General features: G+C 60.3%; 3 protein-coding genes across 3 annotated transcripts; all 3 read right to left on the reverse strand.

Annotated features, from left to right (window-relative positions):
- Positions 1–11,970: 11,970 nt before the first annotated feature.
- ASS1 (argininosuccinate synthase 1) lies at positions 11,971–38,723 on the reverse strand. The gene is made up of 15 exons (XM_068414013.1): positions 38,669–38,723; positions 36,421–36,532; positions 35,902–35,970; positions 35,431–35,619; positions 33,061–33,117; positions 32,530–32,604; positions 29,021–29,091; positions 28,592–28,622; positions 24,949–25,039; positions 23,038–23,122; positions 21,821–21,885; positions 17,886–18,017; positions 14,311–14,467; positions 12,683–12,748; positions 11,971–12,168 (listed from the first exon to the last, which is right to left on the reverse strand). Exons 1-15 carry the CDS (start codon positions 38,719–38,721, stop codon positions 12,060–12,062), a joined length of 1,362 nt encoding a protein of 453 aa, XP_068270114.1. The 5' UTR covers positions 38,722–38,723; the 3' UTR covers positions 11,971–12,059.
- A 1,065-nt stretch (positions 38,724–39,788) lies between these two features.
- On the reverse strand, positions 39,789–76,011 carry HMCN2 (hemicentin 2). Its single transcript, XM_068413685.1, has 83 exons — positions 75,606–76,011; positions 74,654–74,724; positions 73,547–73,705; positions 73,190–73,312; positions 72,577–72,748; positions 72,115–72,221; positions 71,782–71,902; positions 71,423–71,686; positions 71,112–71,256; positions 70,704–70,825; positions 70,337–70,609; positions 70,102–70,243; positions 69,367–69,494; positions 69,006–69,119; positions 68,714–68,851; positions 67,831–68,025; positions 67,391–67,486; positions 66,909–67,033; positions 66,489–66,633; positions 66,253–66,365; positions 65,870–66,026; positions 65,497–65,659; positions 63,962–64,089; positions 63,710–63,818; positions 63,175–63,344; positions 62,488–62,583; positions 62,193–62,369; positions 61,714–61,868; positions 61,245–61,368; positions 60,893–61,068; positions 60,547–60,634; positions 59,307–59,426; positions 58,973–59,134; positions 58,332–58,613; positions 58,033–58,200; positions 57,752–57,865; positions 57,471–57,557; positions 56,765–56,956; positions 56,141–56,314; positions 55,673–55,786; positions 55,255–55,397; positions 54,929–55,079; positions 54,481–54,699; positions 54,123–54,236; positions 53,870–54,057; positions 53,610–53,706; positions 53,183–53,344; positions 52,686–52,799; positions 52,472–52,603; positions 51,836–51,979; positions 51,593–51,752; positions 51,088–51,212; positions 50,821–51,004; positions 50,538–50,635; positions 49,949–50,221; positions 49,662–49,852; positions 49,505–49,586; positions 49,094–49,230; positions 48,834–48,975; positions 48,476–48,623; positions 48,090–48,217; positions 47,817–47,973; positions 47,577–47,698; positions 47,189–47,353; positions 46,990–47,097; positions 46,767–46,901; positions 46,346–46,480; positions 46,034–46,224; positions 45,449–45,662; positions 45,143–45,277; positions 44,879–45,069; positions 44,709–44,790; positions 44,304–44,567; positions 43,405–43,554; positions 43,072–43,209; positions 42,763–42,884; positions 42,428–42,665; positions 42,214–42,276; positions 41,992–42,120; positions 41,545–41,865; positions 41,182–41,301; positions 40,753–40,879; positions 39,789–40,630 (listed from the first exon to the last, which is right to left on the reverse strand). The coding sequence occupies exons 1-83, from the start codon at positions 75,832–75,834 to the stop codon at positions 40,288–40,290; spliced, it is 12,720 nt and encodes a 4,239-aa protein (XP_068269786.1). The 5' UTR covers positions 75,835–76,011; the 3' UTR covers positions 39,789–40,287.
- Positions 76,012–81,645: 5,634 nt separating this feature from the next.
- Positions 81,646–99,857, reverse strand: NCS1 (neuronal calcium sensor 1). Its single transcript, XM_068413914.1, has 8 exons — positions 99,755–99,857; positions 86,165–86,189; positions 84,624–84,762; positions 84,234–84,312; positions 84,000–84,088; positions 83,648–83,725; positions 83,136–83,252; positions 81,646–82,628 (listed from the first exon to the last, which is right to left on the reverse strand). The coding sequence occupies exons 1-7, from the start codon at positions 99,816–99,818 to the stop codon at positions 83,154–83,156; spliced, it is 573 nt and encodes a 190-aa protein (XP_068270015.1). The 5' UTR covers positions 99,819–99,857; the 3' UTR covers positions 81,646–82,628; positions 83,136–83,153.
- Positions 99,858–108,943: the final 9,086 nt, after the last annotated feature.

Below are 108,943 nucleotides of genomic sequence, written 5' to 3' on the forward strand. Positions count from 1 at the left end.
CACCCTCAGTCCCAACCCTCCCACCGCAGCCGAGCAGCAGGAGGCTTCGGGATGATGCAAGGACCAGTTAGTCAAGGAGTAATGCAAAGAACATGCAAAGCTTATGCCTCGAGCAGGGCGCTGCTGCACGGCCCCTGCCCAGCCCCTACAGCCCCGGACGTCTGGGCGATGGCTGTGCTTTTTGGGGTGCCCCAGGAGGGCTGTCACCCAACCCGCTGCCTGGGCACAGACCCTCTGAGGTGGGGATGCACACCCACTGTGGGGTTGAGCATTCATGTATCCACCAGGATACGAGAGCAACACGGTGGCACAGCTTATGGCACGGCGTGGACAAGGGACAGCGCATGTCAGCTCTGCTGGCTGGGTCCCCAGAGCAAGAAGGAGGGTGTCAGTGGTGGGATCCCAGGTCTGGTGATCATCCCTCCCAGCCTGGCAGCATGGGGGGGCCTTGACCTAAACCCCCCACACACCCAGGTGCAGCTGCATGAACGGGTGAGTGATGTTTTCTCCCAACTCGCAGCCCACCCTGGCGTGGCCAGGTTTCCACACCGAGCCTGGAATAGTCCGAGTTTCACCCATCCCAGACCTCGTTTCCCAAAACCACCAAGTATTAAATTCAACATTCAAACGATGACCCAAGTTGTGTTGTGCTCCTCCTCAGCTGTTTCTTGCTCTTTCCAGTTTTATGCATCTCATTTGCTCCTACGTGAGCAGGCAGGAATTGCTGAGTCCGATGAAATTATCTGGTGGCTTTCCAAGAGCAGGGAACGTGCTTCTTCGCTGGGACGCGCAGTCGGCTGCTGGTCAGCTGCGTTACACCAGTGGGCTTGCTGGTCACCAGCTTCTCCTCCCTTCAGGGATCATTTTCTTAAGCAAAACGCCCATTTATTTTAGGAGAAGGGAACACAGCCCATGGAGGAGGGATTTTAGGATGATCTGTATCACTGCAGCCACCCCATCATCTTCTGACCATGGCCAAGGCAATTTCTCCAGCCATGCCCAGGGCTTTGCTTCTACCTCTCTTGCAAACAGCCCAGAGGCTTCGCTGGATTCAGGGACTTCTCCCTCTCCTAGCCCTGGCTGGGAAGACCCAACAGGCTCAGCACCAGCTGCCCCTTTCCCCGGGCATGTCTCGGGTGGGGGGATCCTCCTGACAGCCCCACTCAGCTCTCAGGGAATGCCCTGCCCTGAGCAGGATTCACCCTGAGACCCTCCAGCTAAAGCCAACCTCAAAGAGGCTGCAAAAAAAAGGTGACCAAACCTGAAGCCTAAAGCCCCCATTGGCAGAGAGCAGCCATAGCCTCCGCTGGCAGACCCAGCGCGGTGCTTGGGGTGGTGAGAGCCTAGTTTCAGCTGTCCCAAGCCTTGGCAAGTGATGGAGGAGCCTCCTCGGTGCTGGGCAAGACCACGGCCAAGGGACTGGGCTGCCAGGAGGGTGATGGCGAGCCCCGGCGCTGGGCAGGCAGGGATGGCCGGGAGGGAGCCTGACGAGAAGACATCAGGCAGCAATTGAAAAGAAGGAAATTACAGGCCTTAAACACTTCCAGAAACAAATTTTTTATGTAAATCTTCCTTTTGAGGGGAAAAAAAAAAAGGAAAAAAAAAAGGAAAGAGTGATTCTACTCCTCCATTGCCCACCTCCCCCCGCCCGAGACACACACACCTTCGCACACACGCGCTGAAATTAGTTGTGACAGCTGAAATTCTCCTCTCGTCGGACGCCGTTTGACAGGGTACTTAAAAAAGGAGGAGGGGGGGAAAAAAAAGGAGAAGAAGAAGAAAAGGGAAAGTGGTTTGGTGTCGAGTGGAGGAGGCGGAGGAGGGTGATGGGGTGGGGGGTTTCAAGTGATACAAGGCACATAATTCAGGCTTCTTGGATTGCAAAAGCTCCTCTTACCTAAAGGGCCTGCTGCCTTTATTTTTATCCAAATGGCTCAATTACTGCAAAGCCCCACAGAGAAAATTATGGATGTTTGCCTCTATTTTTCTCCCCTTGTCTCGACAACTGTAGATATTTTGTTTTCCTTCTTTCCATCTATTTTTTTTGTGGTTTTTTTTCCATTTTAGTGGTGGTGGGTGCAGGGGGGGGTGGAAGGTGGCTGGGAACCAGGATGGAGGATGGATGGGGAGACATAGGGGATCCGGAGTGAGGGACGGGGAGCTGGCACAAGGTGGCCCTGCCACCATCACACAACTTGGTCCTCTCTCCGTCTCCCCCACGTCACCTCGCACACTTGCCTCCTTGTGTCCCCCTCGTCCCCACATCCCTAGCCCGTCTCCCTCCCTCCATCCCTCTCTCCCTCTCTTCTCCCCCATCTCCCCCCTCTCCTTCCCCCTGCTCTCCTCCCCATCACCCCCTCCCAGTGCCTCTCAAAGCCACCATAATAGCAGCTTGTTTGGCACTTCACTTGGTCTCAATGAGAAAATTCCCCCCTCTCCCTCTTCTTGCCTTCGTTATTTCCAAACCCTGCAATAGCTCCTTTGCTCAGGGCTGCGGGAAGTGCCCATTTTTCAACATTTTACTTTGGCTTATGTTTGTCATCCTCTGAATTACCGCCCCAGGGAGTCCAGTCAGCCCGACACCGGGCCCCGCTATTCACGCCTCTCCTGCTCCTTGAGATCATATAGGGAGAAATTAGTTATTTATTTCGAGCACCACCGCAATGCACTTCCCCACAGAAGGGTTTGTTTTGATCCCTCGCTGGAAAAGGAGGCTCCGTGGGGAGCGTCGACGCGCCAGCAGCGCCGGGTCCGGCAGGAGATGGGGTGAGGGCAGAGCAGGGTGCAGGCAGCCCTGGAAACCCCCAGTGAACATGTGGCTCTGTGGGGATGGCAAGGGGTCCCCACCATGCTGAGATGCTTCTCCAAGGCTCCTCCTGGAGCGGATGCTCTCTGCGGGTCCTGAGGGTTTCCAGGGGATGTTGTCCCAGTGACACTGGTACCCAGTGACAGGACAAGGGGCAACGGGCACAAACTGAAACATGGGAAGTTCCATCTGAAAATGAAGAAAAACTTCTTTACTGTGAGGGTGCCAGAGCCCTGGCACAGGCTGCCCAGGGAGGGGGGGGGAGTCTCCTGCTCTGGAGTTGTTCAAAACCCACCTGGACACGACCCTCTGCAATGTGCTGTGGGTGACCCTGCTTTGGCAGGGGTTGGACAGGATGATCTCCAGAGGTGCCTTCCAACCCCAGCCAGGCTGGGATTCTGTGAAACCTGGTTGTCTGTGGGTTTATCCCAAGGTCAGACTTGCCATGGTGAGATGGATCCTGAGACCACGTGGCACTGGGGGAGCATCCTACCCCAAGGCGGCCATGACCGCGCCAGGGACTGCAATGCAGGAGGCTCTGCCAAGCGCTGAAAGATTGGGCAGATTTGGTGGCTGGAGGAAGAAACTCTGCTCCTGCCCAGCCCACAGACACGGTCCCCAGCCCTTCTCGCTGTCCTGCCCACCCTGGCCCCCATCACAGAGCGGTGGGCAGTCGGGCTTTTGGGCGAGGGCAGTGTGGAGCGGCAAAGGTTCCCCAACTTGGAGAAAGTGGCAGGTGGCAGGAGATGGGAAGGACACTGCCTGTCCAGGGAAAACCTGTCCTTGGGGGTTGTAACCCACCTGCCCTTGTCTCTGTGCCAAGGTCAGGAGTCAGCGAGTCCCATCTCTGAGCCCACGGTTGCCGGTGCAGACCGGGCCGGCATCGCCATGGCTCCGTAGCCACCTCGGCAGCAGAGATGCTGCCAATGCCTGTGAGCCCTTCTCCTCGCGGAGATGCCGCGGGCAGGTGCAGGCGGCACCGGCCCCAGCCGCGGCAGGCTGCCGGGAAGGGGCCTGGGGAGCTGCGGCTTTAAAGAAAGAAGAGGAGCAGCGGGAGGAAGAAAATGCAAAATTGGCCCAGTGGGTAGACCTGCTATTTAAGTGCAGTTGAGAAGCGAGCGGGAGGAATTACAGGAGAAATGATAGTGCCCTGACAGCTGCCATTTCCCACCGCCAGTCTCCCCTAATGGAGTCCTAATGTAGTGGTGGGCTCTTCGCTGACAGCCCAGCCCGAGACAGGGCTCCTCTTTGTGCTGGTGACAGATGGGACAGTCCGGCAACAAACCTGTAATCCTCTGATTTCTGCCGGCTCTGGCTGAGTTTAACCCCTTCTTCCCCCAGCATCCGCTCGCTGCCCAGGTGCGTGGCTGGTGCGGGGTCCGACGTGCCCCAGGGCCCCCCACCAGCCTGCTGTGGTGTGCCAGGTCTGGCAGCACAGCATGGCGCTGGGAAGGGGTGGCAGCTGCCTGCGGGTCCCTCCGCATCGCGTGGCTGGAGCTGGCCAGGGCAGCGTGGCAGAGGCTCAGCCCTGTCACTGAACCGAGCGGGAGCGGGCGGCAGCACAGCTCCGTGCAGGGAGAGCAAAAAGCTGGACCCACTCTGGCCGGTTCCCTGTGCCGCCCTGCCCGTGTGACGTTCTGAGCACAGGCAGGTGTGCTGTGTGGCACGGCGCCCGCCGGCAGGGCTCTGGGCTGCCTGCCCAGCCCAGTGCCCGCCAGGAACCTCCTGCTACCGCTGGCTGCCGGCTCTGGCACTGAACCTCCTTCTCTGCCTCAAATTAGCTCCAAATCAGTGTAGGATTAGACAGTTTGAAGCTCAAAGGTGTGACAGTTCCCCCACCAAGACCAGGCTGCCTTGACTACCCGCAGCCCTGGTCCTGTTCCCCGGGATGCCAGGGGTGGCAGCAGGAAAAGCTGCCAGAGTTTTCCCACAGAAAAATAAACGCAGCTACTCCACATGCTTGTCTGTCTGCTGGGGGGCAAGGCCAGGCGTGCTGGGGGACCCTCTGCGGCAGAGGGATGCTCTCACCCCTGGGATGCAAAGGGAGAGATTAAGCACCTGCTGATCTCTTCTCCCCCATCCCACAACCAAGAGGGTCCCAGAGGATCCCTGGGGCAGGATTTTTGGATGCTTCTCTGTTCAAGCCCCTCTGCCTCCTTCCCACCATGCCGCATCTCCCACTTTGATCCTTCCTGCCCTCCAACGCACGCCTGGGTCTCCATCCACCATCGAATCCCACGGGCATCCTTCTGAGCTGCAAGGACGCTCTCTCCTGTCGGCACGAGGCAGCCAAGTCTTCTCCGCCTTCAGCAACCCCAGCCATCACCCTGGGATCACAGACACCAAGCAAAAAGTCACCAGCCCGATGGGGTCCCAGCCCCCTCCTTGTCTCCCCCCCTGAGCTCCCATGCCCCCAGCAGCGTGCCTGCCTGCTCCCCTGCCTGCTCCGCTGCCCGGAGCTGGCAGGTAGGACAAAGCTCCAGGCAGCTCTGCAGGGTCCATCTCCTCATCCATCCTGCTGCAAAGCGGGGGCCTGAGCTGAGCTCCGCTCCCAGCTCTGCGACCATCCTCTCTGACCGAACCAAACCTATCCAAGACCACAGGGAACAGAAACATCCCCATCCCGCATCCCTGCCCCGCCAACCCCTGGGGAGCAGCTGAGACCCCGGGGCCGATCCTGGTGGATGCTGAGGGTCCCCATCACCCTCTGCTCCATGGGGAGCCCCGGCCCCCAGCAGCGTTGGACCCTCCCTGGCAGGAAAGCGCAATGCGGCGCGCAGGTCCTCGGCACAATTAGCCAACAAGTGGCTGTTTTGTGAGGGATTGTTGCTGATGTGTTTTAAGTGGCTTTCAGAGTGGAAAATGTGAGGCACTGGAGAGGCTGGCGGACAAAGAGGGGGATGCATTAGGTTTTATTGGTCTGCTTCGCACACATCTGACATCACTGCGCGGAGCAAGTTCTGCCCGGCTTTGGGGAAAATGAAAAATAAAGCAAGAAAAAGGGGCCGAGGGTACAGGAGTGGGGGGAGCGCGAGCGATTCAAGCAGGCAAGTGGGGGCTTAATAGCAGGAGACACTGGAGCAAACTGTGTCAACCAGATGGGACCCGGGTGCCGCGGGAGGAGAGGGGAATTAGCCAACCCGTGCTTTGTTCCAGCAGAAAGCGCGGCCCTCTCCTCCCAGGAGCTGCCTACGTGTGATATAATACAACCCCTTTCAGCTGCTAAGCTGGCCAAGGACAAAAGTCACCGGTAAATAGCAGGAAGGCGAGGCTGAAAGCAAAAGGCAGAGTTGCCAAGAGCCCTCGCTTTCTCCTGGGGCTGCCCGCGCTGCCGCGTGTCTGCCCAGGCCACCGGCGTGGGACCCGTGGGCACGGTGGTGGTGGGGCTGGGGGCGATGCCGTGGGACAGGGTTGGGGATGATGCCATGGGACGGGGACTGGGGGTGATGCTGTGGGATGGGGCTGGGGGCGATGCCATGGGACGGGGCAGGAGGAGTTTTGGAGGCACGGTACCTTCAGCAGGGGTGGTTGCAGCCTGAGCGGTGTGCCACGGTTATCGGTGTTTTCTCTGCCTTGACCACCTCAGCGAAGCCCTAAGAGCCAGAGCCCCCGTGCCTTGGGCATCCCCCGGTGCACACCGGCAAGGGCTGGAGGCTGCTGTCCTGGCCGTGTCTCCTGGCAGCCCATCACTTGGGCTTATTAAACCAACGTGCACCTTCTACCAGACACCTGTAAAAACACCCCCCAGCACCAAATAAAATAGTTCAAAAATCCCTCACCCAGCCCCAAATGCCGAGGAGACGGAAGCAGACGCCACTGAGTGCCCTCCCTGCAGCCGCCTGCTCACGGCCGTCAGCGTCCCTCGCTTCCTCTGCCATTCACCCAGAGCCCCGTGAGCACCCTGTGCCCCCACCCACTGCCACCCCCTGCCCACAGCACCCCCCACGCCTGCTGGGTGGGGGGCTCGAGGGCTGAAGCCACCCCCAGCTCCTCGGGTTTTGGACCCAAAGGCATCCTGGCCATCACGCCCAGCGCAAAGCTCGAGCCCTGCAAACATTTGCTGGAAGGAGACCCCCAAACACCCCCGGTCTGAGCTGGCACCCCCAGTTTGGGGTGTCCCTCCCCTCCCAGCCCCCAGCAGGGACCCAGCCCAGCTGAACACTAAACCAGCCGTGGGGCTGTGCAAACAAGTGGGACTCCTGTCCTCTCCCCCTCCCTGGGGGGGTCTTCCTTGCTCTTGCAGAAATATTGATCCAGATAAACCAGGGGGACACATTAGGTGCCCCGGGGGGCTCAGGGGACCAGCGGCTCAGCTGGCCGCCTGCTGCCTGTGCCCACGGGGTCCGGGATGGGCAAGGGGAGCGCTGGGAGCTTTGGGAAGGCCCTTACACCACCGAGGGGGCCAGGGCCAAAGTGCTTTTGCCAAGGGGAGGTAACAAATCGATGAGGGGCCGCCGTGACACGCTGACCCTGGCGCTGAGCCGTGGCTTTAACGCGTGACAGTAAATCTGGGCAGGGGGCTCGGAGGCAGATGGCTGGAAGGGGGAGGCGAGACGGGGCACTGGATGGTGGGACGAGGGAAGGGCAAGAGCTCCCACACGGAGCAGAGGCCGGCAGAGCCCCAGGGAAGGGAGAGGAGGTGGGAGAGGGCAACTCGGACGCTGCCATGGGGATGGGGTGGTGCCTCGGCTGTGACCAGGATGCCCCTTGTAGCCAAGAATCACTCCTGAGTGGTCCCTCCTGCCTCGGCACAAGCCCTGGTCCAGCTGGGAGGGCTGCGGGATGCTGGAGCAGGGACACCCCGAGGCTTCCTCCAACCCCATTTCCATCCAGCCGAGGGGAAGCATCTTCTCTGAACAGAGGTCTCGGCTTCCAGCCCTGGGCTTCTCGCTCCCACCTCCCATCTCTCATCCCCCGCCGAAGCCAGGGAAAAGGGCAGGAAGGCACCAACGGCCGCAGATCCGGTTACCTGCGGCCAACAAAACCTACCTGTCCCTTCCCAACCGCTCCCTTGCCCCCTCTCCGGGGGGATGGACCAGAGGGACCCCCCGGCGTCCCCGAGCATCGCCGGGTCGCTGCCCGCCACGATCGAGTGACCAGATGGACGGCGGGCTCGCACCACAGCCTCCTCTGTGGGTCCCTTGTCCCCCTCTCAGAGCTTTGACGCTGTGTCCCCCTGGGGCAGCCTTTTGTCAGGGGCGTGCAGAAGGGCCCCTGTGTCGCTCTGATCCCCCCCGGCCCCACGGCAGTGCGTCCCCGGCCCGAGCATAAAGCTGGCTTTCAGGGATCTGGCATTGGGAAACTCCCGGGGCAGAAGTAAGGGAGCTTCTTGTTAAAGGGGGAGACAAAGCCACCTTGTTAAGGGGTTTACAAAGGCGGTCATCTCCCCCTTGCCTGGGAAGCGGGCAGCCGGTGACTCCCAACCTCACCGGGGGGATGGCTTTCCCTTGGAAAGATGGAAACCTTCACAGCCGTTCTGTGCTCCCATGAACCCGCTCAGAGCCACGTCTCCGAAGGAAAAGGGGGACCAAAGGCTCGTCACGGGGGCTCCCGTGATTTTCCTGTGCATGTACTGCTGGTAGCAGTGTCCCTGCTGGGGGGAACCCCCTCCTTGGCACTGCCAGGCCATTACCAGCACCCTGGAACCACTGTCTGCCCGAATTACATGATATTGGGTAGCACAGGAGGATTTTTTCCCCCCTCCTTTGGGAAAGGTGGGCTGGAGTCCCCTCCCACACACCCCAAAGATGGGGAGATGGAGCCCCAGGAGGGGATGTGATGGGGATGGAGTCCCACAGGGCACAACCAAACAAGACCTCCTTGCTTCCTCCCTGCAAATCATCGCCCCTTTTGCTCACAGGGACCCGGTGGTCCCTTTCTCCACCCAATAAAATAATGTTTAAGCAAAAACCCAGCAGCCCCACAGCCGCTCTGTCCCCCTGGGAATTTTCTCTTAACACCCATCTATTCTCACTGTCTTTTGCAGGAAAAAATCCCTACCCCGAACAGTGGGATTTTGACACAACCTTCGTGACACCTGATTGTCGCTCGGCTCACCCCACGGCCACATCCAAACTCCCAGGAGGTGCTGCCCAAACCTGCTCATTGTTCTGAGCTGTTCTTGGCAACGCTTGCGCTAAAATCCACAGGCATATTAAACCTTGAACCCGGTAATTACCTCTGTCTTCAGAGAAACGGGAGGATTGACTTTGCCGTTGTGATGCAGCAGGGAGCAGGAACCAGCGTTGGCTGGTCAGCTTTTAGAAACCGGGAACCCCCAGGCACGTACGAAGCCCACCTGGGCTGGGAAGGGGAAGGGGAGTCCTGCTCATCCAGCAATCCCAAGGGACGGGCAGAACGGGCCAGCCCCGTGCCGTGAGCCCCGCCAGGCAGTGAGTGAGTTGCCAAAAAAGCCAAATTAACAGCAAGGAGCTTTTCCCCCTGCTTTTCCCTGCGACACACACTTGCCTCCCACCTACACTTGCAGGTGGCACTCGGAGGGGTCCGCATGCCTCCTGGCATCGTCCCCACATCCTCCTCCTCCTCTCCCTGGGGAAATGCCATCCCCGGGCAAGCGAGGCCAGAGGACACGTCACCTTCTCTGCTTTGAGCCAGCAAACGCGAGCTGCTGCGGCCACCCGTGCTGCAAGGTGCCACCCTGGATGCTGGTCCTTCGCTGGGAAGCCACGGCCATGGCTCTGTGCCCCGTGGGGCCGGGCTGGAGGCAGCTCTCCCTCAGCGGGACCAGCAATAAATTGGACTGCTGCAGCTTTAAAGAAGTGTGTCTGCTCCTTGGCTGGCTGCAGGGCTGGTGGCAGCGGGGAGAGCCAGAGGACACCTGCGGAGATCCTGTACAGCTGGGGAAGATTAGCCTTTTCCACTAGACAAGACCCATTACCATGTTCCAATATACCATCACTTCCGCTAGCAGAGCCTGCAGATGAGATATCGATTGCCGTGACCCCGGACAAGCCTTTCCCTGGAGCCTGGGAGGGTGGCAGAGCAGCCCCATGGCATCGCCTGCAGTGCAGAGAGGGAGTGCAGCTCCCCAAGGGCATCCCCAGGGACCCCCAGCCAAGGGGCGGTGAGGGGCTGCTTTGGAGCAGGCTGGAGCTCGAGTGAAGGGTGATGCTGGGGGGCGAATGCGGAGAAGAGCTTTGAAGCCCGGCATTGGCCCAGGTCCCTTCCTGAGGTCCCTTCCTGAGGTCCCTCCAGGCTCTCCCCAGGAATGAGCAGCCCCCAGCCCACATTTGCTGCCCTTACAGCCCGGTGGGTCTTGCAGAAACAAGCCTGCCACCTTGAAAGCCCAAAATGTCACCCCCAAAATGCTTCTGCCGAGGAGTGACCAAGTGGTTCAGGAACTGCTCACACCACCCCGCTCACCCACTGCTTTCCCCTCCTGCCGCGATGCGAGGCTGGGAGCAGCAGGAGCTGAGTGGGGCAGCCCCCAAAATACCACCCTGAGACAGGCCGGGGGTGGAAGGATGCGGGGATACTGCAAGGGGAGCAATGAGAAACCAGCAAATCATGGGAACTGCAAGGGCTGATGGTAACTAAAGCAGTGAAGTAATTAAACATGTGGTGTTTGACTCACAGCATCCTGCTGCTGCAGCCCCTGGGACCTGTGTTTGCTGGGTCTCCTCTACCCTGCAACCCCCCAATTTCCAGGAGGTTTTTTCTCCTGCCAGACTCGCGCTGGATGTGACTTGGCTTTTCGAATACACCGAGCTCTGCCTCAGCAGCACAAGGCGCTTTCAGCCCAGTCGGAAGCAGCAGCTGGAAGCTAACACGTGTTGCTCCTCCAAGGCTGACCACGGCCACGTCCCCCACCTGGGAGGGGGCTGCTGCGAGGGGACAGGGCTGGCTCAACACCAGGTCCCCATGCCAGGGTGGGCTCCGCACCTCACCCCTGCAGACCCCATCGCCAGGCTCACGTGGGACTGTCACGTGTAGCTGCACTTTCTGCGCGGACTTGCTGCTGAAAGCAATGGGATGGAGGGAACAGGGCGGCCCCACGCAGCATCCCCCCTCCCCACACCCCACGGGGGTCAGACAGCCTCTGCCAGCCCAGAAAAACCATTTCTCTCCCCTTGCCTGACAACCCTGCGCTGCTTTCTCCTCCCAAGATGGTCGCTGCCAGTAATAGCAGGGAAAGTCACATCCAAGCTGGGAAAATAACATGTTATTTTCCCAGCTGTGATGTCAGAGCTTGTCACGCTCGCCGGCTCGGCAGCGGGGTGGGCAGGGCACGCCTGGACATCGCCGAACGGCCACAGGGCCTGGCTGCCACCCCGGGGGCTGCAAAAACCTTCCCCTTTCTGGTGGCAGCTCTGCTTTTGCTCCCCAAATGGGTGGGAAAGCAGCACATCCCTGCCACCAGGATGGGGGTGCCTGGTACCCCGCAGCCGTGCCGGGCACCACGGGATGCAGCGTGGGGGGTGCATCGGTCCCAGCCCCCTGAGAGCATCTCTGCTCCCAGCCTGGGGACACCCACCATGGGGACATCCCAAACCAGGTCCTTCCCCATCCTCAGTGTGGAGCAGCAGTGCACCTCGGGCATTTGCATGGGTTACAAAGCGTTTTCTTTTTTACCTCCTGCTTCCACTGTACGTTTCGGAGCAGGTGTCCCTCGCCGAGCCATCCCTGCATCCCGGCCGAGCGCTGCAGCCTGAGCCCCGGGGATGGAGAGATCCACAACCTGCCTGGGTGCGATGGGGGAGAGAAACCCCCTGCCCAGCCCGCAGCAAGCCCTCCTCTCCTCCTTGCCTCCTGCAACACCATTGGGGGACATTTCCCTTGTTTTTTCCCTTTTCAACAAGCCCCAAATCTGCTTTTAAACCTCATTAAGACAAAAGAGGAAAGCTCAAACCCTCTTAACCCATCCCTGCCACCCCACTCGTTCCGGCACCGTGCGGGGCGATGTCCCCCGCTCCCCACCTTCCCAACAAGGTACCGACAAACCCCCGCCACGTCCTTCAGAGGCACTTAATCCATTACAGATGCCACAAAGCCCAGCTCGGGGAAGCGCTGGGCCAGAAGAGCAAACAAACAAGGCAGGAATAAAGCCCGTCTCTCAATGAGCGGACCCAGCGCGTGCTGGGGTTTTATTTCTTTCCCCACTTCTCCCTCTGGCCGACCACTTTTTTTTTTTTTTAATGATTGCATTTCACTTGCCGCCCGGTAACAAAGCCATCACCTCCGTCCTGACTCCGGGGAGACGAGTTACAATTACAAATTACCACCACAATTAGTGCTAGTTCTTAGAGAAATTAGAAAGGGGAGCGGGAGGCCGGCGCGCGATTGATTGCTCTTCATCCTGCTTTACGGTGACCTTGCTCTGGAGACGATGATATTCCTTCAGCCTGGAAAAGGGATTTAAAAAAAAAAAAGAAATTAATTGTAAATTAACAGTAATAACACACATTTCCTTTCAATTAATTTAAGCAGAATGAGAGGGCGTGAAGAGCAGGCGTTTGTTAAGGCCTGTACAGTTTAATTATATTTTTTTTTCTTCTACGAGATAATGTAATTAATTTATCTTAGAGGGGTGGGGGGGACATGGCAGATCGGGGAGAACAAAGCAGTTAACAGGCAATGGAAAAATTAAGAGCCCATTATGTAAATGCAGCGTGTTTTACAGCCCCGGAGTTGGGGGGAGCACGGCAGGGTCTGAGAAATAAGTAAAATAACGAGGCTGGCTGTGCTGGGGAAGGCTGTAATTAGGCAGGGCTGGTGCTGGGGGGGGGGGCTGGCTGCATCCCAGTGGTCGAGGGGGGGGTTTGGGGGGAGGCCTTGGTGCACCCTGAGAGCCCAAGCTGGGAAGGGGACGAGCCCCGGGGGTGCTGGGGTCTTTCCCCCCGCCTCGACCCTGCAGACCTCAGCGAGTTGATGTTGATGAAGCCGGTGGCATCGGCGGGCTCGTAGTCCCCTTGGACGTTCATGCTGTGGAGAGAAAGGCACCGTCATTGGGAGAGGGGTCCTGGGGGGTCCTGGGGCTGCCTTTTGGGAAGGATGTGGGTGACCCTGGAGCCGGTGGCTCCCCCGGGCTGGTGCCCACTGCTGCCTATCCTCAGCTGCCAGCGGCTGTGGGGGGCTCAGGGCAGGGTCCCCACCAGCCCTCGGGAGCAGCAGAGCCACAGGGCCACCTCGATGGCCGTCCTGGGGCTCCTCAGGCCCTTGTAGAGACACAGCCCCAAATTTCCCTCTGTGGTCCCTCGTGTGCACCATCACCTTCCCTCCTGGCGCTCTTGCACCAAGCAGGGATGCTCGCCCTGTCCTGCATCCGTCCCCCGGGTACGGCTGTCCCGTGCCAGGCAGGGACATTGCCCTGGGCAGGGAATGGCGCCCTGGGCAGGGGACATTGCCCAGTGCAGGGCAGCGGTGCTGGAGGACACCCCTGGCACCGATGGGGTTTATGGTCGCGGCGGCCGGTGCCTCGACGCAACCCCGAGCGCATCCCCCTCCCCGAAGGCAGCAGCCACCCACCGAATCCAGCCCTGACGGTTTCCTACATCCCCAAAACACACGGCTCATTTCCCAGAAACTGCAAACCTTAGAGGAGGAAGGGGGGGAAATAAAGAAGAAAAAAAAAAAGAAAGAGTTTACAATGATTTTACCTCCCCTGACGGGCTACAGAAAAACCTCTGTGCTTTTATTTTTGCTCATTCGAGTGGTTCTGACCTGCTCTATAATTACGTTACTTTCTACCTACTGTGCAGAGGCATTTCCACACAGCTCTGCCTCTCACAGCTTTCTCTCGAGTTCCTGTGACGCCGTCACTCAAAGGCTTTCAAACCAGCGATGTAGAAATCAAGAAGAAAAGGAAAATGGTTGGAGACGCAGGGAGAATAAGTGCCCCTGCTTTTCTCTCCCTCTCTCTTTTTCCTCCGTCCCACCCCCCCATCCTCCTTTTTTTTTCCTTCCCTCTTTTTTTAATTTTTTTTTTTAATACTTTATTCATTTAATCTCTCCAAGTGAGAGCGTGAAGCATAATGAAGGGTTGGGATGGATTATTAGGAGCTGTTGATTTTGAGGGGGAGGGAAGGGGGGAAAAAAAGCCAGAGAAGAGAAAGAGAGAAGATAATTTGACATTTACTCCGGCTGATCTAAACTCATTCGGGTGTATTTGCGGCTTATAAAGTGTTTAGAGAGATTGAAAGGGGTTGAGGGAGGGCTGGGGGGGAGCGAGCAAGAGAGACAGCAACGTGAAGAAAAGGGAAAAGCCGGAGGAAAAAATAATATTAACTTGAAAACACAGCTCGTGCTTTGGCCGGTCGCTTGGCTGGGAGGATGGTGTCACCAGTGTCACCGGGAATGGGACAGGATGGGATGGGATGGGGTGAGATGGGACGGGACAGAGCAGGATGCAACAAGATCAGATGGGATGTGACAGGATGAGATGGGATGGGATAAAATGGGACGTGATGGGACGCGATGGGATGAGATGGGACGAGATGCTCGCTGCCACCGCCCCTGCCCACCCTGGCCCCCCAAACCCCACTCACCTCACCAGCTCCTCGTTGTATAGCGACCGCGGGGACTCCCTGCCCAGGATGTAGACGTGGCCCTTGAAGACGGAGAGGCGCACGGTGCCCACCACGGCCTCCTGCGAGTGCCCGATGCACTGCCGGAGGAACTCGCACTCGGGGCTGTGCCAGAAGCCTGCGGGCAGGAGGCAGCGTTAGCGGGGCACAGGGGAGGCTGGGGTGCCCCGGGGTGCCCATGCAGTGTGGTCCCCCCCAGGCTAAGTCCTGCAAGGCAGACCCTGGGTAGTTTTCAAGGGAAAAGATGCAGTTGCAAGACCAGGAGAGGGAAATAAGGTGCTGGGACACCCAGGTTCAGCTCTGAGTGTTGGAGGACCCCATGTGTGTGTCCCTTCCCCTTGGTGGCCCTTGGGTTCCCACCTGGGAGAGGAGGCTGGAAGCAGCTGATGAAGGAGAGGCAGTGGGGCCATTCTCCTTCCAGCTCCTCTGTGTGGGGGGCCCTGGCAGAAATTAAAAGCTTTGTTAAGTTGTTATGAAACTGCCACTCAAAAACCAGCATCTCAGTAGGGTCAGGTAGAGACAGACAGACGGACACAGAATCTGGGGGGGACCTGATCCCAGCCCCCGGGATGGGGACGAGCTGCTCTCCCCTGGGACAGGCAGGGCAGGGATCAGCCCCGAAGGTTCAACCCCAATCGTGGGCTCTGCTCAGGGAGACACAGCCCCACAGCAACGCTTCACCCGCAACTGGTGCTGGCACCCACAGAAAGCTCCATCTAACCACAACCACGGCAAGTGCCTCCCCTCCTGCCCCGGCTCCAGCTGGCACGGCAGCCCCCCGGCACCCCAAGCCCCAGGAGCCCGGACAGCAAGAGCTGGGCTGAAGCCCAGGCTGGGTGTTGGGGTGACGTGTGGTCACACCGTGGCCCCCCAAAACGCATCCTGCAGGAGCAGTGGTTGGCATTGCCGTCCACTGAGGGCATGCAGAGGGGCCATGGCCCTGCCTGCCGCCCCTGAGCCCCCTCCAGTCCCTAAGCGGGGTAATTAGCCGGGGAGCCCTCAGAGACCCGGAATAAAGCCTGGGAGATGGAGAGGGAGATAGGGGTGGGGAGAGAAAGAGCCCATTCACCACCCTCGGTCATCCCCAGGTTTTATCTCTCCATCACCCTCCCGCTCTGCTCGGACACCAGTGCCCTCTCACCTTTCCCTTCCCAGCTGGGCTCCGGGGGCTGAAGCCATTAAAGAAACAAACAATTTCTTTTGTCGTTTGGCCTCGCCAGCCCCCGAGCGGGGCCGTACCCTGCAGCCTTGTCCCTGGGATCTGCGTGGCCCTGCTCCGAGGCACAGCATCAAAGCCCTGCATCCCTGTACCACCAAAACCATCTCCCTGACCCAGACTCCCCCTCTCCACTGCCCCACCGTGGCACAGCCAGGGGGTTTGAGGACCCCCTTCCCTGCAATTGGCACCGCCGTGTGGGCAGGGACCCCAGCTCCGGGCAAATACACCCCTCTTTTTGGTAACCACCCTCCAGATACAATGCTTCAAACATCAGGACTGATGTAGGGCTGTTGCATCCCCGTAAAAATAAACCTGAGATGCATTAAAATAATAACCAGCTCCTTAAATCCCAACTCTGACAGCTCCAGGTGCAACGAAGCAACCCCCCTCCTTGCAGACACATCCCCCCTGGGAAGAGATCCCCCTTAATGACCTTCCTGCCTTGTAACCCCGATCCTGCCCTAATCACGTCGTGGGCAGGGGGACAATGGCACTTCCACACCTGGCCGTACCGGCTGGGACAGGAGCTGGCTTCAAAGCCACCCCTCCACAATGGGATCAATGGGGACGGGGGGAAAGATAAACACTAATTCTCCTAATATCAGGGACTAGTTGCAATAATGAGGTGTTAAAGGAAGGTGAGCTTGAAAGCCTGGCCTCCAGCATGGGGACCCCCAGGTGCTGTTTGCACCCCGTTGGGGTTGTTCCTTGGATTCGGGCTCGGCTGCCAGGAAGGTCCAGGACCACGCTGAAAACACCCCGGGGGATTCAGCATCTGGAGCCAGGGAAACCACAGCCTTCGCCTGGCAGAGGTGGGGAGGGAGAAGTGAAATCACGATTCCCCAAGCAGCTCTTTAATCTGGCGGCTTCACAACAAGCGAGTGGTTAGAAAAAACCAAACAGGTTTATGCTTAAACTATAAAAAAAAAGTAGTCAAAATAAAGGCAGCCCAGGACAAAGTCTAATAAAAATAGCCAGAGGCAAGAGCGGCATCAGAAAGTGAATTAAGGCAGGAGCTGTGATTCAAGGGGAAGGTAATGGAGATTTCTGCAGCCCCAGGAGCCCTCGCCGTGCCAGGGCCCTAAAATATGGTTTAAGCAGCAAAGGGGCTCAGGTATTAAATGGCTGTTGCCAAGGAAGATGCAGGAGGAAACATCCTTGGAGGGGAAGGTGCGAAGGAGGAGCACAGGCATCAGAGACTACGGGGGAGAAGATAGACTGACCCAGTCCCACTGGATCTGCTGCTGCCCAAAGCCCGAGCTCCTGGAGTCAGGGGATTGTCCCATGGAAGATCCCATAGGAATCATCCCAGCCCTTGTGGTTAGAGAGCAATGCCTGAAACATGATGGGAGGAGGAACTGTAAGGCTGAGGAATCGGGACATGTGAAAGATAAAAGTGGTGTTTGGCTGAGGGGCAAGAAAACTCCCTGGGATGGGGTCTCCAAGGATGTCAGCTCTGAACCAGGCAGGGGACGGAGGGAGAGCCGGGCCATGGGGACACACCGCTGTGCTTGGAGCCATGCAGCAGGCACCCAGGTGTGGGCAGTGGGGTTTTGAGCCCACCTGCAACATTTTGGGCTAATCCTGCTTCCTTCAGCTTAGCACCAGCGACCAAGTCGGGGCTGATCCACGGAGCAGACCCAAGGGTAGTGCTGATGTCCCCTCCTCGGGTGCCATTCCCGACTGCCCCCAGGCATAGCAGCGTCCCACAGCCACCCGTACCCCGGCGGCCAGGGCCACACCACTTCCAGAGCCCCCTGTGCCACGCACCCCTGCGCTTCCCCCTGCCAGGGCACGGGGAGAGGCGTCCAGCTTCACATCCCACAGCGGGGACGGCCACACCGGGAGCTTGGGTGCTCTTGTGCCCCATACCCTGGTGTGCTCTGATCCCTGTGGGGTGAGGGCAGGCAGAGAGATGGAGGGGGTCAGAGGGGAGAGCTGAGCAAAGGTGGTGTAGGAGACAAAGGGATGGTGAGTTACAGCCTGTGAGACGCCCAAATGTGTTGGATGGGACAAAGCCATGGCACCGGGCTGGGAGAGACACCGGGAGCATCCTGCACCAACAAGCCCTCGTGGAAGGTGGCGTCACCTCCCGAAGGCAGCCGTGGGACCCCCTTGGCATGAAAACAGGGCGTGGGGTCAAGCTCAGCCCTTGGCATGAGCAAACCCATCTTTTCCCCTGTGAGCAGCCTCAAAATCCACACCTGGATTTTCCAGCCCTGAGTGCACGTACCAGCGGGACCTGCAGCCTGCGGTACTGATGAGGGAGGATGAGGAGGGCTGGTGGGATGCTGCCAGGCTGAAGGACTGTACGTACCGTTGTACACCAGCTCGGAGAATTTCAAGGCGAGCCCCTGCTTGATTTTCCGTACTTCCCGGTCCATGGTGAAGGCCTCGATATCTAAATGCGCGTGGTATAGGATCGTTCCCGCTGGGGTCTCATAGATACCTAGCCATTTTTCCAGGCAGGGGGAAAAGCAGAAAAAGAGAGAGAAACGAATGAGACCAAAACTGTCAGCAAATGACAAAAAATAATGACTTGGCTGACAGAAGGAGCTGTGGTCGAGTGCATTCAGTCCCAGCTTGCTGTAAAATGCATCTGTCATTATATTCATGCTGGGGCTGAGACAGTCCACTCCGCACCTTGCGGAGAAAATTTCTAGATTCCCCTCTTTGAAGAGGCACTCTGACGAGGCTAAATGACAGGGTTTGGGAACCGATCCCCCCACCGATCCGTGCCCAACGGTCTGCGGCTGAAAACCTGTAATTAAAGGAACGACGCGGGGCACAGGCACGGGGAGCGCAGGGCCTGAAATACCCTCCTCTCCCCTCGGCGGGCGAGAAAGAGCCTCGCACGTCCACTGTGGAGCAATGAGGCTACCTGGGGGCTGGGAGGGCAACCTCATTTGGGGCTGGCAGGGCCCCCCCCAATCCCTTCCCACCTGCCCCCACCATTGCATGAGGCCTGGGGATGTAGGGATGTTAATTATTTCGGTGATGGGGACTAATGCCACAGGCGAGCTGCTCCCTTTGTTCCAGCTGCTCGGGGCTTATTTGTCACATAACGTGTTTACTTGGTGTTTAAATGTGAGGGTGGCCACGCAGGGCTCTGCTCCCGGTCGGATGCGGGTGGAAAGGTGGTGGGGGAAATGCTGAACTGGTCTGGCAGTGAACACAGGGCAGGCATGGCTGTAACTTGCCCGTGGCTGCTCCACCAGCACATCCCTGTCCCCTGCCCACCCACGGGGACAGTCCCCTCCCAACACTGGGCATCTGTGCTGTGGCACAGCCATGGGAATGGCAAAGGGTACCCGCACATTGGGTTTTGCTGGCACACAAAGGAACCCCATAGGGAACCGGCCGCACGGAAGGGGATGTGTCCTCAGCCAGCCCCAGCCCAGAGAGGGGGTAAGGAGAGACCACGGGGCTGTCAGGGGGCTCAAACCCACACGGGGTTCTGCCCACTCAGTGCCCTGGAGAGTGGCACCGGCTTAAGCAGGGTCCTGTCCCAGGGTGGCCACAAGTCCCATAGACACAACAGGAGCCCTATCTACCACAGCACTTCCACCAAACCTCCTCCCTACCAGGGTTCGCGATCTCAGCATCCTACAGGCACGGGACAGGTCTCTGGCCCAAAGGTCTCCTCTCAGGCCACCCCAGCGATGTTGCAGCCCGGTCCCTGGGGGCAGGTCACAGATGCTCACCAAGCACCCATCCCCATGGGGCTGTGGGAGGAAACAGCCGAGCTAAAACCAAAATACAGCCGTCCCCACAGGCACGGCCGTGGCACAGAGGGCTGCTGTATGCCCCCTCCGGACCCTGACCGTGAAGCCGGGCCTGCCACTAACACAATTAATATTCCCTCTCCTTCCCTTAGGAGGTGTTAAAGCCAATTTGGGCTGACCAAAGGTTTGGGTTTACGTCTTGACCCCCACATCCTGCCCGCACCCCCTGCCCGTCCCGTTCGACCTGATGCTAGAGGATTGGGGACCGGAGCGTGACAGCCAGGGCAGAGGGGAGGGGAGCTGACAGCCATGCCCCCAGCCTCGCCACCGAGGAGACAAGAGACACCTTCAAAGTGACACTCGCAGCGTCTCCAAGTGTCTATTTTCATCTCCCCGTGTTTACAGGAAAAAGACAGAGGTGTCAGCGCTGGAGCCTGGTGAAGCTTCAATCACCCCATAATTACCACTGGGGAAGGGGGGGGACTGGAGTGGGGAGGGGACATGGTGGGGGGCAGCCAAGGAGACAGCTGCCACTGCTTAAAATTTTCTAATTTGTAACCTCGGCTGTCAGTTCACCTCCATCCGAGCAATTTTTCTATGCTGAGTGCGGGCTGTCACTCCCGACGGCAGCCGCGGGCCAGCACGGGATGCGGTGGCTTCCCGAGGGGAAGGGGAGGGCGATGCTGCCCCTGGGAAGATGCTGCCCAAATTTCTACCACTCGTCCAGGGCTGAGGCCAAGCATGGCCCGGTACGGGATCAGCGCAGGGAAGGGGTTGGCCACTTTCCTCCTCCATCTGCTCAGTTCATGGAGGGGAGGAAAAGGGAAGAGGAAGGAGAGAGCCGAGGGGAGGAAAAGCCCCAGCCAAAGGCACCGCTCGGCTCTTTTGGCAGTGGCCGTCCCCTCCTTCCCACTTCCTCCCCACTGATTTCATTTACTTCACTTAATTACCCCCCCTTCGGAGTTAAAAAGATAATTTGACAACGAGGATCTGAACAGGCAGAAGAGGCAGGACCAGGCTCCTGCCGCAGCCGAGAGCCCCCGGCCGAGCCGTGGCCCCCCTGGACAGCAGCAGTGCCGCTCCCCAGCACCCCATAATTACCTACCCTCCTCCCACTAAAACAAATAAGCCCTATTAACTCGATTTTGCTGTAAGAGGCTGTCGCAGGCAGGCTCAGCTCACCCCTCACCCATTAGGCCTTAACGAAGTTCAATTAGGAGCTTAGTAAAAATCAATGCAAATGAATTTTTCTCCTCTCCGACTCTGTGGTGCAGGAGCCGAGGGAGAGGAGGCACCTGGCCAGAGCTTTCGCTGCCACCACCATGGAGGGCCCTTGCTGTGCTGCAGATCGCCCGTGCCTCAGTTTCCCCAGTGGAGCGGGGGTCCCAGGGGAGAAGGGGTCCCTGTGCAGAACCCTGAGCCGGTGGGGCCACCCCACACCGCTGGGATTTAAGGGATCATCTCCCACCTACGAGCCCAGGTCCCATCTCCTGCCTCGTTGACCCTTACCCCATTTGGGGCCCAAAATGCTCCTGCAGAGCAGCGGTGGGGCCACCCCGAGCTGCCCTGCACCCCAAAATTCCCCCTGGGGGGGCAGGTACCGGCAGCACCCTCCTGCTCCGTCCCCCTCCCGTCCCAGCGCTCGGCTGCAGAGCATCTCTCGGAGCAGGTTTCCGAGAGATTTCTGCTAATCCCAAGGAGGAAAACGGGGGGGCAGGATCCTGCCCAAAGCAAGGGGGGAAACCCGCCGCCAAGGTCTCGTCCCCGCCGTCCCCAGAGAGCTGGGTCCTCCCGCGTCTGCCGGCGCACAGCCACGGCAGCGATCGCTCGGCAATGTCATGCAGGAGACAGACGTGACAGTTAAATGGGGTTTAGAGAAATTATTAAATGCTGGAAGGGTCACTAGAGCGTGTCAGTGGCTCTTAAAAAAATAAAAGAGATTTTGACAAATTACTCAGCATCCTACAAGCAAATGTGCAGGCTGGTGTGTGCTGGTTGGGCTTGGGTTTGTTTTTTTTTTTTTCCTCTTTCAGTTTTAATTTGATTATTCAAACTCGGATCAAGTGATTTGGGGTTTTGTTTCTCGCCTTTCGTGGCTGATGCTCGTGCAAAGGGGCCGATGCCCTGCGGTGGGGAGGGCAACTGCGGTTGAGGCTTATCAAAATATTTGCTGACACCCTGCACAGAGGGCAAGTTTAAAGAAAGGGAGCATCTAATTAGGTATTAATGAGATTTAAAACAAAAGAGTGGGGGCAAGGAGATGGGAAATGACGCCGAGCCACCTCGTTACTCGGTTCTGCATGGTGCAGCTCCCTGCCTCTGGAGATTTCCAGTGAAGCTGATCCTAATGGATGATCAATACTGAGAGTCATAGCCTCAAAAATGTATAGATAAACCAAAGAATTGGCTTTCAAAAAACCTCAGTGACTTACATGGGCCTCCTGCGCTTTGTACCTGTGTTACAGAGCCTTGCACCCTCCAGGACCTCCCACGAGCATCCTCCCACACAAGCCCACAATCCGCTCACCTCTGGACTTCATCCCCACGAAGCGGTTCTCCACGATGTCGATGCGCCCGACGCCGTGCTTGCCCCTGCGGAGGAGAAGGGAGGTTGCAGCAGCCCCAGCTCTGCAGCAGGACACGGGCAGCCACGAGAGGTGGTCTGGAGCGGGGGGACAACGGGGGACAAACCCCAAATGACAGTGTGGCCAGCCCCTAAGCAGCACTGGTAGCCATCGGTAGTGACCCCCAGAGAGAACAAGTGACAAGGAGATAGAGTTCCTCTCCTTTTCCCCTCCTCTTTGCTGTGCCACCAGCCTCTCCATCCTCGCTCGCTGCTGCAGGCAGCCGTGGCACTTGGGCCACTGGAAAATAAACCAGGCAAGGAGACAGGACATGCTGCAGCTGTATTCCTGACAGCCAAAGTAATTTTAAAACCGCTTAATTAACATTTTAAAAGTGAACTACATGGAAAAGTTCATTCCCATTCAGTACTGGGGCGGGGGGGGGAAAGGCAGAGGCACAAAGGAGGGTGGCCAGGGACTGGGTGGCACTTGGTGTGGGGTGGGAGGAGCGGGTGCCCTCATGGGTGCTGCTGTATCCTTGGGCAAGCCCCTGGGGATGGCTCTGCCCTGGTGGCAGCAGGGACCGGGCATGGGGCGGCACAGGGCAGAAAACCCCAGAGAAACTGCTGCTACGGAGGCAGGGGGAGGACAGGGTGATGGGCCTGGCCAGCACTTCTCCGTGCCCCAAAAAAGCCAGCTCTCCACCCAAAAGGGACGCTGAGCCCCCTCGGGCAGGCAGGGTGAGGCAATGCCCCCCGGTACGTGGAAGCTGGGGGTCTGGGGCTGAGCTGGGAGCAGGGGCAAAGGGTGCTAGTGGGCAGGGGGTGCCTAGGGGCTCAGCCCTCACCCACCCGTGCGGCTGGGGCACATGGTAAACACGGAGGGTGTTAATAGGACTTTTTAACCCTCCTTGTGCGCAGGGAGCATAAACCCTAAATACTCCTGTGTGCTCCTGGACTCTGTGCCCATCTCTGCTTGCTGGCATGAATGGCACAACTGGGACCCAACTGAGATGGTCGCATCCTCACCATGCTGACCCCATCCCTGGGCTCATTGGGATGAGCCTGCTGCGAGCATCCCTCTTCCACCCCACCCTGGGGACCCCGGGGACGCTGCCCTCATCCCCGCTGCCAGCTGGCGGGGAGGTGGCAGCAGTGGCAGGGGACATCGTGGCACTCACGCGATGTCGTTCAGGTACACGAAGAGCTCCAGGGCCGAGGAACGAGTGGCTCCATCCCCGGCGTTGGTGACCTTCACGGGGACACCTGCGGAGGTGGGGAGGGAGGACAGGCAGGATCAGCTGGTGTCAGGATCCCCCCGGAACATCACCCCACGGGCGTTAAATAGACGTGACAGATATGAACTCTAAATAACTTCTTAAAAAGGCATACCCAGGCTGGTGCGGGGGGGAGGCGAGGGGAGGGGGACCCACCTCGGGAGAGAAGCGAAATAAATAAATAAAAAAGGCCATAAAAACGTCCCCCCTCCTTTTCCCCTCTCCTCTCCCTCTCTCTTTTTTAGGGCCTGTGAAATTGCAACCAGGCCCTTAACTAATTGAATTTCACGCTCGGCAATTGTCTTATGGCACAGCACCTTCTGTCCCACCAGTCCCTGCTGAGGAGGAGGGGGCTGACAAATGTGTGTCCCCCTCCTCTCCCCTGCCAGCACGGGGGGTGTCTGTGGGGGACCCCCACACCGGGGCACGGCTGCTCGCACACGCACGCACACGCACCCCGCGGCGGGGTGCTCCCTGCCATGAATTAATTATTGCACTTTTCTTTTTTTTTCTCTTTTTCCCTTAAATTTCTTTTTTTAAGGGCGCTGGGCAGGAGCAAGGGCGGGGTGGGGGGATGCTGAATAGAAAGAGGCATTTTTTTTTTTCTTTAGCGGTGTGAAATGAGCAATAAATGTATTAGGAAGCTGACAAGGGGGCTGCGGGGCCCACAAAGAAAAGCGGTGCGGAGTTGGAGGCTAATCCCCCCTCCATCTGCCCTCCTCATTTCCATCGAACACGCTATCAGTTGCCAATCAGCCTCAATGCCTCCCTTTCTAGTCTTTATTACGGAGGCGCCTGCGAGAGCCCTGGCTAGTGATGGGGGCTGTCAACCCCCCCCTCTGCACCCCCCCTTAAACCCCTTATTTTCCAGGGGTTTATAAACTCAGTTGTAAATTGCTATTAAATGTAACTCGCGGCAATAATGAACCTTAAGCTGCTTCTCGGTGCGGATGCCCCCCCGCCCCGTCTCCGCGCCCTCCCCTCGCCCCGGCTCTTTCTATTCGCATCCTCCACCGGGGTATTGGCCGGGGTGCGCTCGGCGGAGAGCCGACGGTGTCAGGGCCGTTGTTGGCGAAAGCTGCTTAGCCTTTAAAATAGTTAATAATTAGATTAAAACTTCAAATAAATTAACTAGGGGCTGAATGGGCTGCTGGGAGGGGGGCTGCTCCTTGCAGGGGGATCGTTATAATGGAGCAGGGATGCTGGTGGCAGGGGGGTGATGGGGAGGGGGTGTCCCCCTCTGAGCGGGGTCTCATCCCGCTTGCTACTGCTGCCAGGATGGATGGTGGCACAGGGATGCCTGTGGCTGGTGGAGGTGGGAGATGCTGCCCTATGTCCCCTCTCCAGGTGACAGCTCCTGGGCTGGGCCCCGCCACACGTCCCTGGGGATGGAATGGGGTGTCCCCGTCTCCTTCGTGCAACACTGATAGCACCACTGGCCAAATCCTGCTGGAGAATCTCCCCAGGGTGACACTGGCCAGGGTCACCTGCATGTCCCCAGGGCCACCTGTGTGCCACGCTGTGGGAGAGGGCCTCCGTACCTGCTGCACCTCGACGGCTGGGGTGGGGGTCAGACCCCTCTGCACTCTCAGGGGGGTCCCAGCGAGCCCCCTGAGATGTACCCAGACCCTTTGCACACCTTGAAGAGCCCCAGATTGCTGCAAGCACCATCCTGAGCCCTGACGCCACGGGTTGGGGGTCACCCCGCCTGCTCCCACCCTGGGGAGCTGCTGGTGTCCCTCAGTCCTGCCCAGGGAGTGGGGTTCGGCTTCGCGGGGCAGAGGCACGAGGGGCCGGCTGCAAGGAGGCGCTTACCCCGCTCAAACTGGATCTCCAGCACGTCCGGGGTGTTGGGAGAGGTGGCCGGATCGCAGGTCTTCGTGTAGAGCCCGGCGGGGGCCTGATTCTGCCAAGGGTGGGAAGAGAAGAGGGAAAGTCAATGGCATTGGCACCGCCAACCCCACCAGCAGCCCCATCCCCATCCCGCATCCCCATCCCCAGTGTGCATCCCCATCCCAAAGCAGGGGCCAGCACAGCACAGCGCCGGTGCTTAACGGGGCCCCGGGAACAAAGGGGTTGGAAGAATCAGCCAATTTTCCCCCTCAACTTGATCTCATCTTTCCCTCCGCTGCCCCCCCAGCTGGAGGTGGGATGGCTGTGGAGAAGCAAGCAAGGCAGGGAAAAGCGGGCCGACGGCAGCGAGCGGCAGGTCGCTGCGTCCGCGCGCCACGGCCGGGCTTATTCGGCGCTCACCGAAAAAACTAATGAGGAGGCCTGACCCTGGCAGGTGCTCCAGGCACACCGGCTCTTTCATGGTGTCCCCGGGGTTAATACACACCGAGGAAAATAGAGGAACAAAGCAAAAACCCATTTCAGAGCATATCAACCTTTATGTATATATTTTTTCCTAGATTTATAGGAAAGAGGCATCTTATCTCCATCAGAGCCGGGCCACCGGAGGCTCGGGTGCCGACGATGAATTGCCGCAATTGAAGCGCGTGCCAGAAGAGGGGGGACAAAATATATAATACAAAAATCTTTCCGTCCCGGAGAGCAAATGCTTTGCAATTTCACATGCCCCCTCAGCACTCACGCACGACATGGCTGCGTGCGCTGGCCCCAAAACACTTTCGAGACGGTGTTTGCAAACTCCTGTCTCTAAAAGGACCCCTCCCCACCCAGTCGCGGCTCCAGGAGGCGGAGGGGAGGGAAACTGAGGCACGGAGTTTCTCCAAACTGAGCCGCTCCTGCTGTGGTAAACTGGGATTTCCACCCAAAACCCGGCTGGTGGGAGCTGGAGCTCTGGGCGTCCCTGGGCAGTGGGGCTCTGCCTGCACCCAGGACCCTGCCTGCGTCCCCCACCCGCAGCCTGGCCCGTGCTCCCCCTGCTTCTCTCCTTTTTAAAGCACAACTTTTCTCTTGCTCGCTTTTCCCCCCTCCTTTCCAGTGAGGAAAAAAGGACAAGGTAGAAGCAAGTTAAAGAAAAAAAAAAAAGGCAAAAGTGATTGCTTTAAAAAAAATTTTAAGCTTTTTTTCAAGGAAAATTAATTTCCTGCAGAAGTTTAATCTAAAATTTTTGAAGATGAGAAATAAGCCTTTTAGTGAAAACTTGCTCTGTTTTTTTGGTGCAATAAATAGCAAAACCCAATCACTGCCAGCACCCGCTGCGAACATCCCTGCCGCCCCCTCCACATCAGGGGGACCCCCCTCGCCTCACCCCAAACCTCGGGGTGCACGTCCCAGCAGCAACCACGGCCAAGTCCCGGGAATACAGACACAACTACCCCAGCACATGCTCCAGCAAAACCACCCTCACGTTCCCATTTTCTCTCATTTTTGCCCCTTTCCCTTGTTTTAAGCAAGAGGCGCACGCACATGCACAGATTACACGGGCTGCGGATTTCAATTTTACATCGTCTGGCCTTTCCTAGCCCCGATCACACTTATTAACTAGACGAACCCACGAGAGATGATGAAAAACTTTGAGTTCAAAAGGAAAGATTGTGGGGGGGTGTTGGGTGGGAGGGGAAAAAATACCGGAAAGTATTAAAAACTCTTTACTAAACATTGGAAGTCAAAGTCAGGTAGTTTCCAATTTTCCAAGCCAACTATGAAAACCTCTATTAAATAAAATAACTAAATAGAAATAAAAGTGACATTTGGCTTGCATTCCATCATTACGGTGCGAGCCTGTCCTCTTTTTATTCTCTCTCCTAAAAGCACAGTTCAAATGACAAATAGTTTGTTGCAGCGTATCAATGCCTCCTATTTATCCCTCCCCGCAGGGGGGCTAGTCCTGCGATGTCATCTTTAAAGGGGAGAGAGGGGGGAAAAAAAGGAAAAGAAAAAAAAGGAAAAAAAAAAAAGAAAAAAGGGGGAAAAAAGGGAGGAAAAAAAAGGAAGAGTGTGTGGAAAGGGAGAGAGGGAGGGGGGAAGAAAGAAGCAAGAAAAACGGGGCAAGAAGAGAAGAAATTGGAAGCAAATGGTCCATGAAGTAAACCATGATGCAGAGCTATCGATGCCGCAAATGGTTTATTCATCCGGCTGATATTGTTGTGCCCGGGCCTGAATGAACTCTTTCAGAGTGCCATATGAAGTTAAAGCAAGTAAATTTCTATCTTTCTCCGCATTAGCTGCCTCATTGCCCTTCAATCGGGCCTCACAGAGGCAGAAAATAGCTCAACCATCTGCTTTCAAATCCCTGCGTTTGGCAGGTCCCGGGGGTTTGGGGAGGGGACCCTGCCGTGCCTGGCACCCTGGATCCTGCCGCGGCCACCCTGGCACCCACCCTGGCCGGGGAAGGGGACAGTGGTGACACTGTGCTCCGGGAAGCCATGTCCCGGCGCTGGCGAGGGAGAGGTGCCCGAGTGGAGGATGCTCGGGGACGGGGTCACTGCTCTGTTCTCTGCTGAACTGGTCCCATTTTCCAAGCTGGCGCTGGGAAGGATGAGGGCTTGGCAGAGCCTCGAGACCGGGGGTCTTCCCCAAGGGGAGAGGTGCTGGGTGCGGAGGGGTGGGTCAGGATGGGTGCACAGGGAAGGGCGCAGGTCTGTCCCTTGCTGGCTCCAGATAGAGGCATGAAAACCCATCCCTGTGCCAACCGCTCTCCTGGAGGAGGAGACCCCCCTCCCAGGGCCTGGCTTTGTAAAGCCCAGCCCGCAGACACCCCTCCAGAAGGCACCGAAGGGGAACCGGGACCCTCTCTCCACCTTCCTCTTCCTCGGGGACCCCACCGGAGGCACGTGCCAGCCCAGCCGCAGCGAGCCGGTCGCGGTCCCAGCCAGCTCCTCTCCCTCTCCGCCTGCCTCCCCCTCCTCTCCCGGGCTGTCTAATTAGCGCTGATGGATCGTGTAAGGAGCCGCCGAGCGTCGCGACCCGCTGGAGCATGAACGGCGCAGGCAGGGCCAGCGGGCCGCCGGACCACGAGCCCCGCTCAGAGGCAGCCGGGGCCGGCCCCACGCCTCCGGAGCGACGTGCCACAGCACCCACCGCCACCAGGTCCTTGGCCCCATCGGCAGCCAAAGCTGGTCCTGTGGGTGCCCTTGGGGTCTCCAAACACCACCCCATGAAAGGGAAGGTTTTCCCCCCAGACAGTGGGGATGGGGAGGTGAGGAGGGCCGGGCGAGCTGCAGGCATGGGCAGGGGACCTGAGCTGCAGGGGCCAACCCAGACCTCCATCACACCCCAGTCTCCAGTCCCCAGTCTCCCACCAGCGCCTCATCTGTCTAATTGCTCCTTTATTGCTGCCCCGTGACATTGTCCCCTCCGGTGTCACCCTGAAACAGTCCCTTCCCCTATTCACACCGGCAGCAATTAACGTGCCGGGAGAGGCAGAGGGGCCGGGGCGGGCGGCAGGGCCTCCCCACCGTGCACGGCCCGCCGTGAAATTTCCAATTAGGCTGCAAACACACGCGACGCCCTCAGCCCTGTGCCTGCCATGGCGGCCGTGATCGATTACCTTGGGGTTCTCCAGGATCCCGGCTTCGTAGCTGCAGCACACAGGGAAAGAGAGAGAAGTCACTGCAGCACCTGCAACCCCAAAACCCACCGGGACGACCCCCCCCCATTCCCACCACCCCACGAGGATGGGCATAAAGACATGTTATGGATCTCCAGGAGCAACCCTGCAAGGAGCGCCAGGCTTGGGAGAGCCCAGAAGGTGGATGCTGCCATGTGGGATGTGGACAACTGGGCAGGAAGGGAGGCTGGAGAGTTTGGGGTTACCCTTGGCCAGCACATGGTGCAGCAGCCTGGGACTCTGGAGGTGGGAAGGGCTGTCCTGGCCATGCAGGGTTGGGGGGGATCGGGGTCCCAGGCTCTGGGGGATCGGGGTCCCAGGCTCTGGGTCCTCACCCCACGGGAGCTCTGTGCCCACCCGGTCTCTCACCTGATGTGCATGAGGTTTTCATCCATGCTCCAGGGTGTCTGGGGCGTCACAGGCACCGGGATCCCATGTTCCTGCCGAGAGAAGGGGAGTGGGGCCGAGCCAGCCCGTGGGCAGAGCCAGCCCCTGGCAGCACCGGCTCCTGTGGGATCAGCCCCAAAAGTACCAAGGCACAACCCACGGCCACCAGCAAGGCAGCACAGAGCAAGGCAGACATCTGTATCCCTCCCACCATGAGGGTGTCCTCGATGGGGACATCAGGGACACAGCACTGCTGGGAGAGGAACGGCTGCCCCAGCCCTGCCATAAGCAGAGATGGAGCCCCAGAGCACCCATGGCCCCAAGCGATGGACATGTCAGCACGGACGGTGGGTGCTTTTTTCCAGGTCCAGGATGGCACATTCCCCCAGCTGGGCTTCTCGTCGAGGGGAGGTGACACGGGGACAGAAGTCCCCAAAACCACAGTATGCTCTCAGCCTCAACAGGACTGATGCTCTGCTGCGAGCGGACAACACACGTGTCCCCACAGCTCCGTGCAAACATGTGGTGACACGGACATGGGGCAGCAGGCATTCCCCTGAGCCCAGGCATCCCGAGCGCGCCGTGCCTGGGGACGCACGGCCCTGCACCGGCGGCCTCCCCAGCACAGCACATGGCACCCAGCCCAGCTCCCTAACAGGGTCACAAGCGCGCTCCATTATCCGCTGACATTTCAATGGGGGAAATTGCCTGTGAAGACGAGGTGAATATGCAGGGGAATTAGTGGGAGAGGTGGCATCCAGAGCCGGTGGGGACATCACCCACCCTGCCGGCATGGCGAGCAGTGATGTCCTGGCTGCAGGATGGCCATGGCGAGCCAGGGACGGAGGCAGAGGCTGCGGGTTCCCACCGTGCCCTGGTGTGTCCGTACAGCCCGTACACTGCCAGGCAGCTCTGCCATGTCAGTGTCACTGCAGCGGGGACATCAGCCAAGGCCTTGGCCAGGGAGGGAGGAGTAGGGGCTGAGCAGAGGCTCCTTGTTTGCCAGGAAGAGGGGAAGGAAATGCTTGTGGTTGTTAAATCATGGTCCTCAACCCATCACCTGAGACTGGAGCAAGGTCCTGAGATACCTCCTAATGTTGAGGAGGGACTAACTCAGTCCCGCTCCCAAGGGAACATTGCCCCAGGCTCATGGGTCCTGGTTTGCTGGTCCCACACCACATTCCCAGTGTGGGACCCCCCAGCACCCCCGTCCAAGGCTTTGGAGGTGGGTGCTGGGCAGCCTTCACCTCCTCGACCCAGGCCCCTCTGCAGGGCTGCTCTCCTGCCCACAGACCTTGCCATGGGGAGAGCAGGCAGGGCATGTCAATGCTTCTCATGGGCTTCGCAACACAAGCTTGGGCTTGCTGGGAGGGCAAAACGCTGCCTGCTGGGTGCAAGTGCTGGGGATCGCCTGGCTTCTCCAGGAAAAAGCGAGATGAGGCCTCTCCCTATCCCATCCCTCAGGTGGATGGAGCTACGGGTGCCTCCCAACCCCCTAAAGCCCCCCCAGAATAATGCTGGGGGGAGACCATGGGCTGGGGGACAGACCTCAACCCCGCCTGGGGTCAGACCACACTCCCATCAGCATCTGTCCTCATCCCAGCACCCTCGTGGGTGTTGGCAGAGGACATTTCACCTGAGTTAATTAAAGCCAAGCAATTAATGCTGAGCGCTGTTTACCCTGAGGGGCCGCACTCAGCAGTGTGGGGCTGGGGGAGGCTGTGCCCTCTGACGGGCTCTCCCCGTGCCATCATCACACCCGTCTCACCCAGGAGGTATAAACGCATCTTTCAGAGCCACATGCCCACCAATCGCAAGCCACGAGCCCAAGATGATTTACATCTGCCCTCTGTCTCCTCCTGGCAGCCAGGGAAGCCCGTGCTCCCCAGCCCATCCTCGCCCCACACTGATTTTCCACGTTATCACTTCAAAGAGGATCCTCCGAGTCCAGACCCATGCACCAACGTCCACCAAGGCATCTTGTTTTCAGGGCACAGCCCCGACGAGCTCTGTCCCACCCGGCTCTGCTCACAGCGATGGCTCATCCTGGAGCAGCGTCCAGGAGAGCTTCACCTTCCTCGTTGAGGTGTTTCAGCCTCGGCTATTTGTTGGGACGAAGTGGCTGCTGGAGCAGGGCTGGCTCCAGCCCCTGGGCAGCAAATCTACAGCAAGAGCTGTGCTGCGGCGGCACAGATCCCTGCTTTCCCTGGCAGCCACCGAGCCCCAAATACAGAATCACAGACTGGTTTGGGTTGGGAGGGACCTTAAAGACCATCTAGTTCCAGCCCCTGCCACAGGCAGGGACACCTTCCACCAGACCAGGTTGCTCCAAGCCCCATCCAACCTGGCCTTGAACACTGCCAGGGAGGGGGCAGCCACAGCTTCTCTGGGCAGCCTGGGCCAGGGTCTCACCACCGTCACAGCAAAGAATTTCTTCCTAATATCTCATCTCAATCTCCCCTCTTTCAGTTTAAAACCATTCCCCCTCATCCTATCACTACTTATAACTCCCCAAGTGCTGAGGCGAGCACATCCAGGCGCTGAAAGGACCTGGCCAAGACGTCTCCCTCTCCTGAGCATGAAAAAAAAAGGAAACTCCCTTTTTTTTTTAACACCAAACATAACCAGAGACCAAGAGGCACTACAAACCCTCAACCCCCAACATTTCCTCTTTGAATGGGGTCCCAACTCATTTCATTTCCCTTTTTTCCCCCCCTTACAAACAACAAAAAAAAACCTCCAAACAAAACCCCAAACCCAAAACACATGTTCCATTTTCCATATAATAAAACCACAGCGCTCTTAATAACTCCCCTATTTGACAATTTGTTTGGCAACATATGGAAAGCTCTCGTAAACTCGCCCCTTCATAATACACCGGCAGATGGCAAACACAATCCTCAACACGCCGCTCTCGGTGGCCCTAATGGGCTCGGAGGGCTCCTCGCCCCGCTCTGCACCTCTCCTTCCCAGAGATCACCCAGGCAGCTTCCACGGCAGCTATTTAAAAACTGAAGCAATTTTCTGGTTTATGCACAGAGCTGCCTTTTCCCTTTTGATTGATTGAGCCGAGTTGTCAAGCAGTGCCATGAAGTCGCTAAAAAAGAAAGGTATCCTGGTGGGCACGTAAAAACCTGATGCAAAACTTCTAATATGTTTTATTGCAACTTGTACTTCAAAAAGGAAAGGACAACAAAGGCGAAGGTATTTGCTTTGTCTATTACACAAGTCAAGGAGCTGGTACCCATTTCCTTGGAAAGCGGGTTTCTGTTAATAGCCAGGTAATTATGGGGCTTTTAGAAAGGAAGGAGAAAAAAAAAATAGAGTGGGGAAAAAAAAACCCTGACCAGAAGGCTCCAGCGTGGTGCTACAGGGATGTCATGCAGGGCTTGCTGCTGGCACCCACCAAGCCATGATGAGCATCCTGCAACCACCCCGAGCATCCCGTGACCGCCCCAAGCATCCCACCACTGCCTCGAGCTGGCTCCTACCTTGGCGTAATCCATCAGCTCACGGCGCCCGGGAAAGCGCTGGTAAAACTCAGGCAGCCTCCACGGTGCGATGACCTGGTGCGAGGGCAGGAGGGTGAGATGAGAAGCCTCCAGCCCTCTTGCAGCCCCTGGCCCCTTTTTGCCCCACAGCACCATCCCAGAGGGCTCCGGGCAGCCCTGGGGAGCTGGGACCCACAGGGTGCTGGTCCCCCAGCCGAAATTTAATCTTCCCACACAAGGGTGGAGTAACCCAAACCCCTGACCCTGACAAGGCGCTGGATGAAGCATCAATTATCTGGCAGCTGCCTCAGTACTGTTTCCTCTGTGGCCTGGTAGTGTTTGGGGTAAAAATAGGTCAATTAAGGATCATTACAGCCCCCTCAAATGCTGAAACGTCACTTCGTGCAGCTGGCAGCTTGTTAAAGTGAAGCACAGCCGCTCACATCGGTGTTAAAACAAAATTCCCCCCAGCTGGGGAGGGGTCCAGGAGCCCAGCGGTGTGGCCCCAGGCAACAATTTTGTGTGCCTTACCTTGATGTTAGGGCACAGGGCATAGCAGGTGAGCTCAAACCGAACCTGGTCATTGCCCTGAAACACAAATGGGAGATGCTGAGGGTTCACCCTGCACCAGGCAGACGAGGACCGGCTGTTTTCCTGCTCCCGGCTGCTTTCCCTGCACAGGCATGGGACCAAAATCCCCCAGCCAGGAGCTAGAGGGGACATGTCTTGAGGTCTCAGCTCCAGCCAGCACATGAGACAAGCCGCTTTGTGGGAAAAGCTCCCAGCCCGTGGCTTGGGAGACCCTCAGCTTGCAAATCCCTGCGAGAGCCAGCAGCCAGGAGGGATGTTCGGCTGATGCGACCAGGGACTTCATAGACTGAGGGTCTCTGTGCAAGAGGGGGGTCACACCTGTTCTCCCAGTGATGGCACTAGGACGGGACTGCTGGCTATTTTCATTGGAAAAGCAAGGTCTGAGGCTGAGGACCCACCTATCCCCCAGTATGGAGGGGCAGCAGGGACCTGGGCCAGGTCTGCCCCATGAAGTCACTCCTGGTCCCTCTCTGAGGCTGGTTTGAACCCAAAACTGTCTTTTGTGGTGCTCCTGATAGAATTGGGCACCGAGTGATCAAAACCTCGATGCAGCTCATGCACCGGGCTCTGAGGGAGCCTGGCTGACCCTGGGGTCACCCAAGAGCTGTACTGTCCCCTGGGCTGACGCTCCTAAAACCAGAACTAGTAGAAACCCAGATTTGGGTATTTTTCCCTCCACAGGCATAAGAAGACACATAGAGGGAGAAGGCGAGGGGGTAGAAAGACCACGGTGTCCAGGAGGATGCAGCAGCTCATAATTAAATAGCACTGAACCTCCTTTTATCTTAATTGGCCTGCACTGATGAGGTCCCGCTAATGAGGCCAGGTACCTGGGAAGGGGCGAGGAGCGAGCCTGGGAGTTATTAGCACTTCCAAGAGAATAGCACTCACCAAAGCCTATTTTCCACCAGCACCAAGGGGCATAAGGACCCCCCCTCCCCTCCTCTTGGCCCTGGCCTGGAGGATACATTTACAGCCGGGCTGGGAGATCCCCGAGGACTATTACACGCAGGCGAGTACATCCACCAAAGCACTCATTTCCCTTACAGCCCCAAAACAAGTCCATCTGCTGCAGCAGCGGGGACACCGCAGATGGCCCGCATTTAAGACGGCGCAGCCAGGGACGGGGCGCAGCCAGGTCGAGTTACCCACGCTTGGTCCCTGCCTGTGCCCGCGGCTTAATGGTTCGGGGAGCAGGCAGAGCCTGGGGAGCAGCCGAGGGTGCCCCTGTGAGCAGGGCTGGCTGGCACAGGTGGCACCGAGGAGCGAAGGGGACATCGTTGTGCCAAGGGTGCATTCCTCCAGCAGGTGCTTTAAAGGGGGATGCTGGGCAAAGGGTGCTGGGAACCCATCGCAGCAGAAGCAGGGGTTGTTTCAGCCACAAAGCCCCCCCAGCTGCCCATGTCCCCGGTGCTGATGTGTCCCTTGGCCATGCCCTGCCTGCACCCCACATCCCCCTTCTAGCAGGGTCCTCCACCACAGCTGGGGACACCCAAACGCAGCCCCTTGCACTGAGACCCCTCCAGATGGGCACCTCGCCTTTGCCCCGGACCGAGACAGTCCCTGTGGGATGGGGAGGAGGAGGAGGCGGCATCCGGCAGGTCCTGGGTGCACGCACAGCACCCAAGGTCCCCTCAGAGCCACAGCTGGGACCGGCCAGGCTTGTGGCCTCTGGTGACAGTGTCACCCTGCCCCGAGTGTCCCTGCACAGGGCTGGGCAGCGTGCGGGCAGGGCCAGGGGGTGGCCCACGGCCACATCACGCAGGTCCCACGTCCCCCGTGGCAGAGTCCCCCTCCCCGGACTGGGCTGTCCCCACGGCGCCTTTCCACGGTCTCTGGCTGCCTCTAGTGGCAGAGGGTCCTCGGTGCGGCCGGCGGCGACGGGGACAGGGATGGGGACAGGGATGGGGACAGGGATGGGGACAGGGATGGGGACAGGGACCCGGACAGGGACAGCCAGGGATGGGGATGGGGACAGCCGCACCATGCCCAGGGTGCCCTGAAAGGCCCCGAGCAGTGCTGGCTCAGCCCCAGACGGGTCCTGGCCCGGGCAGCCCGTGGCTGCAGCAGCTGCTGCCGCAGGCGGGGGGGGTTCGGGGGTGACCCCAGCCTTCCCAACAGTGAGAGGGAACCGAAACGGGGCACAGATCCCAGAAGGGAGAAGGAAATGTCGAAACGCTTCCCCACAGAGCACCCACAAAATGCCCTGTGCACCCCTCCTGGCACCCACATCTTGGCCAAGGGACTGGCTGGGTCCCCCCACAAGCACCCCAATGCCATCCCTGCTGGGGTGCCCCCGTCCTCCCTCACCTTGCCAGTGGCCCCGTGGGCAACATACTGGGCTCCCTCCCTCCGGGCGATGTCCACCAGCTTGCGGGCGATGCAGGGCCGTGCCAGCGCGGTGCCCAGCAAGTACCGGTCCTCGTAGAGAGCGTTGGCCTGCACCGCTGGCCAGATGAACTCCTCCACGAACTCCCTGCTGATGTCTTCGATGTAAATCTGCCAGGATGGAGAGAGCCCCATGATGGGAGGATGCTGAGGGGGGTCTCGCTCCTCTGGGGCTTTGGGGGTGCCATGGCAAAAGGTCCCTTTGCCTCCCCTTTCCTAGATGCTAATAAAAGACTTTAGTGCAAAACCCCTGGAAAAGGGATCCCTCACTGGTACTGTCCCCTCACGGCGGCCCCAGGCACAGGGTGTGTGAGACCCCAGGGCTCAGCCCCATGGCAGGGAGCAGGGGGAGCTCAGACCTCCCCGGGCACCCTGAGGGAGGGACACTGTTACCTTCTTGGCCCCCAGTGCCAGCGCTTTCTTTTGCGCTGCCTCAAAATCTTCCTTCTGCCCGATGTTGGCCTGGAAGAGGGGAAAAACAAACAAGGCTAAGTTTGAAAGGAGACCACAAAACCCAGCACAAGCTCAGCCCGACATGGGGCATCATGTGAGGCATGGCAGAGCCTGAACTAGCTGGGCTTGAGACCACCCAGGATGGGCAGGAAGGGGGTTGCCCCCCCCAGATGACATGCTTTGGGGCCATACCTTCCTCTGCCAAGCCCTTGGCTCTGCCCTGATGCGCTGCCCTCATTAGCAGAGGGTCATTTGCTGGCAGGGACAGGCTGTGCCACACAGAGCTGGCAGCTCAGCAGAGCAGCACCCGGGCTGGGTGATGGTTAACCAGCGAGAGAGGGGTCACCACCATGGCCACTCACATGCCAGGACCCCCGTCACCCACCCCAGGTCCCCAGACCCATTGCCCAGCACCGCCTCCACCCCAGCCCCCAGGGATAGGGTCCATGTGGGGCTCACCAGGTAGGCGACGACATCGTAGCCCTGCTCCTTCAGCCACACCAGGATGCAGGAGGTGTCAAGACCCCCACTGTAGGCGAGGACCACTGTGCCCTTGAGCTGAGCCATGGGGCTGGCAAAACAAAGGGAAAAAGGTTCATGACGGCCCCAACCCCTGTGCCACACGTCAGGCTGCTCTCGCTCAGCACAGGGACGCTGCAGCCATCAGTCGTGAAACCCTCCCTGGTGTCCCTGGACTGGCCATGGGGCCATCACTGGTTTGAGTAGGTAGAGGAGCATGTGTTGGAGGTGCTGGTGCCAGGATAAGCTCTCCGATGAAAACACAGGCTCCCAGCACCGCTCTCGTTCACGGGCAGTGAGAGCTGCTGCCATGAGGTGCTGGGTGCCCCCCGGGACAGCCCACTCCAAGCTCCCAGTCCCAAGCGCCCACCGGCACTGCCGGGTATGCAATAGCTGCAGTGCCCAGCCCCACATCTAATTAATGCTTAACAGGCACTTGTCCTAATTACGCTGCCCCATGTTTCTCACCAGTGTGAAACACCTACGTGGGGATTCGGTGCCCCTCACCCTTCGGCCGAGGAGATCGAGGACTTCAGCCAGCAACAGGAGATGGTGAAGGATGCGGCAGCCCAGAGCTCAGGGGGAGGAACGGGGGATCCCGCTGCGGGAAGGGGCTTCAGGGCTGTCCCGGCGGTCCCCAGGCCAGGCTGTGGATCCCAGGGCCTCACGAAGAGGCGATGCCAGCTGACCCTTGGCCGGGGAAGGCACAGGGCGCAGCCGGCCAAATCCCGTCCCGAGCAACTTCCACGCTGCCGCCAAGTCAGCACAATACTGCTCCCGCTTTTGCAAGCTGGGAAGGCGCCGTGCCGAGCTCCTCCGGGCCGGCCCCCCAGCACCTTTCACAGCGGGATGCGGTTACACCGGGGTGTGCCCCAGCACCCCAGCCCTGCCAGCACAGTGTGGGGCCTGCACCCCGCGGGGCATGGCGTGGGAACCTGCACCCTGTGGGGCATGGTGTGGGGCCGGCCCAGGTGCAGGATCTGGCCTGCTGCTGGGGAGCAAAGGGGTCCGACAGCCCTGCCACCGCGATTCGGCTCCCTGGGCCTGCCCGTGCAGGCAGCACCCAGCACCCAGCCTTGTGCAACCGGCGTTTCCCGGCCCTCGGGGCCCCGCGGGTGTGACGAGCTGGGCCCCTGTCTGCAGCCGGGGAGGGTCAGCCGTTCCCTTCCTCGCCAGGGCATTTCCAGGAAGGCAGTCGCAGTTCCCGAAAGGGCCCAGCCCAAGCGTGACGCTGCACCTGCGGCTCCTCACTGGGCAAATTCCCTCCTTTACACCCAAAACTCATCCCCGCTGCTGCCACCAGCATCGCGGATGCCACCTCTGAGACCGGGCACGCTCGCTTCACGAGTGGCCCGGCAGCAGGTTAGAGGAAACACCCCCCAACTTTCGCCTGCTCAGACACATTGCGGGACCCAGGGCACCTTGCCCGGGGGACACATCCTGCATCCCAGGAACAGTGCATGGCCACCAGCACTTCCAGCTCCAGAAACGGGGCTCGTGCCAAGCCTGCCTGCCCAGGAAGGGAGAGCCCCGAAGCTTTGGCGTTAGGTGGTAATAAATCTGAGCAAACAAAGCTCAGCGAAGGGGACCGTGGCGGGACTTTCTCAGCCCTGATTATTATTCTGTAGCAATTTCCGTGTGAGTCGGGACAGGGTTTTTACCAGAGCGACTCTGGCTGCTCCGCTCCGCGGGAACACTGCGCTTGTGTTTTTAAAAACAAGAAAAAAAATAAAAGGGAAAGGGAATAAAAAGCTTGAAACTTTAGTACAGGGAGGAGCTGCCTTTGCCAGCTGGGCTGAAAGAGCAGCCTCTGCCCGGTGAGTGCTGCCCGCAGGCTGGGACGGGGCAGGGTCCCCAGGGTTTGCCTCAGCATCGCTCCCCCAACTCATGAGGGTCCCATTGTGCCCTCCAGCATCCCCAGAGCAGAGTGGGGAGGGCACGGGGTGGTGCCAAAACTGAGCTACGAGGGACTTGACTGCAGCCTGCACCTCCCAGTGCTGGGAAGGGGCTGGGACCCCCCTGCCCTCCTCCTGCAGGGACTTGCAAGCCCTTCTCCAGCACCCAGGGGTGGGGGAGATCCGTGGGTGAATGGAGAGGCGACAGCCAGGAGCAGGGGACCAGGTCCCCCAAACCAAAGAGCCCCCTTTCCCCTTGCCCACCCCCCCCTCCATGCCTTGTCTGCACTCACCCGCTCCCCAGGGTCCGGCTGCCCTCGGTGCTCCGGTCCGGTGCCTGGAGCATCTTCCTCCTCCTCCTCCTCTCTTATAGCCAGGCGTGGGCAGGCGGAGCTGCCTCAGGACTGTCCCCTCTGTGGGCACTGTCCCCAGGGGAGGCTCTGCCCTCCAGGCACACGGGGCAGAAAGGGGGGGGCAGCTGGCACCCCAAGCTGGGACGGAGATTGTACCTGGCCCAAGCTCGCTGCACGGCTGCTCTAGGGGCTGTCACCCATGTCCCCCCACTCCTGACCTCTGCATCAGCCTCCACGGAGCACCAAGGGGTTGGTCTGTCCCTGGGGACCCCACAGAGCCACCTGCCCCGAGGGGTGGGAAAATGGGGGGGCAGAGGGGAGATGGTGCCTGGCTGCTCTGCGACTGCCCGGCTTTCCTTCCCAGCACAGCGTGGAGAGGGAAGGCTGAATTTATTCGAAGCTCCATCAGGAGGAGAAGCAGGATCCCAGGATGGGGCAGGGGGCTGTGTATGGGGCAAAACCACCTTTCCCCCTTGCACATGCCCAGGGGACCCCAGAGCAGCAGCAGACCTGGTCTTGGGGGCCAGGAAACTCCTAACTCAGAGGACAGGACCTTATGGGGGAACCTCAGTGCCCCTGCACAGGTGCAGGAAGAGCTCCAGTGATGGGATCTGACCATGCACCCTCACCTGGGTGCATGCCGTCATCACACCCAATGGCCCAAACCTGGGGACCCGTGGGCTCAGGTCCTCAGGGCCAGCACCATCGTCCCTCCAGCCAGCACCATGGAGTAGGACTGAAATGGCTCTTTGAGAACAACCTCCACCTGCACCATGGCCACATCCTGCTCTCACTGACCAAGGGACCCGAGGCTGGTGCAGGATTGGACCTTCAGGTGCTGGACATTGGCCCTAAGCCTTGCCACATCCAGACAATCTCACTTCTCTGGTCCAAGGCCATGCAGGGAGGTGCCCAAAGCCCCGGGGAGTCAGGGCTGCTGCTGGAGCATCCCCCTCTACTCCACCCGAACGCTGCAGGAAGCTGCTTTCTTCAGGCACAGCTGATATTTATCCACAAAACACCTTTATTGGGAACAAAACCATAAATAAATAAATGTACACAGAAACCAAGTGGATTAAAAAAAAATTAAAAATTGAACACAAAGCTATTTCAAATTTAATATGTGGTTAATGCCGGGGTGCCCTGCGCCCTCCCCAGCCTGGGGGCTCGCACCCTGCACCCTGGCGGGGCCCTCGCCAGCCGCTGTCACCCCGCTCATCCCCCTCCCTCTACCTGGGGGCTGATCGCGGCCAAGGCCACCCAGAGCCGTGTTTGCTCCGGAGCTGCTGGTGCGAGTTGCGGGGTTGCAACAACACCTGATTGCGAGAGGCTGGCGGGATGTGTTGTCCCCCCCCAGGGCCCTGCTGAATCAGGGGCTGGCCCTGGGGTGAAGGCACCGCAGGCAGGAGCTGCTGGGGGGTAGGGAGAAGCAAGGGGGGGTCCAGGGGGGAGAGGAAAGGTGCACGCTCAGCTCTCCCTGAACCATGTGCCCCCACCGGCACGGTGGTGAGGGACAGGAGGAGACGTGACCCTGCGTCGCCTCCCGTCCCTCGGCTGTGTCAGTAGGGGTATGGCGAGACAGAGATGAGGAGGAGGAAGGTACTGGGTGCCCGCTGCCCGCCTGGGACCAGCGCCTGCACTTTGAGGCGGTGGGTGCCGGGGTCCCGCAGCGGGCGCAGGGTGGAGACGATGCCATGGCCCCGCTCGGTGCGGAGGGCGAAGGGGCTGTGGGGCTCCCGCTCCAGCAGCGTGAAGACGGGGCGGTGGCGGAGGGCAGCAGCCGGGGTGAGGTGCACCACGTCCCGGCCGGCAGCGATGCCAAGGGGCAGGGTGAGCAGCTGGTACCGCAGCGTGGGGGGCCCGGCCAAGCCGCAGTCCGGGGTGCAGGCACCGACACACACCCTGCACGAGAGCCGGGGGGACACGGGACGTGGCAGGGGGGCAGGAGCGGCCAGGATGCCCGGGTCCACGATGCCATGAGAAAGGGCAGGGGACAGGCACCCCCAGACCATGGCAGGACTCACCCAGGGCTGGAGCCTCTCCGGTACCCGGCCGGGCACGGCACGTCCACGCACTGGGCACCTCCGCGGGTGTTGAAGCACATCTGGCTCAAGCCGCACTGCGTCGTGCCCTCTGCGCACTCATCCACATCTGCGGGCAGAGAGGAGACAGGTCTGAGGGTACCTATGTGCCCCGAGCTGAGATGGGGATTCAAACCCCAGGTCCTACATATTTCCCCCCTCCCTGGGGTCTCAGACACGGGGGCAGCGAGAAAAAAGCACCCGGACTGGTTGGGGTGCTGAGCCTGGGAACAACCCTCCCCTGGGTGAAGATGGACTCTGGATTTCTTGCAGCAGGGCTGACACCAGGGCACCATGGGGACCCAGGCCAACCCCGAGGGACACAGGCATCCTGCCAGGGCAGGGGCATCCCCCCGGCACCCCCACACTGACCGTGGCAGGTCTTCCCGTTGGGCAGCAGCTGGTAGCCGGGGGGGCAGAGGCAGCGGTAGCTGCCGGGGCTGTTCCTGCACTCGTGCTGGCACTGCTTCAGCGTCTGGCACTCGTTGAGGTCTGCGGGGCGAGAGGGGTGAAGCCAAGTGGGGAAGCATTGGTCCCCAGTGCCCTGGGGCAGCCTGGCTCTCCCCTCCCCTTCCCAGCACAGCCGAGGCCGAGGAGACCCTGACCCCGCAAACAGGGGTCCAAACAGAACGGGAGACGGGGCAGCAACGGGCACAGGAGCCGCCTTTTGGGCACAAAGCGGCCTCTGAACTCCCTGCAAAGCCCTTCCCGAACATTTCCCCTGCGCACACTCACCGGTGCAGGTGCCGTTCCTCTTGACAAAGCCCGTGGGGCAGGGGGGGCCCCGGGCCCCCAGCCCTGCAGCCTTGGCCACGCGGCGCAGGGCGAGCTGGGTGCGGAAGGACTGTCCCTGCGGGCGGCTGCTCGGCCCCAGCCAGCGCAGGGAGGGGTCCCGGGGGGTGCTGCCCGTTGTGCCCCCTCCATCTTCCCCTGCTCTGCTGCACTCGCCCCCTGGCAGCAGGGTCTTGCCAGGGGGGCACAGGCACTCATAGGAGCCCCGGAGGTTACGGCACTCAAAGGCACACGGTGGGGGAAACTGCAGGCACTCGTTTATGTCTGGTGGAGAAAAGAGCCAGGGAGTTAGAGCTGCATAGGGAAACTGAGGCTGGAGCAGGGCAGGGGGGTGACCATGGCCTGGTGCCCTGTGCCCAAGGACATGTCCCCTCAGACTGCAGCTCCTACCCAAGCACGGCCAGCCAGCGCCCAGCGAGCGGTAGCCGGGAGGGCAGGCGCAGCGGTACGTCCCTGCGGCGTTTAGGCAGAGCTGGTTGTAGCGGCAGGCGTGGGACCCCTCAGTGCATTCATCGACATCTGGGGAGCAGAGCAGGGATGGGGTTGGGGAGGTGGCACCATACAGCAGCTGCCCCTCACCATCCTCATGCCCCCCTTGGGAAGGGCCCGTACCAACGCAGTACAGCTGTTGAGGGCCCAGGATGAATCCTGCTGGGCACTGGTCTCTGTCGGCCCCTGGGAACCAAGCAGAGATGATGAGAAGGGACACGTCACTGCAGGGACGTGACCTTTGCACCCTTGCAGCCACCCAGGACCAACGAGGGATCCCAGGACCAACGAGGGATCCCAGCATCTCTGTCTCCATCCCTGGGAATGCCCTTGTTACCTGCTTCAAGCGATGCGCAGAGCTGGAAGCGGAGCTCCTCCGAGGCTGGATCGTAGGAGGCTTTGATGGCGCTGGCCCGGACGTGCTGCACCCAGGGGGGCTGCGGGCCCGCGGTGGGGTCATACACGATGGTGTGATTGCAGCGGGCACGGGTGATGTGCCCGTCCCGCAGGAAGCTCTGCACCGAGCCCCCTGAGATCTGCCCCGTGCCCGTCTGCACGTAGCGCTCGCTGAAGTCCTGGGGAGAGGCAGGGAGGAGGAATCAGGCCATGGACCCCCCTGGGCTCCCAGCACAGGAGTTACAGCCCTGCAGGGAGGACGGGCAGCGCTGGCACCTGCAGCAGTACCGCGGCCTCGCCGACGCTCTCCGGCACGGAGCCGCGGATCACGCTGTCCAGCAGCAAAGCACCAGCGGCATCCGCGCCCCGGGCGAGGTGGGTGACCCGCAGCAGCTCCCCTGCCAGGGGAGAGCCGTGAGCCGCAGCCCACAGCACCCCCAAACACAGCTCCAGCTCCGGCTGCGAAGCTCAGCCCAGCGATGGGCTGAGCCCCCGGCGACGGTGCGTGGGGGAGATGGAGACTTGAGCCGGGCAGGACCAGGCTCCGCAGCCCCAGTCGCACCTGGGGCTCCTGGTGTCCCTCACCTGTGGCAAACTCCAGCTGGGACTCGTGCCGGAAGGTGCCCCGGGTGAGCAGGAACCCACTCCGGGCCTCCCCACCAGTGTGTGCCAAGGACCAGTAAACGGGGGCGATGATGGCGACCAGCACCCGCATCAGCGGCCCTGGAGGTGGGGGAGAAAGTGTGTCACCACGGAGCCAGCCCCCTCCTAAGGGAGCATCCAGTCCTCCTCGCCCAAGGGGCACAGCACAGATGTCATGTGCTGCTTTTAGGGGTGAGGGGGGAATCTTTTCCCCAAGATTTTCACCTGATGCAGACCAAAATCCTCCCTGGGGTGAGGGTGGGGGTGACCACTTACCAACGGCCGGTGGGATGCTGCTGATGCTGCTCCGGATGGCGGCAGTGCCGGAGGGCGGGTCATCCAGCACGCTGGCATCAAGGGTGGCAACACCGAGCTCATGGGCGTTGATGACACCGACCAGGCTGCCCCGCACCTGGTGAGGCTCCCCTGGGGCGAAAGGGACAGGGGCAGCGGCTTTGGGGCTGCTCTCCTGTGGCAGAGCAGGGTGCTTCCCTGTCTCCCTTCCCAATAATTTGTGTGTCAAGAAAACCTCGTTTTCTGGAGGTGAAGGCAGCCAGAGCAACGCGGGCAGCGCCCCTGCCTGGCTGCGCAGTCCCCAAAGACCCCGCGGGCGCGGGCAGCGTGGTGCCACGTTGACAGGGGATGCTGCAAGCGTGGCTCTGTGCCTTTTGCTCATTAACTAAAAGCCCCCAAACCCTGCTCCGTATCAACCCCCACGTTCCTGGCCCCAGCCCCAAGGTTTTATTTGCCTCTCCTCCGGCGTGCCTGGCAGCAGGAGCCAGCAGCTGTGCAGAGGGCACGCAGGGCACCCGGCGCTTCCTCCTCGCTGCCAGCCAGCCCGGCCCGCTGCTCCCCAGGAGGATGTGCCTGTGCGTTAAACAGAGCCCCTGGGAGACGGGAATTGAATCACGGGCAGCAAATGCAGGAAGGCTGGGGAGAGGCGAGCTGGGACACGCGGCGGCTGCTCGGGTAAGGCTGACCTTCAGATGAGCAGCAGAAGAGACAGGAGAGGGCAAACTAGGGTATGAATCAAGTGGTTTAGAGCAAGCAGGGAAAGGCAACGTCCCTCCAAACCACTGTGGAGGAGATCTCACCCCAGGGTGTAAAGGTGCTGCGGGCAGCCCCAGCCCCCCGCGCCAGCCAGAAGCCCCCCAAGCCCCAGAGCAGACACCCACCTTGGACAGCCAGGGAGGCGTGGGCGATGGCGGAGCCCAGGGCGTTGCGAGCCAGGCAGGAGTAATTGCCGGCGTCGTGGTGGGTGGCGGCGGGCAGGAGCAGTGTGGCGTTGGGCAGGACGCGGGCACCCTCGGGCAGCGGCTCCCCGTCCCGCCACCACTGCATGGAGGGGGTGGGCTCCCCCGACACGGCACAGTGCAGCAGCACCCGCTGCCCGGTGCCCACCACCACCGCTCCTGGCATCACCGCCACCGCGGGGGCACCTGGGCAGGGAGAGGGATACGGGCAGTGCCGTAGCACCCCGGTGCTGTTGGGGCCATTCCCCAGGGGTCAGGGGGAGTCCGAGGGGGGTGACGTGATTTGCAGTCCCTCAAAAGGGGAGGGCAAAGAGTGGCAGCACTCACTCTGCAGCGCCAGGGTGACAACCTTCACCGCCGTGCCCGCATCATTCTCTGCCACGCACCGGTAGTGCCCTGTGTCAGCGCTCTGGTGGCACCAAAGACATTAGCACCATGCTTCACTTCGCCATAAAATCTTCCCAAAACATGTCAGCAACCCCGCAGACCCCACTCACCCCCACAGCGTGGATGGCCAGGGAGCCGTTCTGCAGCAGACGCAGGCGCCTGCCGGCCGCCACTGGCACCCCTTCTTTGCTCCAGCGGATGAGGGGCGCAGGGTGGCCCTGGGCGTCACAGTCGAGGAGGGCATCACCCCCGGGGGGCTCCACCTGGTAGGTGCTGGGGTCCCCCCCTATGACGGGTGGCTCTGGGAAAGGGAGAGGAGTGGCAGAGGAGGAGGAGGGCTGAATGGGCACCCTGGTTTCCCCACTAGCACCTACCTCTGACAGAGACAAAGGCGGTGGCCCTGATGGCACCGGCGCTGTTCTCGGCATGGCAGACGTAGGTCCCGCTGTCGGCACGGGTGGCTGCCTCCCGCCACAGGGTGCTCTGGCCGCTCTGCCCCGACACACCATCTGCAGGGTGCAAACCCCCAGAAAGTGTGGTTAGGGACCAGCTGGTTGTAACCCCACACATCCGGACATGCCGGCACCCCAAGGACCCCAAAAGCTGGAACAAGGACTGGGATGGCACCAGAATCACGTCCTCCCCCCAAGCTCGGCATCCTTTACCCCCTGCCCACGCACCGGTGACGAGCTGCCCGTTGGCTGTCCAGGAGATGCGGGGCTGGGGGCTGCCCGCAGCGGCACACACCAGCTCCACCCTCTCGCCCCAGCTCAGGGTGACGTCTCTGGGCAGGTGGGTGAAGGTGGGCAGGGTGTGGACGGAGAGGGCGAGCCGGCGGACAGCCCTCCCAGCCGAGTTCACCGCGGTGCAGGAATAGCTCCCGGCGTCCCCTTCCTGCACAGGGAAAGGGGAGGATGTGAGGGGGTCAGCTTGGGTCTGGGGTCCGGCCACAGCCCTGGCTCGCTGGGCTGCATCTCTGCTGGCTGTTGTGCACCCAAAAAGCCACAGCTCAGCCACGGCCACTTTTTCCAGCCTGCCCTGACCAGCCAGCCTGTTGCAAAGGACTGAACAAGGCTCTCCCTCTGCCAGACATTTTTGAAATCAGCCAGGACGCGGCTTGGCTAAGTGACACCTCATCCTACTAGCCCCAGCCCAGGGACACGGCAGGGCACAGAACAACCTGGCGTTTCTGTTCAGCAGCAACACTTGTTTCCCAGCTCTCTGGCCTTACAGCTAGATCAGCTGGAGCAGGGGACAGTGCTCACCTGGACATCCCGCAGCAGCAGGTCCCCAGAGGGCAGGACGGTGGCCTTCCCCCCGCCGCCCCGCACCGGGGCTCCCTCCCGGCTCCAGGACACGCGAGGCTCGGGGACGCCATGGGTGGCACAGGGCAGCAGCACCTCCAGCCCCTCCAGGACAGCCAGCTCTGCTGGGCTGGCGGCGATGACAGGGGGCACTGGATGGGGCAGGAGGTCAGGGACTGGCCCGCACCTCAACAGCCACGTTTCACAGCGAGGTGCTGGGGAAGGAGCCGAGCAGCGGAGCGGGCGAGCGCTGGGGCCCTGGTCCTGCCCTACCTTGCACGATCAGCCTAGTCCTCCCCGCAGCGGTGCCCGAGGGGTTGCGAGCCACGCACAGGTAGGTGCCCGCATCCCCTGGGGAGGCTCGGAGGAGGTGCAGCTGCCCGTCGGGAAGCACCTTCAGCCCAGGCCCTACAGGGATGGGCAGGAATGAAGGGCAGGATGGGGCACGGATGGATGGCATGCGGGGGCTGCTTCGCCTGCAGAAGTGTCTCTTCCTGGGGAGTCCCCGGGGAACGGCTCCAGCAGCCGCTGCACCCACCTTGGTTGGCAGCCGGGGAGCCAGGAGGACACATCCATGGTGCCACCCAGCACCTTGCTGGGATGCCTACCACCCCCAGGACACTCAAATCTCCCCCCCAGGCGAAGGCTGGCAGGCAGCGTGGGTTCTGCCAGCCCCCAGCGGGTTCCCACTCACCTCCATCAATGCCGACACCGTCCTTCTGCCAGGTGAGCTCCGGCCGGGGCACTCCGGTTGCCTCGCAGGACAGCACCACGCTGGCATTGACCATCACCATCACCATGCCGGGCAGGGGCTTCAAGGCGGGGGGCTCTGCGGGTGGCAGGGAAGCACTGCCCACCAGGACTCCCCCAAGGTGGGCCAAGGCACAGGGAGCAGGACCGCCGGGAGCCAGGCGTACCGTGCACCGCGAGCCGGAGGTGTTTTCGGGCCGTGCCAGCAGCGCTCCTCGCCGTGCAGGTGTAGTGACCGGCATGGGCAGGCAGCACCCGCCGGATCTCCAGGGCCCCTGGGAAGAGAGCGGGCAGGGGGGAGGCGGCGGGAGGGCTGGGGGGGACCCCCCGCCCCACTGGGGCTCCTATGCTGCCCCGTGCCCATACCTGTGGGCAGGACGCGGTAGCCCCCTCCTCGGCTGCCCAGCTGAGCCACCTCCTTGCTCCATGACACCGTGGGTGGGGGCACGCCGGAGGCGTAGCAGGTGAGGACCGCGGGGGACAGCCGGGTGACAACCACATCCGTAAGGTCATCAGCAATAGTGGGAGGCACTGGAGAAGGGAGGGAGGGAGGTGAGCAGGGCTGTGTGGAAATGATGAAGAGGATCCCATCCCCATACACATAGGCACAGATATTTCTATTTCCCCTCTTGCCAAGTCCTCTAGAGGGGACCCAACCCCATGGAGGGCTGGTGCACACCCACATCACACCCGAGGTGGTGACTGACCCCAGGAAAGCCGCTCGCAGCAAGACCCACAGCCCCCAGGAACTCACCGTGGACGGACACAAAGAAGACCTTATGTGCCTCCCCGGCAGCGTTGGTGGCGATGCACTCAAACCACCCCTCATCCCTGGGACCGGGGCTGGTGATGAGCAGCGACCCCGAGGACTGCAAGCTGTACGGGCAGAGCATGTGTCAGGGTCAGCCCTTGCCCCGTGGGGAGCAGCAAGAGGGGGCAAACCCCACCTTAGGGCAGGACCCTTCAGGGGCGAGGTGGCAGGTGCTGCGGGTACCTGTAGGCGCCAGGCGGGAGGTGCAGGTTCAAGGGGTGACCGTCCTTCTCCCACCTGACTTGGGGCTCGGGGGATCCCCAGGCATCGCAGCCCAGCGTGGCTGGCTGCTGAGCCAGCACGGTGAGGTTGGAGGGTGAGAGGGCGATGGCAGGAGGGACTGCGGAAGGGCACGGCAGCGGTGAGCAGAGGACGGCAGCACATCGCTGCACCAATGAGAGCAGCCCAGCAGCAGGGGGTGAGCCCAGGAGGGATCCGGCAGGCTCTTCCCCTTACCCAGGACGTGGAGGTCCAGGCCTCGGCGGTCAGAGCCGGCGGGGCTCGATGCCATGCAGAGGTAGTAGCCCGAATCCTGGACCTGAACGGGGTCGATTTGCAGGGACCCGCCTGGCAGGAGCTGCAGCCTGGGGAGGGAGAGCAGGGGAGCCCGTGGGGACTCTGCACGGGCTGCAACGCATGGGGACACGGGGCTGGGAAGGTGGCATGTGCCATTGCAACCATAGGTGCCACGTGTCTGCTGAGCTGGCGTGGGGACAGAGCACAGCCCTTCACGGGGAGACAGGGCTGTGTCTGCTCCAGGCACCCCAAAACACCTACTGAGGTGGAGGGTGGTAGGACCCCAAAGCCAGCTCTTGGTGCCACCAACCCGCAGAACCTCATACCTGTTGCTCCCACGGAGAGGCAGGAGCCGGCCGTCCTTCTGCCACGTCACCCGGGGCACGGGCCAGCCCTCGGCCTGGCACGGCAGCACCACGGAGCCATTCAGCAGCACCCTCTCCTCCTCGGTGCCCGGCTGGATCTCCGGGGCCACTGCAGCAGCGCCCAGCCGGCACCGCGGGAAGGCAGAGACAGGGCTCAGGGGATGGAGAAGGTCAGCCCAGAGCAGCACTGGGCCTTGGGGACCATCCATCTCCCCCTTCCCATTACCCTAACCTTAGGACACCCCATAATATTACACATCCCTGAACTAACAGGGACGGAGCTGCCAGCAAAGCCCTGTAGCAAGGCATCGCGGCTCACCAAGAACCTCCACATGGACCCGCGGGCTGGTGTCCCCCGGCGTGTCGGTGGCCCTGCAGCCGTACTCCCCGCCGTCCGCCGCCCCCACGGCCCGGATCTGCAGGAAGCGTCCCCCGGCCAGGACCCGCCTACGGGCATCCTCCTGCCACCCCCGGGACCCCCCGTCAGCAGCTCTCCTCGCATCTCCCCGCCACAAGCCCGACAGGGCTGGGGAAGGCGCACCCCAGCCCCTGCACCACCCCAGGTCCCACCGCACGCACCCGCAGCAGGGAGCCCTCCCGGTGCCACTCGATGTGGGGGGGTGGCACAGCATCCTCAGGACACTCCAGGATGAGCTGCCCCCCCGCCACAGCAGTGATGCTGTGGGTCTCTCCAACGCTCGCGATGCTGAGAGGTGCTGTAGGACACGTGTCAGGCACGTCAGGGGGTGCCACGTGGGGTGGGCACCGCCGTGCCTGTCCCCATAAGTCACACACAGCCCCCCTGCTCCGCAGGACCACCACACTGTGCTCCAGATCCCACCCAACGGAGGCCTGACAGCCCCAACCGCTCTTCCCCTCCACCCCACAGCGATCCCAGGGGATGCTCCAGCTCCCTGGTCCCCCAGAGCTCTGACCACCCCAGAACACCCTGCTAGCACCCTCCTCGCTGCACCGCTGGGGCCACGTTACCTTGGATGCTGACATGGAAGCTCCTGCTGTCCTCCCCGGCAGGGCTAGCAGCCAGGCAGGTGTACAAGCCAGCATCAGCCACCTGTGCAGAGCCAGGAGGGAAAAATTGAGGCACAAAAAGAAAACACACATGAGGAGAAGAAAGAGGAGCCCCTACCTTTGTGCTCTCGATGTGGAGGGTGCTCTCATTCCCCGACATGAGCCAGGGCCCCGCCAGCAGCTGCCCATCCTTCTCCCAGGTTACAGTGGGCATGGGAACACCTGTCACCACACACGTCAGCTCCAGCGGGGTGCCGGCGGCGATGGACATCTCAGTGGGATGGGGCGCAGCCTCGACGCGGGGCGGCTCTGCAAGGCACACGGCGAGGTGGGAGGCTCATCCCCTCGGTGCTCCCAAAAATTTGGCTGGCTGTCTCTCCCGAATCCCCGGGGGCAGACACGCACCCATCACCAGGAGGTGAAAGGCTTTGGTGGCATCCCCCACCTCGTTGGCCACCAGGCAGGAGTACACCCCTGCATCGGCTGGCCCCACGGCCACCAGGCTCAGCCGCGGGCCACCTGGCACACGGTTGCTCTGCCATGCCAGGGGCTCGCCGTCCTTCAGCCAGGTCACCGCCGGTGCTGGGGACCCGGTGGCTTCGCAGGTGAAGGTGACATCAGAGCCCTCAGCCACCACCTGCTCCTCACTGCTCGCTGGGCTCTCCAGGATGGGGGGCACTGTGGAGGGAACAGTCCCCGTTAGCGAAGCTGTGGGAGCAAAGCCAGGTCCCCAGGCACTGGGGATGGGTTCGGCAATTCCCTGGTGTCCTGCAAGCACCCAGAGGTGGCTCAGCCTCCCCACAGGGTGCTCTGAGACTGCATTCAGGCTGGTCCTGCCTTGCTCCATCCTCCCTGAGCCCACCCCGGCAGCCAAGGGCCGGCTCAGGACCCTGCTTACAAACAGAGCTGCAAAGCCCAATGCGTGCTTTGCCAGCAAAATTGGTGCTTGGGTGCCCCCTGCTCTTCTCTCCCCAAACCCCCGGCTGCCCCGTACCCCGTATCTGCAGGACGAAGCTGCGGTCGGCCACCCCTGCCTGGCTGGAGGCGATGCAGGTGTAGAGCCCGGCGTCAGAGACCTGTGCCTGGGAGATCCTACGCCATGGAGCGGGCCACGGGGAAAGGGAGGAGACATCAGCTCTGGGTTCCCCCCTGCCCCCAAGGTCTCCACGCTGACATACAGCCACCTTCGGGGTGCAGCTGTGGCCATCCTGGCACAACAAACCTGGGCACCAGCCCCAAAGCCTGCGGCCAAGCATCGCTCTGGGGTCTCGTCTTACCGGAGGACGTGCCCGGCTGAGAACAGGGTGACACGGGGGGACAAGCGCAGGGGCAGCCCGTCCTTCAGCCAGCTCACGTGCAGCGGAGAGGACCCCTGCACCCGGCACTCCAGCGTCACCACCGTGGACAGGATGCCACGGACCACCTCTGAGTCGTCGGCATCTCCCTCGATGGCAGGGGGGACTGGGCGAGGGGACAGAGGGGCTGACGGGGCTGTCGGGGGCGGGTGGCCCTGGTGCTGCCCTGCAGGCCCCAGCCCCGCTCACCCAGCACGCTCAGCGTGTGCAGCCGTGCATCTTCGCCCGCACTGTTTCGGGCCAGGCAGGTGTATGTCCCTGAGTCGTCGGCTTGGAGCCCCTCGAGGAGCAGGGAGCCGCCGTCCAGGGACATCCTGCACGGGGAGGACAGTGCAGTGACCCGTGTGTTCATCCCTAACGTGCTCATGGAGCAGAGATGCTCTATGCTTGGTTGCAACCCAGCCTGCAGGTTTTGGGGTGCACTGCAAGGCCAGCACAGGAGCTGGGACCCTGCCAGGGTGACAGTGACCATGCTGGGGCTGCAGCACCATCCAGCACATCAGGGCTTAACCTGGGATGGTGCTTCTCGACAACCAGCGGGGATCTGCTCATCCCAGCCCAGGCAGGGAGACAGGGGATAAGCAGCAGAGCTCAGCCCGCCTTGCACGGCTCTTTTACACATGGGGAAACTGAGGCACAGACAGGGCTGGGCCATTGCTAGCCCGTGGGCTGGTGCCCCCCACCCCAGACTCACCGGGCACCTGAAGGGGGCTGCAGCCCCAGAGGCTGCCCGTCCTTCAGCCAGGAGATCCGTGGCGTGGGCTGCCCCTCTGCCCGGCACTCCAGCCTCACCCCTCTGCCCTCCAACACGCTGTGCTCGCTGGGGATCCCCGCGCTGGTGATCCGGGGTGCCACTGCACCGAGAAGAGAGGGAGGCTGAGGAGGAGGAGGGGGAGGAAGGCTCCCCTCCGAGGGAGGGCCCGTGGGGACACCCTACCTCGCACCAGCACCACGAAGTCCTTGCGTGTCTCGGCACCCGGGCCCCGCGCCAAGCAGGTGTATCGGCCCTGGTGGAAGGGCTGGAGGGGGCTGAGCTGGAGCTGACCCCCCCCGGACACCAGACCCCACTCCGGGCTGCTCTCTGCGAGGAGATGGGGAGAAGGGGGCTGCAGCGGCGCTCCTCCGCCCAGCCCTCCCCAGGCATGCTGTCACACTCCCTGCTTCCCACCCCTCGCACCCACGTTTGGGGACTTGGTTATGGCAGAGGTTGGGGGTCTGCAGAGCAGGGTGTTTGCACCATGGAGCTTTGCAGGAGAAAAGGGCCACTGGTCTGGAGGCAAAACCCCATCCCAGCAGGTAGCCCAAGGGCTGGTACCCAGAGAGCTCACCCCCATGTCTACCCATCACATCCCATGTTCACATCCCATCGCTTCAGCCTCAGGAACGAACCTGAGGCCTCTCAAAAACCCGCAGGGAGAACACCAGCCCCTTTGTGCTCTGCCTCCTGCCCTGTGGGGCCCTGCAGTTCTCTCGCAACAGGATTTGAAGTGGGGAAACTGAGGCAGGACTGCTTCGGGGGGGTGGGGGTGAGGCTGGGGATGGCAGCCTGGCGCAGCATCCCCCATGCACATACCCAGCGGGATCCCATCCTTCAGCCAGGTGACGGCGGGCACGGGCACACCAGTGACGTGGCAGGTCAGAACGAGGGGGGTCCCCATGTCGGCATCCAGCGTCTCCTGCTGTGGGTCCTCAGTGCCCGGGGGACCTGGGGAGGAGGAGCGGGGTTTGCTGTCAGCCCCTCGGTGTGCGCATGGGGCAGAGCTCCTGGCCAAGCCCTCGGCACTTACCGTGGACAGTGAGGATGAAGCTCTTCTCGTCCCGGCCGGCCGCATCCAGCACCACACACGTGTAGGTGCCCGCGCTGGAAAGCTGCAGGCGAGGGAGCTGCAGCACCCGTGAGCCTGGGAGAAGTGGAGAGCAGGGAGTCAGGGCTGAGTCTGGGCCACCGTGCCGGCAAGCTGACCCTGTCCCCCAGCAGCCGGCCAAGCTCCATGCAAGAGGTGTCTGGCCATCAGAGTCTCTTTGAGGTCTGAGGCTGTGCACAGCAGAGAGGGGTGCTGAGCTCCCGGGGAGCAGCAGCGCAGAGTTTGCAGGAAGCCACCTTGGTCCTTTTCAGGAGGGATCACTCGGCAGTAAGTTGTTAGCGTGTGGTTATGGCTGAAAGTCTGAGCTCGAGTCCCGCTTGCAGCATCCAGAGGGGCGGGTTAGGGGAGTTAGAGCCCGTCACCAGTGGCTGTGACAAGCCCTGGGGGACAAGATGTCATCCTTGCTCATCCCAGCGTACCTGGGGTGACGGCCACCTCCTCACCGAGCCGCAGGACACGGCCATCCTTGTACCAGGCGATATCCGCGGCAGGGTGGGATGGGACATCACACACCAGCGAGACGGTGCCGTTGATGATACCATCGACGCTTTCGGGGTTCGCACCCACGGTCCGGGGTGGTTCTGCTCCGGCACACCCCAAAAGACAGTGCCAGAGGGGACCCATCACTGTGGAGGCCAGGCTCTCCCCAGGAGGAAACGCGCACCGAGCATCTCGCCTGCTTGGAGTGTGCCGGCACCTCGACCTCCTCGCACGGGGCGAGCGTGACAAGCACGGGGGGATGGTTCAGGAGCCACGGGAGACTTCAGCTGGTGGAGGGGGAGGAGGAGGAGGAGGAGGAGAGGGGTAAATCAGCAACCTGGGGAAGGGTCGCTGGGGATGCCTTACCCTGCATGGTGAGGGCAAAGTGCTTCTCAGCTGACCCGACTGGGTTCTCAGCCACACACGTGTAGATGCCAGTGTCACCTGCCTCCACCACAGCCACCTGCCAAGGGGGAGCGGAGCCCCACTGAGGACTGCCCCAAGCCGGGGAGCTGCTGGGGCTCCCACGGGGACATCTGCACCCGGCAGGACCAGGGCAGCCTCCTCGTTGGGGAGGGAAGAATGCCCTGCCCCGGCACAGCCACCCTGCCCAGGGGGACACCGACCTGCAGGACTGTGCCACCTTCCAGGAGCCGGTGCCGTGGGCCGACCACAATGGGGACGTCGTTCCAGAGCCAGGACACCGCAGGCTCTGGGTTCCCAGTAGCTTCGCACTTGAAGTGGATGGTGCCATTGATGGTGGCCATCACCTCCTCAGCCAGGTCCTCCATGCCACCGTGGATGGCTGGGGCAGCTGGAAGCAGGCGGTTACGGGGCTGCCTCACACCTCCATCCCCCCCACCCCAGCCCTGTGCTCACCCAGCACCTCCAGCTCGTAGTGCAGCCGGCCCCGTCCCGCCGCGTTGGCCGCCTCGCAGGTGTACCTGCCCCCGTCCTCCTCCCGCACCGCGGGCAGCTGCAGCACCCGGCCCCCTGCGGCGCAGGGCAGGGGACGGTCTGCGGGGGGTCAGAGGGTCCCCTCCAACCTCCCCCTCCCGCCTCACTGTGCCCAAACCCCCACGCAGCCCTGGTGACTTGGTCCTGCTCCTGCAGGTCCCACAGGTGCTGGGCACGCTGGCAGGAGCAAGGGGGCAGGATCCAGTCTCATCCATGCTATGGATGCTCTCAACCCAGGAAACCCCCCTCAAGCCCCACGGGGAGGGTCCATGCCCATTACCTAGCAGCATCAGCACCCCCGGGCCGGGGGAGAGGGGCTCCCCGTCCTTGTACCAAGTGAGCCGGGGGGGTGGGATGGCACTGGTGTCGCAGTAGAGCGCAGTGGGCTGGTCGAGGACAGCCTGCCGGTACTCTGTCACCTCCCCGTCCTGGTCTTCCTCCTGGTAGAAGATCTCAAGGGCTTCACTTGGGCTCATCTGCTGCTGGAAGAGGGGCGGCACTGTAGGGACAGGCTGTGGTCAGCTGCAGGGAATGGGAACTCGCACACCCAGGTGCAACCAGAGCATCTGCCCCGGCCTGACTGGGGCCAAGGAGATGTCCTTTTTCCAGCATATACAAACCCTCTTCCTGCTCACCCTGCTCTGCTCCCATGAGGGACCCCACTAAGGACCCCTGCTCTTGCTGACCCACCTGCTGCTCGAGGCACTGGCCAGCCACCCAGGGCTCACCTTGGACGTGCACAATGAAGTCCCTATCATCTTCTCCCACGGCGTTGGTGGCCACACAGGTGTAGTGCCCCGAATCTGAGATGCCAGCTGGTTTGATCTGAAGGACCTGCCCCTCGCTGAGGATCTGGATGTGGCCAGCACTTTCCAGGAGCTGCATGGGGACCCCAGCACCAAGGCAGGGAAGAAACAGAAGGACAGGAGGAGGATTACCCACCCAGGAGCGGGAGGGAGCCCAGTCAGCCTTATAAAGGGTATCTTCCCACTCCATCCACCTGGGAGGGTCCCCAAAACCAGCAGCTCCTCCCTGGTTGCAGTTCGGACCTCACCTGCTGGTCCTTGTACCACCGGATGGTCGGCTCAGGCACAGCCCAGGTCTCGCACTCCAGCGTCACCGTGCTGTTGACCCTGGCTTTTACCTCTTTCATGGCAAACTCCCCCAAAGGGTCATCTCTGGCAATCGAAGGAGGAACTAGTGGGGAGAAACAATGCAGCTGGGATGAGAGAAGAGCCCACAGTGCCCTTGCTCTGCCCTAATCAGCGACAGCCCCAGATGGGCTCCTTTGCCCTCCCCAGGGTAGACCAGAGGGTTTTTGGGGCCTCGTGCCATCATGTGTGTGACAGCACCACCTGCAAGAGGTGCAGCTCCCCGGGGTGAAGGCACAGGAAGGGAAGGAAGAACCCCCGCCCCAGTTACAGTGGCAGGGTCACTGCAGGAATTAGGAAGGACATGGAGACTTCTCGCACCCAGGACCTTCACAGAGTAGTTCTTCACGGCCTCCCCATCTTCACTGGCCACGACACAGCTGTATGTACCTGCGTCCTCTTCCTGGGCATTTAGGATCTGCACCCCGTGGCCACCTGGGCAAAGAGAGTCTCCTGAGAGGGTCACCACTCACAGCCCAGAGCCGTCTATCCCCATGCAGCACAAGAAGGCGTCTTAAAGGACCTGCTGATCACATGCAAGCCTGACTTAAGGTGCTCTAGTGCTCTTCTAGAGCCCAGTTTCCAGGCTTATAAAAACCAGTGCTGTCCCACTGATGCTGCCAAGGAGGCTCTAGCTATTATCAGATGTCCTGCAAGACGATAACTTCTCACCATCCCACTGCCCTGTACCACAGCCAGACCCAGAAAAGACCACACTCCCACCCCCCGAGGCATGGAGCAAGGGGCCACACCACAGTCACACGGAGCCTGCGGACATTGCCACAGTACCAGGGAGCAGTTGGAGGTTTCTAGATGCTTTGAGAGGAACCTCATCCTTGAGCCAGGTGATGTTGGGAGATGGGTATGCCAGAGCCTCACAGACCAGGGAGATGGGGTTGTTGATGATCACTGTGACTTCTTCTGCAGTGGCATTGTGGGCATCTCCAGCAAATGTGGGACTGGCTGCAGAAATGTGTTTGCACAGCAGATCAGCATTAGCACCCACTCAGGACTCCCCACGCTTCATCCCCCACCAGAGAGCGTGATCCAAGTTCAGGGAGTTGGACTTGACCACAGCATGTGAAACGCGCAGCACGTACAGCACAAGCCCAGCTTCAGCCTCTGGCCTTCGAAAGCACAGGGGACACCAAAAACATTCTCCCCCTTCCCACAAGCCATCATCAGAGATTAATCCTGCACCATGAGAGATAGGTCCTGCACTAGATGGACCCTTTATCTTCCTTCAAGAGTTCTCATGAGGACTTTCTGGCAGGTCCAGGACATCATGCCATGCTGCTGGTTGTAGGGTTAAGGGATCCTCACCACCTACCTGGGGCAGGCAATTTAAAAGCCCTCTAAGTCCATGTTCCCTGCTCACACCTGAGACTACCTCCATCCAAAGGAGTCTCGTACCTGAAACGTCTAGCAGGTAGTGCTTGGTTTGATTCGCCACAGAGCTGGAGGCCACGCAGGAGTAGCGGCCAGCATCAGACAGGGAGGCTCGGGGGATGTGGAGCACGGACCCATCAGGGGAAATGGAGAAGGTGTCTCCACTGGGCAGAGGGTGGCCATCCTTCAGCCAGGTGATCTTAGGCCGGGGGTTGCCTGTGCAGGGTGGAAAGACAAAAAGGAAGGTTTTGGCCTTCATGCAAAGTTCTTCCGTGCGTGTGCACAGCCTGACCGGGGTCACTGCGCTGGAGGTTTTCTGGGAAGCAGGGACATCAGCCCAAATCCAAGATTATCACGATCTGGATCAGGTTTTTAGAGGCTGCTGGATGAGCCAGCAAGAAGAAAAGAAAACTGTCCTGAGTAGGAGGTGATTAATTATTCCCATCACTAAAGGAGAAACCAGATTAGAGGAATTTTAGCTCCATTTGGGAAAGATTGGAGCTTACGTCGTGGAACAAGCTCCCCGCGTGGGCGCCCCCTCCCCAGCGCTTCCCGGACAGCCCAACTGCAAAGCCAGGAACTGTCCCAAAAAAGCTCTTTGGCCAATTTAAGCTATTTTCATGTCATCGACTGGAGCCGTCCATTTGCCTCACGCCCCAAAGGGAGACTCCGATCCCTGACCCCATCTCCCACCTGCTCACGCCACCTCCGCTCCCCGTCTGATGCTCACCTTCAGCCAGGCAGGACCAGGTGACAGGGTGGCCCTCGGGCACTTTGATAGTCTCTTCTTCGCCTGCGTTCTCGATGTGGGGAGGGACTGGGAACACAAGCCATCAGGGACCTCAGCAGCCATCCAGGATTGCTGAGCCTCTGAGCTCGCAGGCTAAGACACAAAGGACTCCTGCACTGCAGCTCCCACCATGCCCAGTCTTAACTCATGACTGTCCCTGCAAGGGTGAAACTTTGAATCCCCACCAAAAATCCTGCAGCAGACAGAGGACCACTCCTTACCTTCCACCTCCACGTGGAAATACCTCCTGGCCTCCCCAGCTACGTTGCTAGCCAGGCAGGAATAGTGGCCACCATCCTGGGCTCGTGCACGGGTGAGCCTCAGCAACCAGCCCCCTGGAAGCACGGAGCAGAGAGGTCTCAGGGCCCTGATCCGGGCACCAGCCCATCCCAGCAGTGCTCCTGCAGGGCTGGAGTTCTGCCGCATTTAAACCCATCAGTATTGGGGCAAAACATGTTTCCAAAGCTCCCATCTCTCACAGCATCCATGCCTTGTCCCTGACCTGAAAGCATGTGCATGTGCTCGTTGGGGGTAACAGGAGAGCCATCCCAGTACCAGGTGACTGTGGGCAGGGGAACGCCAGTGGCCTCGCAGGTCAACGTCAGGGCTCCATGCAGAGACACACTGATGTTGGTTGTCGATCCCAATCCTTGAATGAACTCAGGAGGAACTGGGGATGCAGAAAAGGATGGACATCCATTTGCAAAGCAGTCACCGAGACGGCAGAGGAGCAAGGCAAACTGAGTAAACCCAGCTTGTTCCCACCCTCCTGCTTGTACAGTTTGAGGACACAACCCCTACCATGCACCGCAACGTCAAACTCTCTCCACTCCTGCCCTGCTGTGTTTGCCACCAGGCAAGTATAGCGTCCTGCATGGGCCACCTCCGCCTTGGTGATGCGCAGCCGCCTCCCCTGCTCCGTAAGCAGGAGCCCGTTCCCACTGGCCACGGGCTGCCCGTCCTTCATCCATGTCACTGTGGGTGGTGGCATCCCCACGGCCTCGCACTCCAAAACCGTCTCACCAGCCTTGATGACAGAAACCTTCCTCGGGGCTTTGCTGCTGCCCTGGATCCTTGGCAGCACTGTGGGCAGAGGGACACAGGATGCAGGTGATGTTGTAGCAACTCCCTTGGCCATATGCAAGCAGATGTACAAACGCCATCAGTCTGCATGGTGGCACCAGGAGGGCGAAGAAAACGTGAGCGAGTGCAACTAGTGCAATTGGGCTGCTGGAGTGAAAACCTGCTGCAACCAGCTTGGAGCCAAGAGGAACGCTGGAAGGGCAAAGCTAACCCCGCTAGCAGCATCCTTTCCAAAGCATCCAAGGCAGCAGGCAATGGCTATGAGCTTTCAGGTCCAGACGGACCTTGCATTGAGGGAGATCATGGCACCTTCAGCCACCCCCACAGGTCCTCTGTGTCTCTGGGGCCCCCCGGCTCACCGTGCACCTCCAGGTGATGCTCCTTGCTGCTGCTGCCAGCGGCGTTCCTGCACTCGCAGGTGTATGTCCCCTTGTCCACCAGCCGTACCTTCTCGATGTACAGCATGCTTCCTCCTGCAGACACCAGCCTTGGGCTCCCAGGCTGGGCAGAGAGGGGCTCACCTGCCCAGGGAAGGGGACAGCAGCCTCCTCTCAGGTTCCCAGCAGGACCCGTTCCCACACAGAAGCTGGATACTACTCAACATAAAGCACTCCTTGCTCCAAGGAGACCAACATCTGTCTGGTGGGTCAACACAGGTGTGGGGAGGGATGAGGCTGAGGAGCAGGACCCTACCATCCTTCCACCAGCTCAGGGTGGGGAAGGGGATCCCGTGGCACTCGCAGGCCAGCCCGACAGACTGCCCCTCCAGCACGGACACGGCAGCGGGCTCCGCGGAGGAGAAGGACGGGGGCACTGCAGGGGACGAGAGGAGAGGGGCAGCTTGCTGACAGAGCTCCGTCCTGCTCGTTACACCTGCAGCTCTGCTGGGCTTCACACAACGAACCATCAAGACTCCACTGCACTGGCTCCACATGGAAATAATAAGCTTGACTCTCCAGCTATTAGTGAGCGATGCTTTTAATTGCACGTGGCCTACAGCAGAGGATGGCCGAGCATCCCACGCCAGCCACACAGGCAGGCCAAGATCAGGTTGGCCAGACACAGCCTTATTAGGTAGCGCTGCTCCCTGGGAAGGTTACCTAACTCTTTCCATTATCAGATGCTGTTCTCAGTTGCTCATAAATACAGCTGGCTGGAAAACAGTAACTCCTTCCCATGAGGGATATCAATTTGTAGAAGAAAAACCCCAACACCCAGAAACCCTTGAAAAACAAAAACAGCAGAACCCAAACAATCCACCCGAGCCAGGACGCCAGACGTGCAAACATTTCCCTGGGAAGGGATCGCAGGAACAAGCCTGGATCAGGAGAACTGGATTGTCTCCACTCCCTGGCTACCTGCCTGCAGGACTTCCACCAACTGGCCTAGAGCATCCCTGAGAAAAGCCAGACCCCGGCTCAGCCCCGGCGCTGCGGACGTGCTGAACGGGCCGGGAGGCTGCAGGGATGCTCGAATCGAGCGAGAGAAAGCGGCCGATACCCGTCCTGGCAGCAGCCTGGGAATCACCGTGGGCATCCTCCTGACACGGGCATGAGGACATAAGGGGGACGATACCTCCAGCAACCACTGCACTGACTAAGTGCAAAGAAAGGGCAGAGAAGCTCTGGCAATAGCAAGGAAATCCCTTCGCCTTCCTGCCCAAATTTTGGAAAGGCACCTCTGCTGCATCATCACTGAAATCCCCCCCAAGACCCATGCCAACATTTCTCCCCTCTGACACCCATTCTGGTGGGGATTCCCCACCACCATCGTTCTGCAGAGCTTTAATATTTTGGGCTTCGTGTTTTCCGAGCCAGTCACCTGCCCCAGGTACACATTATACCTATAGACAAATGGTATATACCATAGTGTACATTATACACACACACTCCATCTGCCCCTGAGGGGTTGTTGCAGCCGCAGTGGCCCTTACCCCACACGTCGAGGTTGTAGTGCTTCTCCGGGTGGCCGGGCACCTGGCACGTGTACCTGCCCGCGTCCTGCACAGCGGCTCGTCCGATCTGCCGGAGCAAGCAGGGACACTGAGATGCTCTGCAGCAGAGCTGGACCCACGCAGCTCCTCCACTGGGGGATTCTGCGCCAGCAGAAGCCATGGGGATGGGATCAATGTGAGGGGTGGGAACGGTGCTGAGCCATGGGCAGCAGGGAGGGAGACCCCCTCCCTCTGCACCCACTCTTTCCCAAGGGTGAGGAAGGGCAGACAAGGGTTTCACAGCCCCGTTTCCCCTCCCGTCCTCTGCAACACACCAAAACATCACCTGGAGCACAGTCCCCTCCGCAGCCAGCTGCACGCCCGGCTTTGGTGTGAGCAAGTTCCCGTCCTTCAGCCAGCGGGACCCCCAAGGGGGCACCCTGGGGGCTGGGCACTCCAGGGTCACTGGCTGGTTAACAATGACAGAGACGTTCTCCTCCTCGCCCAGGGCAGTGGCGGGCACTAGAAAACAGATCGACAGGGCAACACCTTCCCCAAGCCCCCCGCTTTGGTACCCCTCCCCAGGGCTGGTCCCCCACAGCCCTGTGCGGACAGAGCAGCCCCCCAGTCCTGAGCATCACCTCCAGCCCCACAGCCACGCTGGTGGGGAGGGACTGGGGATGCACGGGGGTACTTACACCAGACCTCGAGGGTGGCCTCACGCCTGTCCTCCCCCACGGCACTGCTGGCTACACACGTGTATGTCCCCGAGTCCTGGAGGCGAGCGGTGGGCAGGGACAGCACACGCCCGCCAGAGAGGATCTGTGCTTCCCCCAGAGGCAGAAAGAGCCCAGGTGAGCACAAAACCAGAGGAACTGGCAGGCAGCTGGGCTGCAAGCTGGCACACAGGAACGGGGTGGGGGGCATAAGCCTGCCTTGAGCCCATCCTCATCACACCCTGGGGACCCTCTGCCCATCCATGCCGCTCATGGCAGGCAAGCCCAGCGCAGGACTGAGCAGGTCCAAGCTCCCATGGACCAAACACAGACCAGGTCTGGGCAACATTGCTCCTGCTCAGCTCCAGCAATTGTTTTATTAAACAAGGAAAAGGAGCATCTTCCTGGAGGGACATCCCCGGTGACCCCCCTTCATCAGGAGCTGTCTCACCTGCGGGCCACCCAACACCACGCTGGGCACCGGATTGCCATCCTTCAGCCACAGCAGCACCGGAGCTGGGGTCCCCGTGGCATCGCACTCCAGTGTCACCGGCTCGTTCAGCAGCACCGTGAGGGGACTGGGGCCAGCAGTGATCCGTGGGGGCACTGCGGGGGCAGAGAAATGTCACCAGGAGCAGCAGGGTACAAAAGGGATGGGGTGGGTAGGAGACACCACGGTGTAGACCAGGCAATACCCATCCATGGGGCCATGGTTTTCTAGGACATTATTTGGGATGAATGCAGGGGATTATATGGCTGGAACTGCAAACGGGACAGAGGACAGGGGCTCTGCTAAAGCCATCTTCCAGGGACGTGTCCCAAGGGCTGGGACAGCCCTGTTGGTCCCATGCACACAGGAGAGGTGCTGGGGCAGGGAAGCACCCAGCTCTCAGGCAGCTGCAGTCCCTCCCCTGCACACTGCGGACTCACCGGTCACCCGCAGGCTGTACCAGACCTCAGTGACACCGGCCACGTTGGAGGCCACGCAGCGGTAGCTGCCGGTGTCGGAGAGCCGGGCACGCTGGATCTCCAGGTGCTTCCCATCCCTGGACAGGGTCCGTCCTGGTGCAGTCAAGAGCTGCTCGCGCCCTTTGTACCAGGCGATGTCTAGAGAGAAGCAGGGAGCCGAGCTGTGAGGAGCAATGCTGCTGCCCCTCTCACCAAGGGGACCTGGGGAAAGCCCCAGGGACGCATGAGCGAGAGCCAAGGGACAGGACCGACTCACCCGGAGCAGGCAGCCCCGAGGCCAGGCACTCCAGGGACACCGTGCCGTTCTCCAGGACGGCCAGGTCCACCGCGCTGGGTTCGATGTTTGGAGGCACTGCAACCCAGCACACGCAGTCATCAGCTCCACGTGGCCCATCCAGCTGTGGCCACACAGGGCAGTGCCACGGGGCATGGCTGGGCTCAGCGGTGGCTTTCAGCACACACCAAGTCCTGGGAGAGCATTGGCCGGGGGCCAGGGCTTGCTCCCCACTCTGGGAGGGGACCACACCACCACATGGTGCCACTGCTCCTCCCCAGGTCAGCCAGCAGATTTGTTCCCTGCCCCAACAAGATATTGATCCTTCCTGGGCAGGGATCTCCACTCCCTGCCTGATTTCTCACCCGGCACCTTCAGCGTCACCCCCTGCGATGCTGACCGAGGGGTGCTCTGGCCAGAGGGAAAACAGGGCTGGGGCGTGGACCCTCCACCGGGAAGCACCCATCAAGGATGGACACTGTGGCTTACCGTAGGGTCAGTGGCCATCAGCTCTCAGCCTCATTGACAGAGGGCAAGATCCCAATGGATCAAGCTATTGACCCTCCACCTCCCAAAAAGCAGGGCCAAGAACACCGACCCCTTTGGCCAGCCACGTTCTCCCTGACACATGGGATGGATAGCGGGTGTCACCCCAGATGCTGCACTCACCTTGGACTGAAACCTGCACCTCCGCCTGGGCCACCCCTGCCCAGTTGCTGCCCTGGCAGATGTAAAGCCCTTCGTGATCAAGCCCCACACGGGTGATCAGCAGAGTCCCACCGTCCTCGGACACCACCACACCGTCCCACTTGCCCAGTGGACGCCCATCCTTCAGCCACCTGTGAGGAAGGGGACAGGTGTCAGGTCCTTGGACTGTCCTGACACCACCCACCCCCTGTTTCTGCCCACCAAAGGAGTAAACAGGGGTGCTGGCAGCAAGGGCTGTCCCCTTGTCACCTGGAAAGGGGCTGGCAGTGCCCAGATCATTGGGCAGAGCAGGATCTCAGGGGTAAGGAGCAAGAATGGATGCCTCCCATCCTAAGGGACACCCCAAGCCGGAGGTCTCCATCACCCACCCTGAGCTCCCATCCTGATCTCTGCCGCAGCTTTGCGTGCTGGGCTGCAGAGCACCCCCAGGGAGTTACACAGCCCCAAAGGGAGCTCAGGGACGCGTGGGCAGGACCCACCATGCTGCAGTACTCACTGGATCCGGGGCATGGGGATGCCCATGGCGCGACAGTGAATCCTCAGGGAGTCGTTGGTGACAGCCGTCAGGTGGCTTTCCCCATCGCTGATCAGCAGCTGGGGGGGAGCTGGGGGGACAGGGGACCTCAGGCTGGGACCACCCTCAGATCCTGGCACAGGGATGTGGGAGCAGCCAAGGGCTTGAAGGGTGCAGGACCCCGGTGGTACATTAAGACCCACAGCAGGAGCGTTTTAACCAGTGGATGTGAACCTTGGACGTGCAGGCTGTAGCTGAGCGAGGCGTTCCCCGCGGCGTTCATGGCCATGCAGGTGTAGAGGCCGGTGTCCGTCACCTGGGGCTTGGCCAGCCGGAGGGATCCTGAAGGGAGGACGCTGTAGCTTTGGGGAGAGGGAACAGAAAAGTTAGATGGGAGAACAGCCATATCATCCATCACCTACCCCTAGGCAGGAGCTGAGAGCTCACCATCACCTTGAGACAGCCAAGAGAAGGTCCCCAGGGCCACCTCCTGCCCAAGGAGGATGGTGGAGCTGTCCATGGGTGCAAATCCCCTTTGCTCAGCTCCTGCACGAGCTCAGCACGAGGCAGCAGCGTGAGCCACCCGCCCAGAGGGACGAAGGGGGACGGGGCTCCCCACGGAGCACAGCCCCTGCAGCTGGAGCTGGCCGTGCGCTCGCTCCCAGCACTGTCTGTGCTCCACAGACATAACATCATCTCAGCCCACGGCTGCAGATTCCTCCTCGTATGCTCCCATAAATCACCCGGGCACGTGAGGACAAGCCAGCTGAGGGGAGCAGCACAGGTCAACCAGGAACAGCCACAGGAAACCAGACAAGAATGACAAAGCAACACAGTCCCTCAAGAAGGACAAAACCAAGATGCCTTCCTGCTTCCCCAGGCCACAGCAACCCTCAGGTGCAGGGAAAGAAGTGATTAACCCCAAGATCAGGGCCCATGATTTTAGGGAGCCCCTTCCGGCACGGTGCTAACGTACTGAGAAAGCATATCCTGCTTCCAAGGGGGAAGACCAAGACACTCAATAAACACATATCCAACCACTCTCCAGGTTATCTTCTCCTATCAAGTTGCATTAAATGATTGTCCCACGGCTGCTATCAGCCTCAACACCATCAACAAGTGAATTTGGTCCTCCAGAAATCAGCCACTGGAACAGAACTGGCCTTTAAACCTATGTCCCAGTGCAGACAAAGCCACCGCCGGGTTCACAACTGTGTTTCTGCCAAACCTTGGCCCAGGAGCTCTCCTTCTCCTCCAGTCCTCAAAACTCCTCCTCCTCAGTGCCCTGCAGCCACCTGGATGCAGAGCACCATCAAGCCCTGGTCCAACGCCTCCTGCAGGGATCCGCCATCCCCAGGCACATCCTTGGCCTCCTGCAGCGTGACGGCACAAGGCAGGAATGTGCATGAAGGCGGACGGGCGAGCAGGGCCGAGGAGCTGCACTGGAGCTGCCTTCCCTCCCAACCCCAGCCCTGTGTCCAGGGCAGGTGCTCGAAGGGTCGGGAGCAGCTGCTCTGTCCCAGCAGATGTTTGTATGATGGAAAAAAGCCTGGTGGTTCTTGCTCTGCTCTCCTTGAGGAGCAGAGCTAATGCTGTTCTGCTCAGCTGCCTTGGCTCCTGCCAGAGCATTGATCATAGGCCAGCTGATAACAGGGATGCCCTTTGCATCTCCCTACCAAGCAGCTGAGTCCCTCCATGGACCCAACAACCCTCTGGAGAGACACACAATCCCGATAGATCACGGCCCCAGCACCCACAACTCTCCTTACCTCGCAGTAGCAAGAGGCAGCGGCTGGGACTCCCGGGTCCACACCACCAAGGGAGGGGGATAGCCTTCAGCCTCACAGGGCAGGATGGTCTCCTGCCCAAGCACAGCCAGGATGGTTGTGGGGTCCGATGCCTGCGATCCGTTCACACTGATCCTGGGCTTCGCTGGGTGGAGAGGGAGCGCAGCTGGTGCAGGAATGCTTCAGGTGCCCCACAGCCCTCATTGCTGCTCTTCCCACCCCGCAAACCCATCTGGCACCTGGCTAGGTGGCCCAAGGAAGCTAGGAGAGTCCCCAGGTCATGCTCTCCCAAGCCAGTCACCCTCTGGAGCTGCTTTACTGGGAGCTGGTGCCAGGGCCAGTCCCAGGCACTCACTGCTGATGGAGAGCTGCATCTCCCGGCTGGAGAAGCCTGCTGCGTTGGTGGCTGTGCAGAAGTAGGTCCCAGCATCCCTAGGGGAGGATGAAGGGATCAGGAGGGTCCCATCGGGGTCAAGGTGGTAGCGTGGGCTCAGTGAAATGGGCTCCGTGCCCTGCAGAGGAAAGGGAAGGGAGGAAGGAAGAGAGCAGAGGCTCCCATGAGCTGAGCACCCCAAGGGCAAGAAGAGGGCTCTGGACCCATTACAGCAAGTTCCCTCCCGGTCCCAGCTTCCCAGGGCACTCGGTGCCACCTCCCCGGGCAGCCACAGCCCCACTGATGAGCTACACGTTACCCCACAGCCGAGGGTGACCCACAGCCTGCTTGTCCTTGTCACCTACCTTTGTCCAGGTGACAGTAGGTGGGGGCACGCCGGTGGCATTGCACCGCAGGGCGACAGCTGCTCCCTCAGTGGCAGTGATGAGGACAGGGCCAGGCTCTATGCTGGGGGGAACTGGGAAGGCAGAGAAGCACCTAATCCTGCACAGCCAGGGCCATGCCCACCGAAGAGAGCGGCGCAGAGGGCACCCACCCCTGTCGACCGCAGAGCAGGGATGCCCTGCACCCTGCCACTCACCATGGATGACCAGAGACACGTCCTGCCTGTGTGAGCCCAGGGCGTTTGTCACCTCACAGGTGTACCTCCCCGCGTCCCCTGGCAATGCCTGGCCCACGTGCAGGCTCCCGTCAGCCCGGACGGAGTAGCGGCCGCTTGGGACCACCTGGGCACAGGCAGAGAGCGGGACAGGCTGGGGGTCAAACATCACCGTATCACTGTGTCTTTGGGGCATATCTAGAAACTGATCCTTGAGCAGCAGGAACATCCTGGGGTGGTGACAAACCCACCTTACCCTCCCAACTCAAACGCTCCCCCCGCGCCTTTCACCAGCAGCTTTGGCCCCAGGAGGTTGGGGCACCCATCCTGCAGCAAAGCCCTCGTCACAGGGCCATGCTCGCAGCTGCCCACCCACCATCCCGGCGGGTGCCGGAGCCTCACCGGCTGCCCATCCTTCAGCCAGCGGCGGGCTGGGAACGGCCGCCCGGCCAGGATCACGCAGGGCAGCGACACGGGCTGGCCTGGGAACGTGCGGACCACGGGGGATGCAAGAGCTATTTCTGGGGCTGCTTGAAAGAAGGGAAAGGGAAACAACGTTAATTGGAGATGAACTGGCCAGGAGCACTTGGGAGAACAGATCTGGATCGCCTTTCTTCCAAGGTCCAGACCTTGGCTCGGCACAAGCCGGCTCCAACATTCAGCTCCCCCAAGAATTTGGGGATATTCGTCTACAGTTTGGGTTCAAGTGCGTGTCAGCGCATTAAGCCAAAGAAGCGGAAAGGCATTATCCAAACCCCGCGCTGGGGTGGGGGGGGTTTGCTGAGCATTAACCGGGGCCGGCTCGGGAGCGGACGTGGCTGCACGGGTCCGCCGCTCGCTCCTCGCCGGGATCGACACACCCCCAAAAGCACGTGAAAGCAAACCGTGTCCGGTGACCGCCAGCTTGACCTCCGCTTGGATCTTCCCAAACTCGTTCTGGGCTTCGCAGATGTAGATGCCTTGGTCATCCAGCGATGCGCCTGGAGCACGGTGGGGAAAGACCTGAGCCCAGCGGGGCTGGAGAGCCCCAAGCAAGCTCCAGGATGGGGTGACACCACCCTCCCCTGCCCCGCCACCACCCGGCGAGGGACCCCACAGCGCTGGGGGCTCGCAGGCTGCTCCAGCACAGCTAAGCTCGCGTGAGCGAGAAGTACAAACAAACCCACTACATCAATGCTTTACCACTGCAAAAAGAGTGGGCGCGGGGGCTAACCCCACTGCTGGGACACCAGCCTGCAGCGGGGGGGGGGGGGCTGTAAGCGTGCACCCGGGGGGATGCCTGCATGCACCCTCCGCCACCCGCATGCGCGCCCAGCTCTCTTACTGTCGATGAGGAGCTTGGCAGCCTCGGGCTGGCTGGAAACACCACGTGGCCCGTGCCAGCCTGTCACGGGCTTCCCGTCCTGCCGGGACCAGACGATCTGTGGCGGGGGAGAGCCCTCGGCGCGGCACAGCAGGCTCACACTGTCCCCGACCTCGACTGCCACGTCCCCCATGGGCTCGGGAAAGTGAGGGGCAGCTGGAGGAGAGAGCAGCGGGGAAGGGGCTCGGGCAGGTCCGACATCCCGGCTTCCCCAGAGCAGGCTCTGTGCACAGCCAAGCCCGGAGAAGAGACGGGGCTGCAAAACATGAGTCAGGTGCCCTGAAAAGCTACAAGACTGACTGAAAGCATTTGGTGTTTTTCCAAAGCTGTTACATCCAAAGTTTCCACCCCTTCCAGTTACACTCAGCAACCCCCTGGCTCAGCAAAACCTCTTGCACTTTCCCCCTCTGACTGCTTCAAGCCTTACTGCCCCCAACACAGAACCTCCTCGCCTCCTCCCCAGGCTCTTCCATCCCTTCTGCCTCCGGTCGGAAGCCCTGGGCATCGGTTGGGGTACCTGGATTTTCAGACACACAGAAGCCAGCCCCCACCTCCACCTAATCCTACTAATTGCATTTTGCACCCCCACTCTTGCCCCAAGCCGTCACGTCCCATGCAGTAGCATCTGCACCAGCCTTCTGATGCTTCTTGAGCCTCCTCCCTCCCGCTGACCCTTGGAAATCCCACCAGGCTTCAGCCTGCTTGTACTGAGCATTGACACCCCCACGCTGGGAAACCCAGGAGCTGGTGGGGGGAAAAGGAGCCTTGGGAAGCAGCAAGTGGGAGCTGAGCAGGGAGGGAGAGAGGTGGAGATAGGCTCGAGCACTTGTGGGCAGAGACTTACAGCCCACGTCCAGCACGGTGCCGTCGAAGGCGACGCCAGCCTTGCAGATGTACCATCCCGCGTCCTCCTCCCGCACCGCCTGCAGACGCAGGACGGCACGCTGGGTGCCGGGGGGGAACGCCGCCACCGCCTGCTCGCCTGCCCCGAGACCGCCCGCGTCAGCACCCCGAGCGCCTCCAGGGGTCCCTCCCGCCGTCAGACCAGGGGACCCCGTGTGTGATGTCCCTGCGGGGCGGCGGAGGGTCCCCAGTGCACGGAGGGGGTTTGCTCCCCAGGTCCGTCCCACTCTCACCTTTGTACCACACGATGTGGGGTGGGTGCACCCCCGAAACCCAGCACTCCAGGGTCACGTCTTCTCCCACCAGTGCCTTCAGGCTGGGCGTCACTGCCAAGATGGCAGGAGGCTCTGTGCCGCGGGGAGAGAGATGGCTTCGGTGACTCCCTGCAGCACTAGGTACGGTGCCATCCGCCCCGAGGGGAGCCCTGGGAGCTGCCCCCCAACACCCTCCAGCACAGCCCCATCCCATAGCTCGCATGCCACAAGGTCCCAGCCAGCGGCCAAGGGACAGTAAGGAGGGATAACAAACCCCTCCTGCGGCAGCTCTGAGCCTGGGCCCTCCCCGGGGTGCTGCCGGCCGGCAGGGAGCGGGTACCCGTGAACTCCAGTGTGACGATTCCCTCAGCCCAGCCCAGCGCGCTGCTGGCGTGGCAGCTGTAATTCCCTGCATCCTCTGGGATGGCAGCCCTGATGTGCAGGGTACGCCGAGCATCCGTGAAAACCCTGCGGCAAACAGAGAGGGAGAAACACGCCCTGTAAAAACAGAGCTGGTGATTAAAAATGTGCTGAAACGAGTGGGCTTAAGGCCGTCCCACACACGTGGCAAGTGCTGGGCGTTCGATAGATGTGGGTCAGCACTTAAAGCCAGCTCCATCAGCTGCTGCAGGGAAGGACGTTGCTTTGAACCAGGGAAAAGCATTGAGAATTGGGCTTTTTTATCTCCAAAGTAAAAAAAAACCTTCCCCAAAGTCCACTCCAGCGCTCACAGCCTGACATGGGCAGGGAGGTCGAAGCCATAAAGCAGAAGAAATCAAGGGGAAGCACAAGGAGTATTTTGAGACTTGAGCACACACTGGGTGTGCAAAACGCCTCAAGTCCCCCTTGGTGGAGACAGTGACCTGGATAAGGCAGGTTGGCTTAAAAATAAACCTATGATATGAGGCTAGCAGTATGCCAGCCACCTCAGGTGCACAGGTCAGGGATCCTGCCATGCCTTCCCCTCTGCAGAGCTATGGGCAGCCCCAAGCCCCTCTCCCTCAGCCCCTGCATCCCTGCGAGGGATCCCCAGCGGGACAGGGAGGATGAAGGCACCCAGGTCCGCAGGGTTTACCTCTGGTCCTGCTCCAGCGCCCAGCCCCAGCGCTTCCAGGCGGTGCGGGGCGGGGGGTGGCCCCCGGTCGTGCAGTTCAGCCGCAGCTCCTGGCCCCTGCCGAAACGCTGGGGACTGGCATCAACCTTCACCCACGGCGCCTCTGCACGGGGTTGGAGAAGGGCTCAGCCCCCTGGTGCCACCCACAGGGGCAAAGCATCACCCAGGCCAGGGTCCAACACGGGGCAGAGCCTACCCTGGACGAAGAGCCACAGCGAGGTGGTGGCCGTGCCGTGGGCGCTGCGTGCCACGCACTCGTACAGGCCCCCGTCCCCCGGCTGCACGCGGCTGATCCCCAGCGAGCCGTTCTGCAGCAGCCTGGTCCGGCCATCCCCCGGCTCTGCCGCCTTCCCGTCCCAGCTCCACGTCAGGTTGTAGGGCACGTCACCCAGGACCAGGCAGGACATGACCACGTCTTGGCCTGGTGAAGCCGTGATGTTGCCCGGGGCTACGAGACGTGGCGGTGGCTCTGCAAACACGGCACGCCAGGGTGAGATGAGCTCATGCCCAGCCACGGACCTGGAGACTCGTGGGCACTGAGGCTTGGCATGAGCAGTCCCCACCTGAGACAGAGACATAGGCACGAGCCCGTGTGGCCCCGACCTTGCTTGTGGCTGTGCACTCATAAAACCCTTCGTCACTCTTGGATGCTGCAGGGATCAACCAGCTGATGTTCCCCGAACTCCTACGAACAGGGAGAGACTATGGGGTCACCCCCAGCCCGGGGCTGCCACATCACCACCCTGCTACAACTCCCTGGGACTTTTTTCCCCTCTGAGTCAGGCAAAGGGGTGCATCCCCCCACCCCCCCAGACACCCCCCTCGGGATTTTCCTCTGCTGCCTTGGGATGCTCAGAGCTTGCAGGCACCCAGCCAGCACACAGCATCCCCCTCAGCTGGCACAGATCAGGGGGCTGTTGCTGCCCGCACGGGTCCGTCATGGAGCCCACTGGGCCAAACTGGAGGCTCACCTGAAGAGCTGCTCTTCCCCAAGCTTCATCCTACCACGGCTGAGCTGCAGGCGGAAAGGGACCTCGCTCCGTGCGGAACAGGAGATGAGCTGTGGCTCACGGCTGTAAGCCTGGATCCTGCTGGAGATGTTCACTTTGGGTAGACCTGGAAGCAGTTGGGGACACGCACACATATAACACTCCCCTGGAGCTCACCAAGAGCTGCACTGGGAAGAAGTATAAAAAAATACCCAAGCAGAAACCAAAGCAGAGGCTGTGCTGGAGCCTCTGGTCCCTTCTCAGCACCCCTGGGGAGCGCGGGGACCACTCACCGGGGACCACGCTGGTGTAGGTGACCCCAGAGAGGCGGTGCAGGGGGTGGCCATGGGCATCTTCACCCTTCACCTTCAGCAGAAAGTCGCCCGGGGGGACACGGAGTGGTGAGCCCACCCAGAGCTGCCCCGAGGAGGTGTTGGAGAGGGGCCATGTGGACAGCGAGAGGAGGGCATGGCCGGAGGCGTTGAAGAGTTCAATCTCCTGCAAGTGCCCAGGCGGCTTCAGACCGGTGCAGTTCACCACCACAGAGATGGGCAGACCTGGAGAGAGGGAAGGGAAAAAACAACCCAGCCACGTCCTCGGCTGCGAGAAGCCCAGATGCAGCATCCACACCCCCGGGCAGCACCTGCCTCACCCTGCAGCGGCCGCTCCCCGGGCTGGCTGGCATCAAAGTCTGGCTGGGTGGAGAAGCTGGCTTGAAAATTAATGTTGCTGATGCCCGTGATCCTCAGCGAGTGGCGGCCGCTGCTCTGGGTCTGGAAGAGAAGAGAGAGGCACATGCCCAGGTCAGGGCAAGGGAGGGGCGATGGGGAAGGGAGGAAGTGGCAGCCAGCCCCTTCCAGCCCTCTCACGCGTCCTCTGCCCGGCTGGAGGTGGAGAGGGGAAAGCCCACGCCTGGCAAAGCCTGGATGGCTAAATATCCATCAAGGGGTGGGTAGGGGATGTGCGGGGTCTGCCACCAGCCTACCGTGACCAACCACATCCCTGGCTCGCGGGGCTCCACGGCCACCACCATGGCCGAGTTGGGGATGCTGAGCAGTTCCTTCAGACCTCGGCCTTTCTCGAGGACCTTTCCTGCAACAGCGAGTGAACCTCTGCCATCAGCAACCCAGGTCCATCCCCTTGTCCCTGCAGCCAGCCAGGAGCCCCCTCCCTCAGGGCTCACCACGATCCAGAGCCCATCACACAGCTCTCACAGCCAGGACAGCAGAGAAACCCCTCCTAAAACCAGCAGCAAAGCCAACCCAGGGGGGGAGCAGAGCAGAGCTTGGTGCTTCACGAGGGCTTTGCAGTTCATTGCATTTTTATTTAAGATTTCAGCACAGGGTTTGGTGAACCCCACGCCTGCAACCTCCCGTTTGTCCTGACGTGAGGGTTCTCCAGGAGGCAAAACATCACCCCGGCCCATTCCCCTCCCCTGGGCTCCTACCTGCTGGATCCCGGACCTCGATGCCCGGGGCAGGGCCGCTCAGGGAGATGGTGACCTCCTTCAGGCTAGGGTCAAAGGGGACCGGCCACGTGTGCTCCCCACCGTCCTCGTGGTCTGTGGACAGCAGGTGGACCTTGGAGGCCTGGATGGCCTCTTCCACCCACTTCAGCACCTGGGGGCATGCAGAGGGAGGATTAACCCGGATCCCTCCTCACCACAGCCATTTTGGGAGCGGGGCTGTACTGCACTGGGAGCAGAAAAGCACTTTGATTTTCCTCAGCTCTCCAAGATTTCGTGCTGGTCAAGTGCTTTAAGGACAGGGAGAGGAGAGAGGTCTCCTGCCCAATTCCCAAGGTGCTGAGAGCACCGGGAGCCCCGAGCAGACCCCTCCCCTCCGCGGGGGCAGGCGAGCCAGCTCATCCCAAGGACCACACAAGCAGCCCAGCAGCAAGCTCGAGAGCAACCAGCCTTCTCCAGCCCTCGCTGCGGCTCCAGGCTAAAGCAGGGCTCCCAGAGCAATCTGGGCACGAGGACAGACCCCGGGGAGAATATAAGAGCAGCCGAGCTGGGCTGGACCACACGCATCTCAGGTCCCGCAGGTCTCCCCGCTCACCTCTGTCACCTGCTGCTTGTCCAGGTGGAAGATCTGCCCGGAGCTGGTGGCGGCGATGCGCTCGTACACGCGGTACCCGGGGTGGCTCCTGTCCCCGCAGTCCCCCGTCAGCACGAACACCACCTGCCACAGCAATGGTCCCCATAGCATCACGCACAGCCCCAGGGTGCCTGTCCATCCCAGGCAGGGGACGCAGCCGGCATCCACCAGCCCCCGGTACATCAGGCCAACCCAGGGATGCAATATTCACCCCACTAACAGGCAACGTAGCGGAGTTCATCGCTGTGGCTCATTGCTGGGAGCTGCTGTGGCACCCACCCAATCTCTCGCAGGAGGCCAGCGCGCAGCACTGCTCACCTGGCTCTGCTTGTGCTGCAGCAGCCGCAGCAGCTCCTCCTGCTGCTCGTAGTCCTTGGCCCGAGCATCCGAGAAGACGTAGACAAAGGAGCCGGGGTGCGAGACCTCCACGGCCAGCCTGATGGCTCCCACACTCATCTCCGGGCAGTCCCCTCCACCCTGCGGCACACAGAGAGGGATGTGGCACAGGCACCAAGCCACCCCCTGCTCAGCCCTTCCCTGCTGGGCTCCCGGCAGGATCCCACCCAGGGTCTGCTCACAGGAAGGAATCGCACTGGTTTGCTGGAGTCAGTCCAAGCACAGCCAGAGCAGCGTGATGGTACTGCAGGGACACGTGGGACCACAAGGACCCATCCCTGTCTCACCACTAACGATGATTAAATCACTCATTTGGGGATCCAGACTCACAGAAGCTGCTGGCTTCCCACAAACACCTTTAGCCAGCACATTCGTGCCCACCCCAGCCCGTCACCCCCCCACATGGCAGCAGGACCGGCCGCGCTCCCACAGTGAGGACCAGCTCCCACTTCCACAGGGCTTTGCACCCCAAAGGGCTGTGAAACGATTTGCAGCCACAGCTTTACACCTCCCACCACAACACAGCTGCATCCAAAGGGAAATGTCATGGGGATTTAGCAATGCACGGGAGGCAGGGCAGGAGTGGGGATGGATAAAGCGTGATTAAACTCCGGGAGAGCGTTTCAGCTGGCAGAATGCAGCTGAAATCATTTAAAAAAAAAAAATAAAAAGACTCAAACAGTTTTCAAACAGCACTTCTGGCAGAAGAGATTTTTCTTTCCATGGAGAGTCTGTGTAAACTTTCCTGTGGAAAGCATTCCCACTCTGGGACAAGAGCTGTGACCTGAGAGCGCTCTGCCCCATCACAGCACCCTGGGGCACAGCACCAGCGTTACCCACCCTCTCCGCTCCCACCCCAGCAAGCCCAGCTCACCCCCGAGCCCCCGCCAGGCTCCTGGGGGACTCCAGGCCCGGAGGGGAGCAGGGATTGCTCCCAGGACCCACCACCACGCAGGAATGCAGGGCTGGGCTTCCCACCGAGCGCCCAGGGCCACTCAGGAGGCCAGCCACAGAGCCGAGGACGCCTACCTGGACCTGGAGCTCCCGCAGGCGCCGCTGGAAGAGCCGGGGGTCCGTGGTGAGGGTGGCGGGTCCCACCTCTGCAAGCACACCCACACCACAGCCTCAGCCCCCCTGTCCTCCGGTGCCATGCTCCCAAGCACCCACCCTGGCTTAAACACCCTTTTGGGACCCGCGAGACTTGGGGTTAAGCAGCCACCCTGCCCTGGCACCGAGCGAGACGTGGATTTGGACAGACCAGCCCTGGAAGAGCTCTCCCCAACACACCGGGTGGTCTCAGGCAGGGAGAGCTGCAAACCCAGCACCCTTTTCTGCTGGGGGAGGCTCCCAGCAAAGCGATGCAGAAACCCATTTACTGCCTCTGCCTCCTTCCCTGTCCAGCTCCAGCAATTTTCATTCAAACTCAGTGTTTCTGCTGAAAATAAAGCCTCAGTCCTGCTCTCCTTGTAGGGGGTCAGGGCTCTTTTGGAGAGCAGCTGCTATTTATGGGTATGCACAAAAATCCCAGGGCAAAGACTGGGACAGAAAGAAACGATTCTGGTATTGCAGTAAATTACCAAAACCTCTGAGCAAGTGGTGCTTTTATTGAGGCAACCTGAAAGCACGCTCTGGATTTGTACAGAAGTGCCTCCCCGTGATCAGGCCAGGGAGATCGGGACAGGCTGGAAGTAGAGAAGCGACCCACAAGCAGGTGCCAGCATCACTGGGATTAATCCGGTGAGAAATGGCTTTCCCCGTGCCCACAGGGTGGCTTGGGGATGGGAGCCCCTGCCCAGCACCGTGCCCTTGAGCTGTGGCTCATCTCACGCTGCCACCCCCATCACAGCCGTCACTGGGGTGTTAAAAAGGTGGAGAAGGGACAGTACAGGCACTTGGGAAGCGCACGCTTCAGCCCCAAACCCAGCCAGAACCGCACCCTGCCTCCCCGCAGCCCCGTCCCCCCGCCCTGCCCCAGCCGTACCTGGGTCGTGGAAGGGGACCAGCGCGTAGTTGCTGATGGGTTTCATGCTCCTGCTGAGCGTCCGCTCCAGGATGCGCGAGGCCCCGTCCATCACCTGCACCAGGTCGTCATACATGGAGCCGGTGACGTCGAAGACGAAGGCCAGGGTGGTCCCCGCTGTGCCAGGGTCAGCGAGACTGGGGGCCAGCAGCAACCAGAGACCCACAAACACCCCTCCGTGGGGTGGCATCGTGGAGGAAACCCTCAGGGGCTGGGACCACCCCTTCTGACCTTGCCCTGCTCCTTCCCCCAGACCCCCTGGGCACTGTCCCCGCACCAGGGAGGGACAGGGGGTGCAAGGGGCCACACACAGAGGGGACAGGCAGGGACCCCAGCCGGGGGACACCCAGCCGCCCGCAGCTGTGGATCCGCTCCTCCAACTTGTCCAACTTGTGGGAGGGAGGAAGGGAGGGAAACAGGACTTCTGGAGCCAGCAGGGAGGTGGGTGGGAGCTGGAGGAAGCCAGGATGGGGATGTAAGGATTGGGAAGCAGGTCCTGCAGCCCCCAGGGTTGTCAGAAACACTGTGGAAGCCCCCTTCTCAGCCCTGAGCCCCCCAGCTCAGAGAGCCCCCTGCTCTGCCAGGGGTCAGGGGAGGACACTGGGGGCTCCAGCTGAGAGCCTGCGGGGAAACCCTGCCAAACCCAGCGGGGGGAGCAGAGCTGGCTGCGAAAGGGACCCCAAGGACGCAACCCCCCCCCTCTGCTAGGCAAAGGGCCCTCCCTGGCGTTGGGGTCTGCAGTGGGGCTGGGGGTAAAGAGGGGCTCGGGGCGGGGGGGCCCAGCGCAGCCGCCCTGGGAACGGGGAGCAAAAGAGCCACGGAAAGGGCAGAGAAAGCCGAAGCCAGGACAAGGAGGACGGCAGCCCCAGGGGGGGGGACAGCAGCCCCGGGGGAGACGCTCTGCTCTGGGGACCCGGGGAACAGGCCACGGTGTCGTGTCCCCCTCCTGTCCCACAGCCAGGGCAGTCCCCAGCCTGGGGCTGTAGGATTACACACAGCTGCTCAGCTGCAGCCCCTTGTCCCCCCCACCAAGGCTTGGCACCCCCCAGCCCCACACTCCCTGCAAGCTCAGGGAGGGGTCCCCCACCCCACAGACCTCCCGCAGATCACCCCCAGCCACCAACCCTGTGCCCCAGCTCCATCCCGCACCCCACCAGGAAGCACCTCTCTCCAACGCTGCTGACACCAAAAAAACCCCAACAGCTTCTCCCCATCACCCAATTAACCCCAGCCAGCCCTGCCCACACCCACCAGTGCTCCCAGTCCCAGGAGCACCTGCACTAGCTGGGCTTTAACCCCTTCCTTGCTGGGGATTAAAGCACAGCAAAGCCAGGCACAGCCTCTGGGTAACCATCACAGTTCAGAGCCTGTGCCCACCTTGCCCGTTCCCTGGCACGGGGGATAAATCCCTGGGTGCCCCCCACCATGTGCTGGCACAAGGCACCTCCGAACAAAACCCTCTGTGCACACACAGCCTCCTTGTTTAGACTGGTAGGGCATCTCCTCTGGCCTCCAGAAAATAATTAGTCAGCCTCGTTAGGAGAGCAAACAAACGAAGACGGGCTGGCAGGGAGGCCTCGCGGCGCTCCTTTCTGGAAGACTTGGCAGGGCAGAATGGCAAACGCGATCCCGCAGCACGTGAAAAGCCTCATCCGGGCTGCGAGCCCCCTGCTTGCCCAGCCAGCGCGGCGGGGGCTGCCGAGGGGCACCTCCAGTATGGGCTGCGAGGCACAATTATGAGATATTAATATCAAGCTTCCTCGGCAGCCATTGTGTGCCAAAAGCCACCCGACGGCTCCCAGCCCGCTGCAGGGACAAGGGGGCTCAGAGGGGACAGGGATGGCGCAGGTGGGCACAGCACGGCTGCAATGGTTTTGCTGCAGGAGAGAAAGAGAAGAAAGGATGTGGGCGCTGGGGGGGCTAGGGCCTGGGAGAAGAAAAGCTGTGTCTGGGTAAAGGGAGGTGGAAGGAGCAGTGTTACGGGGGTGAACGGTCCCTGATGTGCCCCCGGCCTGGAGTTGAGACCTGACAGCTCATCACAGCGTGTGGGCACGGTGCCCCGCCGCCTGCCTGCCCACACACCTCAGGGCACTCACGTTTGTAGCTGTGCCGGCACAGCCCGGGCACTGCTCGCTGCCAGTGCCACCACAGCCCCACGCTCGGGGCACACAGCACCAGACACCCCGGCCCCCAGCCCAGCTCCCGGCCCCACCGAGTGCAGGGGCAGCTTTGGGGGCCCCCCCGAGCCTGCCTGCCTTCCCCTGCCCACCCCGCAGCACATCACAGACCATGGGTGCTTCATTAAATGTCATTAAGCTTTTATTTATTTCCACTGTCACAAAGTTCCTGGGTTTTGTTTTATTTTCTTTCATCTTTAAACTGTTTCGTTTGCTTGGTTTGCTCTTGAATTCATCTCAAGACAAGGCAGCAGGGCATGCAAGCCGAGACACCGGCACGGACGCACAAACAGGCTTCATCTTTACAAACAAGGCTCTTTGCTGGAGCTGCTGTTTCTCAGCCCGGGGCCTGGCTGCCCCCCAGGCAGGGGTCCCGCAGGACACGGCACCCGCACCCGGGGCTGGCGGCCGCAGGAGCAGAGAGAGAGAAGGGAAGGACAGCTTTCAGTCGGGGCTGGCACATGTGGTTGAGAGCCCAGAACTGCTCTGCAAGGTGACCCCCCAAGCTGCTGCACCGAGACCGGGGTCAGCGGCTCCCTCCTTCGCCCCCAGCCCTCGCTCCTGCCCTGCTGCCCACCAACCACCGCTCCAGCCAGTGCCCTCCTCTCTGTGGGTCACCCACCCATCCTGTCCAAACCCCCCTGACCCTAAATATATGGGAACAGGGCAGCTCTGCCAGGGATTTCGGCTGCCCTCATGCCGTGCCTGGCCCTGCGTCAAAGCCAGCACTGCTCCAAGGGGGGCTCAGCCCCAGACCCCGACACCCCAACACCCTTCCACCCCCCAGGTTAGCGCAGCCCCACAGCAGCCGCCGGCAGACCCTTCCTTGTGTTCCTGCCTGCTCGGGGGGAGCGGTGGCTCTGGGATGGGGGTCCCACAGCCTCAGCTCCCCCCCATTCAACTGGGATGCGGTGTGCTGATGGGTCCCCGCTTCTGCACGGTCGGGTGAGATGCAGCTGGTACCCGGCACAAACAGGGTCTGGGGTCCCCCATAAGCAAACACCCCCCTCCACGAACCTGGTGGGGACCCCCCCCGGAGGCTGCCTGGTCTCATTACAAATCACAGCAATTAAAGGGCTGCTCCAGAGGAAAAACCCACTGCGCTTCTCTCTCTCGGGTCCTGGTTTGTGCCGTGATGAGAGGGTGGGGGGGAACGTGCCCCCCAGAGCCTTCTCCCACGTCCTTGCTCTCGGGGGGGAACAGCTCAGCCCAGCCCAGCCCCAGAGCTCAAGGACAGACGGTTACAGAGCAGCAACAGTCAGCGCACGGACAGAAAAATGAAAAGAAAGTACAGAGACGGCATTTTAATGGGGCAACACCGACGGGGACAAATGAGAGGTGGGGGGACACGCCGCAGGCGCCGGGGCCGGACCCTCGCCTCTGCCTGGCCGTGCTTCGGGTCCCCTTCCCAGCGCCCGGGCTGCAGCCGGCGTTATTTCAGACAGGCATCAGGAACCCGAGCACAAACAGCAACGAATCAGGTCTTGGCTGTTCGCTTTCAGTAATGACCAGGTGTAAAAAGACCAAAACTAATTATTTGGTGCTGTAAAGCCCACTCCCAGCTCTCCGCACGCGCCTGATGCTCACTGGGTCCTGCCAAACCCGTCTGGTCGCAGCCCTGAGCCGTCCCCAGCGCTCGCGCTCCCCTGGGCACAGGCATCCCAGGCCATTTCACTGATGGGGAAACTGAGGCACGAGGAGGTTAAGGCCAACATTTCCAAGCGTGGGATGCTTCAAGCCTTATTTTCAGTGGTACCGAGAACCTGCAGATCCTGGTGATGTTGAGGAGGAGTCGGGGGCCCTCGGTGCTCCCCAAAGGGAGGCTTGAAGCATCCAAGCCAGGGTCTTGGGACCTGCAGATGGGGGAATACTGGGGCCAAAATGATTTCCTTGGGGATGCTCAGTATGCCAAGAGTGGGGCAGGACAGAACCCACGCTGGGACCCAGGCCAAGAGCCAGCCTGGCCCCGCAGGAGGGGCCTCTGCCCGTCGCCACCAAGCCAAGAGGGTCCCCGTCAGCTGGCACAAACTGCTGAACAGAGGAAAATATTTTTTCCTTTTTGCTCCTTTTTCTTTTCTCTAATGTGCAAATATTTAAGAAGGGGTGAGGGAGGATGAGGCAGCAGGCTCCAGCCCCGAGCCCACCAGCAGCAGCAGCAGCAGGAGGCTGCTGGCAGCAATGGCAGCTCTGGCCTGGTGGACACCGAATTTTGGTATCTCTGGGGTGTGAAGCTCTCCCAAGCTGATGGCAGCCCCTCACCCCACCCGTGACGGGGCCACACGCCCCGCTGCCCTTGCAGAGCTGCCTCCCGGTGAGACGTCAGCGAGCGCTGCTGGAGCTGGAAGCGTGGCAGGTCCTCTGAAAATTCAAATCCTTTCAGGGGAAAGCGTCAGAGCAAATGAGGTTTGGGAATCTTGTCAAACGCCGTGCGGTCCGTCATTTATCAGTGGAGGTGATTACAGCAGCGTCACATTCAATGGGAACATCGATTGGCACCGGGAAGGGATCGGTCTGGCAGAAGTTGGAGGCACTGCAAAGATCTGCCCAAGAGTTGCGTTTTGGCCACAAAGCATCAAGGAGAAGGAGTCTCCAGGAGAAGGAGCGAGGTGACACCCTCCAGGAGCCCTCAGCGATGAACCACGGGCACCCTCGGGGGCAGGAACCACAGAAGAGGCAGAAATATTGCACGTGGACGTGAGGTCTGTCTCCTTGGGGATGGGGAAGGGCGTTTTTTTACGGGCATCAGAAAGTGCCACCAGCACACGGCTCTGAAACTGGGGGAGCCAGGCTGCACGGCAAAGGACCAGCATCACTTGGCCAGAGTCTGTCCCTGCCACGCGGGGAGGATCCAGACCCCGCCGGGGCACCATCTTGTCTCCTGCATCGTGGGACACCTGTGAGAACATCCTTGACGTCCAGACGTCACCTCCCGCTGCCCTGGGGATGGTCCCCATGGCCGAGGGCTGTGGGGACCGGCTGGGATCGGCCATAGGACCTGCAGGCATCCCGGTGTTGAGCGGGGCGGGAGGGTGATGCCACGTCAGCCGCAGTGGGGATGGAGGGGTGAGCCCTCGGGGCGGTGGGAGAGCAGCATCGGTGTTACTGGGCCAGGAACAAAGCGTGCCCGAGCAGGAGGGGTTTGCACCCCGGGTGGCATTAGGGGTCCCCCGGGCATCTTGCACTTGGCTCCCGAGGAGGTGCAGACCCCTCCTTCCCCCGGGCAGGGGCCGAGGCGGATGGGAAGGGAGCTGTGGCAGCCCCACGTAACGCTCGTCCTCCAGCGGAGATGCCACGTGGTGTGTCCCACGGCGCGTGTCCTGGCTCGGGCACATCCCGCAGTGGCTGCGGGCGATGGAGGGGCCACGCGGGCACCGCTCGTGGCCGGGGGGCTGTTGCCAAGCCCCACACTCGAGTGCCTCCAGGCGCGTTTTCCCAGCCCTCCGCCTCCCCAAGGCTTTGGGGCTGCGCCTTTGGTTTACAGCAAAACCTCCCCCATCCTAAACGAGGAGCACGGGGGTAAGGAGACACCTCGAGCTGCGCGTCTCCCAGCCTGGCACCCCCGAGGCAGGAGCTGCCACGTCCCCCAGCCGGGATGGGGGGGACGGAGCGAGCTGTCCCCACGGGCATCCCCTCTGCTCCCCCAGTCTCACCAGCACACAGGCTAATCCACAGCCGCCTCCCTGGGCTGCCAACAGACCTTCCCACCATTTGCAAAAAAATAAAACGGTAAAGGGATCCGCTTGAAAGCAAAACCCAGCTCTCAGCTCCATTAATACTTTTTCATGCAGTGAGAAAATTCAAAAAAATAAAGGAAATGAGGATGTTGTGGTGCCTGGCGGTGTCCTCGCCCTGCCTGGCTGAGGGATGGAGCGGGCTCGGGCTGCTGGGAGCCGGGGTGAGCCCTGGGAAGGGTGAACAGCACAATGCAGGAAACGGGGATATGGGAAGAGGAACAGAAGCTACAGCATCCCCTTAAAACAGCAGCCAGCCCACAGAGCTCGGGATACGGGGGGTGGGAGGAGAGGAGGGGAAGGCAGATTTTTGGCTTCATTGTTATTGCAGGCTCCCGGTGCCCCGCAATAGTGTAGGAGCATGTAAACCTGACGTACCATCGCCTAGGTGGTGGGACACACACACGAGAGACTAAACACGGCAGCAACATTTACAACAAATAAATAAGGATATCGATCGTCGAGACAGGCATATAAAAAAAAGCTGCACTTTTTTCCACCAAAGGAAAAAAAAAATAAAAAGCACAATACTGTCTCACGGAAAAAAAATAAAATAATAATATAATAATGTATATCCCTCGTGAGCCGGGCTGCCAGCGGCATCGCAGGTGATGCCAGGACTGTGCTCCCCGGCCGCCCCGCGCAGGCAGCACCCCGGGGTGCGCAGCCCCCCGGTACCTTTGGGCTCCGTCTCCAGCCGGGCGGTTCCCAGGCGAGGGCCACGCCGGCGCATCCGCAGTCCCATCCGAAAACGTAGGAAAGGGGAGCAAAGAGGGCGAGGAGGAGGCCGGGGTGGGCGTTCTGCCTTCGGCGATGCTCGACCTGCTCCCCCGGCCTTGGAGTCCTGGGCGTTCGCTGCCGCTCAGACCGGGGTCTGTCGCAGGGTTATTCATTTTTTTTTTGGAAAAAGCAGAAGTTGGCAAATGGCAGCGGCTGGTTCGGAGTGCAGAGAGGGGGAGTGAGCTCGCGCTTCGAGGGCATCCTTTGCTCGCGGAACAGAAAGGAAGGCCGAGAGGGACAGGCAAGCTTCGCGCGGCGGCGGTCGGATGGCACGGAGAGCATCTTCCCCCAGGCATCTGCGGGAGAGGGTGGGGAGAAGGAAAATCAGGGGCCATGCAGAGATGTCCGTGAGGACCACGGGGTGCTCAGCCCAGCGGCCCCGGGATGCTGTGAACCCCAGCAGCCCTGAGACCACCATGCCAAACCCTGCCAGCTCCAGATAGAATACAAATAAAACATCTAATATAATATCTCTGCAGAGCGTCCCCATGCCCCCAGCACGCCAGCTGCCCCCCTGCCTCCTCTGCAGCCACATCTGTGCCGCAAGCAAACGCCTGCCAGCTGGGCAGCCTGCCCTGCACCCTCGTGGGCTGCGGTCCTGGGGTGCTCTGTGGCACGGGGGGCACTGGGAGGAACCCCTCGGTATGGGGGTAACATCCCCCCCCAGCTCGATTTGGGGGGGATGCCCGTGCTTTGGTGCTTCAGCAGAGAAGAACCAGCCGCCCGCCCCTGGGGAAGGTGGGAATGGCACCAGATGGGTGGGAGGTGGGGCACCCCCGGCCCCCGCCCTGCGCCGCACTCACCGCCGCTCGGCCCCGGGACTATACGAGCCCGTCGTAGAGGGAGAGCGCCTGCACGATGGAGGGGTCGGCCTTGGAGCCCTCCTGGAACTCCTGCAGCGTCAGCTTCCCGTCCGCGTTCTGCAAAACACTCCTGTCACGGCTCCGCTTCGCCCCGGCGAGGGAGACACCGAGCACCCCGCGGCCCCAGCAGCACCCCAGGGCCCCAGCAGCACCCACACCATCCCACATGGCCATCTGGGTCCCCCCCACCACCGCAGCCTCAGTTTCACCATCAAGCCACCCATGCCTGCAGCTGGAGAGGAATGCCATGGGGGGTGCCACGGCACCTCGGGGACCCTGAAATGGATATGGGGACCGTGGAAGGATGTGGGGGTCTGCAGGGAGCCCAGCAGCAGCTGAGACCTTGTATTTGTGGGGGAAGAAGGCACCTGCAAGAGCCAAGACGGGGCAAGGGGGCCCACCGCTGCCTCCTAAATCCCTTCGCCCCAGGGAAAAAAACACTCCATCCTCACCTTGTCCATCATGGCGAAAATCCGATCCACCCTCTTCTCCGGCGTGTTCTCCTCCTCAGGAAGCTCCACTGTGTTTCCCTGCGGTGGCAGGATGGGACCCGGTCACACACCCGTCTGTCTCCTGCCTGGACGGTGACCCCAGGCGAGGACACACGGCTCAGCCCTGCCCCTCCCCGCGTCAGGACAGGGTGCAGAGGGCTGGCATTTGTGCCTGCCACAGCCTCCCCTTCTCAGGGAGGGAATTGGGGGTGTTTCAGCATCCTCCACACAGCCCCCCTGCCTGAAGAGCCAGGCTCCAGCCCAGTGGGGACCCCGAGGGGCTCCATGCCCCGTGTCCCCCCCCACCGCTTACCACCATCTGATAAATTGCGTCCACAATGTCCAGCATCTCGTTCCTCGTGATGTACCCGTCGTTGTCCAAGTCGTACAGCTTAAACGCCCCTGCACACCAGAGCAACACTGAGGTGCTGGGGACCGCGGCCCCTCGCACCGGACACGCACCCCAGCGCCGCCCCCGTGCCACCCCCCAGCCCCTCGCCCCGTGCCGGGGGCTGTGGGGCTGAGCCCACCATGCAGGAGCACTTACACCTCAGCTTCTCGTCCAGCGTCCCCCGGGAGGTGACCGACAGCGCCTGGATGAACTCTGAAAACTCGATCCTCCCGTCCTGGGGGAGGGAAGGAGGGGGTGAGGGTCCCGCTGCCACCCCCGCCCCGCAAAGTCCTCCCTGCCCTGGGCTTTTGCCAGCGGCACCGAAGCGTCGCCTTCCTCCTCTCTCGCTTCCCACTTCATCGCCTTTTCCTACGTGACTCTCAAGGACTAAAACCAGCGCGGGGGCTCGCCCGCTCCAGCTGCGCCGCTTTAATTTCACGCCCCAGGAAGCGCTGGGAGATTTTGCTCCTCCGGCACCGCGCAGCTGCGCCACTAAACCCGTCCCACCATCACCCAGCCCCGACCCCCCCGGACTCGCAGACTTACTTTGTTCTCATCGAAGACATTGAAAACAAAGGTGGCGAATTTGGTTGGGTCGCCGAAGGGGAAGAACTGCTTATAGATCTTCTGGAAGCCGGCGGCATCGAGCTGCCCGCTGGGGCAGTCCTTGATAAAGCCCTTGTACCTGCGGAGGAGGGCAGGGATGGGCACCAGGCGGGTGTCCCCATCGAATGCAGCTCCCCAAGCTCTGGGGAGCCAGGACGGGGCTCTCCCTGGTGCCGGGAAGGTCCCCGGGTGCTCCCTGTGCCTCTCCCATCACCCGCCCGCAGCCTCCCAGCCCCGTGGGACGAGGTCCCGGTGGACACCGCAGCGAGGGCGGCAGTGGGAGAGCCTGGAGAAGCAGCGAGTGGCACTGGTGACACCGAGCGGTGCCCACCGCACTGCTCCAGCCCAGATGTGACAACTGAGCCACAGCCAGGCTCCTGCTGAACATTGTCCAGGACCTGGGAGGGGCCAAGGACCCACTGCCTGGCCACGAGCACCCAGGAGAGTCTTTTAAACCTCCTTTAAAATAAAAAGCCCTCTGCACAGGGTCACCTGCAGGCAGCGGCACCGGGGCAGGCGATGCCTCGCTCGGCCCTGAAGCCATCATGGGGTGCACAGGACATTTTTTGCATGACCCCAAGTGAAAGCTGCTCAGAGGAGCTGGGGGGCACAGCGGGGTTACTGCATCCTCGGCGTGGCACAGCCCAGGGCATGTCCCAAAACCCTTCGGTGCTTAAACACCCCCAAAAGCCCTTGGTGCCAGCTCCGGGCTGGACCTGGATGCTGCAAAGTGCCACCCGGGAGGGTGCAGGGGAAGGGGCTTGCTGGCTCTGTGGGCACAGGGACCACCCAGGGACCACATGGGGACCACATGGGGACCACACGGGGACCATGTGGGGACCACACCGGGTGCGTGAGCATTATGCAACATGTTGCCCAGATCTGTCAGGCGCCCGCTGCAGCGGGCCGAGGGCTGGAGGAGGAGGGGAAGGGGGTGGCGAGGTGGGAAAGCGAAGTGCCGGTGACATCTTTTTCACGCTGCTGCAGCTATGACTCATCGGGGCTGGGGGGGAAGGAGGAGAGAAAGAGATAAAGCACGTAAACCTTGGCTGGTGGGATGGGAAGATGAAAGGGAAGCGGTGGCTTTTCTAGGCGTTCGGTGGGGCGGAGGGGATGGGGTGAGAGCTGCTGCTGCCGGCAAGGCATCACGGCCCCAGCCCCCGCCAGCCTCTGCAGGCCCTGCTGCAAACAGGGATGTGCTGGGACAACACTGGGCCACGGCCACCAGCTGGACAGTCCCCACGCCCCCACTGCCCTCAGCCACCCATATAGGGATGGAAGAGGTGAGAGTGAGCCTGCACCACCCCGCACGGGAGCCAAGCCCTGCCGTGCACCGTGCATGGGGTGTGCAGGAAAAACCCCCTCTATTTTCTGGTCTCCCCTCTACGAGGTAACACCTGCACCCCAAAAAGGCGCACCCTCCTGCCCCCTCGCCCACCCGCCCTGCGCCCCGGCAGCTCACCGCCGCGCCGGACACTCACCACTGCTGCACCTCCTTCTCCGTAACTGCAAGAGAAAACAGGAGAAAACAGAAAAAGAAAAAGGAATTTAGCGCTTTCCCAGCTGGTGTTTTGCACTTCATGTAAGTGATTTCCCTGGGGGGGATGCCCCAGGGCTCGCTCGCTGCTCCACGCGCTGCCTGTGTTACCCGCGTGCCAGCGGCTGCCTTCGGGGCACAGCCCGGGAGCCCTCCGCCAGCCCGGGGGGTCGATGGGGCCGGGGCTGCAGGCACTGGGGTCCCAGCGGCTCCAAAACTGGGGAGCCCACCAAGACGTTTTGCCAGGGGAGTGCAGCACCATCGCTGAAAGATGCTATGGGCCATGCAGGGGCTGGGCTGGTTGATGCCTGGGGAGGACCCGGCCCTGCCCTCCTGCCTCCCCAGAGCCAAAACATCCCTGGGAACATCTGCCAAACATCTGCCTGGAGGCGGCTCGGGGAAGGCACCTGCCCAGCCCCGACACTGACACACTGAATGTGGCCATGGGCACAGCCCCGGGGCCAGCATCCCCCCAGGTACCAGCTGCCTCTGAACCACATGGAGAAACATCGTCAAACCCATCCCAGGGCGCCGGGAAGCTTTACCGGGCTCCGAAGAAACCCCAAAACCGTGACAAGCTAGAAAACAGTGAGCGTTGGCAACCCTGAGCGTCCCCAGCCTGGGGACAGCTGCTGAGATCACAAATGTCCACAGCAAAGGAAAGGCTCTGAGGGGACGCGGGATGCCAGGGAGATGATGGGGCGGGGGGCTGGTGCCCGTCCCCGTGCATCCCACTGCAGGAGTGGTGCCTGGCCAGCCCGCCAGCGGGGAGCCCGGTGCTAGCAGGCGGTCGCTGGGGGGTGACAACGGCCTCGTTAGTCATTTCCTTCGCATCGTGCATCTAAATAATAATACAAAAGCAATAGGTCTGAAACGTGCTGGGATAATGAGGCGGAGTGGAGATGTGTCAATGTGCAAACGGCTGATAAAAATAGAGACCCAAGGCACACCAACAGACGCCAATTACCTCGGATGGCAGAAAAAAAAAGAAAGCAATTTTCCATCAGAAAGATTTATAACGCGTCTGGCAGAAGGCGCAGAGTGCAGAAGGCGAGGGCTGGCAGCGGCAGCAGGGGGGCAGCTGGGAGGGCACACGCCAGCCCCCACCCCGCAGCCGGCCGGGCGCTGGCTCCCGCGTCCCCCTGGGCAGGAATCGCTGCACCCGAGGCTGTCCCCATCCATAGGGGGTTCCCTCCATCCCAGCTCGGGGACCGCTGGAGGGACAGAGCCTGCAAACCCCCCGGCAAGGGCTCACCACAGGGCAGAGGCCAGCAGCCTCTCCCCGTGCCTCCCCCGGGAGCTGGCAAAGGGCTGTGGTGGCCGTGCTGGGACCAGCCGTGCCGGGAGGGCAGCAGCACCCGCCGTACGGCCGCGGGGTGTCTATAGAGGCAGCACCCAGGGACGGAGCGGGCACGCGGGTACAGGGATGCTCATGGTACAGGGATGCTCAGCACCTGGGCTGTGCCATGGGAGGGTTGGAGGGCTGTTCTGGCAGGGCTGTCTGGCAGGAGGAGAGCAGACAGGGGAAAGGACAGAGGTCTCCGGGCAGGAGGGAGCCGGGAAGGACGCACCGCATCCCATGGCTGAGCTGGGGCGGCAAAAACAACAGTGGAGCCGGTCCCGAAGGAGTCTTCATCCCAAAAGAAGAGGCTTGCAGGGAAGTATCCTTCCGACGGAGAGATGCTGAGCGACGTCTCTAACAGAAACCGCTTCCCTGTGCACATTCCCCACAGGCATCAAGACACCAGCCAGGACTGCCCCCGCCAAGGATGCCCTGGGGATGCCCCGGCTACCAGCTCTGCAGCCCACAGGTGCCCAGTAAGGTGGGAGGAGGAGGAGGGCGAGTGGCAGGACTTGGGGCAGCCCTCGGGGCAGGCGAAAGGGGCAACGGCAGCAGCCTGGGGCTCGGCTCAGCCCCTCGGGGCAAATCACCTTCTGCTCTCCCTCTCGTTGGGCTGTGTTTCCCCCAATGTGCTATTTCAGGCCCAGGAGCTGCCTTTCAACTCCAGCAGGAAACAATTAAGAAATCTGTGCTTTTTTTAGTACAGGAGAAACACTGGTAACGACACGCTGGGGCTGGGGCAGGAGGGGAGGGATGGAGCCGGCTCCCCTCGTGCCTGCAGGAGGGATGCGTGATGCTCCTGGGAGAGGCTTGTCCGACGGAGGGGACTGTTCAGGTGCCAGCCCAAACACTGGCACAGGGCTCCCGAGGTGGGATTTGTTAATGTGCACCCCTGGGATGGGGCCACATAAAGCCCTGTCCCTCCTCCAGCGCGCTGGCACCGGTGCCCTTCGTCCCGCCCCGGGTGCGAGGGGAAGCTGCGGGGTTTGCCCTGGGCTGGGAACACGGCCCCATCTCCCAGCCCTGGGAAAAACACCCACCTCCGGGTGCACCCCTCCGCTGCCACCAAACCTGCCCTCTCCCCGGGCCAGAGTGTCCTCGGCACAGGGAAGCACCACGGCCCCGAGCCCAGCGCCGCTGCGGCCGGGCAAGCCGGGACTGAGCCGTACCTGCCTCCCCGAACCTGTAGTTACAGACCCGAGACAGACCATGACTTCGTGGCTGCCACTTCCCAGCCGCTCCGACCTCGCTGGCCACCAACACTGCGAGTGGCACCGACTGGGGATGCTAATGCCCAGCCCCACAGCAGGGACCCGCGGCCATGGCAGCCTTGGGGACATGCCACTCTCCCAGCCAGGCTGAGCCACCCGTCCTGGGGCTGGGGACAGGGGACACACGCAGGGGCAGGGCTACCCCTCCGCTCTCCCCGCTCCGTCCTCTGCAGCTCCCCGGCGTGCAGAGCCCAGAAAGTCTCTGTGCGGCGGCGGCTGCTGCATTTCCCTCCCCCGGCATCGAGGACGGCGCGACGCTGAGCCGATGCAAATCAATTTGACGCGATATCAACCTCAGCCAGGTTTGACCTCCAGCACTCAAGGACAAGGGGGTGACCCGCAGCAGCCCCCTCGCAGCATCCCACCGGAGCAGGGCCAGCTCTCTCGCCAAGCCGGGGCTCAGCTGCCGTGCCGTGCTCCCCAGGGACCCCCGCTCCCGCAGCCGTACGGGGATGGCTATAAATAGCACACGTAGCAGCTTATTAGCGGATGCAGCGTGCCCCGGGATCCTCGGGGATGAAAGGCGCTAAATAAAGGCAGGGTATCAGCACTAGGTACGAACCGCAGCGCTGGAAGAGGCATCGCCGAGCCGGGAGCCCCGGCTACGCGCCGCAGGCACCCTCCTGTACGTCCAACGCCGCGCGGCAGCTCGTGCTGGCAGCACCTTTGTTTCCTCTGCTCTGAGCAAAGCGCGGAGAAATGCTGAGTACAGGGCTGGCACCGCGGGCAGGGGCAGGCAGCGGGGGCAGGCAGCAGGGGTAGGCAGTGGATGCAGGCAGAGGGTGCAGGCAGTGGGTACAGTCACCCCAGGGCAGTACAGGAGCCGCCCTGCACGGCCAAGCCGTGGCCACAGGCCCTCGCGGCCCCTTGGCAGCGCTGGCCGGTCCATCCCCACTCCTGTCCCAGCCAGGAGGAGGGTTTCAGCCATGTCCCACGCAGCACAGAGGGGCAGAGGCTGCCCGACGGGGCTGCACTGCAAGCAGCCCCCAGCCTCCTCCTCCCAGCTACCGGTACCCAAAAACCCCCAACCCTCTCCCCCCACCTCTCCATCCACCCCCAGCGGCACAGGCGAGGGCTGACAGCTCCGTCACCACCCGCCCTCCGCGTGCCCCCTCTCTTCCCACCACCCAGCTGCCGCTGCAGCAAGAAACAGCTCCGGTTAATCAGTGCTCAAGCCTGTTAATTTGTGTTTGCCAGGCAGCGAGGAGGGACCCAGGACTGCGAATCCCATCCATTGCCCTGCCCGGGGGGAGCTCGCTGCTCGCTGGGCCGTGGCATGGAACAGGGTGGCAGGGACGAGGGCAGGAGAGGTGCCCGCATTCGGAATGGTTTGGGGACCCCTGGCCACGGTGGGATGCATGAGGTGACACGATGCTCCAGCTCCACGGGGTTTTGTGCTGCCGTCCCATCCCGCAGCCGTCCCCTGCCCTGTCTGCACAAGGACAGGGTCGGATGCTGAGTGGGAGCGTGCACACGCAGCCATGGCACAGGGCTATCCCCACCGAGCCCCCGCACATCCCCCCTTGCTCCAGCTGCTACCACGGTGCCCTGATCCCATGGGGCCACCACGGGCACCGCCGCCTTATCAGGGAAACCAGGGTTAATTATTTCCAGGCACAAAGCAGCTGCCCCCATCGCTGCAGGGCACTCCAGCTCCACTGCCAACCCACGGGTGACTGGTCAGGCACCACCCGCCGAGGCACGGCGGTGGCAGTCCTGCGGCATTTATTTCCCCCAGGGACTCACTGCGGCTCCTTCCCGCGGTCCCCGCAGGTCCCTGCGCATCCTGGTCTGGGGGAGCTGGCACATCATCCCGTGCTGGGGCTCCCCTCTGGGTCTGGGGCTGCCTAACCTGCTGCGGATGCCCAGCGCAGCACCTGGACAAGGGCAAATTGGTCACCCGTGTGTGTGCAGAGCAGGCACTCCCGCGGGAGCCAAGTGGGTGCTCAGGCGTGAATTAATGGGGCACCCATGCCTGAGCTAGATGGGCACTCATGCAAGAACAAATCGGGTGATCATGCGTGGACTAATTGGGCACTCGTGCACAAATTATCTGGGTGCTTCTGGATGAACTAATTGGGTGCTCATGCATGATTTCACGGGGTGCTCATGCATGAACTCCCGGGGTGCTCAGGCGTGAATGAAAGGGGTGCTCATGCATGAACCAGCTGGGTGCTCATGCATAAATTTTTTGGGCACTCATGAATTTATCGGGCGCTCATGCACGGACTAAGTGAGCGCTCGCGCGTAAATTCACTGGGCACTGCTGCATGAACCAATTCGGCGCTCATGTGGAAATTAGTGTAATTAGGAGATAACACACTTGTGCATATACTAATTGGGCACTCAAGTGTGAATGGATCAGGTGCTCATGCATAAATTAATTGGGCACTCAGGCATGAACTGACTGGGGGCACGTGCACCAATTAATTGGGCACCCATGCATCAACTAACAGGGTGCTCATGTGCGGACCAGCGTGCGACCCAGTGCAAATTAACCGGGCACCCACGAGTGAGCTAACTGGGCACCCACACATGAACCAACCGGGCGCTCATATGTAAATTAATTGTGCACTCGTGTGCGTATTAATTGGGTGCTCATGAGTGAACTCGTTGGGTGCTGATGCAGCAATGACTGGGGTGCTCACCACGAGCTGATCAGCCCCTCGTGCACCAAACACCGCGGTGCTCCGGGGTGAACCCCGCACTCCCTGCAACCTGTGCCCAACACACTCCACCCCTCGCCTCTGCGAAACACCTATTTAAGAACCGTCTGAACATAAATTTGTTACAAACTCCGCTTTCAGCATCATCACGACGTTAATATTCCCCCATTCCTCCCCGCTGAGCAGGTGACGGGGCTTGCTCCGATTTCGCTCCTCACCCCCGGGACCCAGACGTGGGGGTCAGTGTCACAGCCCGGACAAGCACCCACTGCACAATTAGCCCCTGGTCCCCACCGAGCCACCACAGGGCTCAGCGCTCGCTGCAGACTCCACACCTTGCTCCCGCAAACACGGACCCAAGCAGGTCCCATCCGTTGGCACAGAGGGACCCCCAGTCCTCCCCAGGACTGTCCATCACCCCATGCTGGGACACCTCAGAGCTCACCCGGGTCCCCAGTCGATGACGGTAACCCTTAAGACACGCCACACATCAGCACTTTGGAAATCCAGGTTGCTTGGCCCTGACGACTCGGTCTCATTACGATTCGGGTTTAACTCCATAACCGATGTCCTGGTTAACCATTACAGAGCTCACCGTCCTCCTGCCCTGCGTCAGGGCTCAGCCCCAGCGCCGGGGCTACCAGACAAACAAAACCCAGCTGCAGCACCGGGGTCACCCCCCATGGAAACAACCGCGGCAAGAGCCTGCCCGATGACATTGCCTTTTGCTCCCAGAGGTGACCGAACCACCCTGCCCCCATCCCAGCCCCGTGCACCCCAGCGGTGCCCAGTCCCCGCTCCCGGCCACATCGCCCACGGTGTCCCCATGCCGGCGTTACCCCCATGCCGGTACCCGTCCCTGCACCACCCCATCGCAAAGGGGTGTCGGAGCAGCCTCACCGCGCGGGCACCAGCTCAGCCGGAGCTGTGTACCTGCCCGAGCAGGACATCCCACCCCAGCTCGCCCATCTCCCCGTGCACTTGCCCAGTTTGGCTTCTCTCCCCATCAGACACAGACATCGCCAGCATCGCGGCGGGTCCGGGAGATGTTCGAAGCACAAGCCCGACAGTGTTATTGGTGTCATTTGTTACCGCTGAGGTACGAAGCCATACACGGAGAGAACTGCCGGGGCGGCTGGCACCCTCCTCGCCAGCGGTTGCCATTAGTGGTCTGTCTTGCTCCCAGACTGGATAAACAGGTCCACGAGCAGCTCTGTTCTCCTCTCCCCCCGGGGCTGGTACCAACAGGAAAGCCAATATGCAGTTAAAATCCTTTTTAGACTTTATTAAATATTTAAGGGCCCTACATTAGGCTTTGGAAATTGGGTTCAGGGAAAAAGCAGCAGTCGCTCTTTGCAGCAAAGGCAGCAGAGGAAGGGCAAAGGACAGCGCCTTCGTTTGGAAATGAATGAATCAGACTGAAATGCATCCACAGCCGGAGCCAGTGGCTGCGGCAGGTCTGTCCCGGGCTGGATTTAATCCCGATGAGCGATGCCCCACGGCAGGGCAGAGCATCCCCAGAGCTGCCAGGAGCAGGGACGGAGCAGCCCCCCTGCCCTGGCCGTGCGGGGGCTGCTGTGTCCTGCCCCCCTGCTCAACCCTCCCCTTGGCTACAATTTCGGCACAGCCTGGTGCTCCAAAGCACTGTCCCCAACCCATGGAGCGGTTCCTGCCCCGAGCAGAGGAGCAAACTCCCCTCCAGACCCAGGGCAGGCAGGGAAGGGAAGGCTCTGTGACTCGGCCATCAGACCCTGGAGCCCAGGGGAGGACGCTGCAGGGCAAAGCCTCGCTGGCAGCGGGGCCGCCTCTGCCCCCTCCCCGTCTCGCCCATGGGGACGGGGCCATGCCAAGGGCTGCCAAAGCGGAGGGTGCTGGAGGCACCAAACACCCGCTCCTCCACGGGAGTAGCACGGACACCTAGGGCATGTCCACAGGGTCCAGACATCCCTCAGGAGATGCTGGAGAAACACGGGTGGACGAAGCCCAGGCAGCCCTCCTTCCATGTAGAAACCAAAAACGTGCCTTGAAGGGAGAACCACGTGCAGGAGGTGTGGGGAGTGAGCCCCGTGCCGGCACCGCCGGGCTGGGGAACCTGCGGCAGCGGCCACCGAGGAACCACAGCAGCGATCACCATGCCCTGAGCTGAGCACCCCCCGGCCGCCCCCGTCCTCAGGCAGGGCAGGTGGGGGTGCAGCGCATGGACCCCGGCTCCCTTCCCCATCCAGCTCCCTAGAAGACCCACCCAGGAGGCTGGGGAGGGGAGGGAAGAACAAAGCGACCCCACAAATGTCACCCCGATAACGGAGCGAGCGCATCCGCGGGCTCCTCCCCAAAGCAGCCGCTTCCTTTGATGCCTTCAGAGCTTCTTGTTTCACAATCTTAATTATAGCGGCAGCAGCAAAGGTCAGCAGAGTGGTTAAGCAGATCCATTAACATGTCAGGAGATAAATGAAATGTGATTCTTCTGATGCCGGAGCAGCAGCGGCGCGAGCGTGGCCGGCAGGGACGGCTGCTCTGCGCTGCCGCAGAGGGAGCCCAAGGGGCCCTTGGTCACGTCTCCCCCTTCCCACCCTGGCATTGCAAGTACCTCCCAGGGACACCCCAAAACTTGCTTCTGATACCCCAAAACTTGCTTCGCTTGCGTTTACCCGCAAAGCACCAGGTCCATGGGCACATGGGGTACCCAGACATGAGATTTGCTGGGGGCAGGTTGGGGTCTCGCTGGGGAAGGGGCTGAAGATGCCCTCCAGACCAGCACAGCCCTCCGGAGGCAGCACATCAGGTCCCCATCGAGCTCGCAGTGAACCTGCACCCCAGCTGCCACCTTCGCAGCTCTGGGTTACGTGCGGCTGCAGGAGAAACAGGCCCCAAACACAAGGCAGCCCCTGGGCATCCCTCCGGCACGTCCTGCCCATCGCCCGCCCTCAGGGCTCCCCGGCTGGCACGGGACAGCAGACCCGCTCTCTCCCCTCTCCCCAGAGCATCTCCAGGGTGCTTGGGCAGGTGCTCTCCTCCTCCTCCCCCCCAAAACATCCCTTTTGGGCTCCTGCAAATCCTATGACGCGCTGAGAGCGGGTCCCACGCCGGGGTGGGATCCTGCCCACCGGCTCTCTGCCCCAAAGCGGGCGCTTGTAGGGCCGAGCGGAGCCAAGGGGCACGGGGCTGGTGCCGCAGAGGCGGGCACAGGCAGCTGCCAGGCGCAGGCAGGGAGCCGCGTTTCGGGGCTCCGTGCTGTAGGTATTTCACCCATCGTGGGCCGCCGAGGGATAACGAGTGCATAACCGCCCGGCCAGCTTGCCCCGCTTTCTGTTGGATGAGCAACAGGAGGGATGTCAACACGAACCAACCTGGCAGAGAAACCCAGCATCTGGGGCCAAACATTTCAGAGGCTAAAAATAAACCCGCAGAGAGAAGCCACCGAGGTCCCTCCTCAGCTCTGCCCATCCCTCGGGTCCTGCCCGCCGCCCACGGCACCAGGGCGGCACGACGGAGCAAAGCCCCAACCCGCTGCCCCCAGGAGGAACCGACCCCTTTTCCTGGCTGAAAACTGCTACAACTGGAGAATTTTCTCTCCTTTCCCGCAGAATTCAACCCGCCACCACGTACCCCTGTAACTACAAATCGATATGTTTGTAGTTTGCTCTTAAACTAATGCCCATTAATTCAATGCATTACTGTCGAGCAGCAGAGCCAATTTTGCAGCTTATTGTAAAAGAGCAGAAAATGATGATGCCAGAGTGAGTTGAAAATCCACAAAATAGATCACAGCGGGTGGGAGACGGTGCTTGGGAAAAGAGCATCTTCCTCTCCCCGCAGCCGGGGCCTCCCAGCGCCGCGGGTGCTGCTTTGGCATCCTTGCCTTGGCTCCCACGCCTTCCCCGGAGCCTCACCGCAGCCTCCAGAGCACCGGGACCATCATCCCAACCCCGTGCCCGGTCCCGGCAGCGATGCCGCTGCACCTACATGGCTCCAAGTGCGCTGGTTTGCGTGGCTGTTGCATATGGCATTAAAAAAAAACACAGCGTTAGTAGTTCTGGACCTGGGAAATAGCTTGGGAAAGTGAACCCTGAAACCCAGCCCACCCCAAAACGACTAAAAATATCCAGTTTTTCTGAAACAACCTCGAATTTTTAAGTCTGTTTCATGCTTTTAAGGGTTGCCAGTGCTGTGGCTGGGCTGGCCTGGGAGCGCTGCTGCAAACAGCGATGCTCAGCACTGCATTTCTCTACCCATTTCTCTACCAGGAGTCCACGTCAAGCCGTTTCCACCCACAACACATGTTCTTCACCCACCGCTGCACACCTGCACTCTATACAGCTTCATGCAGGCTGCAGGGAGCAGCGAAACCCCAGGACCTTCACAAATCTCCAGCTTAGCAGAACCCTTTGACCGTGGCCCCGTAAGGCTCTTAAGCACAATCCCAAATCCCACCGCGGCCCTAAGACACAAGCACCTGGCCCAAGTTAAGCCCAGGCTTAAATCCCCGCCGAAGAGGGGCCGGCAGACGTGATCCAGGGTGGTTCCTTTGATTCTTGGGCGTTATCACCTCTGGGGACAAAACACACAGAGGCCAAAACAGCATCTCTGAGCTACCTCAACAAGGCATTGGGAAGATTAATAAATTAATGATTATAAAGCACTTTAAATGCTTTTGGATGAAAGGCACTATGGAAATACAAAGAATTACGTAATTTATTATTCATTATTATTATCACTCAGCGTTGGCTTCTCCTGCATGCTCCTGTATGGCACCAGCCCGGCCTCTGAGGAAGGTTAAATCCTCACCCCGCAGCCGGGCTCTCCCCACCAGCGCCTGGCAGACGGGCGAGCTTGGTGCTGCCAGATACTCCTGGGCACTCAGGTGCCCGGAGATGCTGAAAGGCACGCGGTGATGGGTCCAAATCAACAGGACTTGGGCAGCCAGCACTTCGAAGAAGCCCTCGGGTGTCCTTCTGCGCCTTTAGGTGTCCAAGTGCCATTAAAATCTGGCCCCCGGCACTGTAAGGCAGGAGTGGAATGAGGAGAGGAGCCAAGACACGAGGTTTCCAGGCTCCTGCCCTTCCATGTCCGGTTACCAGCAGGACCCAGGACAACCTGCTTTGAATACCTGCAGTGAAATAATTCTCACACCTCAGAGGTCACTGATGGCAACCCTGCAGCACCCCCAGCACAACCACCATGCCCGTGACTGCCCGGGCATGTGAGCGGTCCCACGCTGCTCTCCCAGCCATTCCCACTGACCACTTGCCCCAAGATTGCTGCTACCAAGGCACAGACAGAGAAATGCCAAAAATAGGAGATGGAGAGACCAGAGGGGACAGGGGACAGTGGCTGGGGGATGGAAGAAGCCGCCAGTGGACATGGCACGGGTTGCGAGTTCTCTGCGGTCCCACAGATGTGATAAATCTGCAGAAAAGCCACGTGGGGCTGGGAGAGGGGGTGAAGCGTCCCCGTCCCACCGATCCTGCAGAACCAAGAAGGGGCTTTTTGTTATTTGCTTCATTTCATTTGGAAATGGCACAAATTGACAACGATGCAACAGAAGGAAATCCCATCGTGGGAGAAACCCTTCACGTACCACAGCCACAGCCCACACTGCCACAGGGACAAAAGCGGGTCCCCTCATTACCTGCCAGTTATGGGCTCCGGGATACATCTGCCCAGATGTGCTGTGACAGCAGCAGGAACAGCACCACGCCCGAGGCAGGGCCAGCGCCCGCTCGGTACCGTGGCAGCCAGCACACAGGAAGGGCAGCCACGCGCCAGGGATGCTCTTTGAAGGATGAGCATCGCCGGTCCGCCAGACAGACGCCGAAATACCACAGTACCGTGGAGTAAAACCTTCCCCAAGCAGACCCCAGGAATTGCTGACTATGCCACGGATTTGTGGGTACAACAATCCCCTGCTCGAGCTGGTCCACTAGCCACGGCACGGGGGTCTGGATCAGGCCCTCCCACTGTACTCAGTGCACTCCTACCTGCATCTCCTCTGCCTGGATTCCCCAAAACGCACAAGGAAATTAATATCTTTCCAATCTCCCAGGGTCTGAAGATAAATCAGAGGCTCTCAGACGTGCCTGGGAGGGCCCTGTGAAGTGCTTCGCCAGAGAAGGGAACGCGCGCTCCCCTTGACAGCTACCGAAAAGGGGCAGAAACACTCAGCAAAAGTAATTAATCTCAGAGATGAGAGGTGGAACGAGCAGAGATCAACAAACAGAGCCTGGTTTTAGCGACGGCTCTCCCTGACAGGCACCGTGCCACCGGCTGCACACTGCCGGGGCACGTTGGGATGCTGGACCGGGCTCCGGCCACGCGAAGGGCCACGTGCTGCCCCACAGCACGGCTGCCAGGGTGCTGCTGCCTCACCTGCGTGGGCACACGGCTCTGGTGCACCTCGAAAAAGAGGCAGCAAGAGGCCCGGAGCAGGCAGGCAAAACCCCAGGCAGGCCAGGAACTCATCAAGGGAGCAATCAGAGGATGGGAGTCTTTTTTGGAGGGCGTGGGGTGGAAAGGGGAGGGTGCCCAAGAGAGAGGAGCAGAAAGTTGGGAATAAAGTGATTAAAAAAGTCAATGACCCTCTGCTGGCATCATCCAGCAAAAGAGACATCCCCGTGCCTGCAGACGATGGTTTCACCAGTTTGGCATCAGCTGCTGGTCAGACATGAGGCATGGCTGCCCGTGAGCCCCGCCATCGGCCCCGCCGGGGTCGGCACCTTCCCCGCACTGAGAGGAGCAACCCCAGGGGTGCAGGAAGCCCAGCACGCAGGAGACCACCCGCAGACCAGGCTGTGCCGGGGCCGGCTCTTCCCAGATCCCTCTCCGTCAGGGATCGGATCGTCACGGTGGCTGCAAACCGAGTGGGCGACTGCAGCACAGCCATAACCGTACCCGGCCGAGCGCAGCTGCGCCCGCCGTGGGCCACAGCTGCAGTGAGGACACCAAAAGCCAGGGCTCAGCTCCAGCTCCAGCCGGGGTCTGTGCCCAGCTGGCACTGCCACGTACTCACTATTCCTTCTCCCTGAGCCACTTCGAGGAAGCCCAGCCGGGGTGCCCCAACCTCTCCTACCATCCTTCACTGTTTGGCTATGCAGACATGCCCCCTGCAACCTGCCCTCCTCCTGCCTGCTCCCGGCTGTGCCACGGCAGACAGCAACCCGGCGTGGGGGGTTGTGCAATGCACCAGTATCGCCTCTCCTCCATATGGGAGAACTTGCTGCATCCTAATCTATTGCCTTTTTGGGTAAGCGCTGCCGTGGGACTGCAGCAGTGACAGCGGGGAGAGCTCGCGGGTCTGCCACACGTTAGCGGTTCTCTGGTGAAGCAAAGGGGGAATATCTCCAACCTGCGAGCGGAGAGAGCAACTTGAACCACTGAAGCCTTTGTTTCCTTTGTGCATCCTTCAGAAAAAAAAAAAAAACAACTGATTTTGCTAAAACTGGATGGCTCACGCACCAGCCACGTTAATAAGATTACAGCGGAGGTTCAGACGGGAAAGCCACTCACTTAGAAAATCAGGTTATTAAACTGATACTGAGATACTCATAGAAAAATACCGAACTCTGCTGTCAGGCTTCGCTCTCCACTTCAGAGCATAATGACAAAGGAAATGCCTCCAGGTAACGCACCCGAACTTTGAAAGCCACGCAGCCCACTGGGCTCGCTGTTTGGGGAGAAGCTGCCTGGCTCCATGGAGGCAGCGATGGGGGGACACAACCACCCCGGCCACCCCCGGGGCACCCACCTGGCAGCAAAACCCCAGGGCCGGGCAGCCCCGGGAGGAAGGATGCTCGGAGCAGGGGCAGGAGGGGGATCAGGAGCAGGAAGGTGCATGGCCCTGGGTGGGCAGGATGCGGCCCTTGTCCCACAGTTACTGAAGGCTCAGAAATAGGCCACGGAGAATTGTTTTTATCAGAGAGCAGAGTGTTTCTCCGGCTCCCCACCCGGCTCCTTGTCTCTGCTGCCTTGCGGTTTTTTTTTTTTCTATCCTCGCAGCCTAATCCCTGAATTCTTGCAACAAAGCCCGGCCGAGCCTGCGCCCTACCCCGGGGAGCGGCCCCGGCCCCGGCCGCGCCGATGCCCGGAGAAATCCCAGCTCGTCGGTACGACGGGGGGGACGAGCCGGGGGAGGAGAGGCCGGGGCCGGGGCCGGGGCCGCGACTCAGGGGCGGCCGCGGCCCCCAGCAGCCCCCCGGCACGGCTCCATCCGCCTCCCCCGGCAGCCCCCCGGCCCCCCCCGAGCAGGCCCCGGTACTCACAGTACGTTTTCCTGGTCAGCTCCTCCACAACTTCAGGCTTCAACTTGCTGTTGGATTTCCCCATGGCGGCGGCAGCGCCGTCAGCCCCGCGGAGCGCCCAGCGCCGGCTCGCCCGGCCTCACTGCGGGGGCATGGAGGGACGGGGAGCGGCGGGGGGGGGGCCGCGGTGCCTGGGGGGGGGCAGCTCCCGGCCGGGCTACATCCCGCGGAGGGGCCGCGCAGCGCAGCCGGGGCGCGGGGAGGGTCTGGGGGTGTCTTTGTTGCCGGGGCTTGGCCGCAAAGGCGAGCGGCGCGGCGGTGCGGGCCGGCCCGGCGTGTGTGTGGGGGGGGTGTGTGCGTGTCCCTGGTGACACGCGCCCTCCCCGCCCTCCGCCGCCGAGCGCGGAGCGGCCGCGGCCGCGTTGCGGGGGCGCGGAGCGCTGCGGAGGGGGCGGCACGCCCCGCCCCGCGCTGCGGGATGGCGGCGGGGGGAGATGGGGGGGGGTCCCCGCCCCGAACCGCGGGGACCCGGGTGGGAGGGGGAGCGCAGAGCGGTCCCCGCCGCGGGGATGTCGCCCCCCTGCACACCCACCGAGGAGCTCCGCAGGGATCAGCGGGGAAAAGCCGGAGCAAGATGTCGGGAAGGGGCGGGGGGGCGATGCTCGGCTGGGGTCCTGCCAAGCCCTGCCCGCGGTGGGGGTCGTGGTGGGCAGCAGGAGGATGGGGGGAGAGGGGAGCGCTCGGTGGGGACCGCCTGGAGCCTGGGTGCAAGGGTGGACGGAGCCTGGAGCAAGGGTGAGCTCAGGGCCCGGGGGACAGGGGTGACCTTGGTGGGACACCAACACCTTCAATGGCAGAAGCATCTTCCACCTCCCAGCCACCCCCAGCTGAAGGCGGGTCTGTGCCTCTCAGCCCAGGTTCGTTCGCTCTCTGCAATGTTTATGTGGAGACCAAGTTAAATCCCTTCAAAAACCCCACGGATTCAACCCACGGCAGGTTTGCGGCAGGAAACCATGCCGGTGCTAGAAGCGGTGGCACTCTGCTCTTTTCCACCTCAAAACCATGCAGGGCTTTATGCCTCTACACCACCTCTCTGTGTATGTGTGTGCACGTTCATTAGCTGTTCCGATGCACGCGATAAATAGAGTTTTCTTCCCGCCTGCGTTGCCATGAAGGCCCCGCTGGAGCTGCCCAGGCATGCCTGGACTTCTGCGGTAGCAGCCAAGGAGGGAAAAAACCTGTGCTTGGATACAGTAAAACCTGGCTGCAAGGCTGCAGAGAGCACAGCGCAAAACCCCTAGTGTGTTTGCAAAGGGGACGAGGAGCACAGCTGATATAACACTGGTCTCTTGGGTTTTTTTAACCAGCACAGGGTTGCCTGACACCCTCATCTCCAGGGTCACATTCCCCAGGTAGATGTTTCTAAACTGCACAGTCCTCTATTACCCAGCCTTCCACAAACGAGCTCATTAAGGCAGAAGAGTATAAACACCCTCACCACGTCCCAGCTCGGGCACCCAGCAGCGGCACACCCGGGGGACAGGCAGGAGGAACGGCACTGAGCGACGGGGGATTTGCGGCACACGGCTGCGAGAACTCAGCCAGGCTCCTGTCTTCCCTCCAGCATCCCTCGCAGCTGCTACCGATGTTTGTACAGCCTTTAGGGACAAAGACCCGCCCGCGACTTAGGCATAGGCCCCACCAGATTTCAGTTTGGTCCTCAAATCTGCTGCAAAATGGCCTACGCAGCCCCTTCCTTTGCTGCCCATCAGCAAAACACCAATTTTTGTTGTATTTCCCTTAATCTGTGGTCCCAGCACTGCAACCACGTTGCAGCAGGGCTGCCCTGCTGTGTGCACAGCATGACTTGTCCCATGCCCGGCTGGGGCGATAAGCAAGGCTGACATCCCAAACCGTCCCCACGCAGCACAGGCATTTTAGCACAAGCTCTGCTGATGCAAAACTGATGTTAAAGGGATTTAATTCTATTTAAAACTCTACCCTGCCTCCACCGCAGGGAACACTGAAGAGAGAGCTCAGATCACACAGACGAGAGGAGAAAAGTAATCGGAAACTGTGCAAGCCAGTCACTTTCTCTTCCTAATTATTAGCTTTAACCCCATTATTGTTTAAATAACACCACTAGCGGCATTTTCCAGGAGGCGGTGACTTTTCTACAGCCAGAGGAACACAGCCCCAGCCTGGGGCTGGCAGGATTGAAATCTGAACAGCGACTGGGGCACAAAACAATCCTGTCCAGCTGAACGTGGTCAGCGTGCCAGGGAAGGAGCCGGGTTGTTTGCTAAGAGAGGAAAATCCAACGCGGGGCCAGCCCTTGGGAGCAGTTCTGCTTTGCAAATCCCCGTGTCTCTCTGCCAAGGCAGACCTCGGCAGCCCGGGCAGGGCTCACGTCTCCCTGCCACCAGCAACGGCAGCACGAGCTCGCAGCCTGCCCAGCCCCGGGTTGGCTTTTTTTATTAAGCGACTGCGTGTGCTGCTCACAGTGCATCCGCCGTCTGTTCACCATATTGCAACGCGCTGCCATGGAAATGATCATTCCCTGGGGGATATTTGCTGTCGCCGCCGCGGTCAGAACAGGGTCTTGCTTATAAGGAAGCTGCTGCCGCTGCCTCTCCTGCCACGCCAGCACTGGAGGTTGGGATGGGATCCGAGGACGCTCCACGCTCTGGCTGCAAAAGCCGGGAGCTGCGTGGGCTGCGCAGCCAAGTCCGTGGCTGCAGAAAGCTCTTCCTTCCTCACGTATTTACTTAAAAGGGTTTAATAAAACCACGGAGCTGTTTTTCCCCAGGACACAGCAAGTCTGCCCGGCTCAGCCACGCAGCCTTTTGTTCCACGTGGGCTCGCCCTGCTGCGTGCATTTAATAAGCATCCTCAGACGCCATCACGGGGGTTTTCCCCAACGCATCCTCGTTGATTTAATTGTCAGGATTAAATTCACCTCGTGGGAACAGCGCTGCCTGCAAGCAGCGAGGTTCGCTCCCCCCGCTCTAACGCGTTCCCTCTCTGTGCTTCATCACAAAAGGTCTTTTCTTTCCCCCTCACTGATGTGCTCAGATCTGAAAATTCAGGGGTGTAACACTACCAAAGCACAGCACCCTCTGGACCCTCACCTCCAGCACGGCTGGAGCCAGGAGTAGGGCTGGGAATTGGGGATGGGGCAGTATCCAGTACCCCACACTTGCACTTTCGGATGGGGATTGATGCAGGAGCTGCCCCAAGAAGGGGAGGAGAGAGGCAGGGAATGGGCTGAGCTGAGCCGGGCGGCTCAGAGACCCCACATAGGATCCACTCACGCTTCAGGCTTCACCAACCCCCTTTTTCCTAGTGCATCGCTAAACCCACACATACATCCGTTACTGCCATCATTGTGGTCAACATTACCCCTAGACCCGTTGGCTTGTGAACATCCCTCTTCCACATCCAACCCATGCAAAAGCAGATGGAGAAGGTGCTCCAAAAGCAACTGACCATGTGAGTGAGGAATCTGGTGCTAGAGATGGCAGCAGCAAAGGCAAACAGCCTTTGCCCGGCCGTGAACTCAGCGAGCAGAGCGCACACAGGCTGTATTTTGTGCTTTTTTTTGTGAAAAAAAAACATCAAGTTTTGCTAAGAGTTTTGTTGTGCCAAAGCAGGGAGTTGGTCAGCAGGGGAGTAGTGAAGCCTCAAAGCCTAGGATGGGGAAGGAACATGCACACACACACGAGATTAATTATATCGACTACAAAAACAGTGGCTATTTTAAGGTTAATGCTTAAGTGATCTGACTCAGTCCGAAAAAGAGCCAAAGAAATTATTGGCATCAGCGCTGGCTGCTCCATCAGACAAGCCATGGTCACCGCTGGCACGGAGAATCACCAAAAATAGTTGCTTTTTGAGGGATTTTGAAAAAAAAAAAAAATGGCAGTAGAGAGAGTTCAATGTCCTGGTGCAACAGCCACGAACAGGGAAGGCAGGAATGCATCAGCTAGTCCTGGGGACATCCTCGCCCACGCCTCGGCTTCCCAGGCATCACCCTAATCTAGGTGACACCGATTTTACAGAGGTGTATGATTTCAAGGCTGTGGGCAGCTTTCCATGGGACTTCACAGCTTTGAGGTCATCAACCAGCGTGTTCCTGAAGCTCTTTTAAGCTTGACAAGATGCGAGCGGTGCTGCTCTTGCTTCGCCCCTGGTTTCACTGCGGGCCACAGCAAACACCAAGCGCTGGCAGATACCGTCGTAACTGTTTTGATACCTGAGCTATATACAACTAAGAAAGCCTCAGACATCAAGATTTATAACCCAAAACACTCCGAGACTCGAACTCTAGCAGCCCTGCTGGCTATCACCATTATAAATTAATTTCAGCCAGCGCAGTATTTCAGTGCCAATACATAGCACTAGAGGAAACGCAACAGAAACCAAACACACCAGGTTTTTGGGTAAATGGCAGCGGGAATGGTGCCCTGCAGGCTCTCTCCAGAGGAAAGAGAATTGCAGATGTTGAAACGATGGCCAAACACAACGGAAAGGCTGGAAACCAGCACCGCTGCGCCAAGGCTGCACGTACAGCTGTCTTCCAAGACTGACAGGCAGCCGACAGGCTGAGCGTTACCATTTGCTACGCTATTAATTTCTCTGTTAAATTCTAGCATATATTTTTTTAAAGCCTGTATTCTCTTTAGAGCCTCTGAGGCCATAATTGTTATGCTAATGTGGGAACCTGGAAAGGGTGGCTGTGGTGAACTCATCAGCCGTTCTCCCCGTTGCCTGCCGTGTGCAGGGAGCAGTCGGCTGAGACAGAGCCAAGCAGGAGGAGGTGTTGCGATCTTCCTCCATGGCACATCACAAATCACAGCTGGCAACTGGGAAACCACCTTCGTTTTCTGCTCCTGCCACGCTCATCCTGCAGCGTAGGACCTGCAGAGCTCAGCCCAGCCGCCTTGAGCCTTCAAACAAGGCTCAATACTAGAAGCAGGCAGCGCATTTATTCAGGGACAGAAAATAAAAGACTCCTTGTAATGACAACCAACCAGTTGTGTCTGCACGAGAGAAGATCACAGTCACAGAGGGAGCAGCAGCTTTTTGCAGCAAAGACGCCCCGCAGCATCCACCAGCGCCGTCAGGGCTGAAGGAGGGGTTGGATGCACTGTACAAGGTTACACGAACATCGTTCACCAGTTCTGCTGCCCAGCTTCAGCAGATGTTTTTACTCAAAAAAAAAAAAAACCTCTTTGAAGGAAGTACCCCTAAAACTGCAAGACTGGTGTCTGGAAGAGAACAAAGCTTTTTAAAAAATATATATATGTAAGAACCTTCAAAATAAAGGGAAGGCATGAGTCTGCCTCTTTCAAATATTACTCATAAGTTACGCTAAGATCATCAGCTTCTCGGCGCGTGGAGCCTGTCTCTGCATGCACCACCCCACCACGGACGGTGCCATGGAGCAGCCCAAGGAGCAGCAACCAGGGCTGGTCACTGTTGACCTTGTCTGGTTTTAAGACAAGACACAAGCCTCTTGAGCAAGCTCCGCAAGCAAACTGCACTGTCAGCATGGTCTAGTTGACATGGTAGTGCCAGGGCAATGCTTGGACTCGATGATCCCAGAGGTCTCTTCCAACCTGGTTGATTCTGTGATTCTGTGTCTGTCCACCCAAACCCCACCCCGCAAGCATTAAATAAAAAAAAAAACAAAAAACCAAAAACAACAAAACCAAAAAACACTAACACTCAGAAAACACTCGTTCATATGAAGTCGTCCTGTACTTATTTTTCGATTTCATTGCCATAAGAGGTTGAACTGTTGCCTCCCACAAGGCTGCTCTGATTCACGGCAATACACGGGCATTGTGCGCTTGGTAAATCCCAGCTGATATTTCTGCTCAGTTTTTTGCAGCAACAGTTAAACCCCTGACTTACCAGGAATACAGATTAGGGCACACATGTACCAGCCCCATTTTAATGTAGCACTTTTATGTTCCTCCTATGGAGCAGCCAGGCTCACTCAAGGCATCTACAAGGTTTAATAGTAAAACAAAAACGAACCCCCAAACCAGAAGTTATGCATGCACTATACTTCACACAGAGATAAGCAAACGGAAAAAGACCAAGTCAGGCATTTAGTCCAGCTTGCAGCCGATAAGGGGTTGTTCCCTACAGTATATTTAGGAGTGATTTGTCCAGTCTAGTGTTGATTATCTAAAATAACACAGAACTGCCTCCGTTTCTCCAGGGAGATTGTTTGCAGCCAAACTCATCTCATTGGCAAAAGGTTTCTCCTAACATCTTGCTTTCCTCTGCTTTCATTTCATCTCACCTCTCCACAGCTCAGGCCTTGAGCCACACTAATTAATTCCCCACCTGCTTCTGCGGTTTCCCCCCATGCAGCCATTTTGTAGCATGCTACATCTTCTTGGCTCTCTTTAATCATCACTTAGTCAGGCTTACAGCTTTAATTCTTGTAATCTCCTGTCATTGCCCATTCGCTCGTCTCAGTCGCTGCAGCTGTTCTTTGTAGCCCCTCCAATTTGGCTACCGCCTCCTGGTACGAGAGCCATCCCAAAACGAACAAGTTGGGCTTCTCCCAGGAGATGCAGATCAATACTTTCACAGGATTCCTTCCAACTTCACAGAGCTCCAGCAGAACAAAGCACCCCGAGCAGCTCAGGGGCAGAGGCAGCTGAGGCACTAACGCCTGTTCTTCCACACGCCGCAGGGAGCGGTGGGTGCGCAGCCATTCTCAGGGTGATAAGGATTTACCCTTGCCACAGGAGCCCCATGTTGCTAACAGCTCCTCTCATCGAGGATGCTGGAGAAGTCTCTTGCCAAGCTCAGCGCAAACATCCCAGGTGGGAGCAGTAAAAGGAGTTTTAAGCCATCCCCTCATTTTGATCCTCAGCTATGCCACCTACCACCGTGACAGCCTCACCTTGCACGCCTGTTTATTTTTTTCAGCAACACAAGAGCCATCTCATGTATCACATCTCAGCCACCCCACTAAAAATATTCCACAGGGGAGAAGAGTCACAACAAAGCAGCATCACTCCAAGTTACATTATTTTCCATGGATGAGAGGGGAGAGAAGGAAGGGATGGCATGCATTTGTTACTACTTAAGACACACAAAAGCCCTTGTCTCCTAACTGAGGACCCCAATATCAGGATCAGCTGTGCCAATACAAGCCATGTTATTACCTCTTCTGTACAAAGCCATTTGTTTTTATTGACCATTCAACTACACAGGGCACTACAGCACGCTCCTGCTCATTAGAGTCTGTCAGTCAGAAGGCAAGGGAAGGTAAAAGCAGGACTTAGAGAGAAGGCAGCTCTTTGCAGTCATGAAGATAAATCTCGCTAGAGCAAGAGCATTGACAGCAGGCAGCTTGGACTGCAACATGGAGCAGCAAACGATCAAGACAGCTCAGAATTTCAGACAGTAGAAGAAAATCCTTAAAGCAGGTAGAACAATTTACCTCCCCTGGCCAGGAAAACACCTAAACACAGCACATTGAGGAGAGCTTTGTTAGGGCTCTGGTTTTGTTTATTCTCTCCCCTATGTAAATCTACCAGACAATCTCCACTTGCAATAAACCTCAAGTACGAGGAGCTCTGTTGCAATTAGGGGCTTCTTTTTGTCTCTCCTGGAGAGGATAGTCAGAAATCAAGATTTTTCCCACATAACCTACACTTGGGTTTCAATCTCAAGTGAGTCTTCCCACAGTTTAGTCCCACTTTACACACCCCTCCCCTCACATTTCACCTTTCATTACAGCCAAGTGATTTTTTGGCCCAGTGCAGTGAACTCCACTGCACACTTACAGCAGGGATGAGTTTGGCTGCTGTCACTTTAAGGGGGAATGTTTTAAGCCCAAACATACATCAGACAGATAATGCAGAGGATGTTCAGTTTGGAGAAACCCAACATCCAAGAACTACTTGCATGAAACAGATGTAGGCTACACCAGTGCGACAACCATCCCTCACCTTCATCACATGAAGTTTGTTTTATTCTACAGCAGGGGACTAGTAAAGACCAGAACCCATGGACTTTTTATAGTTTAGTTTCCTGGTAAAACACCACCTACTCAAAGGCTTGAGGCAACGCAGAACTGGCTGCTTGGGAGTTGCAGGGTAGAGAACACGGGCTATTTTTGGCATGACCCCTCTGTGGGAGGATGAGAACTATAGGCTAAGCTCTAAGAAACATCTTGAAGATGTACATTTTGTGATGAAGGACATATGCTTTTGAGGGGCAGGGGATTATCAGGAAAAAGCACTTCACAGAAATAATTTGCCCACCTCCTCCCTGCCAACCCAACCAGTCTGCAGAACTGAAACACACAGTTAGATCCTGACATCTCAGGAACAGAACAACTGTAAAAGTCCCAAATCACTCTCAGTCCCCGCTAAAACAAATAGGTCAAGGACCTGCCCCTTTGAGGTAATGTGGCCAGATCCACAAAGGATGTTACTTATAATACAGGTTTCTACCCTTAATTTGTATCTGGTCACCAAGGCTCAAAGCACCAGCTCCTTGTCCTCTCTTGCATGGCAAGGTGACACCAAGCCTTGTGGAAGAAGAAGACCACAACATGGGCTAGCAGCAGCAAGCCTTGGATGCAACCACCTTCCTGCCTGCCCGAGACTGCCAGGCTGTGAGAAACAGGGCTGTCAGAAACGCTTCCATTCATTGGAGACTCAGTCCACAGAAACTACTGCAGAAGTTCAGCTTACAAAACTAAAAGAGAAGCTAGGCACACACAAGCACAGCTGTAATACATGGAGGTCTTTCAGCTCAAGGAAAGGGACCTCAGTGAGCCCCGCCGTGCGTCACCGACAGGAAAGCTTTTCCCATGGATTACAGGTACACCAGATTTTTGTGATTGGGCCCTGTATCCATGAGGCAGATGTTAACAGCTGGAAATCAAAGTCAGGCATGGGGAAATGTAGACTTCGGAATCACGGGGTCAGCTTGGTTGCTAGCAGTTCAGAAGCAGAACATGAGATTCATTAAACTTCTTTCTGGTCAATCTTTATTTTACACTTTTGCACCACAGCAGGGAAACCAAGTTACACAGACCATCCTGATTGGTATCTACCTTGCTTCTCTTCTAATACTGTTTGTTGTTCCTTTAATAAAGTTTAAAAAAATACTGAAAAAATCCATTTGTACATCTGAACATGAACTGAGGAACAGGATATCTACAGGTCA

Source organism: Nyctibius grandis, chromosome 16 (assembly GCF_013368605.1).
Source record: "Nyctibius grandis isolate bNycGra1 chromosome 16, bNycGra1.pri, whole genome shotgun sequence".
Taxonomy (NCBI): Eukaryota; Metazoa; Chordata; class Aves; order Nyctibiiformes; family Nyctibiidae; genus Nyctibius; species Nyctibius grandis.

Bases quoted from the DNA above. Each gene is read 5' to 3' on its own strand.
- ASS1 (XM_068414013.1), bottom strand. From the start codon at position 38,721: ATGCTCCAGGCACCGGACCGGAGCACCGAGGGCAGCCGGACCCTGGGG. The intron at 35,971-36,420 runs GTGAGCCCCACA...CCCCTCTTCCAG, and splicing joins ACGATGTCGTCGCCTACCTG to GCCAACATCGGGCAGAAGGA. The intron at 25,040-28,591 runs GTAATCGATCAC...CACCCTTGGCAG, and splicing joins GGATCCTGGAGAACCCCAAG to AATCAGGCCCCCGCCGGGCT.
- HMCN2 (XM_068413685.1), bottom strand. From the start codon at position 75,834: ATGCCACCCCACGGAGGGGTGTTTGTGGGTCTCTGGTTGCTGCTGGCC. The intron at 59,427-60,546 runs GTAAGGGCCACT...CGTCCCCTGCAG, and splicing joins CTACAACCTCGACGTGTGGG to TGCCCCCGTCCTTCTCCTCC. The intron at 55,398-55,672 runs GTGCGAGAAGTC...TCTCCCCACTAG, and splicing joins CTACTCTGTGAAGGTCCTGG to TTCCTCCTTCGATTGCCAGA.
- NCS1 (XM_068413914.1), bottom strand. From the start codon at position 99,818: ATGGGGAAATCCAACAGCAAGTTGAAGCCTGAAGTTGTGGAGGAGCTG. The intron at 84,763-86,164 runs GTGAGTGTCCGG...CCTCCTCCGCAG, and splicing joins GAGAAGGAGGTGCAGCAGTG to GTACAAGGGCTTTATCAAGG. The intron at 83,253-83,647 runs GTGAGGATGGAG...AGTGTTTTGCAG, and splicing joins TTTTCGCCATGATGGACAAG to AACGCGGACGGGAAGCTGAC.